The sequence below is a fragment of the Melospiza georgiana genome, chromosome 23 (genome assembly GCF_028018845.1).
Source record: "Melospiza georgiana isolate bMelGeo1 chromosome 23, bMelGeo1.pri, whole genome shotgun sequence".
Classification (NCBI taxonomy): domain Eukaryota; kingdom Metazoa; phylum Chordata; class Aves; order Passeriformes; family Passerellidae; genus Melospiza; species Melospiza georgiana.
In genome coordinates, this window is record NC_080452.1 from 10,082,280 (window position 1) to 10,224,129 (window position 141,850).

General features: G+C 51.5%; 1 protein-coding gene across 2 annotated transcripts; it reads right to left on the reverse strand.

The window, feature by feature from the left end:
- Nucleotides 1–4,384: 4,384 nt before the first annotated feature.
- KCND3 (potassium voltage-gated channel subfamily D member 3) lies at nucleotides 4,385–92,053 on the reverse strand. Of its 2 annotated transcripts, XM_058039666.1 has the most exons (8): nucleotides 91,983–92,053; nucleotides 86,273–87,456; nucleotides 25,691–25,853; nucleotides 14,623–14,724; nucleotides 10,699–10,791; nucleotides 7,943–7,999; nucleotides 6,915–7,162; nucleotides 4,385–4,665 (listed from the first exon to the last, which is right to left on the reverse strand). In XM_058039666.1, the coding sequence occupies exons 2-8, from the start codon at nucleotides 87,379–87,381 to the stop codon at nucleotides 4,476–4,478; spliced, it is 1,962 nt and encodes a 653-aa protein (XP_057895649.1). In that variant the 5' UTR covers nucleotides 87,382–87,456; nucleotides 91,983–92,053; the 3' UTR covers nucleotides 4,385–4,475. The 2 variants fall into 2 exon arrangements, with proteins under 2 accessions (XP_057895649.1, XP_057895651.1); XM_058039668.1 differs by lacking the exon at nucleotides 7,943–7,999.
- Between the last annotated feature and the right edge of the window lie 49,797 nt (nucleotides 92,054–141,850).

Here is a 141,850-nt window from a genome sequence, read left to right on the forward strand (position 1 = left end):
CCCTCCCTTTGCTCTGACAGCCTTAGAAAGAGGAAATCACCATGGACAGCGTTTTTGGCAAATACAAAGCCTAAAAACTTGGGCTCTAAACCCATGGATCTGCTGCAGTTGGCTCCAAGTGCTGGAGAAAAACAAGTGTTCTAAACCAAAATATTGAGATGGGCTGGATGGGTGAGTGATGTGAGAAAGGTGTTTTATTCACCCAGCTTTAAAAGCAGAATTAAGTTTGTGGTTCAAAGCTGCTGATGTTCACCAGCTCTCCACGAGTGCTGACTGTAACTCTGCCTTAGTCCAACAGATTAAATATTACAAAGTCCAAGGGATGTAGCAACACAAATTAAATGTGGTTTTTAATTTCCTGGGTTTTCTTTACAATACATGTAAGATGCAACATGTTTGCAACCTCTTTACTTAAAAAGCAAATTCTTGAAGGAAATTTGCATTCTTTAGCTGGTATTAATCTTATTTTCATGCACACACCTTGAGCTGTCTAGACTAGAATGACAAATGCTGGGTTACAGTACAGGTGCATTAGCAACAGGTTTAGGTTAAACAAGTGGCATTGAATAATTTGGACTTTCTGGCCAATTAAAGACATGCATTTTGAATTATCCATGAGGTTTATTCTGCGCTAAAGCCGTGTGTTACTTAGGTTGTCCTTGTAAGGAAACTGAAAGCAAAAGGTGGCTTTTAGAAAGAGTCAATAGAAGTCAAAGCCTGTGTGTGAAAGATATTTTTCATCATTTGCTGCCAGCTGGGTGTGAATCCTGTTAGCAGCTCAATGCCAGGTGAGAGGAGAGGAAATCTATTGATAGCATAGGCAGAAAATCGGTGCAAATATTTTTCCTTCAGAAAAAAGCTTTGGAAAGGAAATGCTCAGAAAAGGGAGTTGCTCCTTTGATATTTTTATATTGCTTTAGGAAAATCTGAAAAAACAATGCCCTTCCACTTGCTTTTTGTACAAAGAATCAATTTTTACCCCTTTTAAAGGAGCGTCTCTAAAACTGTAAAAAGTCGCGAGGAGTGAGAGGAGGGGAAAGGCTTGGAGCTGCAGTGCCAGCACAGCACTGGAGGTGTTCTGGGGCTCATGGGGCTGTTCCAGAGCCTGCCCTGTCCCTGCAGGGATGGATCCTTGTGGGGATGGGTCCTTGGGATGGATCCCTGTTCCTGTGGGGATGGATCCCTGTCCCTCCAGGGGGAATCCCTGTCCTTTCATGGGTGGATCCCTGTCCCTGCAGCCCCCAGAGGTGCACAGTTCTCTCCTGGGGTAACCCCAGGTTTTCCACAAGGCAGTTCCAGCTGCTTTTGGACCCTTTATTGGGCGACCTCAGAGGATAAAGAGAGCTAATGCCTTCACTAAAAATACTTTTAGCCTGTTCCTCTAGGCTCAGACTTCCTTAAACCTGTGTGTTTGTATGCCCTGAGAGCCTGTGCTGAGGAACTGGCAGCCTGGGCAGCCCTGTTGATGGCAGGGGCAGAGCCGTGGTTCCCAGCGAGCATAACAATTCCTGAATTGTGGAAGAAAACAGAGGCCGTGGCAATCAGAGCCCAAGCAGCCAGCCAGAAACTCCTGGAACTGGTTTTCCTCCTTCTTTTTAACCTTTAAAATTGAGTGTTGTACTCCCAAAAGTTTGTCTGACAGTGATTAAAAGCCCCTTTGGGCGAGGGCTGCCACAGGGCTATTTACAGATACAGAGATGTGGAGTGCCAGGTCCAGCACTCCACGCTGAATCAGGAATAAGAAAGGCAGCACCAAGAATCCTTGGGAATCCCTGACTCTTTGTAATTTTTATTCCTGTCCCTGTCAGCACAGGGCGTTTCACCCTCACTCTGTGCCAGTGGAGAGGAGGCTGCAAAGGTGGCGAGTGGTGGAGAGCAAGGCCTCTGATCTAGGAGGGCAGGGGTGCTCAGATGATGACACTTAATGAAAATAAAGCAAAACCTAAATTAAAACATCGAAAGAAATCTAATTAATGGTAAGATTAACTGCAGTATAACCTCCTACAGGAAGCAGCAAAAGGCAGAGCATTTTAATCTTTTAAAACAGGACTAAACATAGTTTTGGGTAACACATCACAGCCCTGGAATAAATGACTGAAGCTGGTGCAGCTACTGGAGGCTCAGCCATAGCCCTGGGGTTCCTGGGATGTTGGGGACTCTATGGAGGGTTGGAGGGATTCTCACTGAGCTAATGCAGCAGCCATGGCTCAGGCACAGCAGGAGTGCTGCCAAAGCAGGGTGCAGCTCCTATGTGTAATCAGCATTAATTATCTATACATGTATGTGTCTGTAATTAGCTATATGTGTGTGTATATGTGCAGATAAATATTACACCGGGAGAGGATATGACAGATGTTAAAAGAAAACATCATCCCTCTGCTGAGCCAGCCTCAATCACGCTTTGAGCCGTTCCTTCCACTCTGAAATTGGTAAAATCCCTGCTCAGGAGGGGATTGGGACCTTCCCCTGCTCCCTCCATGGTTCTGGGGACAGGGTTGGGAGGTTTGTGCATGAGCAGGGCTCAGCCAGGCTGGGGCCGGGCAGGGAGGGAGGGGATGCTCCTCACTCTGCCCTCCCTGGATCCCTGGGAAAGGGCATTGAGGAGGGCACAGGGGCAGGAAAGAGGGAGCAGTTGTGTTTCAGGCCATGAATTTCCCTTGAGGAATCCTCCCGAGGAAGGTGCCAGAGGAGGTGCCAGCGCTGAGCACGGCTCAGGCCCGGTTTGAGGTACCTGGGGTACCACACAGTGTTCTCAGTTTTTGGTTAGCTGTTAGTTCATGACGGGACTTTTCCCAAGCCAAGTGTAGGACTGTGAGTAGAAAATGCTGTCTGTACCACACGTTAGCAAACGTTGCCAAGCTCCAGTCCTGCTCCCCCTCCCCAGGCAGGCCCTGTGCTGGCCTGGAGAACTGGAATTGCTGCCCTTGTCTATCCCCAAAATCAATGCAGCCCAGGAGCCATGGATGGGACAACTGGAGCCCTCAGCCTGTGAAAAAGCCAAACACCTCTCTGTCCATGCAAGATATTTGGCTCTGGGGTTAGTTGTTATCAAGTATAAATCCAGACATTATTTGGCTACTATTTACAACGGGTTACACGTCCAGTGCCAGCAAAGGAATTTCTCTATAGGAACCAAAAGTAAAAAGTAAAAAGCATGGGCATACATTACAAGGAACTTCTGGTAGACTCAGGAACGCTCGATGCAGTTGAGTTCAGTGCTTTCATTCTTTGCCATTTGTGTGCACAGTATTAAAAAAGAATCCTACCTTTTTTTTTTCCTTTTTAAAAATACAGAACTGTAGTCTAGTCACACTCTTACAAGTAAGTGATAACAAAAATAGAAAGCAGATACCCAGGTGGGACTAAAACTCTACTAGAGCCTGTCTTCTTTTTTTTTTTTTGTTGTTGTTTTTGTTTTTCTCCACAAATATGTTTCCACAGACAATAATTAGCAGACAAACACAGTTTGCAATTGCACTGTATTGACCTGAAAGGCGGGTACAAAATAGTCTAAATTGGGGATGGCATCCGGGGAGGGAGGTGTGTGTGTGGGTGTGTGTGTGCAGGGAGCTGGCACACCTGGCAGGGCCGTGCCCTCTGTGGCTCTGCCCACTCACACTCACACACACAGCCCTGCAGGGGGCTGCTGTGACAGGTGGCTTCTTTTCTCTAAATCTTTTCCTATAAAAGAAAAAAAAAAACAGTGAAATTTTGGTTGGTTTAAAGGACCTGCTCCATGAAGGAAAAAAAAAAAGAAAAAAGTCACAAAATCTATTTTTTTTCACCTTTTCAGTCATTTCCTCGTGAATAAATATTATCCATTAAAAACCTTTAAAAAGGTGCTGCGATACACAGTGTTAGATTCCGTTCTCTGCAGTGGCTCTGCCGCCGGGCCGGCTCCTGCTCCTGCTCCTGCTCCAGCTGTGCGGCGCTGTCGGGCCGTGCGGGGCACAGCTGGCAGGGCTGTGTGGGGCACAGCTGGCTGGGGCACAGCTGGTAGGGGCACAGCTGGCGGGGCACAGCTGGCAGGGCTGTGTGGGGCACAGCTGGCTGGGGCACAGCTGGTAGGGCTGTGTGGGGCACAGCTAGCGGGGCACAGCTGGCTGGGGCAGAGCTGGCCAGGCCATGCAGGGCACAGCTGGCCGGGCACAGCTGGCTGGGCACAGCTGGCTCTGCCCGCAGCTCTCTGCTCCTGCTGCAGCCCTTCCTCTGTGCCCAGTGCCCAGTTCTGTCTGGTGCCCAGCTCTGCCCAGTGCCTGCTTCTGCCCGGTGCCCAGTCCTTCCCAGTGCCCGGTCCTGCCCAGTGCCTGGTGCCCAGTCCTGCTCGGTGCCCGGTCCTACCCGGCGCTCGGTGCCCAGCGCTCGGTGCCCAGCTCTGCCCGGTGCCCAGTGCCCGGTCCTGCCCGGCGCTCGGTGCCCGGTGCCCGGCGGAACGCAGAGCTCGGGGGCTCCGCCGCTGCAGCGCCGGGCCGGGCTCACAAGGCCGAGACCTTGACGATGTTGGGAACGTTCGTGGCGGGCCCGGGGCTGCCCGGGCCGGGCCTGCTCTCGCCCTCGGGCGTCAGCGCGGGCGGCGTGGGGATGCTGATGATGGCCGTGGTGATCTGCCCGGCCTTGCAGTTCGGCCGCAGCCCGTCGTCCGACTTCATGTTGAGGCTGGAGCGGCTGCAAAACAAATTTAGCGCTTGGCTTGGTCCTCAAAATGAGGCACTAGGAAGGATGGGCACGGTCGTGGTTCTTAATCAGGATCTTATTCAGCTGAAATATTCAAAGGCTCCATTTAAACCTCCCCCCTTTCCTGCAAGGCACCATTTATGTCTACACAGATTACACCGAGCTCGGGTAATGTTCCCCCTGGTTAGGAGACAGCTCCTCACAGGGCAAATTGCTCCGTTTCCATTTCCTTCTTGCATAATTCTAGTTTATTTAAAAGGACATCTAAATACACTGGCCTGGGTAGTGCATCTTTTCAGAGCACAGGTAGTTCTTTCTGAGAAAGATGTTGCCTTTCTTGCATTTCAAATACCTCTTTCATATTCACCGTCCCTTGATCCTTTCTATTTTATTTCTCTCTGCAGTAGTTTCAAGGATGTGACAGCTGGGAGCATTCTTATTAGATCTGCATCAATTGCATCCTATAATTAATTACAGGGGGAAAATGATAGGTTGATTTCTGTGCATCTGCACAGCTGCAGGAGTCTGCTATTAGCAGCCCAACGTGTTCATTTTCCACACAAGGCCTGTCCTTTCAGCATGGAAAGCTCCCAGTCGGGAGCTGCTGCTGTTCCCTCGAGTGACTCACCCGGGGATGGTTTCTGATCCCCCAAACATCCAGGAACAGATGCCACCCCAATGCCCCTAGTGGGGCAGCCCCAGGGCCTGGGTGCTGTGCCAGTGGTAACCAGCACACCCAGCTGGTCACATTCCACACAAAAAATAACTGAAAACCTTTTTTTTCTCTCTCCATTCTTGCCCAGTTTGGTAAGCAAGTGAAATAAATGTTGACATTTAAAATATCACCAGCATCTGATTTAGCAGCCAGAACAGTTGACATTCCCCTGAATTACTGCTTCAGGTGCTGGTTTAAAATATTGTCATATTGAAACTGGAATAGCTGGAGGCTTGTTTTGTGCTTACTCATTCATAATTCATGCTCTGAAATGCCCTCCTGGCACCAAGTAATCACTTGCTGCCCTGAAGGCAGCTTTGTTTGGGTTTGTATGTCCCTTTGATAGGAGTGCGGAGAAGAGGAATGGGACATTCAAAATCAGCCCTGGTGCACAAAAAACTTAATGGGCTGAGGGGGATTTAGAAAGTAATTTAATATTTGCAGGAATTATATGGTGAATAAATGATTCTTCTTCAGCAATTTATGTAAAAAATGAAATTTTAACCATTTTCTATTAAGGAGCACTTCACCTGTGTGCTTTATGGCTTTTTAGGTCACAGCTACTAAGGCACCATTGTGAAATTCCTCTTATTTGCTTCCCAGTGATGTTTGGAGTGGCAGTTTTGGGTTTTGGACAGTGGAAATCAGTGGAGCGTCCCGTGGGACCACCTCAGCCCTCCAAGAGCTGTGGCTGACAGAGCTGCTGGCCCGATGGTTTTGCCAAGTGTCCTCTGGGGGCAGAGCCTTTGCTGCCATCCACCCTCCAGGCTGCCCTGGGGCCTGGGGCAGCTTTCACCGGCTCCTTCCTTGCCAGGACAGCCAGGAGCCACCTCCCTTGGGCCAGCACTGGGGGGGACAAACAGGCTGCCACCAGCCCCTGCCCCTGGCTGGGGAACAGCCCCACAGCTGGGCACAGCTGGGCACAGCTGGGTAAAGTCCTGCCAGCCCCATAGCTGGGCACAGCTGGGCACAGCGGGTAAAGTCCTGCCAGCCCCATAGCTGGGCACAGCTGGGCACAGCGGGTAAAGTCCTGCCAGCCCCACAGCTGGGCACAGCTGGGTACGGCCTGTCAGCCCCACAGCTGGGCACAGCTGGGCACAGCGGGTAAAGTCCTGCCAGCCCTGCAGCTGGGCACAGCGGGTAAAGTCCTGCCAGCCCCATAGCTGGGCACAGCTGGGCACAGCTGGGTAAAGTCCTGCCAGCCCTCAGCTGGGCACAGCTGGGCACAGCTAGGTACGGCCTGTCAGCCCCGCTAGCCCTACAGCTGGGCACAGCTGGGCATGGTCTTTCCAGCCCCACAGCTGGGCACAGCTGGGCAAAGTCCTACCAGCCCTGCCAGCCCTGCCAGCCCCACCCTGGGCACAGCCCGGGCACAGTTCCATACCTGGCGGTGAGGGAGGGCTGCTCGCTGCCCGGGATGTGGATGGCGCTCAGCTCCTGCATGCTGCGCAGCCGGGCACAGCTGGGCACAGCCCCGCCACCCTGCCAGCCCCACCCTGGGCACACCCCCGCCGTGCCGCGGTACCTGGCGGTGAGGGAGGGCTGCTCGCTGCCCGGGATGTGGATGGTGCTCAGCTCCTGCATGCTGCGCAGCCGGGTGGCGGGCACGCTGCAGTTGGGCAGCGCCGCGCTGCGCTTGTGCCGCCGGGAGCAGCAGGACGCGCCCAGCCCCGCCTGGCTGGACACGGACGGGCTGCGGGACGAGGGGTAGTTCTGCAGGGAGCTCTCCATGCAGTTCTGCTCGAACAGCTGCTCGTCGATGAACTCGTGGTTCTGCGGGGAGAGCGGAGCTGTCACTGGCGGGTGGCGGCCCTGCCCTGCTCGGGGAGATGCTCGAGGTGCTGCCAGGGCCGCGTTGGGCACTCCCCAAGGAGAGGATCTGCCCTGCCCTGCCCTGCCCTGCCCTCTCTGCCAGCAGGGAAATGAGAGGAGCTGTGGCAGTGAGAAAGGCGTGAGGCCATCGCTGCTCACACAGCCTCCGTGGGGTTTGGATTTCTCTTCGTCTTTCACTGCATTCCAGAGCGGCCTCAAAAAGTCTGGAGTGCCACGTGGTTATGAAAGCCAAAAGGAGCTGCTGCTCCTCTTCTTCATGCCTGGGGGCAGGGCTGTATTTTATTTCACCTGGCCAGAGCACTTAATGCTTGCATTGGGTGGTGGGTTCAAAGCATCCCTGCAGCGCATGAGCTGGGGGCAATAAACACTGCAGTGAAGGGAGGGAAGGAAACTCAGGAAGCTGAATCTATAAAGAGCTTTTGTGGTAAGGAACCAGAAATCCTGAAAGAAAGAACTGCCATGTGTGGCTGAGAACACCCAGGTGGAGGGAACAGACCTCGTCCAGTCCCTGTCGGCTGCAGAAACGATGGGAGACAAAAGCAACCATGCTGAGGGCAGCCACCAGATCCCACTGGGACAAGTCACAATCCCACAGGGAACAGGAGCACGGGAAAGCCAAAGGGAGCCACGTGCACAAACCCCAGGACAGGAGCACGAGGAGAAGGAAGCAAACACCGTCCAGACACGTCACAGAGACCACAGAGAAAACAGAGTAAATACCTTGATGGTGGAAGTTCGTACAGATAACAGGGGATCATCCACAAGATAGGACAATCCCTACGGGACAACATGCCAACAGAAGATAGAAACACAGTTCATTGTCCATTCCAGCATCCACAAGTTCAGTCCCAGCACTGCATCTCTGGCCTCAGCATTCCTGCTCAGGTTTGAATGGGCAACAGAACCTCCTCTCAGGCCCCTCAGCCAGAACCCTTCTGCCAATTCAGCTTTTGAGGGCTCTGTCCATGGGAACAGAGCAGAACCAGAGCAGCTTTATTGCTGCGGTCCTTTGGGAGCCAAAGGCAAACAAGGTTCCAGCTCTGATGCACAGAGCACAGGCTGGGATTGTTCTGCTGTTGTGTCACCAGCGGGGTTTGATCAAGCTCTGTGAAAGCACAGAAGAAGGGTTTGGGTTGAAGGGCTGGGCTCAGCGCACTCAGCACTCGGATAAAACACAGCATGTGAATGTCCAGAGCTGGAATGGGAGAGAAAAACCTCCCTTTGTTTGAACCAGCTCGGTCTGCTGTGGGAATATGACAGAGTAATCTCTGTGGTGGCAGCTCCAAGCACTCCAGGGTCACTTTGTCATCTGACACAGCAGATCTGGGGCCACTCACAGCCACTCAGCTGGAAGTGTGTGCCAGCAGCAGCCCAGACACCAGGCCAATAAATAATGGACTCTGAGCATCCTCTGCCTGCCTTCAGAAGGGTGAATTGCCCATTGAAACAAGCTTGCAACCATGGTACATTCCTCATTCCATTCCTGCAACTCACTCACAAAATGACTCTTCAGTGTTTAAAAATGCTTTTACTGCAATTCAAATTTCCTGTTGCACAGTGTTCTAATAGATTATGTGGAGTACAGGATCTGCACACAAACCCATTGAACCTTCTGGCCTGATAATTCCAGAGCAGGATCCAAACCTGCTCTCTGATTTGGTGCTGCACCATGGCAATAACTGGCTGAAAAGCATGAGGGAAAACCCCCTTTGTGCAGATTCTCCTTCTGAGCTTTAATCCAGATTCAAGCCTCACTGTTATTGCCGTTGTTTGCTGAAAATTTGGAACATTTTCAGTCCCTGCCACTCATTGTCTATTGTGTCTATTGTGGTACCACACCCACTAATTAGGGCACCACAGCACTAATTAGGGCACATTTTGGTTCCTTCAGTGATGCTCACCTGCCCCTGCACAGGTCCGAATTTCAGCTCCTTCTGCTGCAGCCCCTCTGCTCAAAGTGGGGCTGTGAAATGTGGGCACAGTTCTGAAGGGTTTGGGCAGAGAGTTTGAAACTGAAGAGCCAGGTTGTGAAATATCTGCTGGTAATGTAACACTGAAATAAAGCATGAGCTGTGTAAAACAGATTCAGGAGCCATTGACACAGGAGGAATCAGTTCCTGCCCTTGCCCTGGGACCCTCAGAGCTCCTGTAATTATTCCTCAGCTTCCTCCCGTGTCTCTCTGAGGCCCAAGTGCTGCTTTTCCAGCACCAGCCAAACTATGGAAGTGAAGGTGATTTGTCTAAAAGAAACCCTTGCGAGGCAGAAATCAAAAGCACCCTCGGTGATGGATGCAGATAGGAAAAGGCATGAATATTTCAAATGTTAACCTCTCTCCATTCTCCCTAGAATGAATCATGGTACAGATAATGTGCTCCTTTACTGCAGAACCTTTTCTATAAACCTGGAAGCAAAACATCTGTATCAAACAAATACCTGAAATGTTCCCAGAGACTTCTGCACACACAATTAGTCATTAATGCAAAATAAAACTCTCACTCCCAACACCTTGCAGGATGCAAACAGAACAGTCATGCTGTAAAACTGGCTGTGGGATAAATCAGCTGCAGCCAGAGATGAGCAGAGCTGTGTGCAGCCTTTACAGCCTGGGACAGGCTCACCCTCTCTGGGCCATCCCAGGGCTAAAGGTTCATTTTCCCAGGATAAATCAGCTGCCCTTAACCAGAGATGAGCAGAGCCGTGTGCAGCCTTACAGCCTGGGACAGGCTCACCCTCTCTGGGCCATCCCAGGGCTGAAGGTTCTGTTTCCCAGCCCCGGGCAGGGGTGCCAGGCTGTGCCCGGGGGTCCCAGCAGCACCAGCAGCACCAGCATCACCTTTCTCCCAGGCAGCAGAGCTGCTCTGGTGCTGCTCAGCCCCACTGAGGGCTGTGGGACGTGTGGAAATGCACCTGGGTCTCTCAGGAGCACTGAAAAAAATGAAATTTCTTATTCTGACATCTCCCTGAGCCCTGGCTGACATCCATGTGTGCTCAGAGGCCGGGAAGCTGCTGCTGGCTCTGTGTGGGGAGGGACTGAGGGCAGCAGGTGATCCCATCCCATCCCATCTTTGTCCCTCTGCACAGGAATTCCTGCTCTCATTGCACAGACAATGAGGTAAAAGTGCCTTTCACCCACTGCAGAGTGTTCTGGGGAGCCCAGGGTGGGTGCCAGCCCCACAGGGATGTGCCAGGGTGGATCCCAGCCCCATGGGAAGGTGCCAGGGGTGCCCAGGGTGGATCCCAGCCCCAGGGGATGTTCGGGGGTCCCCAGAGTTGGTGCCAGCCCCACAGGGATGTGCCAGGGTGTATCCCAGCCCCATGGGAAGGTGCCAGGGGTGCCCAGGGTGTATCTCAGCCCCAGGGGATGTGCCAGGGGTGCCCAGGGTGGATCCCAGCCCCATGGGATGTTCGGGGGTCCCTCAGAGCCCCCGGCGCAGCCCCCCAGCCCTGCAGGGCTGTGCCCCGTGCCCGCACTCACCGTTGTTTTTTCCAGGCAGTGCAGCAGATGGTGGTGTTGGCTCTCGATTAAGGAGGTGCCTTTGGTCATGTGCTGCTCCTCCTCGGTGGATCCCTGAGCAGCCGCGGAAAGAGGAGGGAACAAAACCCCAACAGGTGAAAATGCGGGAGAGCAGCCCGAGCCTGCGGGGCTGGCGCGGGGCTGAGGAGGATTCCAGCGCTGCCAGCTCCCAGGATTGCTCAGGGATTTATTGATGATTTCCCTTGTCCACAAAGGGAAAGGGGTGCACAAAGCACGGGCAGGGGGTGTGAGGTGTCTGCAGTGCCTAAATCTGAGAGGAAATATCAACGTGCATGGCTTGAATTGCTGCTCAGGAGAGGAAACGGGGGCAGAACATCCTGCCAGGACATTGCCAGAGCCTGCCAGGACATTGCTTGTGGCCCTCGAGGGGATCCAGTTCAGCCCTGGTGAAAGCATTGCAGTTAAACACAGCCCAGCATTAAACACTGTGAAATACTGTGAAATATTGTAAATACTGTTCAATACTGCTCAATACTGTTCAATACTGTTCAATGCTGTTCAATACTGTTCAATACTGATCACTACTGCTCAATTCTGTTCAATACTGCTCAATGCTGTTCAATACTGTTCAATACTGCTCAATACTGTTCAGCACTGTTCAATACTGTTCAATACTGTTCAATAGTGATCAATACTGCTCAATGCTGTTCAATACTGTTCAATACTGATCAATACTGCTAAATACTGTTCAATACTGTTCAATACTGTTCAATAGTGATCAATACTGTTCAATACTGTTCAGTACTGTTCAATACTGATCAATACTGCTAAATACTGATCAATACTGCTCAACACCGTTCAATACTGTTCAATACTTTTCAATATTGTTCAGTACTGTTCAATAGTGATCAATACTGCTCAGTACTGTTCAATACTGCTCCATACTCTTCAATACTGCTCAGTACTGTTCAATACTGTTCAATACTGTTCAGTACTGTTCAATACTGTTCAATAGTGATCAATACTGCTCAATGCTGTTCAATACTGTTCAATACTGATCACTACTGCTCAATTCTGTTCAATACTGCTCAATGCTGTGCCCACTGCTGCCCTGCCCTGGGTGCCACCCCCAGCTGGTGCTCTGGTCCCCAGGTGCAGGAATAACCGAGTGTGCCAGAGCACAGCTGGAGTGGCACACTGAGGAATCTGCCTTCCTGAACACAGAATCAACAGACTCCTGTGGGAACGCAGCTTAGGCAGGTTATGGATTTTTTGTGGCTGTTGTTTTGGAAGATGAACATTCCCAGATGTATTTTTAGAAGTGGCCTAAAAAAAAATAAAATAAATGAGTTCAGTTTTTCTTATTACCAATGCTACTGATGAGGTAAGAGCTCCAGCAGGCCCTGCTGGCTCCTGCTGGGATGTCTGACTGCACTGGAGCCTGCCTGGAACGTTCCCCAGGGAGCTCCTCGGGAGCCCTAAAGCTGAGATGATGCTGCACTAGAGCTCTGGGAGCAGAGGAAGGAAGAGCACATATTGCAAACACTATTCTTTATATGAGGATTTGCTGAGAGGAAATCAAAATGGGGCCTGAAAGCCAAGAGAGCAGGACTGAGAGAAGAGAGGGGGAGAGAGGATGAGAGGGTGAGAGAGTAAAAGGGATAAGAGAGTAGAAGGGGTAAGAGAGCGAGGTTCCCGTTCCAAAACAATAAATCATCTTCTGTGTTGAATATTCTGATTCTCACTAACCAATCTAGTACAATACACAAATCCTACAGCATTTCCATACAGCCTATAAGAATCACTACATCACCACACTGTGTTTCATTTCAAACCCTACAAACTCCTCTTTGGGCCCCTTCTGCCAAGCTGCAGGGTCTGCTCTGACCCTTGGGCCTGTCTGCAAGCAGAGGGTGTTGTTCCATCACAAGGGGATCACCTTCAGTGGCCACACCATTGTTTTCCTGTTGTTCAGTGACTGAGGGATCTCAAAGCTTGCTTTCATTTCAATCTTGCTTATGGTTTCCATATTCCCAAAATCTTTTGCCAGGCAATCATATTGATAAGGCTTTCCTGTCCCATCTCCCCCAGCAGGCTCGGGGGTGGCAGTGCCAGGAGGTGGCTGGGGCTCAGGAGATGCCACCTCTCCCTCCTCATCCTCCTCCTGAGCAGGAGCCCCAGGGCAGCCGGGGTGGGACATGGCCCCAGATGTGCAGAGCTGCTGGCCAGGGCTGGGCCAGCTCCCAGGCATTTGGGGTTTTGGGAGCGGGGCTGAGGGAAGGGACCCTCAGAGCTGGGCCCTGCTGCAGAAAAACAGAATCTGGGTCTGCAGCAGAGGAGTTTGGCTGCAGTGAGGAGAGCTGAGCTCCCTCAGCAGGGATGCCAGGTTGGCAAGGCTTTGGTGCCAGCCACCATTCGGTTTGCTCTTGGAAGGCATTCAGGGAAGCTGCAGCGTGCTGTGGCGTCAGCTCTGACACCCAAAATTCTTCCTTTTTACCTCAATGCTAGTGCTCACCAGTGGGCCCTGGTGAGCTGGCCCAGGGCTGCACTGGCCCTGCCCAGCCTTATCTGGGGCTTGAGAAAGGCCCCAGAGCTGCCAGCCTGCTGTTCCTGGGCATTCACCTCCTGGCACTGCAGCTAAAAGGGAATTTCAGCTCTACAAGGAGATTAGTGCTAAGAGGATATGTAGGCTGCTTCCATGGGAAGGATCTCACCATCCCTCGAGCACTTCTGACATAAAGCCCACTAAAAAAAACCCTCTAAACAAGAAGAAAACAGTCTGAGCACTTGGTGTCTGGATGGCAAATGCCACAAATCCACACGTTTGTGGAGCACGAGCCTCCAGGAGCTGATCTCCTTCTGCTGCTGTCCTTGGATGGATCCTTTCCTTCCTTTGCCATTCCCTCTGCTGGGGGCTCGGGGCCGGGGACCCCTGGGGACCCCTGGGACCCCCAGCTCCTCAGGGAACTCATCCTGCTCCTGTCCCAGCCCTGCTGCTCCTCCCAAGGCAGGGAGAGGAAATCCAGGATTGGATCCCACGATTTATTGGAAATGGAATCCATGAAATGTGCTAATACCTGCTCTGGTGTTGATCAGGCTTAATGTAATCACCTCCTCTCGTGTCTGCTGCTTCTGCTGAGCAATCTCAGCACTTAAAAACTTTCCTGAGCAGCCAGAGGCCTCTGGAGGCCTTTAAAAATAAACCCAGCACAGGCAGCCCAAGCCAGGAGCCAGGCAACATCTCCCTGTCCGGCTGGGGATGGGCAGAGAGGGCACAGCAGCCTGCTGAGGGAGACAGGGAGGGCATTTATAGAGACAGGGGGGTTTCTAGTGAGGGCAGGGGGATTTCTATAGAGGGCAGGGGTGTTTCCATAGAGGGAAGGGGTGCTTCTAGTGAGGGCAGTGTGACCCAGCCCAGCCCCAGCAGCTCTGGCACAGAGCAGAGGGAGCTGAGAAAGAACCTGCTCTGCCTGCAGGGCAGCTCCTGTCCTACCTTCCATCCCATCTCCTGTCCTATCTCCCATCCCAGCTCCTGTCCTATCTCCCATCCCAGCTCCTGTCCCATCTCCCATCCCAGCTCCTGTCCCAGCTCAGCCAGGAGCTCGGGGAGCCTTTTCTGCCCTGTGGTGCAGCAGCTGGGCTCCAGATGTGCCTGCACCCCGAGTGGGACACAGAGTGTGACCCTGTGTGTGTGACCCTGTGTGCGTGACCCTGCATGGGAGCCCGCGTGTGTCCCCATGTGTGACCTCTGTGTGTGACACCATGCGTGTCCCCATGTGTGACCTCTGTGTGCGATGCCAAGCGTGTCCCCATGCGTGACCCCACTGCCAGGCTGGGGACAAGGGGGAGCAGGGAGCCAGGGAGGGACAGGAGCAGGGCCAGGCGCAGGGCCAGCAGCAGCAGGGCCAGGTCCTGGTCACTCACCGGCAGCTCGAGGGCCTCGTTGAGCAGCCCGTTGCGCTTGCTGTGCAGGTAGGCGTTGGAGCTGCCCGTCTTGGCCACGCGGATCCGCGCCAGGCGCGCCTTCTGTGGGGACACAGGGACAGAGATTGGGGCGTTAGGGACAGGGAAACGGTGTTAGGGACAGAGATTGGGGTGTCAGGGACACAGGGGCAGAGGTTGGGGCATTAGAGACAGGGACACGGGGTTAGGGACTGTGGGGTCAGGGACACAGGGACAGAGATTGGGGCATTAGGGACAGGGACACGGGGTTAGGGACACAGGGACAGAGGTTGTGGCGTTAGGGACAGGGACACAGGGACAGTGACTGTGGGGTCAGGGACAGTGGGCTTAGGGCTGGAGGACACTGGGGTTAGGGCTTTGCCCGTGCTCTGCACACGAGGTGCCTCCGTTTATCACATCGCCCCCCGCCCCAGCCCCTCCAAACCTCTCAGTGTGTCCCAGCCCTGTCCTTGTCCCCTGCTCTGCTGGGGCTGCAGCGGCACAGGGACACAGAGCCCTGCAGTGGCACTGCTGCTCCCTCAGCTGTGGCGTCTGATAAAATAACTGTCCAAAAATACACACCTCCAGGGGGACAGCACAGGTGATAAAAGCACTCCAGAAAAATGGCAACAAGAAAAACCAGACCTTACCTCTTCCTTTTAGATAATTCCATTTAGCATTTTCATTTTTTTCTTTCAATGGCTGCCTGCTTCTCTGTAGAGTGATTTGCCTTTTTTCTTTTCTACTGTTAATTTATGACTCAAATGCCATTAAAAGTAAATACATTAAATAGCTGCAGCTATTAAAAAATAATTACATTGTGCTGTAGTTTAAAATGCTGCATAATCCCTTAAATAACACGGAGCTCGTGATTTCCCCCTCTAATTAGAGGTGCTAATGGGTAAACGCTGTAGGAAGAGGAAAGCAGGAGGCAAAAATCTGCAGTGGGTCCAGAGAGTGGAGCCATTTCAGAGCTCTGTCCCTGTCCAGGTGTGAGCCACTCTGGCCCTCAGTGCTGGCAATGTCTGCATATTTGTTTAACCTCACGCCCCTGTGGTGCCCCTGCAGACAATTCCTCAGGCAGAGACACCCGTGGGTAAAGTTGGCAGCTTTAATTGGGTGACACAGACTCTGACCAGGCTGAGAAATAGGTCTTCTTTTGCCCCCCAAAACGGGGACACCTGAAATTGGCTTTGTTTGCTATACCTCACCTAGATTTCCTTGTCCCATTTTAGTGCTGAGCCTCCTGATGAGTGTGAGATCAGTGAGGTCTCTGTGCCGGGCCAAGGAGCTGCCTGGGACAGGGGCAGGGCACAGACTGAGAGCACAATGAGAAATGAGCTGGATCTTCCCTTTTTGTGAACCTTTCCCAAGCTGCTGGGCTGCTGCAGGCCCTGGAAAAGGACTGGCCTAAGGACTGGCCTGAGGCTGTGACCTGGCACAGGATCCATGGGACTGCAGCTGTGGGAGAGAGCTGGGATAAGGGACTGAGCAATATTTCCATTTCCATGGCATTGTCCCTCTCTCCTGGTCATTACATTGCCATTGAATGGTTCCTTCTAAACACAAGCATGTGCCTTTGTGTGTCTGTTCCTTACATGTCACAGGGATCCCTCTCTCCTAATCAGGAGTGGATTTTGGGTGCAGTGCTGGTTTTTCCAGGGCTGCTCTGATGGTACCATGGAGGTTCCCATTTCTCTCTGTGCCAGATAAAACATCAGCTCCCTCTCCTGTAATCAGGAGTGGATTTTGGGTGCAGTGCTGGTTTTTCCAGGGTTGCTCTCATGGTCAGCACCATCAGAAGGTTCCCACTTCTCTCTGTGCCAGATCAGCTGGCACAGCTCCTCTGCTGGAGGAATTGCCAGTGCCCACTCACCTCACCTGTAACAGGAAGGTTCATCCTCATCTCCAGTTCAGTCAGTTGTTAACGTGGATTCAGTCTCAGGCTGTTGTAATGAACATTATTCCCTTTGCCTCCAGGCTAGCAGGGGATCAAATATTAATAGCTGTACTCCATGTGGAGTGGAGACGGTTCTGAGGTCTGCTCCCTTTTCCTTTTGAAACAGGGCCACTTGCTATCTAAATAATTAAGCCCCACAGCTTTTGTAGTTTGGAGCAGACGTTGTTATTTTAAAAAATGTCAGTGGGGCAGGACAGAAGTTAATCCTGCTCTCCTGCACAAAGGATGGGATTGTCTCAGCGCCCAGCTCCGGTCCCCATCGTGATTAAATTTGGTAGATATCTTGATTAACTCAGCTAGAGAAGTTAATTAAAATTGGTGCCTAAAATTGGTTTGGCCCTCCAGACAGTTTCCTCCATTGCACTAGAAACAACTTTGAAACAAGAGCTCAGGTTTTTCTGTGAAAGTGCAAATGTGAATTTTCTGTGAGTGTCTTTGCTGGGTGGCACAAGCTCTGCCTGGCTTTGGGTCCCTGTCCTGTGTCTCTGTGGGCTCTGAGAGTACAGAAGGGTTTCAGATCTTCCAAATTCTGCCGGTTTCTGCCCCATGTGGGCAGGATTTTGTCATCCCTGTCCTGCAGAGCTCCTGGCCCGGGCACTGAGCACGGGCAGGTGCAGGCCTGTGGTTCCCTGCTGCAAACATCATTTTGGGGGCATGGCTGTCTTTGCATCTTCCCCCAAAAGTGACAGACTAAAGGTCACCAGGGCCGGGCCTGAGCTCACAGTTACTGAAATAACCCCTGCACAGGAGGCTAAAAAAGGAAAAGCAAACGGCACACTGTGTCTGCATGGAGATGGGAGAGGAGTTGCTAGGAAACCACAGGATCTCAAAATGCATATGACCTAATCTGGAAGATAATTTATATGATGAAAATAATAATACTAATGACAGCCACTTACAGGTTAGAATGATTAATTTGGTTATCTGGGAGCCCACGTGTTTCTCAGAGCAGGGTGGAAGGCAGGGCTCAGGAACCTGTGGGCTCTGCTGGTTTTCAGGAATTGGGGCTCAGGATCAGCACGAGGGCAGTGAAGCCCTGCACAGGTGGGGAGGTGCAGCATCCTGGGGCTCTGCACTGGCAGAGGATGGGGAAAAGAGCCTGAGCTCATCCTGTTGCTGCTTGCAGAAGTGCAGGGAGCAGGAGCTGCTGGCTGGGAGAAATGCTTACCAGATGGCAGGCTCAGGAAACAGCTAATTATTATTTATTAATGATTTTCATACAGTTCTTATGGAGATAACGCTCACTCTTGATTTATGTGGGATAAAAAACTATTAAGCTACAAGCCATGACATGATTCCACATCAGCCAGACAACTTCAGCTTTCCAGATCTCCTGTCCTTGAGCAGGCAGGGAGTGCAGGACCTGGAGCGGGAACCCTGCAGCTGTTTTGGCATCATCACTCTCAGGATGGGGCTGGAAAGCACCTCTGGGCTCAAATCAGAGCTCACCTGGTCTGACTGTGCAGAGCCACCTCCACCCGTGTCCAGGTGGGTTTGGGTTCCTCCAAACTCTGAACACCTGAGGGTGTTTATCCATTAACAAGGGCTCCAAACCCTGCACACCTGAGAGTATTTATACATTAATGAGGTCTCCAAACCTGCACACTTGAGGGTATTTATAGATTAACAAGGTCACCTGATCTACAGCCACCTCCACCCCAAGTTCAGGTGGTTTTGGGTCTCTCCAAACCCTGCACACCTGAGGGTATTTAGCCTTTAACGAGGTCTCCACCCATGTCCAGGTGTTTTGAATCTCTCCACACCCTGCACACCTGAAGGTATTTATATGTTAATGAGATCTCCAAACCCTGCACACCTGAAGGTATTTAAATATTAACGAGGTCTCCACCCATGTCCAGGTGTTTTGAGTCTCTCCAAACCTGCACACCTGAAGGTATTTATATATTAATGAGATCTCCAAACCCTGCACACCTGAAGGTATTTATCCATTAACAAGGTTTCCAACCATGTCCAGGTGTTTTGGGTCTCTCCAGACCCTGCACACCTGAAGGTATTTATAAATTAATGAGGTCCCCACCCATGTCCAGGTGTTTTGGATCTCTCCAGACCTGCACACCTGAGGGTGCTCACACATTAATCAGCCCCCTCAGAGCTGTCCCTGTGAGGCCACAGTCCCTCCTCAGCCTCTCCTCAAGTGAGAGGGGCTCTGTCCCATCTCCCTTTACTGCTAAAACCACACCACGAGGTTTCCTGGCAGAAAGTGAAGCTACTCAAGGTAATTAACCACGTTTTTCATGCTAATTCCTCAATAATTAATAGTTTGGATGTTGTTGGTGATTGGTGCAGTAGGTGAGCAGCACTGGGTGTTTAAGGCTGAGATGAAGCTGCTCTCCAAAGTCACCAGTGGAGTGCTTTGCATCTGGTGTTTGTTCTCAAGGTGAAATATGAAATATTGTTTCTGGAATATGTATTATTTTCTTGCTTTTTTTCTGCACCTGTTGGTTGTTTGGGGTTTGGATTTAAATCCTGGATGGAAAGGACTTGGTTGACTCTGGAAGGTGGAAAGGTGATGAGCAGATTGCAGAGTTAAACAGAGCTCAGGCTGCTACAGGATCTAAGGGGAACTTTTCCTTCTCCTTTTCACTTCTCTAAGAAACAGAGTGTGCACATTTGGATTTTACTTCCTCTCAAACCTTTACATTAAACAGCTTTTGAGCCAAGTTCAACTATTCTGTCACTTTTGCTTTGGGGGAGATGTCATAGAGCTGCATATGGAAATTAGGTAGTGCAGAACTCATTATATTCCTATACAATTTGACAGAAGCACTTGCAGTCAGACCTTGATCTTATTTTGGGCCTCTTCATTACTTTCCAGAGATGAAAGCTCCCCCTCTCCTCCTCTGTGCCTCTCCTTTTAATGCCACCTTACCCTTGGCACCATTAAAGCAGCCGAACATCATTTCCAATGAACTTTATCGTTTAATCTTCCCCAACGCTGAGGAACATCGTGTCCGGGCTATTTATGGAACAATGCACAGAATCTGGAGTTTAATGGGCCTCTCCCAGCACAGATACCCTGAGTGAGAGGAGATTTCTGAGGGTCACAATGGGCAGTGGTGGCAGGGGCTCAGGCAGCCCTGGGGCGCTGCTCCCCTCCTGATGGAAACTCCTTTTTGTGCATTTTGTGCATTCTCACCTTGAGCTCAACCAGCTCTGGCTCAGATTTAGTGAGGCTCTCGCTCCTATGGGATATTTGTTTTGGGAATCCTTTATTCTGTTTATTCTGTTCCCTGTGATTTCCAGCCCGTGTTGCGTGTGTGTTCACCCACCCAGCCAGGCTCACAACCTCGATCTGTGTAAGGGCTGATTGATTCAGGGACTGCTTTCCCCACCCAGGACTGATTTAGGGAATGCTTTCCCCCACCCAGCCAGGCCACAGCCGCACCTTGATCTGTGTCAGGGCTGATTTAGGGACTGCTTTCCCCCGGCTGAATTCTGTTTTACACAGCTCCTGCAGCTTGGCTGCACCTCAAAGCTTCCTCTCTGCTGAGGCTCCCTCAGCAGCAGCTGAGTGACAAAACCTTCTCTCCCTCCTTGAAATAGAACAAAAGAAATTCCTACACACGTTTTTTTATAGTAGGAGTGCTGGAACAGGTTTTTAGAGCTTGGGTCAGGATCGCTCCAAGGATGTTAAAGCGGTGCCCAATTGTACTTGGAATAACTGGAATTGTTGTGGGGTGTAAATCAGGGTGTCAGAATTTGTCTAGAAACTTATTATTTTTAAAAAAATCTCAAGAAAAGTAATGTTTTTCTGCATGATGAATAGGGATGCTGCTGTTCTGCATCAGTCCAAACCGAGGCTCAGTGCCTCAGTGCAAGCCAGGCGTGATGAGCAGCTGTCTGCCTGTGATTTATCTGTCTGTCCTTCCCTATCTGTGTCTCCAGAGCTCCCTTTTATGACACCTTTCACACAGCTCACACCCCCAATTAATAGCTCTGAAGCGTTCAGGGCTGGAGGAATTAGCAGAGTTTGATCTGGTGTCACACGCCAGGTGCTGGCCCTGATGGATGAGCGCTAATTAATTAATTAATTAATTAATGAACTAACAGTGTGGAGCCCGTGGCAGCCCAGGGAGGGGGGAATGGCTCAGGTGGTGCTGACACCTGTGGGACAGGGCCCTGCTGGCAGCCTCTGGGTACTGAAAATTAATGGGGAGCAGCCTCTGGGTACTGAAAATTAATGGGGAGCAGCTTCTGGGTACTGCAAATAAACGGGGAGCAGCCTCTGGGTACTGAAAATTAATGGGGAGCAGCCTCTGGGTACTGCAAATAAATGGGGAGCAGCTTCTGGGTATTGAAAATAAACGGGGAGCAGCCTCTGGACACTGAAAATAAACGGGGAGCAGCCTCTGGACACTGAAAATAAACGGGGAGCAGCTTCTGGATATTGAAAATAAACGGGGAGCAGCTTCTGGGTATGTGTGCAAGGATCCCAGCTGGGCACTGGGCCACTGCTGACAGCCTGGAATATTTGGATGTATGGGCTGGCTCTGGAGCTGAACCCATAAACTGGAGCGCACTGATTTATTTCATCTTTTCCTCCCAGAGCAGACAGCTCCTTGTCTCACACAATTTGGGACTCGGGGAATTTGGAATAGCTGAGCTGATGGAAAATGTTATTTTGCTTTCCTCGATGATATGAAAGGAAAGAGGCAGGATTCCTGGTTGGCTAATTTGTGTGTTTGGGTTTTTTTCCCCTGAACTCTATTAAGGGATGTGACAAGCAGAGAAAGAGGTACCTAGCCCAGCAAAAATGAAATATCTTCTAAAAAAATAATAAAAAAGCTTTTTTTCCCCTGTCAAAGACTGTTAAATATCAACAACAACAAAAACATATTCCACACAGATTCGTTCTGGTTGGAAAAAACATGTTCCTGAAATGTCAGCCAGCTCCAGTTTTAACCTTATTGTTTCTCTCTCCCCCTAAGTTCCAGCCCCATCCCCTGCTGGCACTGAGTCACGTTCTGATGCTGAGCCCTCTTAGACAGCCCCACTCATCTTCCTGGCCACGCTCTCAGCTCAGTAACCCACCTCCAAAACTCAGGGTGTCAGCTGAGAAACAGAACATTTCAGAGCTGACTCCCCTGCTCTGCAGCAAATCAATGATCACAATGGCCTGGTTATTGACAGCTGTGTGGGCAGCCTTCCTCACGCTGAGGGGATGACACAAACCCAGATTCAGCCTCTCCGAGCCCTGCTGCAGCTCCCGAGGGTCTGGAACAGGCTGTTCCTGCATCCTCCTGAGGAACAAGCAGGCATTTGTGTCCTGCTCGTCCTTCCTTTTGGCTGGAGCCCCTTGAAGCATCTCCATAGTTTCCCCTTCCCTGGCTGCCTGTGAGCCACCGTGGCCTGAGGAGATGGGAGAGCCTCCCTCCATGTCCATGGAAGAACCTCCCTCCATCCCCAGGGAAGAACTTTCCCCCATCCCCTTCCTCTCCTCTGTGGAAGAGCTTCCCTCCATCCTCTTCCTCTCTCTCCCATGGAAGAGCCTCTCTCCATTCCCTTTCCTCTCCCCCATGGAAGAGCCTCCGTGCCTCCATCCCTTTCTGTCCCCCATGCCCAGCATCCCTCCCTGCTCTGGAGCTGCTCGGTGATGGATCCTTCCCTCCATCCCCAGACAAGGTGTCCCTCACCTGCCTCACCCATTTATCCCCTGGGCTCTGCCCAGCCTGGCATTGTTCAGCTTTCTGCTCCACGTGGGAGCAGCTCCACAGAGCTGCTCTGTCCTGGCTGTCCCTGCCTCGCCCAGCCTGTGCTTGGCTCTCTCCTGGCAGCCCACAGCCCCAGGGTGGAATGAGGACCTGCCTCCAGGCCTGTGCAGTGCACTGCTCGTCCTCAGGGAGCCAAGGGGCACCAGATAATAAATGAGATGAATTGAACACCCTGCGAGGCTGCAGTCGTCAGAAGCACATTTACTGCAGGCTTGAAACCAAGCCCTGTGATTTACCCAGGGCCGGGACTGCTGGCAGCCCCTGTGGCACTGAGGCCATGCCAATCCCCTGGGATTATCAGCTATTCCAGCAGCAAGGCTCATTTAGCAAATCTAACTCTTACAGATAAATGCACTTCAAGCAGGGCTGGGCTTTTCTTTCCCCCACGGCATCTGAGCATTTCCATCTCCCTGCTGCTGCGGGCTCCCCACTTGGTGAGAGGTGCCCTGTGAACTTGGCTTTGCCCAGGCTGAGATCCAGAATGACCCTGCTCAGTTCTCACCTTGGGGCTCTCCTGTGCCACCCCCAGCCCTGCCTGTCCCAGTCCCTGTGCTGGGGACACCGAGCTGTGCCTGGGGCTGTGCTCACCCCTTCTGCAGCTTCCAAACTGTGCTTGGGACTGTGCTCACCCCTTCTGCAGCTTCCAAACTGTGTCTGGGGCTGTGCTCACCCCTCCTGCAAACCATGATCTGTGTCTGGGACTGTGCTCACCCCTCCTGCAGCTTCCAAACCATGAGCTGGGGACTGTGCTCACCCCTCCTGCAAACCATGATCTGTGCCTGGGGGCTGCTCACCCCTCCTGCAGCTTCCAAACTGTGTCTGGGACTGTGCTCACCCCTCCTGCAAACCATGATCTGTGTCTGGGACTGTGCTCACCCCTCCTGCAAACCATGATCTGTGTCTGGGGGCTGCTCACCCCTTCTCCAAGCCATGGTGTGCTGCCAAAGGAGCAGCATCCCCGCGCTGTCAGCAGCTGCCTCTGCTCTCCTTGCCAGGTGGGCAGGTGGGAGGTGCTGCCCCCACCCAGCTCCTTCTCCTGCAAGCTGAGCACAGAGAGGGGCTCCTCCAGCACCATCTGAATTACAAAGTCATTCTATTGTCAGGCCTTTTAAGTGTCACATTCTCTGTTAGATCCCAGGCTGTGACATTCACCGAGGAGCAGCATCGTTTCAAAGTCAGGGATGTCTATTCTTAGCACATCAGTCAAAAAAAAAAAAAAAAAAAAAAAGGGGGGAGGGGGGGAAAAGTCGTTGGGGAAGGAAAAAAACAAAGCAGTTTTACCAAAATGAGCCTTGTCACAAGTGATCAATCCATCTCCCAGTCACACTGACCTGCTCCTTGCAGCGTGCCAGAGGACAGAATTTGATACCACAGCACAATGAATTAAGATTTGCCAGATCTCCTGGTAATTAATTGTCTCACAGCACAGGTTTGGCAAAGAATAATTTATCTTTAAAGAGATTAGATCACTGGTAGCTGGGTTTTGTGTTTTACTGGGTTTTTTCTTTTTAAGGAACATTTCTCCTCAGTTAGTTGAAGAATAGATGCTGATGAGTAACAGCCACCTCCTGGTACTTTATTCACATTATTTAAATTCCTCTTCCTGCTAGACCAGAGCCCCCTCAGCAGTGGAGAGGCAAAGTTGGGGCTGGGCTGGGCTCTGGGTTTTGGGGTACAGCCCTGGGAATGTCAATCCAGCCACCCTGATGCTCATACAGGATTTCTGCCTTGGTTATTGGTCACTGGAAAATCTCAGTCTGAGTTCATATAAAAAGTTAATAATGTCTAGAGCCTCATCTTGAAATCTACCTGTACATCATGAGAGTCATGATTCTCAAATTAAGCAGAACTTTCACAGCATTTATCCTGATACATGTCCAAGATCTGCTCCTCCCTTCAAAGAGAACAAAATCCACCAAATTCCTGGTGTGCTCCCAAATTCTGCTCTAAGGAGCTGCTGCTGATGTGTTCTTCATATTCAGGGAATGAGAGAGCAAAGAGATTTTCCCAAAAAACCTTCTTGCAAAAGCCATGCAAAATTCTTTGTAACTTCAATGAGATGGGGGCAGAGTTTTAACTGTTTCTGAAGGTGGGATTCAGTGCAGCGTGGGATGATGCTGGAACAAGTGTGGTACCAAAGCAGATCCTCAGTGTCCCCCTGCACACCCTGACCAGCTCCAGAGGCACTGTCACTAACGTGCTTCTCTCCCTTTCCTCTTTTTAGTATTCATGCAGTGCTGATCATGTGAAAATTACTCACTCTTCTGACTTGAGAAAAGTTTCTTAACTGAGAAATTCCGCCAATATCAAGGGAATTAGAAATTCAAATGGGGGGAAATTATACACTGTGTGTGTCAATACAGCAAAGCTTTATAAAAGCTGCAATCAATCACACTGGCATCAAAGGTGCTGGGACTTTTCCCTGTTACCAAGTGGATCCAGGCCAAAGGAAAAGCGGAATTGGAGGGAGAAATCTTGGTTTGCTCCTGGAGAGAGGGGCTGCCCTGTGCTGAGGCTGCAGCTCATTCCTGCACCTCCCTGCTGCTCCCCTCTTGTGTTGTGAGTGCCAAACGTTGTGGTTTTGTGGGTCTTGTCTCTGAGCTCTCTGCTGTCACTCCCTGGGATGCAAGGAGAAGCAGGCACGGCCCAGATGCTTGCCTGGAGCACAAATAACACTTTTCTCTACTACTGTTCTCCATCAGGTCCCCTGAGTCTCGCATTTCTGGCAGGCAGCATCCCATGGGGAGAAAAAGAACCTCAGGCCTTTGGTTTGCAGTTGTTGTAAAAACCTGATTCTGGCTGTGGTGTAATTTAGCAGATTGAAATAGAGATATAGTAAATCTGTTATGCTCTCTCAGTGACTCAGGGAGCTTCCACTGGCAAGAACTGTTCAGAATTTGGAATATTCAATAATCCCTTCACATTTCCAGGGGCTTCTGTGTATTCCCAGTGTTCAGCCCCAGCTTTGAGGGGTCTGTGTGCTGATAAGTGCATGTTCCTGGATGGGTGTGCTTGAAACCACAGAGGAGCGGAGCAGCCAGGAGGATAAAGAGCTCCTGGGGATGATTTAAGGGGGTTGTGCACACAGCCATCCATTTGCTGCAGACAGGCTCACCCACCTTCTGCGCCCGGCGCTTGTCAACGCACTGCTTCTGGCCCAGGATGGACAGACAGACAGACAGACAGACAGGGTTCCCTCACTCACCTTCTGTGCCCGGCACTTGTCAATGCACTGCTTCTGGCCCAGGATGGACAGACAGATGGACAGACTCACCCACCTTCTGCGCCCGGCGCTTGTCGGCGCGCTGGTTCTGGTGGTGCAGGATGCACAGACAGACAGACAGACAGGCTCACCCACCTTCTGCGCCCGGCGCTTGTCGGCGCGCTGGTTCTGGTGGTAGATGCGGCTGAAGTTGGAGACGATGACGGGCACGGGCAGGGCGATCACCAGCACCCCGCTGAGCGAGCAGATGGAGCCAAAGATCTTCCCCGCGATGGTCTTGGGCACCATGTCCCCGTAGCTGTGGGCAAAACACACGGGAGAGCCCTGCTGAGACCCCGAGAACCCTCCTGAGAGCCCTGAGAGCCTTCTGAGAGCCCTGCCAGGGCCTGGGCAGCTCCAGGGTGGCACCGGAGCTCAGAGCCCCCTGCCAGGGACAGCCCCTGGTGCTGCCACCCTGCCCCTGGTACTGCCCCCCTGGGCTGGGCACAGCCACTCTGCCCCTGGAGCTGCCCCCCTGCCCCTGATGCTGCCCCCCTGGGCTGGGCACAGCCACTCTGCCCCTGGAGCTGCCACCCTGCCCCTGGTACTGCCCCCCTAGGCTGGGCACAGCCACTCTGCCCCTGGAGCTGCCACTCTGCCCCTGGTGCTGCCACCCTGGCACAGCCCTGCCCAGCCTGGCAGCCCAGCTCAGCACAGACAGCCCCTCTGCTGGGTGTTGGCACCCTGTGCCCCCCTCCCCGTGCACATGAGCCCCAGCGAACCCCAAACTCTGCCCCTGCTGGGGAGCAGCTCGTGGGTTTCCATTCCCTGGCATGCAGGTGCAAATGAGAGCTGATTTACACCTCCATTCCAGAGCCCAGCAGTTTCCCTGCCATCTGCACAGGCAGAAATCTGGGGCTTGTTCAAAGTCTGCACTCAGTAAAAGGTGAATTCTCAGGGACGTGAGACCAGCTGGAAAATATCCACACAAAGCTCTGCCCTGGGTTGGACCCAACAATCTTCTGCTGTGATTTGTGTTGCATAAAGAGACGTGGAGCTGTGCAGGGGAGGCCACAGGGATGCTCTGAGGGCTGGAGCGCCTCTGCTCTGGAGAAAATCCGAAAACTGAAATCTAAACCAACCCCTGGTTGCTATCAGATGGTTTTAGGGATTTCTGTGGTTATCTTTGAGATGTTCTGGTGCTGGGTGCAGCAAATGTTGAAAGGAGAAATTATTTATTTAAATTGAGGCTTTATTTTTACATTTGATGTCAGTCTATGACCAACAAAGAGCTTTGAGGGGAATAGAGCTAGGAATAATTTACATCCAGGAGGGAAAACAAACATTTCAAAACAGCTTTCTTCTCAGCTGCACTCCTGTCCCCGTGCAAGAACCTGTTGGAATGGGGGGCTCAGTAAGAGCAGGATTCCTTGCATGTTAAATGCTTCAGCCAAGGTTTATTTATCCCAAACAGAATCCTTCTCCTGCCTTCACCCACACCAAAACCCCTCAGAACACCTCAAATCAATAGATGCCTCTTCATGTCTATTAACTTCTTAGCTGCTGCTCCATGCAAAGATCATTTCAAAGCTCTGCTAAGCGACAAGTTCTTCTGCCTCATTTAACACTGCTCCAAAAAAAATCTCCCTCCTCTGCTGCCGGCCCTTAACACAATAAGGCTGGAAATTAATCATATGCCTCAAACGTGATCTCAGTGACCTGGAGCATGCAGAAAAAGCCCTTCTGTGCATTTGCAGAGAGTACAATGATGAGTGTCTGGCTCACAGTCTGGCTCAGGGAGGTTTGTTCTTACACGCAGACTGAGAGTTACCTCATTATGGGGACTCGGGAGGAGTGCTTAAAGCAGCAGCAAAGATCAAACCCTGGCAGCAGGAAGGGCTTGTGGGCAGATGGAGAAGTTCCTCCTGCGACAGGAGGAGCCCTGAGAGCTCTGCAGGGCTGGGCTGGTGGCCCTGGTGGCACTGGGCACACTGGAGCTCTCTGTGGAGGATCCTCCTGGATTCCTGCCCTGGGATCTGCTCTGGGGCACCTGGGCACATCTGGCCTGGCAGGTGGCACCTGGGGACATCACCCCAGTGAGGTGGCACCTGGGCACATCTGGCCTGGCAGGTGGCACCTGGGGACACGTCCTGTGCCCCACAGAGCTGACCTGAGGTGCAAATGCCAGCCCTGGGCTCTGGGCATGTCTCAGCTTTTTTTCTCAGGGCCAGAGCCCCAAGAGCATCCCTGGCACTGCCCGAGAGCCTCCCCTGCCTTTGCCAGGGCTCTGGGCTGCAGTTGTTCTGCTGCTCTGTTGGCACCCCCGGCTCCTGCAATATTCATTGCTGAGAGATTATTTCTGTCCTGATGCCGCCACAAGGCACTAATGGCCCCGTGGCATATTTATATCAGCCACAGTGCCAATAAACTCAAATAAACTCGGCTGCTGGATTCCAGTCACTGCTAATTAGGCATTTCAACCCCAAAACTTCTTTTCCCCTGACTGGAATGGGAGAACACAACTTTCCCTTTAATTTATTTAGTAAAAGGCAAATTGTCATCTAAGAAACTTCTAGAGAAAGTGCATTTTAAGCAGTTGATCAATAATCTGATTAGAGCAGCTGATAGAGGAGCTGGGTGGTGATTAACGTGCAGAGGGTCTGAGGGTGCTGGAGCTGCACAGCACAACAGGAGCTGCCAGCACTGCCAGGAATTCACCTGGATCACAGCTGAGCCATTCCCAGCTGCTGGATTCAGTGCAGGGCTCACCTGGGGGAAGGAGGACGGGATGGGATTTCAGGCTGGACAAAGCTGGAGCAGCTCCTGGGCTGGGGCAGACACAAGGCTCTCCCCTGGCAGCACTTCTGCCCCACAGCTCTTGGGGAGCTGCTTCATTCTCCACCTTGTGCCCAGCACAGGAGAGGCAGAAGAAGATTTTGCTCCAGCCTGGAAGCGTCTGCTTTAGGACAATAGGGACAGAGTAATATCATTGTGTGCTGTACAATAGACTGTGATTCTGAAAGCCTCTTGCATGAAGAGCTGGAATGAAGCATGGAATTAGCATGTGGCTCTCCAGGTGCCTGAGAGCCTTCTTTGTGCTCCAAGTGATTCACTGGGCAGTGCTGGGGCCCACACAGAGGAGGGGAAATGGCCAGAATTCAGCTGGAAGGGTCCAGGGGCATTGCCAGACTGGAACATTGCATGGGCAGCCCTGCCCCTCCATGCCACAGGTGCAGGTCCCGGGTAATCCTGCTGATGCTGCTGTGAGCCCCAGAGCAAAAATGGCTGTGTCACCCCAATGGCCCAAACTGTGGAGCAAACTCTGCTCGTCCTGTCCTGGTTTAGAGCAGGGAATCCACAGCTGGGCAGGGCTGGGGGCTGGATCTCTGCTTTGGAGCAGGGATGGGGGCTTGGATCTCTGCTTTAGTGTTTAATTCATGGTTTAGATCACAGAATTCACACCTGGGCAGGGCTAGGGGCTGGATCTCTGCTTTAGAGCAGGGCTGGGGGCTTGGATCTCTGCTTTAGTGTTTAATTCATCTCTGCTCACCCACCCTACTGAGGGGCTGGATCTCTGCTTTGGAGCAGGGATGGGGGCTTGGATCTCTGGTTTAGAGCAAGGATGGGGGCTTGAATCTCTGCTTTAGATCACAGAATTCACACCCGGGCAGGGCTAGGGGCTGGATCTCTGCTTTGGAGCAGGGATGGGGGCTTGAATCTCTGCTTTAGATCACAGAATTCACACCCGGGCAGGGCTAGGGGCTGGATCTCTGCTTTAGAGCAGGGAATTCCTGGATCTCTGCTTTGGGGTTTAATTCATCTCTGCTCACCCACCCAGCTGGAATGAGCCCCAGAGCTCACCCGTGCCGCTCTGCCACATTGGGTTGGAAGGGACCTTCCAAAATCCATTTATTCCACATTTCCACCGCCTCAGGCTGCTCAGAGCCCCCTCCCCTCCACCTGGGGTGTCCCCGGGGGTGCCCAGCTGTGTTTTACAGACCCAGGAGCACAGACGGGTTTGGGCTGGGCCCCTGCAGGGCTGAGCTGTGAGCAGGGGCTCGGTGGCTCTGAGGCAGGAGAATCTGCAAACGGGCTGTCAAATGCCAGCCTCGAGCAGCAAATCAGCCGTGCCGGGGAAGCACAGAGCCTATTTCATGCTAGGATTCTTTTACATTAAATATCCTTATTTTCTGCCTTGTTTGGAGCTGGGCACTTCCCCAGCTGGGCATTCAGCTGTGAGATCTGGCATCCTCTCACACTCCTGTTTTCCTTTTCCCTGGCATCACTCACTCGGTGATGTTTTCATGGATGCTCTGGAAATTGTGCTGCAATTGCAGCCCTCAGCCGGGCAGGCAGGGATGGGGCTGGAGATGCCTATCAGCTCCAGCTCCAGCAGCTTATCTCCAGCGCTTGGATTCACTTGGATCCTTAGCAAAGCTGTGGGCAGCAGTTGCTTAGCAGGGATTTTCCGGGCAAAGTCGCCTTTTTGGTATTGTTCTGGTTTATAAACTCGTATTTCTGACAGGGTTTTGTGTGGTGAAGGGACAGAGTGAATTCAGAGTTGTCCTGCTCTGAGCAGAAGGAGGTTCTGTTCCTCCTGCAGTGGGGAGGAGCATCAGGAAGGGAGGAATCACTCCCTGGTGGATTCCCTGAGGGCTGGACCAGAGCAGAGCCAGGTCAGGGGATGCGCTGAGCCTGGAGCCACTTCCAGGCTGGGCAGAAAAGGGGACCTGGGAGCAACTGGTGGCAGGAACGCTCCTCCAACAGCAGCAGGAACGGGAGTGTTTGTGAGGACTCAGGAACAAACTAAGTAGGTTATTTAATACACACAGGGCGGAGAATACTTCATGTATTAACACTGGTTCCATTTATTCCTCCCGGCTTGGATCAGCTCCTCAGCCCGTAGGCAGTTAAAGCAGATGGTCTGAATTTGGGTAACATTCAGACCTTGAGTGGAAGCTAAAAATGGAATTTCATTGGCAGGAAAAGTAGGTCAGAAAGCTAAAGCCCCTAGTCCTAAAATGATGAAAGGCTCCTAATCGAGTGTTCCCATTACCATTCATTAACCAGAGCAGGGGAAGGAATATCACAGAGAAGGGGATGGCAATGGGGTTCATTTCTGTTTTACCCATTCAGTGAGGGCTGATTTGGGGTTCATTTCTGTTTCACCCATTCAGTGAGGGCTGATTTGGGGTTTATTTCTGTTTTACCCATTCAGTGAGGGCTGATTTGGGGTTTATTTCTGTTTTACCCATTCAGTGAGGGGTTGATTTGGGGTTTATTTCTGTTTTACCCATTCAGTGAGGGCTGATTTGGGGTTTATTTCTGTTTTACCCATTCAGTGAGGGCTGATTTGGGGTTTATTTCTGTTTTACCCATTCAGTGAGGGCTGATTTTCCCCTGTGACCCAAAGTGATGCTCTCAGCCTCCCTGCCTTCCACAGCCATCGAACATCAAGAACATGCTTGAAATCTGAGGAACAAGTCCTGAGCATTGCTGTCCATCTGATGCAGGCATCTGGCATGAGAGCACCGAGTGCTGCTCAGTAATGCCCACTTTTTAAAGTGTTTGTTTTAATGGAAAATAAAATGTCCCAGATTAAGGCATTATTTATTTCTGGCTGCACACACTAAAGGCCTTTTAAATTACTTCATTCATTATTAATTCAAGAAGAATCCTCATATTACTCGGAGTGAAAACCTTACACAATTACCTGCTCAGAGAACCCTTTTTCCTGCATCTCAGCTCTCTGTAAAAGGAACTTTTTGGAGAACACAGAGGCAGGAGAGGGCAGGCAGTACATTGAGCAATTAGGCTGTTCTCCTAATAGCAGGACTGAAGGCTCCCTGCCCTGTCTTAAACCCTTAAGTGTGGTGTCAGCTTAAAGGAAATGCTGCCTTTTTGCTTTCATTCCATCCTCATCTTTTTATTTTCTGTCTTTTTAAGCAGCTTGAGTGTCCATGCTGAGCCATGTCACATTCCAAATGATCCACATACTGTGCATTTTAATGAGCTGCTAACACTGATTATACAAAAAGCAATCTCAGAAATATTTACTGAGTCCAAAAAAGAAAAATAAAAGGAAAAAGCCTATGGGGAACTAATTAGCTTTTTAAGAATTGGCCTTTTGAAAGCTTCAGGCTCTGGGAAAGTTGAACTTGGAATTGGTTTCAAAGGAGTTGAAGGAGTGGCTGGAAGAAAGGGAGTGAGTTGTAATGGAGTGTTTGTAACAGGGCATTGCACATGCCAGGCTCTGCACGGGACAGGACACGCACTGGGGGCTGAACACTGAATAAATGATAGAGACAGGAATTGTGATTGTGGTACAGAGAAAAGCCGCGTAATGCCTGGGTCCTTTGTCAGGTTTCTGCAGCCATTCTGGGGTTGATCAGAGGGACAAAATCTCTGTCCCTGAGCAGGTGCCTCCCTCAGGGTTTCTCCAAACATGACATTGGGAACTCACTGCACTCCAGAAAATGAGAAAATGAGAAAATTCCCGTTGGTTTGACACACAGCTGGTTCACGTTTCCCTTTCTGGATGTGAAATGCAATGCAAGGTGTTCATATTCCCTGAGTATTTGCTTCTGTCCCTTCCAAGGTGATCCCAAAAATGCCATTTGTCATCAGATGGTAAGAGATGAAAGGAATGCAGAATTCCCCTGGGCAGGCCTGCACCACAAACTTTTGAAGTGAAAGCAACAAAGGCCAATGGAGAATAGAGGCTGGTTTGTGAATAGTTCAATTTCCTTTGTCTGCATTTGATTAAAACCACCTCAGATTTAACGGGATTTTTCTTTCAAATAGAAAGAAAATCAAGAAGAAAAATAGCCCTGCCTGGAAGTCGCTGTTATTCCCTTCTCCCTGGCAGAGTTTTATCATTCTCAGCAGAGCTGAGGCGGGGCTGGGGAGGTTTGCAGTGACGGATGGTGCCACCTCAGCCAGGAGCTGTCTTCTGCTCCTTCCCCTGCGGGATGCAGGATGCGAGCCAGGTGTGAAATCCCCTCTGGGAGCCTCGGCAGCCCTGCCCTGCTCTCTGGATTTGGGGTTTTATTGCCAGACGTTCTCTGGTATTCGGGGTTTATTGCCAGGGGTTTGTTCTCTGGTTTTGGGGGCTTGTTTGTTCTCTGGTTTTTGGGATGTTTATTGCCAGAGGTTCTCTGGTTTTTGGGGGTTTATTGCCAAAGGTTTGTTCTCTGGTTTTTGGGGTGTTTATTGCCAAAGGTTTGTTCTCTGGTTTTTGTTTCTGAAACCCAGCCTGGCCTTCCCCTGGCTGAACTCGGGGCTGTTCCTCCTGTCCTGGGGCTTCTCCCTGGGAGAACGGACTGATGGCAATAAAGGGAACAGAGCAGATTCCAATGAATGGAAACAGCAGATTCCAATGAATGGAAACAGAGCAGATTCCAATAATGGGAACAGAGCAGATTCCAATAAATGGAAACAGAGCAGATTCCAATAAATGGGAACAGAGCAGATTCCAATAATGGGAAACAGCAGATTCCAACAAAGGGAAACAGAGCAGATTCCAATAAATGGGAACAGAGCAGATTCCAATGAATGGAAACAGCAGATTCCAATGAATGGAAACAGAGCAGATTCCAATAAATGGGAACAGAGCAGATTCCAATAAAGGGAACAGAGCAGATTCCAATAAATGGGAACAGAGCAGATTCCAATAATGGGAAACAGAGCAGATTCCAATAAATGGAAACAGAGCAGATTCCAATAATGGGAAACAGCAGATTCCAACAAAGGGAAACAGAGCAGATTCCAATAATGGGAAACAGAGCAGATTCCAATAAATGGAAACAGCAGATTCCAATAAATGGGAACAGAGCAGATTCCAATAATGGGAAACAGAGCAGATTCCAACAAAGGGAAACAGAGCAGATTTCTCACAGCTCTGGTTTAGGACAAGCAGTGGCTGAGCTCTAAGCTGCTGGATTCAGTTCACAGATTTTCTCTGATTTTTGGCACATTTTGTGTCTTTGGCGTCCCGGGGGCAGTTAAGCCCCTGCAAGTCTAAACCCTCTTTTATCCAGTGCTAGATCAAAAATGCCTCTAAAAATATCTCCAGTTGAGCAGGTCTGAGGGCAATCACCTCTCCCTCCTTCTGAGGAGAACAGGAGCAGAACAGGAGCAGGATTTGTCCTTCCCCAAACTGAGGAGCTGCTGAAGCCCCAGACAGAACCCCAGAATGGTTTGGGCTGGAAGGGGCCTCAAAAATCATCCCATACAGGGGCTGGGATCCAACACTGCTGCAGCAACAGCTGTTTGTCCCTAAAAGGTTGGATTTTGGGCTCTTTTCCAGTCTTTATGATGCCCTGTGCTTGATTCTGGAGCTGCCGGAGGACCCCGGGCAGTGCGTCCCAACTGCTGCTCTGCTGGGAGCGAAGTTTTCTTGCTGCTTTTGTTCTTAAAATGAAATAATTTCCTGTTAAAATGAATGGGTGGGTTCAGGCTTTAATGGAACCAGAGGTTTCCCAGTAAAATGAGCCTCATTCCCATCACTGTGCTCAATAATTTTATTTTCTGTAGGTGGTCTGTCCCCTGAAAAGGGAGGCAGAGCTCCCCTGGCCGTCAGTGGGAGAGGCAGGTTTGGTGTCCTGGCAGGTTTGGTGTCCTGGCAGGTTTGGTGTTGGTGTTGTGGAAGGTTTTGGTGATGGGGCAGGTTTGGTATCATGGCAGGAAAATGAGGGTGAAACTGGGGCTGACTTACAGAGCTCACATACCCCCAGCCTTGCTGGCATTTCTGAGGATGAGCTGGGAAGGTTTTGTGATTTTTACGTCATTTATTTGGTATAGTCGTTGTGCCTGAAGAGGAAAACAGCCTGATCCTTGTCTCTGCCCTGCCTCAATCTCATCTGCAACACAGAACAGCCAGAGTTCCTTGCCTTGCTGGGGAACAGAGTGCTTAAGCACTAAGCCCTGGTAATCCAGTTTGTTTTCCTCCCCGTAGCTGTAATGTGAAGATATGCACAGCCTGTGCCTGATGTAAGCACTGAGATCATGACAGCCTCCCAAATCCTTTTATTTTAATATTTACTCCATTGATAAACGTCACATTTTTGTCCTTCATCTGTCATTTGAGCAGGAGATTCAGCCCCGGGGCAGCTCCCACTCCTTCCCCTTCCCTCTGCCTGGGCATTTATTGGCACAGGGGCCCTGCAGGGTCACAGGTAAAGGGAGAGGCTCTGAGGGATGGACTCAGCTCTTTGTGTCACCTTGGGCAGCCCTTTCCTCCTCAGCCTCACCTGAAAGTGAGAGCAATCCTTTCCTGCCCTATCCCCGAGTCTCCTCCTGCTCTTTGTCCAAGGGACTCTGCTCTTTGCACTGACACTGCCCAGGCACTCTTTCCACAGTCATTATTTACACTTAGATTAAGCATTCATATTATCCAGAACATGGCATTAATAATATCAAAATGCCACTTTATACCACGCTTAAAATCAGAATTTCTTATTGGAAATCAATGAGAACATCTTCCTAAAAACTCAGTGACCTGCCCATGCCTCCTTATATAAGAAGTGTCTATATTTATCAGTGCTGATATCAGCTGCTGGGCTACCTGGCTGCCCATGGCTGGCTCAGAATCCTGACATCCTGTGTTTCTCATACATCTGCTCAAGAGATGAGGGTTTTACTCTGCACCAAGGTTTCAGCTCGCTCCTGTTTAAAGCAGAGGCTGCAGATGAGAAGCCCCAGGATTCTCTGGCAGCCCCTGGCCAGGACTCTCAGCCACAGCTGTGCATCCATCTCCTGCATCTGGTTTAGTCTGGGGTGTAATCACTAAAAAATTGCCGGACAACCTCATCACCTGTAAGCATTCTGTTGGGAAAATGTGCAGCACCGGCAGGAATTCAGATTAAAGATGCTAAAAAGAAATGCATCTTTTCATCAGTGCTTTCCTCCTCATTAAACACAGAGTTTGCTCATAAGCATTTCCCAAATAAAAAGGGAGAAACAGCTAAAAGCAAATACTCTGCAATTAAGCTCCCTTGAATTTCCCCAGAAGGTTCACCTGAGCTTAATTTAATATCCCCTCATTCCTCCCGAGCCACCTGTTTGGCTGGGCTGCAGAAAGAGGAGTGAGGAGAGGGGTCTGTCCTGCAGAGCTGGAACAGAGACCCCCAAACCCTGCAGGGACAGAGACCCCAAACCCTGCAGGGACAGAGGCCCCAAACCCTGCAGGAAATGCAGGGACAGAGCCCCCAAACCCTGCAGGGACAGAGGCCCCAAACCCTGCAGGAAATGCAGAAAATGCAGGGACAGAGCCCCCAAACCCTGCAGGGACAGAGGCCCCAAACCCTGCAGGGCTGCAGGAAATGCAGGAGCAGAGTCCCCCAGCCCTGAAGGAGCTGCAGGTTTCCCTCTGGAGCAGGAGCACTGCTGGATCCAGCTGCAGCCCAGGTCTCACCTGAGCGAGCTCCACCGAAGGGCAGGGCTGGGGGCAGCTCAGACCAAGCTCAAATCTCTCTGAGAGTTTTTCCTTTCTTTTCCTTTCCCTTTTTTTCCCCTTTTCCATGCCAGTGTAACGTTCTCTGCCTTCACACTTGCTGGTGTTTGAGCATTAGGTGCGGCTTAACAAAGATCAGGTTTTTAATCAAAGTAAAATGTCAACAGAATTCATTCCCCGGAGGCTGCTCTGAGGTTTCACTTCTCCAGTTCACACCAGGGCAGGAGGAGCTGTTTGGGGAGTGCTTTAATATTCATGAGTGTTGGTTCAGTGCTGTTTCAGACTCCTGTAAGGTGCTCTGGGCAGGTAAATGGACTGGTTTGACTTTCAGTGATTTTTCACACATAACCAGCTCCTGGATCAGCAAGGGCTGGCCTTCAGCTGGGCAATTTTCAAAGTGCATTTCTATTCATGAGCCGTCTGGCAGTCACTATTTCACAGCCACAGGAGGTGTTTAGATTTACAGAGGTGTTTAGATTTACAGAGAGGGGATCTGGAGAGGCTCAGGCTCATCCCTCCTGCATCCCCCCTGCATCCCCCCTCCATCCCTCCTGCATCCCTCCTCCATCCCCTCCTGCATCCCTCCTGCATCCCTCCTGCATCCCTCCTGCATCCCTCCTGCATCCCCCCTGCATCCCTCCTGCATCCCCCCTGCATCCCTCCTGCATCCCCCCTGCATCCCCCCTGCATCCTTCCTCCATCCCTCCTGCATCCTTCCTCCATCCCTCCTGCATCCCTCCTGCATCCCCCCTGCATCCCTCCTGCATCCCTCCTGCATCCCTCCTGCATCCCTCCTGCATCCCCCCTCCATCCCTCCTGCATCCCTCCTGCATCCCTCCCGGGCGCTGCCCATGGTGCTGCTTTGGAGTCTTTGAGTGCCTTGAAAAGAACTCGATGCTTGTGTGGTTTTATGCAAATCTGCTCCGTCTGTCACTGCCTATTGTACGTAGAGGGGCTGGAAAATGCTTTTTTAGCAATGCACGAGGCTATTTCTGCCGAAATAACCACCGTAAGCACTTCCATGACACAGTGTTGTTTTCCATAATTGTAGCACAATTACCCACGGATAGAAATCAAGGATGATTCTTACAGCTGGCCCAGAGACAGAATGGGAAGTTGGTGTTTTGGAGTTCTGCAGATTCAGAATACTGATCTGGGGCAGAGGTGCCAGCTCAGCCACAGCCCTGGGGAGGGTGGCAAAGCCCAGGGAGGGGCTGGCACCGCCCCGGTGCTGCTCCCAGGGACGGGGGGCACCTTCCCCACCTCAGGGAGGGCTCCAGGGGGGGAGATCATGCAGAGACCCCTCCGGGCTGGGCTGGTGGTAAAGCAGGGCTTTAAAACCCTGGCACAGCAGCCACTTCCCTGCTGCACTGTGGTTTGCAAATGGTTATTAATAAAACATAACCCTGTCTATGTCTTGATGCAGAGAGACCTTAGTCCTGCTACAAGCCCTCCCATCTATTATTTATACAAGCATTTAACAGCTCTGACATATTTCAGCAGTAACACCAGGCACTTGTTTGCAAAGCAGAATTAGCAACAAAATATGAGAGACTTCAAAAGGGTTTTTTACATGCATGTGACTGCACGGGGACCATCCCTGGGTCACAGCAGGAATGATGGGGACTGTGCTGTTCTCCGAGATTTTCAGCAGTTTCAGCTCTCACCTTCTATCTCCAGGTTAGAAGAGACATTTCAGCCAGGGGTGTTTCATATACCTGTGTGTACATATGATATCTCTCTCTATATATACCTATATATAATGTCTCTATATATATGGCTGCTAATTTAATTTATACACGCAGCAGGGATTGGGTGAGAAGTGAAGAGATTAATTGTGCTGCCTTATTAGAATGAGGAAAGCTGATTGCATTTTCCTGCCTGCTCCCACTCCTGATGGATGGATGGATAGATGGATGGATGGATGGATGGATGGATGGATGGATGGATGGATGGATGGATGGAACCATGGATGGATGGATGGATGGATGGATGGTGGATCAGTGGATGGATGGATGGATCCATGGATGGATGGAACCATGGATGGAACCATGGATGGATGGATGGATGGACAATGGATGGATGGATAGATGGATGGATGGATGCTCCCCTGAGTGGAGGACTCCCAGGCTGCTGCTGAGGGTTCAGAGAGGTTTCAGAGCACTCTCCAAAGCCAGAGAATGACCACTGCAGTGCCGAAGGCTCCTCTGAGCAGTGCCCCTGAGCTGAGCTGTGGTGACCAGAAAGTCTGGCTGGGCGAGGTCAGGGCTCCAGGAATGCTGCTCCAAAGCAGGGAGGGAGGCACAGAGCTCCAGGCAATCACATCCTGCACTTACACCTCTGTACCCCTGAAAACAACAACAAATCTCCTGCAATCAGTAAAAATAAACAGGAGGACCCCAAGTCCCAAGAAAAAAGGGAGGAAGCTCTGTCAAACATTTGGAGAAAAACTCATTGATCCTGCACTACTGAAGTAGAGGGAATTTTATGGTTGACTTTGAGGGAAGCAAAAACAAGTCTTTGAACTGGATTGCTTCTTATTTTCGTAGCACTGTAGAAAATACCTCCAGCTCATATGAAGACAAGTCAGTGTTATCTGCACTTCCAGGGCACTGAAGCTTGGGAGTGTGAGCTTTGGAAATCAAGCAGGAAATGGGTGACAGATCTAAATTTCTCCACCTTCAGTCCACTGAAAGGACCTTGCAGAAACAAAGTGACTTTTCCTTGCATTCTCCAAAGGTGAGAATTCACATGATGAGCCTGAACCTGCTTTTCCAGCTCCTGGCTGGTGGTGTAGATTAAACACTCACAAGTAGGTTACAAAGGACTCGAGTGCTGAAGAACAAATATTCCTCTGGTGACTTCCTGGTGGCCTAGTTCTGGGCCAGCAAAGTCAGAGGAGACAGAACATTTAAATCCCTCTGAACACGTGCAGGAGGCACTTTCAGGAGAGGTCCAGGGAGATGTGCAGGGGGAGAAGGGTTAGGGTTAGGAAAAGGCACCACTGGCTCTGGGAGCTGCTGCTGGGCTGGTTTGCAGCTCCTGGGGATGGAGCAGGGTCAGGAGGGTCTGCCTGGGGCTGAGATCAGCACATTGCCCTTGGACCACCCCCAGGTGCCTCTTCTCCATCCCCTTCCCCTCTGAAACATGGAATTGCTGCTGACCACAGCTCAGCCCAGTCCTTTAATTCATGATGTGTTTGGATGTGATTAGAAACTGCATTCAATTCTCAACTGGATGAAAAGGGAAGAGCCCTTCAGCTGTCAAATGCTGTCTGTGGTCACTGGGAACAGATCCCAGGTGTTTCACAGGTGCTGCCCTTGGAATGCCCTTCCCAGGGACCCACAGCCTGCTCTGTGCAGGGGACAGAGAGGATGCAGGCTCTGGTACTTAAAGGTTTTATGGGACATGAAATAATTTTGCTGGTTAAAAGCTAAACTTTATAGTGTTTCTATTTTTAATTAAATATTAATTGCAGAAGATGGCTCTGGAATTGACTGTTCAGATCATTTAATCCATATAGATGACCTTTAGGTTGAATTTATTCTCTCAAGCTTACACTGCCCTTCAACCCCATCTGGGCACTGACCTCATCTCCAGCTCCTCCACTCTTAATTAGAAAGATGCCAAGCCCACACTCCTCTTTAATGTTTATTAATGCTGCTGTGCTGAGGATCCTGCAGCAGCTGCTGATTGCTGCTGTGAACTGTCCCAGGCAGTGCTCAGTGTGCAAACAGCCCAGTGATTCCTGCCCAGCCCTGAGCCTCAGGTGCACTTCAAAGGGGGCAGGAAGGGCAGCAGTTTCTGCTGGAGCTGAGAGCAAACCCACCTCCTATGCTCTCCAGTGGAACAGAAGCATTACTTGAAAAATCTCTTCACTTTTTTTCTTCCCTCTCCCAACCATCTTAATTCAGTTCTTTTGATGCTGATAAGCAGCTTTGTGCAGCATGAAATTTCCTACCAGGATTCTGAGTTGCCTGAGAATTCAGGTATAAAACCAAAGCACTGGCCAGCAAGGAAATGTGTGTCCGTGTGCTGAGAGCTCTGACAGGATTAGGTTCATTTGCAAATCTCTGTTTGCTGATGTGAGATGTGAGTCTGCTCCTGCCAGTGCACAATACAAGCACCAGGATGGTTAAAGGCTGAAAAGTTCATTAAAAAGGCAAGTTAATGATAAGGGTAAACCAGCCTGCTCTGCCTGCTTGTCTGTGGGACCCTGGGAGCAGAGCCCTGCCCCAGAGGGGAGGGTTCAGTTTGCACTTTAAATTTATGGAGTTTAAATTCAGTTCAGTTTGCACTTCCAATTTCTGGAGTTCTTCTGGCGCACCGGGCTTGTGGTTGCTACTGCTCTGCTGCTGATGTGCACTGAATGATGTGAAAGCAAAGATAAAACCCAAAACTCCACCCCAAAACCCCAGAATCCAGCCCAGAGCCCCAGAGAGCTGCTGCAGAGCGCAGGGACTGTGCAGGAGCCCAGAAAGGCTCTGGCTCCCAGCACACCCTGCCCACACCCCTGGGCCAGGGAGCAGCACTCGCTCCTCTGCTGCTCCTGACGCTGCAGCGCCTGCTGTCACTGCACAGGGCAGGGGGAAAATGCAAAACAAGGGAAAACATTTAAATTATTATTCCTTCCAAATCTGCTTTTGCCCTCTGGGGTGACAGCAACCACCTTGTGTGCTGTTCAGGATAACTGAGGCCTCTCAGGGTGCTGCTCCAGCTGGGGGATTTGACACATGGATCAAGTCCCTTAAGCCTGCTCCTGAGGATTTGGAGATTTTTGTAAAGCTCAAATGCACAAAGCAGCCTCTGAGCTGTGGCTGCTGGATGGATCAATGCAACTGCATTTGACTTTTCAAACAAAAGCTGCCATGTTCCTTCTCTTCCCTCCTCCCCTGCAGTTTCCATTTAATGTTTGTAATGCTGCTGCTGAGCTCCCGGTTGTTTTCCAACGAGAGCCCCTTAAAGCAGCCAAAAAACCCCTAAGAAGAAAATCCATGAGCTCTTTGAGCACATTTCCTGAACCCCTCCCTTTCCCTGCCCTCCTTACAACAGCAAGGCTATTACAATTCCAATCTGGACATAAAGCAGCCAAGTTCTCCAGCTGGAAAGTTTGAAATGCCTGTGCCAAGGAGCACAGGAGGGCTGTGGCAGCAGCTGGTTCAAGGGGACCCCCAGTTCCACATCAGTTCCCCCCAGTTCCCCCCAGCTCACCCCCAGTATCCCCAGTGTCCCAGATTCCCAGCCCTGGTGCCATTTGCACACCTGTGGCCAGGGGGAAGCTGGCTTTGGTTGCCCCCAGCTGCTGCTCGTGGGCCAGACAAAGCCCCAGGTGTCTGTCTGTCTGTCTGTCTGTCCGTCTGTCAGTCTGTCCTGGCACAGGATGGCACTGGGGCACCATGGATCTGCTGTGAGCACCAACACCTTCCCCTCTGGGCACCTGCGGCAGGTGCTGGAGCCTCAGCACAGCCTGACCAGCCCTGCACAGCTCTGCTGGTGCTTTTCTGAATGGACAGCAGAAGTAAATCTGATTATTTCTCAGCCACGCGTTGCCGTCTGTAATTGCCCAGATTTGGACTTTAATTAGTCAGATTGCTGCCTCAGCACAGGGCTGGACAAGGCAAGAACATCACAGAAAAGGCTGAATGTCCTCTCTTACCACACCCAGCCACACCTCTGGGTCCTTGTCCTTGTCTCCTGAGAGCTTGTGATTAGGCCCTGGATCTAAACATTGCCATAGGGTTACACCTGATTTGTGGATTATTTGTGTATTTGTGTATTCGTGCATTTGTGTTTGCATTCCCTCTGCCCCTGTACCTTGCTGTATTTTTGGTGTTTTTTCTGCAAGCTGCTTTTGTACAGCAGGAAAAGAGACCCTGGCAGTGAAACCTGACTGAAATCCATCTGTGCAATTTGCACCTTTACTCAGCTCCTACACCTGTAATGATTTTCACAGGCAGATGAGCTTTGAGCACAGGTGCTTCAGGAGCAGCACTCCAGACCAAGGCCTGCATTACACAAATCCAATTTTAAAATTAAATTTCCGATGCCTAGAGAAAAAGATTGCAGGGAGCTAAAAAAAGCCCAGGATCTGATGGTGAATATGAATACAGCAGCAAGTCACACTTCAATAAACCTGAGGGCAGGAGCAGTCCCTGGAAGGAAGGCTCAGCTTTAACTCTGGCTGCCGGCTGAGCCTGCCCGTGGCAGCCCCTCCAGCCCTCATCCCGCTCCTCTGGCTCCCTGGCTGGATCATTTTCCTTTTGCAAAGCAATGCTGGGCTGCTTGATTGAGTCTTTCCAGCCACCCAAACCCTGGGCAATGATTTCAATAAATACAAACTGTGGGACTCCTGCCTGGCGCTGCGATGGGGATCTGCTCCATAATGCAGATGGAAGCAGTGCAGCTGCACCCTGTTAATTGAGTATACACCAAACATATGGCAGCACACTTCCAGACCAACAGGCACACAGCTCTCTGGGATGCAATTAGCTCTTGTGCATGCACAAAGACTCCAAAAATGCACAAGTGCTGACCTCTGAGGGGTGGAACTGCTGGTGTTGAACACCGCACCTCCGTGGCAGGAGTGGCTTTGTCATCACTGAAATGCTGCTGAGGTTGGGGTGTTCAAAGAAAGAGAAATACCCAAATTTCTTCTATTTCTGATCTGCTTTGGTGCACAGCTCCTACACTAGAGCTTTGTCTCTGAGGAACCAGAGCAGTGGCTCAGGGAAAGCAAGAGAGCCCCAGAGGGAATGATCTTCCACTCTCTGCAGTGTGTGCAGCTCTTTAGGAGGAGGAGGAGCAAGGAGCCCTCCAGGACAGCTGGGACCTGTTTCCCACAGATGTTTTGAACCCAATTCCAGAGGATCCTGCCAGGGATCCTGCCTGGGTGTGCCGCAGCTCCCTCCTCTCGCTCAAACTACTCCAAAGGCTCAAGGCTTCACATAAAATGGTTTGTGCCTCATGGCCTGAAGAGTGGGGAACTTCACCCTTGGTAGTGAATTGGTGAGGGTTGTTATTTAATATTTGGGCTTGAAGAGCATCAATTCACCCTTGGTACTGAATTAGTGGGCGTTGTTATTTATTATTTGGGCTTGAACAGTATCAGTCCACCCTTGGTAGTGAATTGGTAAGGGGCTGTTATTTATTGTTTGGGCTCCCATTTCCAGCAGCTGGTGCTGCAGCTGGCTGCACATTTGGCCCCCCAAAAGGGCGACTTTAGGGCAGTGCATTGATGTGAGTGAGCCCGTGTGAGCGCTGCTCAGTGCAGACACAGCGCCAGGCTCAGATGAGCTCCTGCAGATAAAACCAGCCCCAGCCCTGCCTCGTTCCTCCTGCTCTGGAGATGGATATCACCTCCTAGGACGGGCACTTAACACTGGCTCTCCTTATTGCCGGCCTGCTGCAGCAGCCTATAATTAGTTTTCACACCTTGGCCATGTTTAACTCCCCTCTGTCTCATCTGTTAATCTGCTAACAAGCAGCAAATGTGTTTTCGACTGGGCTCCGAATGGGAGGCCAAGACCTCATAGTTCACCTTCTGAGGGAGCTGCTCGGAGGGCACAGTTCTTAAATAATTTTCAAATATCTTGTATTCATGTAGTTTTTACAGCCTGAACAAAAGTGAGATTGTATATCTTAATATTAATGCAAAAAGTTGTGAACGGACCAAAAGCTAATAGCATAAAATAATCTTTAATTTCCTTTTGGTGCAGGGAAATGATTTAATATGAGCGAGGTACCAGTCTGACAGCCTGGAAAACCAAGCAGTTCCTGTTCTATCAGTGCTGTGGCAGTTTAGGGGGGCTGTTCCAAAAGAGGCCTTTAGTGGGTATTTGGGGAGTGAATTCCCACAGAATTCAGATGAGTGCAGGAGTTGCACTCTGCTAAACACAGGTTTAGGAGATGGCAGACTGAACACGAATTTTAATTTTAATAGAGCTGAACTTCTCCCTCCCTCCAGTGCCGTGCTGGGAATGTCCAGCTGAAGTTCTGCCTTCATGGGTCACATCTCCCTTGTCTGGACACAAATGAAGAACATCTCCTTTTTCATTTCCCCCCACATTTGTGCTCACTGTCACAGCAGCGGTTGCCTCTGTGCTGCTGTGTCTGGAATATCAAATCTGAGCTGATCTGAGCTGGTCAGAGCAGGGGTGAGCCCTGCCCTGCTCATCTCCCAGCACGGCCAGGCTCACACAGGCGTGTGCTGCTCCTGTGTGCCAGTCTGGCTTTATTCATTTGTTTCTTTATTTATCTGTCCATCACTCCCTGCAGTTGTTTGCACAAGAACGGAGATTAAAACTCCTGCAGTAATAGCTGGAGCTGGAATTGGGTTCTGAGCCTGGGGCCCTGGCTGATGGGAGCTGGCAGGGGCTCTGCAGAGGGCTCCCCTCTTGGGGGTGATGTCCTGGCCTGCCCCCCCAGATCAGGGCAAGATTGTTCTTCCATTCTCGTGTTCTGCAGCTCTCACTGCCCTCTCAAGGCAATCCATGGCAGCCGCCTGTGCCATTTGTCCTAAGTCTCTTTTCCAAAGAGCTGCCGCTGATCGCCGACCTTTTTCATTCCCGTTGTTAATCCTCCTCCCTCCTTCAGTGCTCTGGTCATTTACTAATCCCAGCTGCCGTGTGCGTGGATGTGGGGAGATGGAAACCTAATCTCAATGAGGTTTTCATTCTCTGGCTAATGTACTTAGAGAGATTCACAGGATTGAAGCTGTTTTTAGGGTTGGTAGCGCAGCAGATGCCCAAATGCCCACTGCTACCTGGCCTGGGGAAGGGAATCCACACGGCCATGGATTTGGCTGGGCTTTATTCAAATGCAGCCTGGTTTTATAGTTATAAATTGCACTCTTATCCTTCCTGATGATTTCACTGAGACACAAGTGGGCTGTTAAGAGGTTTGGAGCCTTTCCCAACCAAGGAGCTTCTTCAGACAGGAGATGGGCTGAGCCAGAGCCCCTCTGTGGAGCAGGGCAGGACCTCGAGCCTCAGGGTGCACCAGGGGAAGTTTGGGTTGGATTTTAAGGGAAATTTCCTCCCAGAAGGGGCTGTCAGGCATTGGAGCAGCCTGCTCTGGGCAGTGCTGGGGTCTCCATCCCTGGAAGTGTTCAGGAAGGTGTGGATGTGGCACTTGAGGACACGGCTCAGTGGTGGCCGTGGTGGGGCTGGGCTGATGCTGGGACTGGGTGACCTCAAAGCTCTTTTCCAGCCTAACAATTCCACAATTCCTGGCTCCCACCAGCAGGATCCTCAGCTGGGGGGATGCAGCATCTCCTGAGGCACTGCTGGGCAGAGCTGGAGCTGCACAGGCTGTCCCTGAGCAGAGCTGGGAGAGGTGGGGAGGATTGACAAGCTGAACGTCACAGGCGAGTTCCCAAACGAATCTGTTGTGATAGGTATTAGTCATAAGGATAAACTGCTGGGAGATTTGCATTTTATTCTCTTTATCCTCCTTCAATCCCAAACAGCCCCTTCTGCCCACCCTAATTTGGAATATTGAAGGGGATTTGCTGCATTTTTTAGTAATTAAAGGTCCTGGAGAACAGCGAGTTCCTCTGAAGGGAGTGATGTGTGTGCACAGCTCCCCGTGCCCACACACTCACAGAGCCATGGGCTCATTGGGGTGGGAAAAGCCTGTAAAACCATGAAATGCAGCCAGCACCCAGCACTGCCCTGCTCACCCTAAACCCTGGCCCCAGGGTGGTGCTGGGTGGCTCTCAGGAATCAGACTGATCCCTGGTTTGTGCTCATTCCCACTGGGAATCCTCACTTTGGTTCTCTGGGTTTCCTCTTCTCCCCTCTGGGTTATTTTGGGGGTTCTCAGCTCCTGGCTGAGCCCCCACCCCTCTGCAGCCCTGCAGAGCTGCTCATACACCTCAAACACAGCAAGACTTCCACACCAAGAGCCTGAATTTATCTGAGCTCTGTCATATGCTGCTCTCATTGTGTTTTATGACCTTTAATTAATTAAGCTTCATAAAATTCTAATCATGCTGGAAATATTAATCCTGTTTTAAATTAACTGGCCAAAGAGAGGTGAAGTGTCTGAGCAGGCTGTGGGTACCTGGTTTGAACCCTGACGTCCTCCAGCCTTGCTGTGACCCAGCAGGAACATTCAGCTCCCTCAGGAATTCAGGGGGGCTTTGGCTCTAAAGCTCCTGTGCTGCATTCTTCCTATTGCACGTGGATGTGACCCTGAGCCATCCATGTTTTATCCCACACGGCTCCTGCTTTGGGAGCAGTTTCAGCAGGAGCAGGAGTGAGAATTCCCTCTCCTCCTGCCTGCCAAAAACTTCCACGACTCCTTCATTCCTTCCACACAAGTGCAGAAGGCAGTCCTATTTTATCAATCTTAGCCTGGGATTTCTTGGCATTAACTGAGTGGTTATTTTCTTTGCAAGGAGGGTTTGTGAGGGGTTATTTAAAGCTCTGCTGCACCTCCCTTGTGAGGTGTACCAAATCTCTGTCCTTCCGAGCAGGGAGGCACAATGTGAGTCCTGCCACGTCTCACTGAGCCTGCAGCCAGGCAGGGCTGGGGATTGTTGGGGTGGTGGAAACTCTGCGTTTCTGTCTGTGTGTGTGTTTCCATCACTGTGTGACCGCTGCAGTTTGATTTGCCATGAGGGGCACACGGGGCAGCAGTACCTGTGACCAGGGGCGCTGCAGGAATGCAGTTACTCAGCCAGAGGTGGATTGCAGAGAATTCACTTCCAGAGCACAGAATCACAGAATTTTGGCTGTTGGAAGGGACTCACACTGCTCTAGCTCCAATCCTGGGCAGGGATGCACTCTCAGAAAGCCCCAGCTCCTCCCTGCTGAGCCAGGCATCAGCACAAAGTGCTGACAGGACAGACTGACACAGCAGCCACCACTTCCTGCAGGGATTCACTGAGAGATGTGAAATCTTTTGGGCTCTCTCCAGCTCCCCCTTCCTCCATTCTTGTCTGTGCCACGGGAGCCTCCGGTGTCTGGCAGTGCTCAAAGTTCAGGGGCAAACATCTCCACAAACAGAGATGCCCGTGTCCCTGCTGCCCTGAGCAGGATTTCTGTGCTGGGGTGACCCTGGAGCTCTCCGTGAGCACAGAGGGCTCTGCCAGGAGCTCCTGAGGGGCCTGGGGAGGGCTCTGAGCCCCAGGAGCTGCTGGCCCAGCACCCCTCCCTGCAGGCTGGCCCTGGGCATTCCCAGCACGGGACTGGGATCTGCTCCACGCTGTTCATGGAATTAAAGGGGGAAAAGGAGTAACGAGTTCTGCTGAGCTCTGCAATGCTTCTTCTGTGCCAGAACTTCTGAGCTGCACTGAAATGGGTCATGAAAGGCTCCAGAGAGCAACATGGATGGGATGGGATGGGATCCATGGGATGGCATGGGATCCATGGATGGGATGGGATGGGATCCATGGGATGGCATGGGATCCATGGATGGGATGGGATCCATGGATGGGATGGGATGGGATGGGATCCATGGGATGGGATGGGGGCAGCAGGGCAGCTCCAGGCTCTGGGGACACCCCTGTCCTTTCTGGGCTCTCTGGAGGACTGGGCAGAGTTTGCAGGCTGGGAAGCCAAGGCTGAGCACGTTGGTTTCTCTCTCTGTTTCTCCACATCCACTCCAAAGAGTTTCCTGCCCCCCCGATCCACACCCCCAGCAGCAGAGCAGGTACTTGAGAGCAGAGGAGATGAAACATTTCATTATTTATTTCCCTGTGGTGATCTCTGTACGCTCGAGTCAGGAGATTTGATTACATTTACATTAGCATGTTAATAATTCATCACATCATCCAGACTCTTAAATCCAGATGCAGGAGGTATTAGCAGTAAAAATACTCTTCATCTGTATTTATTTCTGGACATGTTTGAAACATATTTATTTTTCTTACTGCTTTGGGCTTAAGCAGGAGTCTTGTCACTGTCCCCAAGTACTTGCAGTTTAAGGAACTAGAGCTGGGGATGTGCTCCATGGCATTTTAAAATGAAATTTACATTTATTGTCTATTCAGAAAGTGTTTCTGCTGTGGCAGGGGGTGGAATGAGATGAGCTTTAAGGTCCCTTCCAACCCAAACTGTTGCTTGATTCTGGATGTAAGCTTGCACACATTCCTACAGACACAAATACATATATTTATATATATTTCTATGTATGTAGGTATATTGCTTAGGCATCTTCAGACACCCACAAATTTAGATTTTGTTTAGTCAGAAAGCTGCACAGACTGGAAATGGAAGGCTCTGAACTAAATGATGTCACAGATTTTGGATCACAGTGAACACAGGCACTCACAAAATACAAAATTTTTGAGAAGATCTGGCAAGATCATACTGGATAACCTCAGATTTGGTTTGAAGAAGGAAGATTAACATCCTGATCACAAGGAATAATTGTTACAATATTTCACATTGCACTGGAGCTTATTGCTGAAATCCTCTGTTTGACACTGCTGAATATTCTGCTATTTTATCATTTGCTGACTTGCATAGCAAATGGAGAATTCTGTCAGGAATGAAAAGTAACAGTGCTTTTCTCTTTAAATAAAAAAATAAATACCAGTGGGTTTCTCAGGCTACCTGGGCTGTGCTGCAGTGAGGTTTTCCTTTGGAGCCCAGGGCAGCAGGACCTGGCACAGAACCATCACTGCCCTCCCCTCAACGTCCTGACCTTCCTCCTGATGAGATTCATCTGCTGCCACACAGAAAATGCCCCAAATTCTGCAGCACGAGAGGAAAGTGTGTTAAAGTGAAGGAAGTTGCTGACAAAGTGGGTCATTAATAATGCTGGGAGGCCTCTGTGCCCGGTGCTTGGGATGAATTGTCACTCACAAGTTTGTAATTTCCTGGCTTTTGTCATTTTAAAGCCAATTCTGAACCTGGCTGATTTTGTTTGTTGGCTTTAATTGCCTGCTTTTCTTTTATAAGTCTGATCTGATAATGGGAGGTTTGGAGGCAAATTCATTTTGTGGAATAGATTTTCCTCTATCCTCTCCCATGGTGTTTGGATCCTGAGGGAGGGGATTGCACCGAGGTCCCAGGGAGGGTGCAGGAGCTGAGAGGAGAAAGTTCAGCTCTGGGTGGCACAGGGCAGGTTCCTGAACCCGTTCAGCTCTGGGTGGCACAGGGCAGGTTCCCAAACCCGTCCAGCTCTGGGTGGCACAGGGCAGGTTCCTGAACCCATTCAGCTCTGGGTTGCACCGGGCAGGTTCCTGAACCCGTTCAGCTCTGGCTGGCACAGGGCAGGTTCCCAAACCTGTTCAGCTCTGGGTGGCACAGGGCAGGTTCCTGAACCCATTCAGCTCTGGGTAGCACAGGGCAGGTTCCTGAACCCGTTCAGCTCTGGCTGGCACAGGGCAGGTTTCCAAACCCGTCCAGCTCTGGGTGGCACCGGGCAGGTTCCCAAACCTGTTCAGCTCTGAGTGGCACAGGGAAGGTTCCCGAACTCATTCAGCTCTGGGTGGCACAGGGCAGGTTCCCAAACCCGTCCAGCTCTGGGTGGCACAGGGCAGGTTCCCGAACCCGTTCAGCTCTGGCTGGCACAGGGCAGATTCCCAAACCCGTCCAGCTCTGGGTGGCACAGGGCAGGTTCCCGAACTCATTCAGCTCTGGGTAGCACAGGGCAGGTTCCTGAACCCCCCCTGCTCCCTGCCAGCCCAGCTGTGGGTGCCACAGCTGGCACAAGGACAGAGCCAGTGCCAAGGGGCAGGGGCTGGCTGTGCACCCAAATCCCTCTGGAATTCTCTCCTGTTCTCTCAGGAAATCCAAACCACCCTGCTGGGCACAGGTGCCACTCTGGATGCCAGCACTGGCCCTGCTGAAGGGGGCACAGAGCAGCCCCAGAGCCCCCTGGCCTCTCTGGTACCTTCTCTGGCCACATCTGCTAAACACCTGACCAAGTTTCTCTCCCTTGAGACAATTGATTAAAAATAGTCTTTCTTTCCAAGCCATCATAATGGGCTTCTTTTTTTTTTTTTTTTTTTGAAATTGTCTTGATAAGGACACAGCGAGTTTGTAATGGAAAAGTTATTTGGGAAAATAAATGAGGTTTCTAATCTTTTCCTTTTTCCTTCAGCACATGTGCTCTCACATCAATGCATAAGTACCTATTTTAATTTAACACCTGTTTTCTTTGAACCATTATTTTACTTTTCTCCACATTTTAATCCCCCTTGGATAGTAATTCTCATTTTTGGGAGCTGTGAGGTCTCAGAGAAATCTGGTGCTCCAAAGTGTGCTGGGGATGCTCAAGCTCCTGGTTCTTGTCCTTCCCCAGCTCATCTCTGCCTGTGGCTGTTTCTGCACGAGTTTAGCAGCACCCAAAGCCCTGCAGCAGCGTGTTGGTAGGGCTGTAATTCCAATTATCTCGGGGCTATTTCCCTCCAAGGAGGTTTGTTAGCAAGTGCTCAGTCCTGCCGCAGGAAATGGCTCTCTTAATACCTGGAGTGTGTCTCAGAAATTGTCCTGACATCAGATGTCTTTCAATTACAACTGTTCATCTTTATAAAAACAGTTCATTTTCGTAATTAGGAAAGGATAACCACGGTGCTCTAATGAGAATGGCAGTGCTCTGAGACAGCTCAGTGTTTCAGACCCTGGGAAAGGCTGGGAGGCTTCCCGTGGCCAGGCTGTGCCAGCTGCAGTGCCCAGCCTGGCTGTGCCAGCCAAGGGACACCAGGAGGGGATCCTGAGAGCTGCTCCAGCCTGCCCTGAGCTGAGCTCAGCCCCAGCCTTGCCAAAGCTCAGTTCTCCCGGGCCAGGGCCCCCAGCAGGAGCAGGAAAGGGGAATTGGCTCCTGGGGCTCTGTGTGCCTTCCCTGCCCTGGGTGAAACTCCTGCAGCCACTGCAGGATCTTCCCTGCTCCTGCAGCCACTGCAGCCACTGTCCCTGGTCCTGCAGCCACGGCAGGCTCTGTCACTGCTCCTGCAGCCGCTGTCCCTGGTCCTGCAGCCGCTGCAGGCACTGTCCCTGCTCCTGCAGCCACGGCAGGCTCTGTCACTGCTCCTGCAGCCACTGCAGCCACTGTCCCTGGTCCTGCAGCCGCTGTCCCTGGTCCTGCAGCCGCTGTCCCTGCTCCTGCAGCCACGGCAGGCTCTGTCCCTGGTCCTGCAGCCGCTGCAGGCTCTGTCCCTGGTCCTGCAGCCGCTGTCCCTGGTCCTGCAGCCGCTGCAGGCACTGTCCCTGGTCCCGGGCAGGGGCAGGAGGAGCTCTGGGGCTCTGTGCGAAGCAGAGGGTGAGGAGTGCCAGGAGTTTCCAGGTGTTCTTCACAGGAGCCCAGGACACTCTGCCAGCCCCCCCTGCCTTCCCTTCCCTGCCCAGAGAAAAGGGATGGCAAAGCTCCTTCCCTGCCCACAGCTCCTTCCCCTGCTCAGCTCCTTCCCAGGATGTGATGGTACAAAGCCCACCTTCTGCTTTTTCAAACAAATCCCATTTTTACTCCAAGGAAAGCCATTTGGAACGCACTTAGCAACCGTCATAGGCTATTTTTAGCTGCCATCAGGGTGTAATGTACAAAATGTAGTAATCTCATGCTTGGTGCTTTTCCCCTTCTTCCCAGAGCCCTGAATTGCTGGCACTGAGCAGCAGTGGGAGAGCTGGGCTCAGGCTGTGTGCCCTCATCTCACACTGGCACCTGGGGCACTGCAGGGCAGCCCCAGCCTGGGCACTGTGCTGAACAAGGCCAGCCAGGGTAGGATTTTAACCCCTCTCTGACAACAAGCTCTGTGATCAAGGGGGTTTGTGGACAGGGATGCAAAGAGAGGATGCACAGAGAGTGATCCAACACCTCCATGACTTCAGGACTCACCCAGAGGGCCAGGAGAGCTGGGCTGCAGTGTTAACCTTGCTCCTGACCTGCCCTCTCCGTGTTGTGCAGGTGCTCTGCCTTCCCTCAGGTGCTGGGGACGGGCCCTGGCTGGGGCTGGCAGCTTTGGGAAGCTCGCAGGGTGTGGGAGATGTTCCTCCATTCCTCTGCCAGAGCTCACTGCAGCTCAGCCAGGGAGGGAGGATGACCTTGGGGCTGTAGAGCTGCACTGGCACCCCAGTGCTCCCAAATTCCACTGGAATTCTGAGTGGGACCGTGGCCCTGTGTGTCCTGGCTCTGCTCAGAGCTCTGGGTGCCAGAAGTGATGGGGCTCCCGCGCTGCCTTCCAGAGCGACCTCCTGGGCCAGATCAGAAATAGATTTTAAATAATTCATTGAATAAAGTCTAGGATTTCTGTAAATGTCTGTCTGATCCTCCTTGCTCTTTATTATTCCTGGCTTTTGTACCAGCCCATAGAGCACAGAGCCTCATCCCTCTTGTCACCACGTCTCCTCTGCCCCCCTTCACCCACTGATCGTGCCACTGCTTTGAACATCACTTTCATTTCTCTCTTGAATGAGGGAATGATGTTGGTTTGATAAATTCCTGGCTCTGCCTGTGCGGTGTGGGAGGTCCCCCTGTGTCCCCCCTGCCTGGCCAGGTGTGAGCCAGATGTGAGCAGCTGGGCCAGAGCTCCTGTGAGCTCCTGCCCTGGGAGATGCAGAACCAGAACTTTTTCTGTCTTTTTTTAAAGACTGGTACAAGCTCGAAGTGATGTATTTCCATCACAGCTCTCCTGGCTGTCTCACTTGTGGGGAAGTGAGGCTGGATTTATTCCAGGCTGAGCAGGAGTGAAATGTGCCTTCCTTCATCCCCAAACCTTGCGAGAGCTCCGCTTTCCCCCCTGACTGAGCAGCTGCTGTGAGATGCTGCGGTGGATTTGCAGGCCATCAGCCGTTGCCTTTTCCCTTTAATGTGGAGATTTAACCCAAAGAGTTCGTGCTTGATCAGCAGTGAAGTCCTGGGGAGGTACTGCCAGAGTGTTTCTTGTCCTGTGGCTTCAAAGCCTTGGTTTTCTTTTGACAATTACGTTTCTTTTGTAGTCCAACCCCACTGTTCTGAGAGGATTATGGCAGTCCTGGTGGGTGTGTGTACACAGGGCAGAAAGAGCTGCAGTCAAACCCAGAGCCCTTTAAGTAAAAAAACAAAAACAGAAGCACAGAAGTGGAATTGCACTGGAGCTCGTTTAAGGCTCCCTGAAATTTCCATTGTGGAAGCGTTTGAATGTTGCAGTTACTGTGGCACATCTCATTTTCCTTTATTCCCTGGTGGATGTTTCCCTGAGAATTTGCTTCAGATGTTGAACAATAAAGCCTGTTGCAAATTGCTTTCCAACTGCTAGGTAATTACAGCAGGTTTTATGCTAAATGTAAAGAATGTACTGCTATTTTTTAATAAAGGGAACATCTTTTCTTATCTGATGCCCTAACCCAGCCTCATTTGTCTCACTCTCCAGCTGCAGGGTGGCTCTCCCCAGCTGCTGGCATGGCTGCATTCCCAATCCTGCCCAGGACCTGCTCCAGTCGCAAGTTCAGAGCCCGTGTGTTCAGTAAGTGACTTTAAATATTTGATATACTACACAGAGGCCAGGGAGCGTGTTTCTATCTGTGCTTGTCACCAGATCTGAGTGTTTGGCTCCAGCAGCTCGGAGGATTAGCTCCTGGTTGTGTTGCATTTGTCAGTGTTTGCTAACGAGCAGTGACATTCTCATCCCTGAGCACCAGCCTGGGTAAACACGGAGCTCCTCATCCCTTCCTGGAGGGAGTGCTCCCTCTGTGCCTCTGTGCTGAGCTGGGCTCTGTGCCTGTGAATGGCCCAAAACCTCAATTTCACCTGGAGCTGCTGCTCTGGGCTGTCCTGGGCAGGCTGGCACTCACCTGCACCTGCAGATCTGTGCTTGGAGCTGCTGGAAATGTGCTGCTGAAATGTTATTTTTAGCTATGCCACTCACTGGGATCTAAAAAAGGATTGAGCCCACACATGGAGCAGGTGCATGGAGGGGATGGGAGTGAGGTGCTGATTGAACACGCATTGGGAGTGGAGTTACTGTCCCTTAGATCCTGAGCTGATGGGACAGAAAGGGACAGGAGATCTGCCCCAGCACCCGGGAACCTGCATTTCCAACTCATGGGAATCAAGAAACCCTAATGTAAAGGTGTTTCTGTGCATTGCTTTGACATCTGGTGGCTCTGGGGTGTTTGCTGAGCTGCCCAGTGCTTTCTGCTGGTGTTTTCATCCCCTGCTGCAAGCACCCTTCCAGTGGCTCCCTCCAGAAGCAGGATGTGTTTGGGGTTTGCTCAGGAGCTGCTGGCTGTTCCTAGAAGGAGCTGTGTGCTGCTGGAACACACAGCAGCAGCAGCAGCAGCAGCAGCCCTTGGTGCCAGAACCTGCAATCAAAGCTGTGCTGGGGGAAAATTGCTCTCAGGTCCTTGTGGATATTGTAGTGAGGTTTGAAATGAATCTCTGCTGTTGCTGTTTATGACCTTCTTTATCTATTTCCCATTAACTTTTATTGGGCTGATTGATGGGAGCGCAGGAACAAAGAGGTGCAGGAACAAAGAGCTGTGCTAATCGCAAAGGGTGATTAGCACAGAGCTCTCAGGCTCTGCTCATCTGCCTCTCACACCGAGCAGCACCACATCCTCCTCAGGGAGGGGAGGGGGCTCCTCCCGGGGGTCCCTGGGGGTCCCTGTGCTGCCAGCAGGGTGTTGTACCTTCAGGGGCTCCCATCGTAGGCAGGAAAGTGTTGATGAATTTGACTCTATGTTTTTAGAAGGTTAATTTATTATTTTATGATCTATATTATATTAAAGAATGCTATACTGAACTATACTAAAGAATACAGTAAGGGCACTTACAGAAGGGTAAAAGATACTAAAGAAAACTCGTGACTCTCTCCAGAGTCCAACACAGCTTGGCACTGATTGGCCAAGGAGTAAAAGCAATTCCCATGTTGGATAAACAATCTCCAACCACATCCCAAAACAGCAAAACACAGCAGAAGCAGAGATAATAATGTTTTCCTTTTTCTCTGAGGCTTCTCAGCTTCCCAGGAGAAGAATCCTGGGCAAAGGGATTTTCCAGGCAATGTGGCAGTGCCAGCAGGGCCTCCAGAGCCTGGGGTGCCTGGGGCAGCCTGGGGTGACAAGTGGCTCTGGGAGCTGCTGCTGGCACCGGCAGAGGTGGGTAATCCATGGGATGGACCCCAGGAGAGATGGGATCAGATGGCATCAGGTGGGGAGGGACAGGGGACAGAGCCCTGCCCTGCCCTGCCCTGCCCTGCCCAGGTGGCTTCACACCCACAGCAAAGCCCACGTGGCTCAGAGACAGCAAAACCCCATCAGAGCCATCCTGACTTCCAGCAGCACTGCAGAGTGGCTGAAATGTGCAATTCAACATATGGCTAATAAACTACTAATTAAAACAAATAGGAAACAGTCAACTAATCAAATCTTGTTGCCATCTGGCAGAATTCCCTGGCAGGCTGGGAGAGAGGAGTCACCCAGCCTGGGTTCCAGCAGGGACCAGTGACTCAGCAGGGATTAGGGCAGAGCAGGGAACTGGGGAGGATTATTCATTAGCTGGGAGCACAAAAACCTCCTCTCCTCTCCTCTCCTCTCTTGCTTTGGCTGCTGTGAGGCCTTTTTCCCTTCTTTCCCCATTTTCACTCGTGTCACTGCTGGGGCAGGGCTGGCATGTGCCAGCACCCCCTTGGCACTGGGGGCAGCAGGTAAAGCACCTGACACCCTGAGATAAAGGATTTGATACCCTGAGATAAAGCATTGACACCCTGAGATAAAGCATTTGATATCCTGAGATAAAGCATTGATGCCCTGGGATGTTCTCCTTGACTGCAGCACCCCTGCAGGTGCCCCAGGCTGCTGAGGGGGCTGTTTGAGGTGGATTTTGTCAATGCTGGCAGGGATTGTGGATTCTCGGCAGGGATTGTGGATTCTGGACAGGGATTGTGGACTCTGGACAGAGACTGTGGGCTCTGGGCAGAGTTTGGGCAGTATTGCCCATTCCTGCAGTGCCCAGGCCAGGCTGGGCAGGGCTGGAGCAGCCTGGCACAGTGAGAGCTGTCCCTGCCATGCCAGGGGGCACTGCAGGGCCTTTGGGGTGCCAGCCAGCCCAGTGTGTGTCCCGCAGGTGTGTGGGCATCAGGGGGTGCTCAGGGCTGTCCCCATTCCCCAGGGCAGGGCTGGCACCGGGGCAGGGCTGGCACCGGGGCCCGGGCCCAGAGCAGGGCCCAGCCCAGATCAAGGCCTGCAGCTCCACGTTGGGGTGGGCAGTGCTGTGTGCTGATGGCAGCAGCAGCTGGGTGGAGATAACTCAGAGGCAGGAAAAGGCCTGGCAATGATTCAGCAGGAACGAGCTGTGCTGCACACCCGGCTCGGGCACCAGGGAGGCAGAGCTCAGGGGTGGATCAGGCTGTGCCCACCACCGCGGGGCCATTTGTGCCACACCACTGACAGCAGGGCAGCTCCTGAGGTGCCACTGTAAACCTGGCACTGTAAAAGTGCCACTGTAACAACGTAGAAATGTCTGTTTAGCACAAAGAGCAGGGATTTGAGGCCCTGCGGAAGCAGAGGGGCAGCTCTGATCTCCGGGACAGGGAACCCTGGGGCTGGGCCAGGGCAGGGCCAGCTTGGATGTTTCTGGAAAGTTCTTCCCCCAGAGGCGCAGGGCACTGCCCAGGCTCTCAGGGAAGGGGCACAGCCCCAGGAGGGGCCAGAGCAGTCCCAGGGATGCCCAGGTGGATTTTGGGGGGTCTGTGCAGGGCCAGGGCTGCCCTGGGGGTGCCCGGGGTCCCTCCCAGCTCAGCACATTCTGTCATTCTGTGTTTTACACTGTCCCACAGGGACAGGGGCTGGTTAATTGGGCTGCACCTTAGCCGATGGCAGGAATTAAAGCAGGGTGTTTGCCCTCTCTCTGCTATTTACTGACCCCAGCAGCCCCGGGTGACTCACAGCCCTCGTGAGCCCCTGGCCATGCAGGCTCAGAGCAGAGCCCGGGCTCACACTCACCGCCTGCCTTGGCACTGGGACACATTTCCTGCCCATCTGCACCCCTAAAATTGAATTTTGAACCATTAGCAACAGATGAGCCTTAAACTGGTGTGACAAGGGACCACAGGGATGGAAAATCCTCCCGTGAGTCAGGGAAAGTGTGGCCCCTTTCTAAATTCGTGTGTTCCCATGGAGGGGCTCCTTTATTCTCTCATGAATAGACTTTCTAGTTCTTAAATGGAATCATCATTACAAAGAGGCTCTAACTGGATTTTTTTCAGACCTTTTGCCCTTGTCTTGGCTCAGCTCTAAGTCGTGTTCCAGGGAATAAGAATGCAGTGTAAAATTCAGTGTTACCAGAGCACAGCCCTGAGCGGCAGCAGGGACATTTTTATGGATATGTGAGGTCAGAGGTGCCCAAAACGTGGCACTGTGGGAAGGCTTCTGCACTGAGACGTCGTTAAGGAGTTTTATTTGGCTGCGTTTTGCAGACAGCCAGTAAGAGATAAAGCCTGATGTTCCTCATAAAGTGACAGAATGATGACAAAATGTAACAGAAGTGACTGAAATGCCACGGGGAGCTGCTGGGCTGGATCCATGCAGGCCCTCATGTGCAGCCATCATCCAGGAAAGCTCTGGAGCTTTCCTGTAAGCCCTGCCCAGGCAGGGCTGCTGTGCTGGGCTGCAGAGCTCAGTGGGTTCCTGCCACTCCTAAATGCTCTCCTCCTGCACCTCGGGCTCTTGAAACAGAGAAAACCCCTTGGAAACCATGGAAAAGATCCCTGAAAACGTTGTATGGGCAAAAGGAGTCACCTGAGTCACCCAAGAACTGATGATGGTAGAAGGGGGCTGAGCTCCATAGAGAACATGACTGATTTCCAAAATCAGCAGAGGAATAGGAGCTCATGCTGGGTGTGCCAGACCTGCAGCCCCTGGGTGTTTGGCTCTGCTGCCAGCCCCAGGGTGAGCACAATTTCCCTTCTGGCCCTGAAAGCTGTTAATGAGTTCCTGGTCCCCCATGGGCACCCTCTATTTACATAAAAGCTGCATTATTCTGCCTTGCTGCTCCCAATGGGTGCCCAGGCTTTAGCCAGACATCCCAAAAGAATCGATTTCCCCCAGCTGCAAACCCCAATGCTGGGCTCTGAGGGATGGAACATCCCAAAATGAATCCATTTCCTTTAGCCCCAGCTGCAAACCCCAGTGCTGGGCTCATCTGCCATTGATCAGCTTTGGGTTACAGGAACACTGTGCAGTCAGATGGACACAGATAGAGATAAACATCACACACAATCTCCTCCAATGAATGTGAAGCCAGGGAAAGATAATTCAGTTACATTAAATAAGCCTTATTCCTCGGGAATGGATTTTCTGTGGCTGCACCTTGAGCTTTCCCTGGCATCCCAAGCTTCTCTGCTGTCTCCTCTTCCCAGGCTCAGCCAGAATTTCAGCCAAATGCTGAAATCTGCACCAGATGGTCCCTTTTAGCTGTGACTGCTGGACAGAGTCAGGTCCCCAGTGCCTCCCTCCTCAGTGGGCAGACAAGCAGGGAGCCCCAGGAGCTGTGCAGCAGGGCTGTGCTCCAAAGGAGCTGTGCAGCAGGGCTGTGCTCCCAAAGGGGCTGCAGGGAGTGCATTCTCCTCCCAGGGGTGTCCTGGCCCTCCGAGGGATGAGACAGCTCATTTCTCACTGAGAGCAGGGCCAGACCAGCCCTGCCACCTGTGACAGGAGGGGCAGAGCCCTGGGGAGCTCCTTGGGGGCTCAGCAATATCCCCTCCCATCATTTACAGGAGCTCAGTGCTGGAAAGGGCTGAGCAATGCCAGAGGGGCTGAGGCCCCAGCCCTGGGACCAGGCTGGGCAGGGTTTGGGCAGCCTGGCACAGATGGAGGGTCCCTGCAGGGTTTGGGCAGCCTGGCACAGATGGAGGGTCTCCCTGCTGGTGTCAGAGCCAGCACAGCCCCCAGGGTGAGCAGGATTTGCCTCTTTGCTCCCTTTCCCTGGCCAAACTGCCTGGGAGGGAACCTGGGGAAGGGGCAGGGGCTCTGCCACACCAAACCAGTGAGCTGGCACTGGAACCAGCCTGGGGAAGGGGCACACACAGGGCTCCAGGCTCCCCTGGTGCTCCTCTGCAAGCAGCAGCAGCTGCCAGGCTCCAGGGGAAGGTTTGAAGAATGGCACTGAGGTCATTTTCACAGATATTCACAGACTGCTCTTCAATGTTTGATGAGCAGCAGGGGCCTCTTGGTGGAAAATGACTGCAGGCTTCTCTGGGGGCTTTAGTTTGCCTTGGTTTGGTTTCTGCCAGACCCATCAGGTGTTTGGAGAGCTGCTCTGCTGGAGCTTCTTCAGCTCCTGCAGGGGCTCTGGGCTCTCCCTGGAGCTGCTCCTGTCCAGGTGAGCCCTCAGCCTGGGCTGGAGGGCCCTGGCAGCAGAAATCTGTGTTCTCCCTCTGGGACAGGCTCTGCTCCTGCCATTTGCTGTTCTGCACCTGGGACAGGCTCTGCTCCTGCCATTTGCTGTTCTGTACCTGGGACAGGCTCTGCTCCTGCCATTTGCTGTTCCCCAGCTGGGACAAGCCCTGCTCCTGCCATTTGCTGTTCTGTACCTGGGACAGGCTCTGCTCCTGCCATTTGCTGTTCTGTACCTGGGACAGGCTCTGCTCCTGCCATTTGCTGTTCTGTACCTGGGACAGGCTCTGCTCCTGCCATTTGCTGTTCTCCCTCTGGGACAGGCCCTGCTCCTGCCATTTGCTGTTCTGTACCTGGGACAGGCTCTGCTCCTGCCATTTGCTGTTCTGCACCTGGGACAGGCTCTGCTCCTGCCATTTGCTGTTCTCCCTCTGGGACAAGCCCTGCTCCTGCCATTTGCTGTTCTCCCTCTGGGACAAGCCCTGCTCCTGCCATTTGCTGTTCTGTACCTGGGACAGGCCCTGCTCCTGCCATTTGCTGTTCTGTACCTGGGACAGGCTCTGCTCCTGCCATTTGCTGTTCTCCCTCTGGGACAGGCTCTGCTCCTGCCATTTGCTGTTCTGCACCTGGGACAGGCTCTGCTCCTGCCATTTGCTGTTCTCCCTCTGGGACAGGCTCTGCTCCTGCCATTTGCTGTTCTCCCTCTGGGACAAGCCCTGCTCCTGCCATTTGCTGTTCTCCCTCTGGGACAAGCCCTGCTCCTGCCATTTGCTGTTCTGTACCTGGGACAGGCCCTGCTCCTGCCATTTGCTGTTCTCCCTCTGGGACAGGCTCTGCTCCTGCCATTTGCTGTTCTCCCTCTGGGACAGGCTCTGCTCCTGCCATTTGCTGTTCTCCCTCTGGGACAAGCCCTGCTCCTGCCATTTGCTGTTCTGCACCTGGGACAGGCTCTGCTCCTGCCATTTGCTGTTCCCCAGCTGGGACAGGCTCTGCTCCTGCCATTTGCTGTTCTGCACCTGGGACAAGCCCTGCTCCTGCCATTTGCTGTTCCCCAGCTGGGACAAGCCCTGCTCCTGCCATTTGCTGTTCCCCAGCTGGGACAAGCCCTGCTCCTGCCATTTGCTGTTCTCCCGCTGGGACAGGCTCTGCTCCTGCCATTTGCTGTTCTCCCTCTGGGACAGGCTCTGCTCCTGCCATTTGCTGTTCTCCCTCTGGGACAGGCCCTGCTCCTGCCATTTGCTGTTCTCCCTCTGGGACAGGCCCTGCTCCTGCCATTTGCTGTTCTGCACCTGGGACAAGCCCTGCTCCTGCCATTTGCTGTTCTCCCGCTGGGACAGGCTCTGCTCCTGCCATTCGCCATTCCCCAGGTTCCTTTCACTCCACCTGGGTTTTATTCTGGCTGGCAAACGCTGCTCCCCACACAGTGCCACTCACTGCAGAGCCTTCCCTGCTCCCTGCCAGGCTCCAAACTGCCAAACCCTACCTGGCTGTTAGTGAGGGACACAACCACAGGTGAACACAGATTATAGACACAGCTCTCCGTGGAGCAGAGCCAGCCTGGCATCAGATCAGTGCCAGGGCTGACCTGGGCTGCCCCTCAGAGCCTCCTTCATCGCCAGGGCTGCCCAGAGTCCCCAGGGCTGCCCCCTCCCTGCTGGGCTCAGGTGTTACCCCGCAGGAGCCACAGGATTGAGATCTGCAGGGCTGCAGCTGGCCTTGCTATTTGCTATTAAATGATTTTGTTTCCTTGTGTACTCTCCAGTGAAGGTATTTGCTTCTCTCTGGAAAGGCACAGTATCCTTTTGGCATTTCAGAAAAGGTGGGCAGGATGAATTATTCATTTTAAAAGTGTGTGACATTATGATGGAGCTTCAGCAAAGTACATTTAAACATTACAAAATAGGATGAATCAGTTTAAACTCATCTGAGCTTATCATATATCAGATAAAATGACTGATATAAAGGCTAAAAAGGAAAAAAAAGCTCTTCTCAAACCATTTCTAAATTAGACTCCAAAACCACACCAAATAGAAAAGGGGGTTTATTTTCAGATCTTTTAATGCCAAGGGATTTAGGGAAAATTGATGAAAACACAGGGTTAAAGCCCTCTTTGCTAAGAAAGTGATGTAACTCTTAGAGCTGTGCTGAGGTTCATCCCTGGGGGCAGGAAAGGGACTGGTGGGTCACTGGGGACCCGGGGGCACAAATTCCCCGGGAGAACTTGTGTAAAGCAGCGAGAAAGGCTCTGCCAGAGCCTGAAGGGTGACAGGCAGCAGAAAGGACTCTGGAGGTGCCTCAGGAGCCTCCTCAGGCTCGGGCTCCTTCATTCTGAAGTGGTTTGTTTTGTTGTGGAAGCACAAACATGAATGTTTCTGTGTCCCCCTGCAAAACCTTTCATGTGCATCAAACACGAGCATCCTTTCCCCTGCAAAATGGAACTCTTGAAGTACAAAGGTTGGGAATGGGATGTTTATACTCAGAGTTTAAACAGCCCTCATTATTTTAATGAAAACCGCGTCTTTAAGAGTCACATTCTGGGGGAAAATCCTCTCTAAGCAGCCGTTCAAGCAGAGCTGTTGCTTATCTTTATGCTTTAAAGATTGCTCTTTCGGTGCTGATGGCTGTGCTGCTGCCAGGGCAGCAGGATGCCGGGGGCTGTTCTGCGGCTCCCATCTGGACTGGGCTCACAGGAGTTTCCCTGTGGGGGCTCCTGCTGGGCCCTGCCCGGTGCGGCGGTCTGTATCCCCATTCCTCCCCTTCCTGCACCTTTTTGTGCCTCGATTTCCCGGGATGCTGACACCCCCAGGCTGCTGCGAGGCTGCTCCGTCCTCTCTGCTCCTGCCCGTGTAGGTGAGGAGCAGCTGGAGCTGCCCTGCTGCCCTCCCCAGCCTGCTCCCGCACGCTTCCCTCCCTCCCTCCCTCCCTCCCTGCTGCTTTAGCCTGTCCAAACATTTATTCCGTGCCCACTGGTTTTACTCTTCCAACAAACAAGACCTTTCCAGCTTAAGGCTGACCTTCAGCTCCTTCCCCTGCAGCAGCTCCTGCAGGAATAGCACAGATGCTGTACAAGCTCTCAAACATGTGCTTTTGGTTTCCCAGACAATTAATGATGCTGTTCTGCTTTACCAAAATCCCCGGGAAAACTCCCTTAAAGCTTGTAAATCCAAGATCTGAGTCCTTGTGATCATGAGGATGGGGGGAATGTAAACACAGGCACGGCTCTGAGAGTCTGCCCAGTTCAGCATCGTGTCACTGCCAGTGACAAATGGGAATGGCTCCGAAAAAGAGACCCCAAGCAAGTGGAAAACATGCCAGCAGGGCCATTTCTCTAGGAACTGGAAAGAATTATAACCTTTTCTAAATTCGTGTTGCCATACTTTGACAGCAGCTCTGGTTTTGGGAGCAGGGTTGGTTCTCTCAGAACAGGCAGCTGAGCTCCTGCTCCCAGGGAGGTGCTGTGAACCCCCAGGACTGTCCTGTGGGGAGGCTCCCATGGATCTGTTTGTGGAATTTGTCACTGAATTTGTCTGTGGGGAGGCCCCCATGGATCTGTTTGTGGAATTTGTCACTGAAGTTGTCTGTGGGGAGGCTCCCATGGATCTGTTTGTGGAATTTGTCACTGGGATTGAAGCTCTCAGCCCCTCTCCTCTCGTGTCTTTAAGACCATGGGAATTACAGTTCCTCATCCCTTCCCCAGTCCCTCCAGATGCCCTTCCCAAGCACACAGCAGCCCAGCCAGCTCTGGAATTGGGTAATTGCCTTCTGCCAGGCTCAATTTCCCTGCAGTTCCAGTTGGATGCAGCGTTACTCATGAGGTCCTGGTGGCTGTGCTGCGTTGCTGTGCAACAACTGCTGCAATTAATCCCCAGGGTCAGAGACTCAGACACTCCTCCTGCATATTTGTAATTTGTAAAGCTGTAATGGGTCTTTTTCAAGGAATATTACTTAATATTTAATAACAGTAATACTAATGGACTGTGCATTTGCTCCAATTAAACACTTGGAAGGGTGGATGGTGTAAACTCTGCTTCAGCCTCCGGAGTGTGGCACTTTCTCAGAGACTTTGTACTTGAGGATGTGAGCAGAAAAGTAGGGTAATACAATTCCCAAGCAATTACACATTGCATCCACATACTGTAGCTGCTGAAAGCATTTATCATAATTAATGGAACCACACTGATTATCAAAGGGTGTTTGGGTAATGATTGATTTGTCACTTGTAAAGCCGTGCAGGACATCAGAGCACAAATTACACTGATTTACTGGAAGAGTTATAAGCTTTCAAGTGCAGCCATTCCTTGGGGGGAATCTGGGGCTCTGCTGCTCACTCCTTGCTCTCTGGGTCCCTTAGAATCATTTCGGTGTGATAGAATGGAATGAGGAGAATTGCTGCTCGGAGGAGGGGACGGAGGGACAGAGCTGCCAGGGCTGCTCCAGCTCTGGGCAGGGAACACAGCTCCTGCTTCCTCTCAGCGGGCGAGGCAAAGCTGCAAATCGCACTTGGCTGCAGCAGGAGCCGCAGGGCTTTGGGCCCCGGGCACTTTTCCACCTTCACCTTCCGCTATTGCCGTTGCTATTGTTAGCTGAATTTCCAGGTTTTCCCCAGCCGGTTCTCCCCAGCGTTCCCATCTCTCCCTGTCGGAGGCAAGGATGGCTTTGCACGGCGTTGCCATGGGAACACCTGCCGGGGACGGGATGGAGATGGGGGGAGAGGGCAATGGGGGGGCTGCGAAGGCACAGGGCAGGAGCAGCCCCAGCAGGGACCCCAGCAGGGACCCCAGGCTTTGGGGGTCATTGGAAAGGCACAGGGCAGGAGCAGCCCCAGCAGGGGCCCCAGCAGGGACCCCAGGGTTTGGGGGTCATTGGAAAGGCACAGGGCAGCAGGGACCCCAGCAGGGACCCCAGCAGGGACCCCAGCAGGGACCCCAGGGTTTGGGAGTTTATTGTGCAGAACTTTGTGTCAGAGCCAGGGAGTGGGCACACTGCAGGGAGGGGGAAAAGGACAAATGCTATCCCCGGTAATGTCCTTGCCTCCTCCAGTCACTGGTTTTTTAATGGCAATCTGCTCCCAGCCCACTCCACCCTTCCCCTCTCCTCGGGCACTGGTGCTCTGTGCAGCCAGAGCAGGGCTGGTTCCTTGGGCATGGTCTCGGCCCCATGGGATGTCCAGAGGGGCCAGAGCCAGTGCAGGCGTTCCCCGGGGGTTCTCTGCTCCCAGCCCAGGGCCAGGAGGTGTTTAGGGGGGAGAATTCACATCAGTTATCACAGTGACTGCACAGGAGGGACATTTTTAATTTGGAGCATGTACACCTGACATTCCTGGGCCCAAAGCCATGCTCAGCTCCTCCAGCTGACAGCCTGACCCAGGCTGGGGTTCCTGACTCCTCAGGACTCGGCTTTCCCAGCAAGCTTTGGCTCCAGCTTTGCCATAAAAAGCTTTGGATCAGAGCACTCGTTGTGCAGAGTCAGACAGGTACAAAGAGCATCTGTTGTGTTGAGTCATTTGAGTTTGTGCCATGCCTCAGACCACTTGTGGATAAGCTCTCAGCTTTCTGCTGTGCACTCACCACTTTAAACCCAGCCTAATGTCTGCCTCTCTCATTCTGAGCAGAGGGAACAATGCTACTGGGCTTGTGCTTCAGCATCAGGGGCTGCACAGGGGCTGGGCAGTGTGAACAGCAGCAGGGCAGAGTTCAAGGGGGAATTTAAGATGAGAAACTCACTGCTCAGTGCTTCTGCAGCCTTGCAGGACTGACAGAGGCCAGTGAAGAGATCAAAAGGCATGGGTTAACTGTGAGGGATCTGTCCATGGATGGTGCTTGGCCAGCTCCAGGGATGACTTCAAACAGCTGCAGGGCTTGGATGTTTCAGACCTGTCCTTTTAAGCTCATGCCTGGGTGGTTTTTCTCTTATCACACTCAGAAATTTCAGCCTGCAGTGCTGGGTAGAGGTCTGACCTGCTTGTCAGTGCCCAGAGCAGAAGAGAGAATGGAGATTTCCCCAAGGATGGATGAGAGAGCAGCACTGGGGAGGGCAGCACTGACCTGCAGCCAAAGCCTCTCCCAGCCCCTCTGCCTGGCTGTGCTACCCAGAACTGACCTGGTGGCTCTGGAATGGAGTTATCCACCACAGTTATCCACACCAGATATCCACACCAGGTATCCACCACAGTTATCCACACCAGATATCCACACCAGTTATCCACACCAGTTACCCACACCAGTTATCCACCACAGTTATCCACCACAGTTATCCACCACAGTTACCCACACCAGTTATCCACACCAGTTACCCACACCAGTTATCCACACCAGTTATCCACCACAGTTATCCACACCAGTTACCCACACCAGTTACCCACCACAGTTATCCACACCAGTTACCCACACCAGTTACCCACCACAGTTATCCACACCAGTTACCCACACCAGTTACCCACACCAGTTATCCACACCAGTTACCCACCACAGTTATCCACACCAGTTATCCACACCAGTTACCCACCACAGTTATCCACACCAGTTATCCACACCAGTTATCCACACCAGATATCCACCACAGTTACCCACACCAGTTACCCACACCAGTTACCCACCACAGTTATCCACACCAGTTACCCACCACAGTTATCCACACCAGTTACCCACACCAGTTATCCACACCAGTTATCCACACCAGTTATCCACACTAGATATCCACACCAGTTATGCAAACCAGTTACCCACACCAGTTACCCACACCAGTTACCCACCACAGTTATCCACACCAGTTATCCACCCCAGTTACCCACACCAGTTACCCACACCAGTTATCCACAAGGAACCAAATCCCTCTGGGAGCTGGGTTTGATCTGCCTCTGTCACAAATCATCTGCCGAGTGTTCACAGGAGCCTTGCCAGAGTCTGGAGCTGAATCTGTTTCCTGATTTTCCCTCCCTTTTCTGGGCATCCTTTATCCTGCTTTGATCCCTTTGCTGTTGCATTTTCCCCGTCCCAGGTTTGCCTCTCTGCTCTCAGGGAACCTGAGATCGTGTGTTCAACTCCAGGGCTCAATTTGCCTTTTGTGCCTCCTGCAAATCTTATTAAGCTGCGTTGTATTAAATGGGAGAAACATGCAGTTAAGTCTGTGGTTTTCAAAATGCATTAGACTTCTTTTCAAGTATGCAAAGTGTAAATGGATTTTGTGCTTTGGGAACGGAGCAGTGTGTTTACAATTTTGGTTAGATAAAAGGATGTTGAGATGGCCTTTAACATTGATTTCATGTTACGTTTTTCTCGGCTTTAATATAGCCTTAGAGGTTCTTTGAGTGTTTTGATTTACAGAATACATTGGAAAAAATGAGTTTTATTTTATTTATCAGTCAGTAATGGGCTTTTCTCTCTGTTCTTCCCAAGAGCAGTCAGCTCTGCAATAGTAACCTGGCTAATCTCATTAGGTCAGGCTTTCTGCTCTCAGCTTTTCTGGTGCAGGATGGGTGAAACTGGGAAATGAACTTCTTGCACTGCTTTGTTACTTTTATCTTGCAAACCCAACTGAAACCAAGCAATTTCGTGAGCCATGACAAATATACAGGAAACCTAAGGCTTTCTGAACCTGAGAGGGAAATACTCTGAGTAATGAAGGTTTAAGCACCAGGAGAAGCTGAGCTTTCTCTGGGTTGTTGAGTCACCCTGGAGCAGAGCTGGCCACTCCTGTCCCTTCCAAGCAGCAGCAGCAGAGGCTGCTGGTGTTTGTTCATCTGCAGAGGCACTCCTAAGGTTCTGTTTGCTATAAATAATCTGAAATTTGACAGTGAAAGTTACCATGAAAGAGCTCTACATAAGCACGGGACAATGTGTCCAGGGGAGCTGACACAAACACTGCACAAGTTAAAACTCCCCTGGGTGAGCTGGCACTATCTGCGTGCTCCTGCTCCTCAGAGGGGTCTCCAGGGCACAGGGGGCTCCTGCAGGAGGGAGGGGGATGCAGAAACAGGCCTGGAGTTTTGACCTTTTCCAGCACCTTCATTATTGAAATCTAAATTTAATTCCAGTTCTGATTGCTCTGAGAGCGATGCCAAGTCCTACATTACCTGACCTACTTCAGAGCAGGATGGAGGAGCAGAGCCACCAGCCCGACCTTCCCTCTGCCTCCTCCCAGCTCAGATGTCACTGTGGGCACCTTGGCATTCATTTGTAGCGGGGGAGAGGGGCTGGGTCAGGTGCAGCTTTGCAGGTGACAGGATTGCTGTTTGTGCTGCCCAGGGTTCCTGAAACAGGATTCCTGTTTGTGCTGATCAGCACAGAGATGCAGTGCCCAGGCTGCTGAACTCCTGGCGGCTCTCCCTGCCTGCCATGGAGCTGCTCTTGAAGGATTATTGCTGAAATGCCCTTAACTCCAGAGAATCCCAGGCTGGTTTGGGGCCGGTGGCACCCTAAAGCTCAGCTCATCCATCCCATGGCAGGGACACCTTCACTGTCCCGGGTGCTCTTCAATGTCCCTGCCTTGGGCAGGGATTCGGGGCTGCTCTGTGCCAGGCTGCCCACCCTTCCAGGCAGGAATCCCTCCCTGATCTCTGATTTAATCTACACCAATGCAGCGTCTGCCAGGCCCGATGCTGCCTGACAAATGTGTTTGTTTCCTGTGAGGATTCCTCTCGGTCCAAGTCTCAAATCCCACTTTGTGTCTGGAGCACCAGGGGCTGCCTCAGCAGCTGAGTCTGATCACAGAGTGAAACATTAAATCCAAAGCAGCTCTTAGCTCCTGCAGCCAGGAAAATATCCATGTTTTATTCATGCTGAATACTAGTCAACATCCCCAGCTCCCTGGATAGGCCTGGCTCTATAAATACTATAAATAGCCCTGCAGTGACACAGCAAACTGGCCTGGGGACAGCCGGGGCTGGGGGAGCCCCAGGCAGAGCCCTCAGAGCATCCCTGGGTCCCTTTCTGAGGGGGACAGGGCTGGGGGAGCCCCTAGAGCATCCCTGGGTCCCCTCTGGGGGTTGGGGACAGGGCTGGAGGAGCACCCAGAGCATCCCTGGGTCCCCTCTGGGGGTTGGGGACAGCGCTGGGGGAGCCCCCAGAGCATCCCTGGGTCCCCTCTGGGGGTTGGGGACAGGGCTGGAGGAGCACCCAGAGCATCCCTGGGTCCCCTCTGGGGGTTGGGGACAGGGCTGGAGGAGCCCCCAGAGCATCCCTGGGTCCCTTTCTAGGGGGGACAGCACTGGGGGAGCCCCCAGAGCATCCCTGGGTCCCCTCTGGGCGTTGGGGACAGCGCTGGGGGAGCCCCCAGAGCATCCCTGGGTCCCCTCTGGGGCACAGGGCTGGAGCTGTGCCAGCCCTGGGGCTCCCAGGGTCCCAGCCTGCCCTGCTGTGCCCTCTGGGGCTGCTCCCTGCTCCTGCTGGTCCCCTCCAGCACCCCAGGAATCCTCCTGGGCTCCTCCTGCAGCCCGAGGCAGGGTGGGTGTGTTTGGGGAAGAAAGCTTGTGGCAGTGGATAAATTAGGGATGGAATGCAGCTGGGAAATGCAGAGTAACTGCGTGCCCAGTCCCTGATGATGCTGTGCCTGATGGATGCTCTGTAATAATTCTCTCTGTAGCTAAAACTGGCTGGACCCTAATTTAATGTAAACTTAGGTGAGTACAGCTGTAATAACTTACAGGGCTGAAGGCCTGGCAGACTTGCCCAGAGTTTCTCACATGTGCCTCAATCATATTTTAGCATTGCTTTAACAGCTCAACAGGCAGAGCTGGCATAACAAATTCATCATGTGAGCCATGATTTATGGACCTGTGTTGATCTATATCCTCGCTCTCCTTATTTTCCAGCTCATTTATCATTCTCACACGGTCACTCCTTTCCCCTCTGCAGTTCTGAGTGGCTCCCAGCTCTCTGCTGCTCCTGAGGTTTCTCAGGAACTTTGTGAGGACCAGGAGAGCCTTCAGGCTGTGCTGCCCTGGCTCAGAGTGTGTGCCCCTGGGGCCGGGGTCTGTGCCCAGACCATGAGTGAGGTGCCAAAATGTGATCCCAAATCATCCCTGTGGGATCCTGCCCTGCTGGTGGGGGCTGGAGCTGGCTCTTACCTGCCTCTCTCTAATTGCTGTGATGCACACTGAGTACTAGAAAGTTGTACAAGTTATTTTTAAATTGTGGAGGAAGTTATGTAAGGCAGATCTTGCTAAGGGTTTATTTTATTTTTAATGACTATATTTAAATATTCATGCAGAAGCATAGAGGGACTTTTAATTACTACATTTAAACCTTCAGGTGATACTTAAGTAAAGGGGGGAAAGGGCCTTTTCCATTATTTTTTTAATGTTCTCCCTTTCTTTGCAAAGCAAACGTAGGAGCAGACTGGGAGGTTACCCTGAGCTGAGAGGGAGCTTCAGCAGGGCAGGAGCTGCAAAGGCAGAGCCGCGTTTGCCAGTGCCTCACACTGCACTGCCAATGCAGCACCTCCCACCCTCCGACAGGAGCACTTGCATTTCCTGGGGGAGGACAGGGAATTGCTCTGAGCAGCCTCCCCTGCCTGCCCCGGGGCAGAGCTGGAGGCAGAGCTGAGCAGGGCAGTGCCAGGGCTGTGCCAGGGCTGGGCACGGGCAGCAGGGTCAAACCCACCCAGCAGGGAGAGAGCTGCACCCTGTTCTATTGGCACAGCTGGCACCCTGTGCTCATGGCAGAGCTGGCACCCTGTGCCCATGGCAGAGCTGGCACCCGGTTCTATTGGCACAGCTGGCACCCATTTCTCATGGCACAGCTGGTACCCTGTTCCCATGGCACAGCTGGCACCCATTTCTATTGGCAGAGCTGGTACCCTGTTCCCATGGCAGAGCTGGCACCCCGTTCCCATGGCACAGCTGGTACCCTGTTCCCATGGCACAGCTGGTACCCTGTTCCCATGGCAGAGCTGGCACCCTGTGCCCATGGCACAGCAAGCACAGCTTCCAGCAGCCCAGGTTTCACCCCAAAGGAGCTCTCCCAGCTCCCCGGAGGGGTTTTAGGGCATCTCCTCCTGCCAGGGTTACAAATGCTCTCATGAGGACCTGCCCTGAGTCCTGTGGCCGCTCTGGAATGTGTAGGCAGAAGCACATTTCTATTTCTCCATAGTGACAGCAGTGACAGCACAAGGACACGCACACTCACCCAGCAGTGAAACCCATCAGCTCAGCTTTTGTGCTTGCTGTCTGAGGCTGTGAAGCATCTTTGGGAGAGCAGAGTGCGCAGAGCCTGCTCTTTGTGCTCCTCTGCCCCGTGTTTATCTTATTGACCAGCAGAGAGAAGAGGAAGAAAAAGAGCATTTTAATTAGTCCTGACAGCTTCATTTGTCTGGAGGTCATCCCTGAGCCTGGCTGGGTTTTGCAGAGTGATTGCTCTGGGAATGGCTCTGTCCTGTGGCCAGGGTGGGACTGGGGCACCTTCCTGCCCTCTGTGCCCCTGCCTGGCACAGCCAGAGAGCTTTGGGTCAGGGAATGGGCTGGGAGGGAGCCCAGAGCCCCCCAGTGCCATCCTACCCTCTGTGCCAACCCTGCCCTGCCCTCTGTGCCCCTGCCTGGCACAGCCAGACACAGCCTCAGCTCAGGGAATGGGCTGGGAGCGAGCCCAGAGCCCCCCAGTGCCATCCTGCCCTCTGTGCCAACCCTGCCCTGCCCTCTGCTCACATGCCCTCTGTGCCACAGCTCAGGGAATGGGCTGGGAGGGACCCCAGAGCTAAAGCACTCTCTTCCAAAGCAAATTTCTGCCCCATCCTTCTGACGGGGGTCATTTAACAGCGTGTGAAGTGAAATGAAATGTCAACAAGAATTAGAGCAAATGGCACTGGGAGCCCCCAGAGACACCACCAGGCTTCTGCTGGGAGGCGTTTCCAGCCAGGCCCTGCGGGGACAGCAGGGAGAGGGCTCAGGGGCTGCTGCTGCTCCTGGAGCCCCTCGGGGTGGGGAGATTCACCTGGGGGCTCTGGGACCCCCAGCCCTGCTGAGGCCACCTGAGCCTGCTGCCGGGCACAGGACACAGGGGCTGTGTGCCCCTGCAGGGCTTGGGGGGCTGGCAGGGGCTGGCTGCCCCCAGACCCTGCGCTGGGCTGGGGGTCCTGGTCCCCAGGGGATCCCAGTGCCAAGGATATGCTCGGTCTGAGGGGATCCTGACACCAAGGAGATCCCAATCCCGGGGGGATCCCAACACCAAAGGGATCCTGGTCCCGAGGGATCCCAGTGCCAAGGATATGCTGGTCCTGAGGGGATCCTGACACCAAGAGGATCCCAATCCCGGGGGGATCCCAACACCAAAGGGATCCTGGTCCCCAGGGGATCCCAGTGCCAAGGATATGCTGGTCCTGAGGGGATCCTGACACCAAGGAGATCCCAATCCCGGGGGGATCCCAACACCAAAGGGATCCTGGTCCCCAGGGATCCCAGTGCCAAGGATATCCCGGTCCCGAGGGGCTCCAGCAGCTGCTCCAGGGAGGCACAGGAAGGGCAGGATGAGATGGCCATGGGGAAGGGGAATTGTGTTCCGATAGCTGGGGTTCATGGAGCCAGAGTCACAGACTGCCCTGAGCTGAAGGGATCCTCAGGGACCATCCAGGTCCCCCCTGTCCCTGCACAAACCCCCCAACATTCCCACTGGCATCCCTGGAGCTCTGGCAGGTGAGCCCAGGCTGGAGCAGGCCAGGCTGAGCTCCTCTCCTGCAGCACAGCCCCGAGGCCATCCACAAACACCTGCCCTTGGGATTATTGCTTTTATCACCACAGAGCTGTGTTTATGGCAAGTTCAGAAACTAAGTGAAAACATAAATGGGGCGGGATGCAAATGACTCTTTCTGACAAAATTGTTCACTAGACTCGTTATGATGGAAATAAATTTCAAATGTGACTTTTCAGAGCTGCTGAGAGCCATCACTCTGTGGAGCTGTTCTGTGCCTCTCCAAAGAGCAAATGCCAACATTTGTGCTGTGTGAGGAATGCTTCATAGACGCTGCTTGTTCTGAAAGCAATTCCAGTGAAACAAAGGCCAGGGGATCATTAGGAAGTCTCTGCTGGGGTGCCTCAGGTGCCTCCCTCATTGTGGCCCATTTGCATTCTGCATGAGGCTGCAGACCTGCTATTGTGGTGCTGCTCACTGCAGAAAGCCCAATTAATGAAAGGTTAGGAGGCAATTAAAAATCCCAGTGTCCTTTATTCCAAAGTGAAGTTTAGAGTGCACTGCGAGTTCCTGGAATGCCACAGAGTCCTTCTGGAAGGCTGAGGCAGCTGCTGCTTGTGCATCCCTGTTTGTTTTGGCCCCTGTAGGATTTTGTGGGTTTCTCTAAAGGGACAGAAGCAGCACACCAGTCTGTGCTGGCCCCAGTAAAGAGCTCCTGAATGGGTTTGTGCCTGTGCTCTTCAAAGGATTCTGAGCTGGGAGAACAGAACTGAGTGCCCCACCTGGGCAGCAGAACCTACAGATGTTCCAGAGATGGGCAAGGGAATTACAGCTGGAGAGGTGCCAGGCTGAGCCTCTGAGCACACATCAGAGGATCTCAGTGCCACCCTGGCCTGGCTGCAGGAGGTGACCTGCTCTGGCCACCCTCTGGGCACATCAAGGTGTTTCTGGAAGCAGGGATGCTTTGATCAGAGCTGCCTCAGGCTCTGAGGAGTGCACAGCTCCCTGCTCCACTGGGATGAGCAGGGAACTCTTTATTGTGTGGGCTGTGCAGGAGAATTCAGCCTTTCTCTGACTGGGATTTTGCACCTGCAGAATGGAGATGTCAGTGTTTATCTAGGGAGGCAGTGAACTCGAATAAGTGATTGTAGCGTGCTCTGACAGACTCGGCACAGAAATGTCATTAAAATTCACTTCTCTGCAGTTATTTATTCCTTTTGTTATCAGTCCAGTGATACGTGGAGAGGTTCCTTGACTGCAAAGGAACCTGTTGCTCTTTTGTCTGGTGCAAAAGTGGGTGGCAGTGTGCAGGGGCTCACCTTGGGCTGCAAGTGGAGCTGATGTGTCCCACATCTGTAATTAAACTGATTGACCTGTCCATGTGCAGGCTGGAGGGGAGAAAAGCACTGCAGAAGATGGATTGAGAGGGAATGAGATGCCAGAGCCAATCTCATTTACCCAGCCCACGTGTCAATAGTGAGCTGGAGAACATCAATCCCTGCGGTCACCTCTGGCAGCTGGAGCTGTCCCAGGGCAGCCTTGGCAGCTGCTGGGGCCCTGCTGGGGTCACTTCCCTCCAAACAGCCCCAAACAGCACCACAAACCCCTGTGGGGCCTGGAGGAACAAAATGCCATCTTGGGAGGATGTTAGCATGAAGAGAGGCAGCAGCAATGACCAGCCCTTGGAAGCTTTTCCCTTTCCGTAGCAGCTCTTCCCTTCCCTGACTCCCTAAAAATGAGTCTGTTAGGATTTAACTCATTAGGAATTAACCCTGCCCTGCCCCTCCTGCTCCAAGCTGAGTGCAGGATGGGTGAGCAGTGAGCAGAGAGATCTCACTGTGTACTGACAGGATCTGGGGAAGGGAAGGAGCAGTTTGTCCTTCACCTCCATGCTCTGCCTGTGTCCTGTGTCCCTGCAGTGCTGATGGCAGCTGGCAATGTGCAGGAGACACCTCAGCCCATGGCCACGAGCCCAGGGCAGCTCTGGTCCTACACACAGGTGGGAGCTCCGGCCCCACAGTGATGCCTCAAGAATGGCTGTGTCTGTCTGAAGGACACCCCTGGGCAGGGCTCAGTTTTCAGATAGATCATTCCTGACAAAGCCTGTCACTCACAGTGGGCAGAGAGCCAATTTCCCTGTGGTTCAGAGCCCTGCTGGCACACTGCTGAGCGAGCTGTGAGCACGGGGGGCACGTGGGCAGGAGCAGGAAAAGGCCTCTCACTGACAGCCGAGTGCAATCTCTTCATCAGCAAAGCTCTGCAAACCAGGCTTCATTAAACCAGGCTCCATTCCCTGCCGCTCCTTGTGGGGCTTGATGGTTCCCAGTGCCTGTCCATCCACAGAGCCCAGCCAGGCACAGGCGCCTCCAAGGGGGCTCAGTTCCCTTGAGGGCTTCCTGGCCCTCTCATGTCAGACCTGGAGGGTGTCAGCACCCCAGGAGCAACTTTTTGTCTGTCTCCTAAGCGCTGGTGATGATTTGGTTGTAAAGTTCCCAGAACCCCAGGAAGGACAGACAGCCACAGCCTGGACACACAGCCCCCGGAAGGACACACAGCCCCTGGAAGGACACACAGCCCCTGGAAGGACACACAGCCACAGCCTGTTCCGAGTGCAGGAATTCTGCTGCAGGCACCCCTGGACGTGGCGCACGAGCAGCTCCAGGCACAGCCTTTGTTTCTCACAGAAAAGGAATCACAAAAGCTGCTGAAATTCATTTTCAGTTCACAGTCCATGTGGTGCCAAGATTTCCCTGCTGCACTCACGAGAATCTATCCTGACACGTCCTGCCTGGGTCTATTTACCCTGGGCTGCACTTCAGGGCATGCGTGCAGAGCTTGAAGATTTATATTCTTAAAGCCTGAACACCGATTTTCTACTCAAAATCTCTCTCTCCCACCAAACCAGCCATTCAGTGTTACTGGAAAGGTCACTTATTTTCCTTCCCTTTTCTTCCTCCAACGTTTTTAGCCCTGCTCAGATGGAAGCAGACAAATGATGGGCAGTGCCAGGGTTTTGGAGTGGCACAACTATGGGAAATGAGTGCTTTAGACAGTATTTCAGTGTGCGCTGAAAATCTAAGAAGAAATGGTAAAAAATAAATGTAAATGATGCTGTGTCAAATCAAATGAAGATTTCATCTGTAGATCTCTTCTCCTTTTCTGAAATCTCATTTTCCCTTTTCACTTCCAAGTCAGAGGTGGGGATGAGGGGATGAGGGGCCATTCCTTGCAGGCACTGCTGCCTTTCTGGGTAACAAACTGCGAGCCAGTGGGGATGTGAGATTTCCTCTGGGTCTTTTCCAAACCCTCGGAACTGGCATCTGCTCTGACAGATCTCCCCAGGCACCAAGGCAGGGCTGGGTTTTAGATGCAGACTCACAGAGATGAACCATTGGAACCATTTCAGGAGTGTTTTTGATAGAGTTTTGGCTCTCTGGAGGTTTCCCAGCCCAGCTCTGCAGAGCCTTAGGAGGAAGGCTCTGATGTAAATGCTGAAGGAAAGTTACCAGGACGTGTGAGAGGTACCGAGTCGTGTCGGTGCATCCTCGTCCAGATCCCAAACTGTGCAGAGAGGACAGAACTGGAAACGAGCCTGTGCTCTCTGCTGATCCTTCCTGACACCCTCAGCTCAGGGAAAGGCTCTGCTGTGCCCCTGGGCCTCAGCAGGCTGTGTGTGCAAACTGATGGAGCTGTTTACCTATGCTGGAGCCACGGCAGGGCTTTCCCCAGGCAGGAATTCAAGCTTGTTCAATAGAGCTCATTAGGTAATGAGCTTATTCACTAAGCTCATTAGTGATGGAATTCATCCTGCTCAGCCCTCTGCAGCCCAAAATCTTGTATCCCTTCAGCCCAGCTTACTGCTCGTGCTGACCCTTGGCTGGAGGAGACTTTTACCTCATTTCATGCATTTCCAAGTTTTCATTCAACAGCTGCCTTGCTGAATGGCTGTTGCTATTATTTAATCTGTCCTGCTATTCCTCCCCAGCAGAAAAACATCTAAGAGGGCTGAAATCTTCTGTCTGGAGTGTGCCAAGGCTGGGGTGCCTTGCCAGCTCATTTCATGAACCGAAGCAGCGTCTGACTCAGTGGGACTCATCCTGGCTGCTCCAGGATTGGGGAACAGACGGTCGGGCAGATGCAGGTGGGCAGGAGAACCAAAGAGGCACCAAGGAGAAGTTGTGATTGCCTCCTGCCCGTGATTGCCCATCTGCACACAATCCTGAGCTCCGGGGGAAGGTCTGAGCACACCCAGGCACGGCAGGAGCTGGGATTTCATATTTTGGTTAATTATGCAGGGATAAGAGAGTGGGGTTGGCAGGAAGGGTACCTCAGGTGCAAAGCTGGGTGGGAGACAGGGTTTTAAATCTTCCCAAAGCGGCAGCACGAGTGAGATGTGTGACAGTGAGGAATGTGTGCTGGCAATAATGCTCCATTGATTCGTGCTCAACGTGGTAAATTTAGGAGCTGTTTCTACTCATTGCCGACACTGATTACTAGAAAAAGGCTCTGCTGCAGCGGAGTAAGGGAGCTGTCAGAGCCTGTTCCATCTCCCCTCACAGAGGCACAGAGAAGCCAGCAGAGCTTTTCTCACATTAATATTGATGACAAAGCCCAAGAAACGATGTAAACTTCAGAAAAGCCCCACTGAAGCAGGACTGTGATTGAGAATGGGTTGTGAGCTCAATGGCAGGGAAGGATCAGTTTCTCCCTGCACTGCCAGGCCAGCAGGGGCTGGGGCAGAGGGGCAGAGGGGCAGAGGGGCAGAGGGGCAGGCACCTCCTGCCCACCCTGGCAGCACCCACTGGAACCAGTTTCCCCAGTCCCTGAGTGCCCAGCGGCCCTGGGGGCACACTGTGGGCACACTGGGGGCATTTCACCCACCGGGCTCAGTCCTGGAGCTCTGCACTGAGAACCAAGCTGCAGCAGGGACACAGGGCTGGCTTTGCTTGCACAGAGCATTCCTGATCCCAGCTCAGGCCCCAGAGTCTCAGGACTCAGGAGAAAGCAGCTCAGAGCAGCTTTCCCTCGCTTCAGCTTTCCCTTTGAAGGCAGCTTATTGCTGCCCAGGTTGTGAGAAGAGCTGGCTTGCTCAATCCTTTCTCATTGAAAAATAAAGTGCTATTTTTGTTCTCAGCACAGTGGCTGTAATTAATATTTGAGGAGGATGGCTCCCTTGTGCTCCAGATCATACAAATACAGAGGGAGATGTGCACATGTTGTGTGCAAATCACACCCCAACGGTGGACGTGGAGCGTGCAGACGTGGAATTGGGGATTGGGCCCCACTCCTGGAGGTGTGCAGGGCTCTGAGAACCCTGGGACAGTGGAAGGTGTCCCTGCCCATGGCAGGGGTGGGAGCTGATGAGATCTTTCCAACCCAGACCATTCTGGGATTCCATGATCCTAACTACATGAGAAAACAAGCAAAATTCAATAATAGTAATAAATGTTTTCCTTGGTGTAAACAAGGGGGGGAAAGGGCTGCCTGGTGGTGGGGTGCAATCTCGTTATCAAGGCTGCACATTTGCATATTAAAGGCTGAAAATGACTCAAGGTTTTATCATCTGCTGTTTTCCCATCTGATGTGGAACCTGTACCCACAGGCAGGATGAGAAAAGCAGCAGCAGTTTGTGACTGTGGGGTGGCAAAGGGAGCCACTGAACACAGAGCCCAGGGCTGGGGTGGGCACTGGGCTGCCAGGAAATGCTCAGAGTGCCCAGCAGGTCCTGGGGCTGGGGGCACTGCCAGGGGTGCCAGGGGCACTGCCAGGGTGTCACTGCCAGGGGTGCCAGGGTGTCACTGTCTCTGCCAGGGGTGCCAGGGGCACTGCCAGGGGTGCCAGGGTGTCACTGTCAGGGGCACTGCCAGGGTGTCACTGCCAGGGGTGCCAGGGTGTCACTGTCTCTGCCAGGGGTGCCAGGGGTGCCAGGGTGTCACTGTCACTGCCAGGGGTGCCAGGGGCACTGCCAGGGGTGCCAGGTGTGCCAGGGGTGCCAGGGTGTCACTGCCAGGGAACGTTCAGCAAACCCAGCATGGAGCACATTCAGCAGCAGCAGCAGCTGCCTCCCCCGGTGTGTTCAGCATTTATAACTTGAATTATTTCACCTTTTTGTGAGGAGGCTGCAGAGCACAGACCCACTGACAGCTCAGAGCCCATCTCCAGCCCAGCATTCAGGGCCTCACTGCTCAGGGCTCCAGGAGCCCTTCTCAAGGGCTTTCTGGGCAGGCACTTCAGCCAAATTTCACAGTGTCCTGAGGGCAGAAAGCTCGAGCTGCTCTGTGTTTGGATTCTGCTGCAGATGGCAGCCTGAGATGGAGGCAGCAGATCCTGGGGCGGTGGAGCGGGGAGGGAGCTGGGCATGGCTCTGAGCCTGCCCAGGAACAGATCTGAGCTTACCCAGGAACGGATCTGAGCCTGAGCCTGCCCAGGAACAGATCTGAGCCTGAGCCTGCCTAGGAACAGATCCGAGCTTACCCAGGAACGGCTCTGAGCCTGCCCAGGAACAGATCTGAGCTTACCCAGGAACGGCTCTGAGCGTCATTCCTGAGGCAGGATGGAAGGGCAGTGCCAACTTGCCCCTTTGGTGGAAGGGCAGTGCAAATTTGCCCCTTTAGCAGCAGTAATGAATTGTTTCCTCCTCTGGCAGGCAGTGATTTGACTTGCCGCACGCCTCGTGGTAATTTCCCAGCAGGTTTAAATGTTGGAACAATGGCATTCTGTTGGATATTGATTTTAAAATAACTCTTCCACACTCAGCTGTAACTTTGGGAGGTGAATTACAGCCCTGGAGTGTGCTCTAATGGAGCAGTGGTAAATAGTTAAATAGACACGAGCAGTTTCTGCAGGTACTGTGTGTGCAGGGGAAGGCAGAGCTGGGCTGAAGGTGCTCCCATCACAGCGCTGGGACACGGCCTGAAGCAGCTGGGTTTGTCACAGCTATCCCCATTCCCAGACTCACAGATTGCTTTGGGGTGGAAAAGATTTTAGAGATCATCTTGATTTAATCTCTGCCAGGGCAGGGCCACCTTCACTGTCCAGGCTGCTCCAAGCCATTCCAGCCTGGCCTTTGGGCACTGCCAGGGGTCCAGGGCAGCCACAGCTGCCAGGGCCTCCCACCCTCCCAGGGAAGAATTTCTTCCCAGTTCCTATCTAAACCTGCTCTCTTGCATTTGGGAGCCATTCCCCCACGTCCTGTCAGTCCACCCTTGGATGCACAGATTCCTTAAGAAATGGCAGTAAAAACCTCTCCTGTGATTTTCCTGGCATTAGAACAGGTGTGAGTTTATCCCTGGCTGGGGGCCATGCGAATCCCATGCCAGTCCCGTGCCAGGGGAGCAGGGCTGGTGAGGATGGGTGCCCAGATGCCCCTGTGAGGATGAGGATGGTGTTGGCAGCCCCAAGCTCCTGCCAAGGCTCAGGCACTCAGCAGCTCCCTGTGCTCCTCTCCCTGCACACCCCACGGGCTGCAATTAGCTAAGGATACTAATTAGTTTTGGCTAATTTGTTTCAGGGCCTTTCCTTCTCTTCCCCTCTCCTGCTCTGACTGGCAGTGGCTACTCTGTCCCTCATTTCCAGCTGATGGCTGTAAACTGATTACTTTTACTGGGTCAGCTCCGTTATGAAATTATCGTTTTATGAGACTAAAAATAGCCCCGATCCAGTCAGCACGCCAATCACTTCCCTTCATCTCCAATGAAAATGCAATGTTATCTTTAATCTGTATTTCTCAGGCACTCACTGGGAGGCAGGTTAGAAAGAAAAGAGGGGGAAAAAAGAAAGAGGAGATCAGAAAAAAAATCTGTAAATCAGTTGCTATAGATGCATCCCTGCCAAGGCTTCCACTGGTAAATTTAGCAGTCACGTTACAATTTTAGTCAGCACCATTTCTTAGCCTTATTCAAAATAATTCACTTCTCACACAATGAGTTACCCTAAAGGCAAGTTATTTTGTCTTGCACATTAAAAATGGTGCCTTTGCACATACGTGCAACTGTTACAAATATCCAAAGCCACAAAAAGCGTAAGGATGGATGATTTTTTTAAGATGGGAAAAAAAAAATCCAGTGAATGCCACTTGCCCTAAGAATGAATAAAGGTATTTTAATACTTCTGGGGTTCTGGTGAATACAAATAGCTCAAAAATGAGATGCTTGCCTGAGATTTATATCAAGATAGAGAAGGGAAAGGTTCCATCTGTAGTTTCTGATACAAAGACATTTCGCACACAATATCTGTAAATCCATTAGGAGAAGAAAACTGATCCAGGTTTTGTATGAGATGAAGCTGCAGTGAAGAGAATGAAAGCTTAAGGAAATGGCCTCTTTGTGTAGCTCCATCAGCTCATGGCTTGATTGGACTTTCTGTGTATTAAATTCAAGCAGCTCTTTGGCCCGTGGACATGAGGAATTGTTGGCTGTGTGGAAATGGTGAGAGTGATGAAATTCCAGCCCTTCCTTCACAAAGGAAACTCCCCACACCCCATCCAGCCTCCCACTGGTGATGTTAAATATGCAAAGTGGTGTTTCTAGCAGAAGTTTGTCCTGGTTCAGCGTAATGGCAGCTCCCAAAGCCCTGACACACACGCACGGCGTGACTCCTGGCCCAAGCAGCAATCTTCCCCGAGGAGCCGCCAATGGCAGCGCTCCAGAGATGAGTGATTATTTTCCTTGCCTTGCAAACTGCTCTCGGTGTGTGTGGAGAGGGTGAATGAAGGTTACTATCAGCCCCAGTGCTTGGCTGTGCAGAGGTTCTGGTTGTGCAGAGATCAGCCCGAGTGTTTGGCTGTGCAGGGATCAGCCCCAGTGCTTTGCTGTGCAGGGATCAGCACCAATGCTTTGCTGTGCAGGGATTCTGGCAGTGCAGGGATCAGCCCCAGTGCTCTGCTCTGGCAGTGCAGGGATCAGTCCCAGTGCTTTGCTGTGCAGGGATCAGCCCCAGTGCTTTGCTGTGCAGGGATCAGCACCAATGCTTTGCTGTGCAGGGATCAGCACAAATGCTTTGCTGTGCAGAGATTCTGGCAGTGCAGGGATCAGCCCCAGTGCTTTGCTGTGAAGGGATCAGCCCCAGTGCTTTGCTGTGAAGGGATTCTGGCAGTGCAGGGATCAGCCCCAGCGCTCTGCTGTGCACAGATCAGCCCCAGTGCTCTGCTCTGGCTGTGCAGGGATCAGCCCCAGTGCTTTGGCTGATCCCTTTGCTGTGCAGAGATCCGCATTGCTCTGCTGTGCTCGGGGCTCAACCCGGCTGGCACCGCTCTGGCACCACGGCCCCCACGTGCCACAGCCCTGCTCACCCTCCAGCCCCCCTCCTGGCCACCACTGAACACCAATAAAGTGAGAAAACCCCAGAAAATAAGTGTTTAGAGCAGAACAGAGATGTCTGATGTCCTTTCAGTGCGGGTGCTCAGGCGCCCGTTCTCTCGTGTTCCCTCTGATCCGCACTGGCAAAGGCAAAGCTGAGCCAAGACAACCCAAACCAGACCCTACCCCCAAACCCTGCTCCCTACACACTCAGCTAATAAACCCTGTAAGAAATTGCAGCTCTTCCAATCAGGCTGTTGACACAAGCGGGCCAGCAGGGCTGTTTCATCGACTTTCCCGTGTTAACCTGGTTCCTTAAATGGATTCTGCAGGCGGGCCTGTGTTGTCCAAGTGCACTGAGCTGTGTCTGTCAGAGCACTGAGCAGAGCAGCCAGCCCTGAAGGGGAGAGAGTGCTCTCCAGGCCATTATGGTTGTGCAAATGGCGAGGGTGACAGGCAGCCAGAGAGCTTCTCCCAGAGCACCTGGGGCTGTGGAGCTCAGCTTTTCTGGGCAGAGGAACCTGCTCAGAGCATCCCTCAGGAGAACCAACCCCAACCCCAGCCCAGCCCCGCTCCTCCCGCTGGGCACTGCTGCTCTCTGGGCAGAAACGGCCCAAAGGTCTCAGTGGCAATTCCTGCATGAGTATTCCCTCCTTACAGCACCTTCCAGAGCCTAAAGGAGCTCCGAGAGAGCTCCAATGGCCCAAAGGTCTCAGTGACAATTCCTGCATGAGTATTCCCTCCTTACAGCACCTTCCAGAGCCTAAAGGAGCTCCGAGAGAGCTCCAATGGCCCAAAGGTCTCAGTGGCAATTCCTGCATGAGCATTCCCTACTTACAGCACCTTCCAGTGCCTAAAGGAGCTCCAAGAGAGCCTTAATGGCCCAAAGGTCTCAGTGACAATTCCTCCAGGAGTATTCCCTCCTTACAGCACCTTCCAGTGCCTGAAGGAGCTCCAAGAGAGCCTTAATGGCCCAAAGGTCTCAGTGACAATTCCTCCAGGAGTATTCCCTCCTTACAGCACCTTCCAGTGCCTAAAGGAGCTCCAATGGCCCAAAAGTCTCAGTGGCAATTCCTCCAGGAGTATTCCCTTCTTAGAGCACCTTCCAGTGCCTAAAGGAGCTCCAAGAGAGCTCCAATGGCCCAAAGGTCTCAGTGACAATTCCTCCAGGAATATTCCCTCCTTACAGCACCTTCCAGTGCCTAAAGGAGCTCCGAGAGAGCTCCAATGGCCCAAAGGTCTCGGTGACAATTCCTCCAGGAATATTCCCTCCTTACAGCACCTTCCAGTGCCTAAAGGAGCTCCGAGAGAGCTCCTTGAAACCAGCTGAAATTGAAATGCAGGACAGTTTTATGTTTACAATTTGCTGCCTCTGCTGCAGGTCATGGACACTGCCTAGGAGTCTGAAACATACTGCTGCTGTCAGATTAAATGAAAACAGCTGTAAAAAGCCCAGAAAAACACTTTCTCTGGGCAAAACTGGCGTGGGGCTTAGTGGGGGGACAGAGGTTTCGTGTTTGTGCTGCGTGTGAGGGGAAGCAGCAGAACCTGAGGCTTCCCCTAAAAGTGAATAAAACTGAATATTGTGTGGGGCTGAAGCAGCCTGGGCTGGTGGGAAGTGCCCTTGCCCATGGCTGGGGATGGAATGAGCTGGGTTTAAGGTCCCTTCCCACCCCAGCCGTTCTGTGAGTCCATGAAAACCAATGCACCAAGGAGCCAAATTCACTGTAATTCACCCATTTCTGCAGAGGTGTAAACCCACTGCACACTGAATTAGCCAAGAGCCAGGGCAGGGACGAGGGCCTGGGCTGGGCTGGCCCTGCTGCTCCTGGCAGCACCTGCACTGCTGAGCTGGGGCAGGGCACAGGAGGGCTCTGGCACAGAGGGGAGATGGGGAGCTGCTGGCCTCCCGAGGAAAATGCTTCTGCATGAATTGGAGAGCTGAGTTTGAATTAATTTTGAGTAGTTGTTTCAGTAATTCAGATTGATTTAAGATGCGCCCAAGAATAATGCTTTCATTATAAAGCCTCCTGAGCAAAATTTAAATTGTGTTGAATTAAAAACAGCCTCTGTTAAAGCAGGGCTGGTGAGCACAGCAGAGGGATGGGAGATGCAGGGTCAGGATAATTTAATTCTTTTGCTTTGTTTCCCGCTCCAGAAAAGCTGCTGCACCTGTCTCCCTGGGTTGTTAGCTGCCTAAGGAGCCTTCAAGGCATCCTGAATTTCTCTAAACTGATTTCATGGTAACCTCACCAAAACCAGTGCTTATTTATTGTGCTGGGCTTCACCTTCAGGAGGAAATGCATTTTTATTGCATTTTATTTATGGGTCAGTCTGGAAATGTGATTGTATCCCAAAGATACTTGGGAGTCTGGTGCACAGGACAGTGGAGGGTTAATGGTCTCCTGCTGTTGGCTTTGTTTGTTTGTTTGTTTGTCGTGAGTAAACCTTGGTTTGACACAAATGGAGCTAATCCTATAACAGGTAAAAAGTTATCCTGCACCTTGCAGATCACTCCTCTAAGGCACTCTGTCACAGCAGTGCTGGGGTTCCAGCCTCAGGGAAAGCTGCACTTATCTGGGTTTAAATGTACTGGTGGTGAAAACAAGTTACTTATATATATATAGATTTGAGTTAAAAACTGTCATGCTTCATAGTTTCTTGTTCTAAATGCTGGCTGAATTATAAGGGAAAAGGCAGGGAATGTTTAAGATCTGGATAAGGGCTCTGAGTGCTGCTGAAAGCCAGCAGTGGAGTGGCCAGCACTGAGGAGGGCAGGGCTGGTGGGCTGGGAGCACGCTGGATGCATTCTGTGCAGCAGGAATTGCCAGCACTCTCATCAGCAATGAGATCCTTCCAAACAGACTGAAAAGGCTTCTGAGGAGAGATGTGTATGAAATACTGTCTGAAAGTGCCAGTGTGTCAGAGCTGGAAGGGTTTTTGGGGAGATGAAGGGGCCAGGAGGGTTAGCCCTGGGTGCTGAGCCCCCACCCCACTCAGGGGGAGTCAGGAAGGTGGACACAGCCTCAAAGTCCCAAATCAGTAACACCCAAAGCCTCAGCCCTCAGACTTTACAGCATTTTCTAGGTCCCTTCCCAGTGAACCCTTACAAAGCCATGTTTAAATGTCTAATTTCTTAAATCCATGTCAGCTCATTTCCAGCACTTGTTCCTCTGTGATTTCTGTGATTACAACAAATTGAGAACGCCCTGAGGTCCCTGGGAGCGCTGGGTTTGCCCCTGTGCTCAGAAAGGGAGGGAAGGGACCCAAACCCAGCCCAGCCCGGGGGGAGCAGAGCCCCAGCTGCTTTCCAGAACATTCTGCACGTCCTGGGGCCCTTCCCAGCCCACCCAGGCCAGCCCTGACCCCAGCTCCTGTCACAAAGGCGTAACAGCACGAGTGGGAACGGGTGTGCAGGCTCTGTGTGAATGGGTGTGCAGGCTCTGAGTGTGAACGGGTGTGCAGGCTGTGTCTGAGTGTGAACGGGTGTGCAGGCTCTGAGTGTGAATGGGTGTGCAGGCTGTGTCTGAGCGTGAATGGGTGTGCAGGCTCTGAGTGTGAACGGGTGTGCAGGCTGTGTCTGAGTGTGAACGGGTGTGCAGGCTCTGAGTGTGAACGGGTGTGCAGGCTGTGTCCGTGCCAGGATGGTGTGATCATTATTAAAGGGAACCTGGAAATATTATATCCATATAATTATGGAATCTCCAAAGCTGGATTTTCTTGAAGGAGCCACCCAAGGCAGGTGTCCCTGCTCAGACCCTGCGGTGGGGACAGGAGGGGGGCACTGACCAGCATGGACCAGTCAGAGCATGGAGAGCTGAGCTGGGGCAGGGCTGGGATGCAAAGCCCAGCTTTGGTTTCTGAGTTTTACCTTCCCCAGGGGAAGGAACAGCATCTGCCATAAACCTGCAAACTTTGCTTCGTTATTAAAAAGGAAGAATAGGAGATCTTTAGGTGACTATGACAAACAGGTTCTACACTTGCACTTAATGAAGGAATTCAGACTTTCAGTTGTCATATGCCCAGATTCGGCGCCTTTCTGACAGCTGAATTATGATTTTAATAATTGAAAAGTGCTACTGTGAGCCTGTTCATGTATAATAGGCACAGAGAAGTGTTTAAAATCAAAAGCAGTTTAGAGAAAAAGTGGTCCCTGCATTACAAGGAGGAGAATTGTCTACATCTGAGTATTAAACCGTGTGAGCTCTCCAGTGGGAAAACTCTTTGCAAAGTAACTCTAGATTTCCGGCACTGTTTTGCTGTGTGGGATGGGGAGATTGCCCTCGATCCTGGTTCTGTGTGTGCCCCAAGAGCAGCCTGCAATGCCCCCTTTCCTCTGCACAGCCTTGTCAGGGTGAGGGTTTGGCCATTCTGCTCCCAGGGGTTTTGGTTCAGAGCAGCAGAAGCGCAAATCTATAATCTCAGTCGCAACATCTGTGAGACAGAAATGAAACACAAGGGGGAAAAGATCCCTCCAGGCTGCATTGCCCTTGCTTTGATTTCATTATCTTTGTACCTGTCCCTGGGAATGTTTGAAATTCCACTGCAGCCGCCACAGCACGCTCGGTTCTCAGGCTCACAGCTAAGCACAGACAAGAAGCCCCTCTCCTGCTCAGCTGAGTAAAAACCAGATCACATCCTGGCCATCGCTGTACAGTGACCCACAACATCCACCTGAATCCAGCCAATCTGTGCTTCCTGGCAAGTCAAGGGGAGAAACAAGGACTGAGACACGAGGGACCCATCAGCAGCTTGGTGTGAGACGCGTGGCTGGAGCCAGTGTCAGAGCGAGCGGAGCTCCTCTCCAGCCCCTGCACTCGGGGCAGCTTCTCCCTCCTGCAGGGATGAATCAGATCCTGCTACTCCACCACTCTGCTCCTCCTGCACCCGCTTGCCGTGGTGCCGAGCATTTGTCAGGTGGGTGTGAGAGCTTTTTCTGGTTTACACAACCACACGCAAACTGCAGGAGTTGTAAGGCAAGGAATAATCAAGCCCTGAACACTTCCAGCCCCTTCTCGAACATGCACCCGGGAAAACGCTGAGGAGGAGCTGAAGTCAAGCTCCCCGTACACGCTCGCCTGCTGCTCAGGAAAAGGAAAAGTAATACTCACCCCAGCGTTGTCATGGTTACAATAGTGTACCAAAAGGAAGCAGGAATACTGGTGAATTTGCTCGCCGAGGACCCTTTCTCCGCATAAAACATCACAGTTGCAAAGATGATGATTGCCATAGTGAGGGAAAAGAGGAGAAAGCCAAGCTCGGAGGCACAGCTCTTCAAAGTGTAGCCCAAGATTCTCAGGCCTTGGGAATGGCGGGAGAACTTGAAAATCCTGAAAACCCTGAAAACCCTCAGCGTGACGAAGGCGCCGCTGACGTCCTCGTTGTTGGTCATGACCAGGCCGATGTAGTAGGGCATGATGGCCACCACGTCGATGATGCTCATGACGCTGCGGATGAAGCGGTAGCGGCTGGGCGCCGCGAACAGCCGCAGCAGGTACTCGACGGTGAAGATCATCACGCACGCCGTGTCCAGGCAGAAGAAGGCCACGGCGTAGCGCTCCCCGCAGGGCAGCTCCTTGCTCCCCGGCACGGAGCCGCAGGGCACCGTCTCCACCACGTTGGTGATCACCGAGACGGCGATGAAGAACCCGGTGACGTAGTAAAAGACTAAGGCTAAGGTGCTGGTGTGGGGGTTCTCGAAGGCGCGCCACATGGTCTGCCGGAAGCTCAGCGAGGGCATGGAGCCCTCCTGGTTGTTCTCCGAGTCGTTGTCGTCCATCAGGCGCTCGGCGTTCTCCCGCTTCCTGTCCTTGTACTCTTCGTAGCAGCAGTCCCCGATGATCTCGGGCAGGATCCCGTAGAAGGCCAGCTCTTCGTCGTAGGCAGAGATGCACTCGTACCGGGGGTAGTGCAGCTTGCCAGTTCTGTAAAAATTGAGGATGCACCTGAAGACCTCGGGGTCCCGGTCAAAGAAGTACTCCTTGGTGTCTTCGTTGAAGAAGAACTCCTTCTCCGTGCTGCCCAGGAGAGTGTCGGGGTACCTCTCCAGTGTAGTCCTCCAGGTCTGGAAGCGCCTGCCGCTCACGTTGAGGATGATGAGCTCATCCTGCCTCTTGTTCTTCTCCGTGGGCGCCAGCGGCATGGGGCAATTGGCCACCGGCATCCATCCTATGGCGGCCGCCCTGGCGAAGGGCAGCCAGGCTGCCACCCCTGCTGCCATGGTGAGCCCGGGCGCGTTAGTGCAGGCGGCGCTGGGGAGGCTGCTGGGGGCTGCTGCGGGTCACACCAGTTCCATCTGGAACACAGAGGAGAAGAGAACACAGCACACAGTCACGCCCTGCCCCGGTGGGTGGGAGAGCCCAGGACCAGCACAGGCACCAGACACTGGTGGAGGATGGTGTTGAACAAGGCATGTGATAATCAGCTCAGCGGGGCTATGGCATTCTTATAGATGGAAAGTTTGAATAGCAAATGATTCCTCATTAAAAGCATTTTAAAAGTAGCATAAACACAGTAATTTATATTTGCTTCCTCACAAACAAGACTAATCCATAATTCCCCAGGTGTAAGCCTCCTGTGCTCATCAGTTTAACTACAGCTGTCAAGAAAGAGCTGGGAACTCCAGTGGAATCAGCCTGCAGTGGAATCACACACCACGAGAGCCCACGATTGGGCTTAACTGCATTTCCATTTCTAGCCATGAGTTTGTTTTATCTTTTTGATCTTTGGTCAGAGTTCTTACAGTCTTTAACTTTTGTTTTAACTTGCTTTTACTTCCATATCCCTAGTGCTTTTCTAATTCTGCCATGAAATTATCTGAAGAAAGGTGCCATTATCATATAAAATGCATTAGGAGCCCTATCAAAAGTCAATTTATCAATGGAAATTCCATTGATTCCAATGACTCAGGCCCTCAAAGCCTAATTGTCTATTTGTAGGCAGTTTTACTCTAAAGTTTTTAACTTACATGAAAGCTGCCATTCCAGCCAGTACGGCTGCAGCATTATTGATTCCAATGGGCCATCAAAATACTGAATAAAAAATGATGGAATGAGTCTGTGGTGAAAATGCCTGAAGTGCTTGCAGAAATGCTCTCCCTCTTCAGGGCAAATTAACATTCATCACCTCAATGTGGAGCATCTTCCCATGCAATTTTACTGTCTAAAGGACAATTGAGATCCCTCGTGCGAGCATCTCGCCGCCGCTGAAGAGCTTTGGTAATTACAGAACATGTAATAACCCACAGTGCTGCTCATCCCGAGGAGACTCTTTGCTTATCTGCACGGCACTGGAGCAAACATCTCCCAGGATTTCCCTCCCAGGAACTGCTCAGTGGTACAAAGCAGCACCACTTTTCTGTCCCCCCAGAGAGGGAATTTACTGTGTGAATACTGGCTGCCCTGGGGAGCAGAGGCAGAGCTCAGCACTGGAGCTGGCTCAAAGGGCATCTCCAGGGGCTCTCACTGCACCTTCTACCACCAGTGTAGATCTTGTCACTTTCATGGAACACTTAACAACAGGAGGCAGCAAAATAAGAATTATGTCATCCATTAATCACCAAATATATACAAATGCATATAGATACTCAAGAAATCAAGAAAAGGAATCTTGTTCCCGCTTTCCCTGCTGGCAAACTGTCTTCTCTGTTTTTTAGTTTCACTCAGCACCACCACCAGCGTCCTTCTCCAGGACTGACTGGTGACCTGACCACTTTCAGCACACTGGATCCTCATCTCCCCTGATTTCTCAGGGGAACCACATCAGAAATCTCTTCTGTACTTTCATAACTTTGGTTGTGGATTCCAGGTTACCTACATTAGCAGCTGAGGCACTATAAATACTTCACATATAATTGTTCCAATAAAGCACTGGTAACTCATAAGTGACTTACACATTTTTAAATCAATTTTTGAAAGATAAAATGGGTCCTTCCATGCTGGCAGTATATGTGGGGAAGCTATAAATACCTCAGCGATGAAAGGGACAGGAGATTAAAGCAAAAGAGAAAGAAGGGGAATTCTTCTGTGGAAGTTCAGTTCCTGTTTCTCTGGGTCCAAGAGATGCAGCGGGTTAGAACAATGGAGCGCATGCAGCTTCATTCTCAGAGTTACTGAACCTGCCCCATCTGATCCTCAAAATACACACAAGAGAACAAGAGGAGTCTTTCTCTAAATTATCTGGAGGACCACGAGTGAGAAATTAAATCCCCTTTAGTAGAGGTTTTGCTTTTTCTTGTCCACGAGTCCTTGGAACCCTACCACTCCCTCAAGGAAGGGAAAGAAAACTGGGAGAGAGAGAGGACTGGATTTATAATTCTGACCTGCACAACCTAAGCTGAGTGAAAAAAAGATGAAGCAGCCAGTTCCTCTAGAATGTAGAATTCCAGAATGTAGAAAGAATCCCCCTTTTCTGCCTGCTTGGATTTTGGTAACTGCCAACCAGTCTGTTTAGGCTGGAAAGCAATTGGCTGGACTCAAAATCTAATGTACTGTTGACAGTGTCTGGAGCTCTCATAGAAAACAGACACACTCTAATTCTAACAAGCATATATTTAGCTATATCCATATTTCTAATTTTAATTACCATAATTTCTGCATGTAATTTAAAAGGAACTGGTTCACAGCAGACCGGCACCCTGCTGATGACATTTAGAAGACCTGGTACACAAAATAGAATCATTTGCCTCCTGGTTTAAAAAAGTATCTGCAGAGAGAAGAATCTGTTTTCTTCAGATAACTATGGGGACAAGGAAATAGCCAAGGAAATCTGGAGAAAAGGCTGAGAGGAGCCCCCTGTCCCTGCCAGCACTGCTGACCCCGCTGCGTCCCTCCCGAGCAGCGCTGGCTCCGCTGCAGCCGCTCCAAAAAACCCCAAAAAACCCCCAAAACCCCCCAAAACCCTGACAGCCAAATTCCGACCCAGCCTGGGTCAGCACAGCTCAGGAGGAAAATCTGGCAGAGAACAGAAATGACTGTTCACCCAAAGGGTCCAGAAATAAAGGATGGATTCTTACCACTGTAGCTCCACACTGATCAATGTCTCTTCATCATCTCAAGAGAGCAGAGACAAACCAAAAATCTCAGAGTTTCCCTTTCTAGAAGCAGACAGGGCTGTTCTGAAATCGGACTGATAAGCACACTGCAAGTTTCTTGATGAGACAGTGCTAATGGGAGTGAGGAGCCTGGAGATCATTCCTTCTTCCCTCTCCTGTCCTTGTTGGGTCAGGCTCAGGCAGCAAAGAGACCTTTGCTTTACAGCAAAATATGTGAGCCAAAGGCTCGGTGTCTTCTGTCAGCCACACATTCCTTCCCCTTCGCAGCAGCACCAGAAAACAAAACTTTCTGCACAACGCTCCCTCCCTCAGTCTGCTGGGGAGATTCGGGAGCAAAAGCAACAGGCTCGGGATAAATGCACACAAACTTCTCCCCTCCCTCGGCCCCGAGAGCCCCATCTTGCAGCGCTGCCTTACCTGGAGGGAGGGACCCTGGGCGCCCAAAGTGGGGCTGGACGTGGGGAACGGGAGAAGGGAGCAGGTACTCGTGGGGATGGAAGGTGAGCTGTGCCGCCTGCTCTTCCTCCCTCTCCGAACGCCGTCAGCAGCAATCAGTAAATGTGCTCATCATTGTGAAAGTATATATAGAGAGATGACTAAACAGCTTCTCCCTCATCGCTGCCGAGGCTCTCGCTGCCTCTCCCGAGCTGGCAGGCGCTGCCCCCTCCCCTGGCAGCGCTCGCCGTGCCCTCGCTGCCCAGCCCAGCCCAGGCGGGCACGGACCCGGGGCAGGGGAGGCAGAGCCGCGCCAAGGGCGCTGTGCGCTGGCACAGCAAACGGAGCCGGTAAATAAATACCCGGCAGAGCCTACCCTGCATGCTAATGTGCCAGGGGGAGATGCAGGGGGGACAGCAGGGGATGAACTTCAGGGCTCCATCGCGGAGCTCCTGTGCGTGTGTCCCTGCTGGCTGCCGGTCGGGCGGGACGGGGCAGAGGGATCCCTTCTGCACAGGAACACGAGCTGTTCCTCCAGCGCCGCGAACCCACACCCAGCGCCTCGGCCAGGGCGGGCGGCTACATTCGGGAACAAGAAGAAATCACTGGCATTTAAACCGATCTTTCCCTATCTTCTCCTTTCTTCCTTCTCACCAGCCTTCTCTTTTCCCCTCGTCCTGCCGTTCTGGCTCGCCCTGCTCCTTGGCAGCCCTTCCCAGTCCTGTCTGCACGCCGCCTCAGCATCCCTTCCATCCCCGCTCAGAAGTTGGGCTCGGCCCGCTCCGAGACCCGGCGGCCTCGCTCATTTATCCATGTGCTGTCGCATCTCCGTTAAGTGAATAGCCACAAGCCCGGATCGGAGCGAGCCAGCCTCGCCCTGCCGCGCCGGGCAGCTCCGGGCGGTGACGGACGCGCCGCAGCGATACTTGATGACTTCCATAAAGTCACAGCGATCCGTGCGGGAGCGAGCGGGGCTCGGCCGCCTCTCCATCGCCGCCTGGGCGGCTGGGCACGGGCTTAGCGCCGGCAGCACGGGCCGTGCGGGGCTGGCACCGGCTGTGCGGGGCTGTGCGGGGCCGTGCGGGGCTGGCACCGGCTGTGCGGGGCTGTGCGGGGCTGGCACCGGCTGTGCGGCCACGGGCCGGCATCGGCAGCGCCGAGGGGCGGGAGGGGAGCGGGGCACAGGGTGGGAGCGGCCGGGGGCACCCCTGGCCCCGCTGCCCCCGCCCCGCCCGCAGGTGAACCCGGGGGTCGGTGTGCCCGCGCCCCCGCCCGGTGTCCCCGCACCCGGGGCCGCTCCCCTCCCGTCCCTCCCTCCCGGCGGACCCCCTCACCTCCGCAGGGCGCTCCCGGCCGCGGCCGCCCGCCCGGAGCCTCCGCGGCCATGCGGCTGCCGGCAGCGGAGCGCGGGGCTGGCGGAGTGCGCGGGCGCGGGGCGGCGGCGGCGAGCGGCGGGGAGCGGTGGCAGCGGTGGCAGCGATGGCAGCGATGGGGAGCGATGGGGAGCGGTGGCAGAGACGGCAGAGATGGCAGAGACGGCAGAGACGGCAGCGGTGGCAGCGACAGTCGCAGAGCGGCGGTGGCGGGGCCGGGCGCAGCCCCGCACGGAGGGGCGGCGGCGCGGGGCGGGGGGCGGCGGGGGCTCCCCGAGCTCGGCCGCGTCCCCGCCCGCCGCCCGCCCGCACAGCCGCCGGCAGGTGTCACCCGGAGCGAGCGGCACCGGCACCGGCAGCGAGCGGGGAGACGGGAGGGAACGGGAACCGGGCACCGGGAGGGAGCGGGCACCGGGCACCGGGAGAGGGTGCGGGATCACCGGGCAGAGGGCAGCACCCCCGCAGCCCCCGCAGCCCCCCGAGCCGTGTGTGCGCAGGGGTGTGTGAGGAGGGGTCCGGGGTGTGCAAGGAGGGGGCTGCAGCGGTTGCATTGTTAGGGGCAGGAGTTGCGCCTCCAGATGCATTACTGTGAGCAAGGTATGTGCGTTGGGGGGACTGATGCGCCTCAAAATAAGGGAAACAGGGACTTGGTACAGCCGGCAATGACCAGGGGCCGTTTTCCAGGCGCCTTTGTACCCAGAGCTCCAAACTCGAGACCTTCTTAAAGACAAAAACCAAATAACAATGGGGAAAGACCTCCAAATCCTCAACATTTCAACAAATCAATGATCTGGTTCTAGAAGCTCTGAAACCAGGACCCTGATCATGGTCCAAGAGCACAAGTCCAGCCTGTGACTGAGCCTACCATGCTCACCAAACCATATCACAAAGTGCCCCATCCTCTCCTGTTTGGAGCCCTTCCAGGGGTGGTGACTCCACCACTTCCCCGGGCAGCCCGTTCCAATGCTCAACCACACTTTCAGTGCTGACATTTTTCCTAGGATACAACTGAACCTCAATCTGATCCATCCAATTCAGGGTCTCAATAATGCAATCATTAAAAAATAATGCTAATTTCTGAATGTCAGGTCTTGAGTTACCCTCCCCGAACCCAATCTCCCCCAAAAGCATTTGTAATCTGCCTTGGTGTAGCAGAGCAGCTAACGAGTTCAGGCACACACGGTGTTTCCTGGTCTTTAGGGTTTGGATATTAAGAGTTGTATGCTGGACACGGGAATAGTTTTGTACAAAGTGAATCCTAAAACTTCAGTGAGAAACTTTCAATGGCTGTAAGAATTTGAACATATCAAAGCATCCTGAATCCATCTTCATTAGATGTCTTCAGAGCTGCTTTCCACTTTTAAACGCTCCCTATATCTCCACTTGCTCTTTCCCTCTGCTGATGCTGAGAAGAAAGCAGAACCAGAAATGTCATTTGGCTTTTGCTGGTATAAGAGATTTTTCTGTGATTTACAGTGTCACCACTTCATAAAACTTCCTGACTCCTCTCTGGGCGTGCTCTGGCCTCACTCTCTGCTGCTGCTGCCCTGGCTGTGATTCTGAATCGCTTTTCCCCCATGACTCGGCCCCTTTTAACTTCCCATCTCTATTAAAAAGCTAATTTGGGAACTCTTTCTCAATGCTCTCAATTTTGTATTTTTAAATAGAATGTGAAAGTCAAAAGCAAGCTTGCTGCAGATAGTCTGGAGTGAAAATATTCCTTCTTCTGTCTTGTTTTTTTCATCGATATATTTTCTCTGTTTCTTTCTCTCTCTTCTCTCTTTAACTCTCTCTTCTTTCCCCCCCTTTTTTTTTTCTCTCTCTCTCATTCTGCCTTTTCCCTTCTCTCTCTTTTCTAGGAAAAACTCCTTCAGTTCTACCGCCCCACTTAGAGCTTTTATTACAACTTTTTGAACAACTTTTTTTTTTAATTCTACTACTGAGAAGTAGAACCTGCTGGTATAAAAACACCAGAGAAATTATGGAATGAACTATCACGGTTAAATATCAGTATTAAATATAGTTCACTTAATTTTTTCCCCTTACATTCTCTTCTGTGTTTATGCCTCTGCAGTGTATTTTGTTTAATTTATTGTGTTTGTTGTCTGCATTGGGTGCTATTCTGCATAAATTCTGCATCCAAATGCCCCGTTCCCTGCGTGGCTGTGCTGCAGCAGTTCTGCAGTGCCAGTTGCAGGAGCACAGCCTGCCACAGCACCAGAGCTCTGTAATCTGATTGTGGGCTGTGGGTTGTGCCAACAGCTCCCTTGCTTTGGCTCCAGGCTGCTGAAAACACCTGCATAGATTAAAGAAAGGTCATTAATGTGATTATGAGGAGGAGCGGCTCTTTGTAACCTTAGAATTAAATATGTGGTGTAATGCCTTCATGTCAGGTCTGGCAAAATCAGGAGTTCAAGCCCCTTCCTCGAGTGTGTCCTGTGCAGGAAATACAGTGTCTGCTCTAGGGTGGAAATGGTCTTCACTAGGACAAATCTGAATTTTCTTTGAGACAGGAGAAAACTGCCAAAAGTTGGATTTGGATCAGAATTTTCTTGGCTTTCTTATAAGAAAAACCAGAACATTGAATTGTGAAAGTGTCCTTAAGAAATGATCTTTCATAATAAGGTTCTGCTTTAGTTTTCTTGCAAGACCAGTATTGGGAATATTTTGTGGAGGTGAACAATTAAATCCCAAATTCTCTCAGCATCCCTCGGGAGTTTTCAAGGGGACCTTGTTGGCTCCAGAAGCCCTGGCAGGGAAAGGTGGCTCCTTGTGCAGCCCCTTGTGAGGCAGGACCCAGGCAGGGAGCCCGAAGGGGCAGGGGGCATGATTGGGGTCCTGGGAGCAGTGCAGGATGCCATGGGTGCTGTTTGTGTTCCTGGGGGGTGCCCAGACCCTCCCTCAGCCCAGGGTGCTGGTGCTGTTCCATGGACAGACAGACAGCCCAGGGTGCTGGCTCCATGGACAGACAGACAGACAGGGTGCTGGTGCTGTTCCATGGACAGACAGACAGCCCAGGGTGCTGGTTCCATGGACAGACAGACAGACAGCCCAGGGTGCTGGTTCCATGGACAGACAGACAGACAGCCCACCCCAGCTGGGCTCTGCAGCCCTGCCCTGCCCTGCCCTGCTGGGAACCCAGGGTCTGAGGCCATCTCTGATTTTCTGAGGCCATCTCTGATTTTTTGAGGCCATCTCCAATTCACGCCCAGCTCACCGTCCCCCCCTGGCTCTGGAGACCTTCCAGCCCACAATGAAGGCTCCCGGGCAGCTGCATTCTGCCATTGCTCCCCAAAAGGAGAGGAAGGAGCCGTGGCTGGGCTCCAGCAGCACTGAGAGTCCCCGGCAGCTGCAGCTGCAGCATTTTCTGCTCTCCCCGGTCAGTGGATCAGGGACAGTCACACGTGGCAGGAGAGCAGCAGAGCCTTGAGGGCAGCAGTGACACCGAGCCGGGGCTGTGAGGATTGTCCCCTGTCCCTGCCCCTTCCCAGGGCACCCCAGGCCCTTTTCTGGGCAGTTTTGGTGTCTGGGCAGGATTTACACATTGCTCTTCATCCCCCTGCTCTGCAGCGAGCTCCTCTGCAGGATCTGCTCCCAGCCTGTTGGGAATTCTGGCAATTACGAGGCAGCCCAGGCTGGAGAGTGAGCAGAGTAGCAGGCGAGAGCTGTGCTTTGATCTCAGAGCCTGGGTTAACCCCTCACCATCAAAGCAGCCCTCCTCTGCTGCCAGCACAGAGCCCAATTGAAGAACAAACCCTCCACAAAAAAACCCAACCAGCCCCGATAATGATCGATGGGAAATGATCCATGGGAAATGATCAATGGGAAACGATCAATGGAAATGATCCATGGAAATGATCAGCTTTGGAACGACCACCAGAGCTGGAGTGATGCCGAGGGTTTTAAAGAACAAACCCCCCCAACAAAACCCCAACCAGCCCCAAATAATGGTCAAAGGGAAATGATCAATGGAAATGATCAGTGGAAATGATCAGCTTTGGAATGACCACCAGAGCTCAACTGATGCCGAGGGTTTTGCTGCCACAGTCAACAACACAGTAAATTGGAACTGCAGTTTTTTGGTGGCTCATAACGAGTAAATCAGGTCTGGGGAACTGTACATTTACTGCAAATTTGAGGAGTTGTTCTTTCACTTTTAAGAGTGCATTTTAAATCAAGTCAACAGCCATAAAGCAATATACAGCCTGCCTAGCTATTGTCTGGGGAACGAGTCCTGCACTATCATCATTCCTTTTTATGATTATTACACAGGGGGGAAGGGAGAAGAAATTTGGGAGTGAGATTGTCCATGTTCATCCAGCAGGTGAGCCAGACACAGACAGGCTTTTCCCAATATTTCCTCATGCTCAGGAGTGGATGGTCCCCCCTCATTGCTGAGGAAAAAAACCCCAAGAGGTGAATTTAGCCCCAAACCAATTTATCATACCAAACTCCTCTCTATATGAGAATTCTAACAGGCAGAAATAAATTTATTCCTTTATCTTGGAACAGATTAAAAATAACTTCACCTGCAGACAATTCTGTAACTAGAATTCAAGCTTAATCTGATTTCTTTTTTAATATTGAATCTAGTAAGATCATTATTTCTGCGTTGCTCTAGCAGGATGTAGTCTCCCATCTAAAGGGAAGGTGCATCTGAGTGTCATTAAGGGCTAACCTGGAATTCAGATCTTAATCCTCAGTACAGACCTTTGAGAGAGAAAGGGAGCTTTTGTTAATGCATTAATTTAAACTTGCTCACAGCAGCACCAGTGGCTGATAGCTTGAAAGTAAATTCAGTTAGTATTTTTGGATAGTCCAGGGCTAAAGGAAGCTCTTCGTGAATGGAAAATCTCTCATCTAAGGCTCTCAAGGAGCTCAAAAGGGATATTTATGCAAACATCTATCTGAGCAGGAGGTGCTCCTGCTCTCCATGTAAAAGACACGACTGTCAGGCTTGTTAGGAAATGTGTCACATCACCCAAAGTGCAAGATTTCTGTGTTGGATGATGTTACCTTTATTGCAGGCTAATCAGGACATATTGGCACGTTTTGTTAAATACAGCTGGGTTTGCTCAATGATTGGGAATTCTGGGTTTGTGCTGGGGGAGAAGCTGGCCAATCAACAGAATGGGATTTTCCCAAATCTCTGTGCTCATGTCTCTGACCAGGAAATCCTCTGTAATGAAAACTCATATTGCTCACCCAGGAATGAGCTACAGCAGCTCCTTTTCCAATTAGAGGAGCTAGCCTTCATTGTTGTGGCTGGATGCTCAGACAATGCATTTCCCACCCCTGTGTGTGAGCAGGAACGTGCAGGGCCAGCCCAGCCTGGGTGACAGAGCAGGACAATAAACCAGCCCCAACAGGAGCCCTGCACGTCCTGGAATGGCCAGCAATAATCCTGTAACAGCATCTGAATGGAGCCCCATCCAAATGATGGCTTCGCTCCTGGTGAAATGGCTCAATTTGTGCCACTTCTTGTTTGGGGATCTCTGAGTTTGCAGTCCTTGTTCAGCTTCTCAGACCGAGAGGAGCAGCTCTTTATTGCCATTGACGGCAGAAATGGAGGCAGATAAAATTCCTCTTTTTCTCGGTGTTCAAAGAGTGTAAGAACCTTTCCCCACAGTTTATGTGCTGCAAAGGCTCATTGCCTGGGATACAGCCTTCATCTGCATGAGGAAGCTGAGGCACAGGGTTAAACCATGCTGGAGGAATGGCACAGGAGCTGACAATCCCTTTATTGCTATTGCAGACAGCAGCAGAAAGAAAGGCAGTAATTTATTATCCATTGTCCCTGTACTAGAGATCCCAATGAGCCTGTGGCTCACAGCCTGGCTGTGCTGGGGCTGGAGCAGCAGCTCTCTGTGCAGGCACCCAGAGGGCTCAGACCAGACCCTCGGGTGCAAAGCTTAACGAAAAGCAGGATAAATATTCATGAAAGGTCTGATTTGATGTGACCTGCTTTCCACCTGCGCCGCGATCCAGGCTGCTGATCCAAAGAATGGATTCTGATTTCCATCTGATAAGGCTTACCTTTTCTGGCAGAGGGAGGCTCAAAAATAATCCTCCTCTGAGCAGATAAATCATCTAAAGCACTCAGACATGCCGGCCAAGGCAGGGGGATCTGCTGGGCTCCTGCTGATTCCTGGGGCTGCTTTGGGCAGGGGCTAGGGCACAGAGCTGGCACAGGGCTGTGCCCAGGGCAGGGCAGGGGCTCTGAGCTGGCACAGGGCTGCTTTGGGCAGGGGCTGGTGCACGGAGCTGGCACAGGGCAGGGGCTCTGAGCTGGCACAGGGCTGTGCCCAGGTGGGCACAGCTGGGCTGGGCACTCGGCCCTGCCAGCCCCTGGCTCTTTGCAGCACCCTGGGATCCTTCAGGAGGGTCTGGAAGGGAGATCCCCCAGCCCAGGCAGCCCAGGGGCTGCTGATGCACACAGGGAACGGGGAGCAGTGAGCAGGCACTGAGTGCCTGGCTGGGCTGCAGCCAGGGCATCCAGCCCCTGCTGAAATGGGCCCTTTGCACCCAGCTGATGGTGAAAGTCATCATCAGCTGCTGCTGCTGAGGGGTTTTGTGCCAGGGCTCCTCGGGCAGCCCTGCCTGGGCACCCACTGAGGAGCAGAGAGGGGTCAGGACTGTTCACTGATTAATCCAGGGCAAGCAGACACACCACAAATGTTCATTTCAGACTGCTGGTGGCTCACAGAGCACGCGGGGCCAGAGCCTTGCCTGGCCTTGAGACATTTCCCTTGGCTCCCCCCGAGGGACCCTGCAGGAGAACAGCTCTGAAAAACAAATTCTGCTGGCAGGGAAAACAAACATTTGCGATTCCGAACAACAAAATGAAACCGGGCGATGAGCAGGACTTTAGGTTGTAATTAGTGCTGGAATGTTGCCCAAAGCAGTGTGTGCATCACTTCTCCCAGCCCTGGCTGCTGCAGGGACTGGGATCACACTTGAGCACGTTTGTGTGAGCACAGGGCAGGCAGGGCTGAGTGCTGCTGTGGCACCAGAACCCACACTGGACAGAGCAGCCCCTGCTCTGGATCACCTTTACAGAAACCCAGATGTGGGTACAGCACCAAAAGCCCCTGCACAGAGCAGCCCCTGCCCTGACTCTGGTTTTCCATGGAAACCCAGATGTGGCACCAGCAGCTCTTGCAGGGCAGCCTCAGAGCACAAGGGAAGAGAATTTGGCTCAGGGAATGCTCAGTCCTGCCCAGGGCTGCTAAATGAGCCTTTTTCTCTGCACCAACTTAAATTCCAGGAGCTTTCACAAGTGCTTCAGTAACAAAACATGCTATTCAGAATAAGAAATTATGATTAGCACTTCCTGACTTCTACTCATTGCTTCTCTTCAGGAGCAAAAGTAGGGGTGGAGAATTCTTATCTGACCTTCAGACAGAAGGATAAGGTGCCCAGCCACAAAAAATTGCAAGCAGGACCTGGGATAATTTCACCTAATCCTGAGAATACAGCAACAGGCTGCCCAGGAGGATGATGACATTCAGAGCATGAGCTGTTGCTAAGCTTTAGAAAAACATTTATTCTCTGGCCACAAGCTACTCCTGGTCTTTGTCATTAGCAGAGACATTTATGTCAGAAAATGTTGTTCCTTTCACAATACTGTGTGACAGAAGGCGCTGAGGTGTCCAGTGTGAGCTCTCAGTGCAGGCTGGAGCGGGGCTGTGCTGCAGGGGCTGCTGCCTCCCCACGCTCCCGTTCCCTCTCAGGTTATTGCTGAGCGTGGGGCACAGACACCCGAGGGTTTTCCTGACAAGGACACACTTGGCTCAAACCATTTCCCTCCCAATCTCTTAGATCAGTGCCTGGTCTCCTTCCCTGGCAGTAAACAAGTGTAAACTCCAACAAACCACAAATTGGCTGTTGCCATCCCTGCTGCTCTCCTGGCTCCAGAAATGTCACTGCTGATGGTGTCACTGGAACTCTGGGGCTCTCAGCAGCCCTGGACCCAAACACGTTTGTTTTAGATGTGATTCTTTTCTATTTGTTCTCAGAAAACCTTTCCTTTGGCAGAGTGTTTAATTCAACAGCACTGAGTGCTGTTTAAACAGAGGAGCTTTATCTCCCTAGGTTTTGCAGAATTAAAGCCTGCTTATGTTATTTTGTTCTACCTTGTAGTTGTTTTGCTTTATTTCTTTTGAGGCCAAGCAAACAACATTCTCCCAAGTTACGAAAATTACAGAAATTATTTGTAAACCTGACATGGAAATATTTGGCTGCAAGCCATTTGCACTGGAGGATTAAACCTTAGATAATACAGAAAAAAAAATTTGGAGAAGTTCAGAAAAGCACAGGGAGATCAGATGAACCTTTTCTTCCTCTACTTCTTGGTGTGTCTGCACTAATATTGGGTGTCTTCTTGGAAAAGGGTTTTTAGGAGGTAACTTATGCCTGCACAATAGAGGTAAAGAAAGGGTATTCAGCAAGGTGGAAGAGGTTTTGTTAATTATTCTTGGCACAGCAACACCTCAGGAAAGGCTTTCGGTGGGCTCAGGACCTTGAGGTGCTTTCAGTGCTGTGGGAGGGAAAAGCCAGTGCAGGAGGAGCTGCAGTTTGTCCCCAGCCCTTGCTCCAGCCTTGTCCAGTGCAGCCCTAAATCCTCCTGGAGTCTGAGTTAAAAATACCTGAGGCAGAGCTGTGTGTGCCTCACCCAGAGCTGCTCTGATTTATCTCATTGCCCCTCATTTCCTGCATGCAACGAGCCCAGCGAAAATCTGCCAAGGGCTGCACTTCCTGGGAAGGACAGCGCCTGGCAATTACTTGGGCAGAAGCTGAGTGTGTTCAATTTGGAGATAATTATAAATCTATTTAGGAAATCAAAGGAGCCACAATGTATTTTTAAAGCAGAGTATTTTCTACTCGACGTGGATGAAACCAGATAAACACGGCAATAAAAGAAATGCTCAGCCTTGGCATGTGGGCAGCCCTCAGCAGCACGTACAAGCATTTCCCTTTGCATGATTTGCAGATAAGGCTCCCTCATTAGATGCTGGTAATTAGTCATCAGCTGCAGAAGGAGCACGTACCAGAGCGACCCCACAATTATCTCACTCCAGAGGCTCCGTCTCTGCTCTCAGAGCACCCAAACACTTGTGTGCCGTGGCCAGGGCCTTACGAGCTGCTCAGAATCCTCCAACAGCATTGCATCATCCTGAAATCTTCCTGTGGCGAGGCAGAAATTGGTGTTTGGCATCTCCTCCTCCTCAGGCCCACGCTGATGATTTATCGGGCATGGTGGGGTTTTTGTAGCCCTTTCCAACCTCTCTGATTCCATAATTCTGGGAAGCTGTTCCCATTGCAGTCACAGCACTGGGAATGCGTCCCCAGTGCCACCAGCACCTCCCTGCTGGGCTCTGCCCCACCAGGCACGGCCGTAAATCACTTTCTGACCCTGTTATTGTTATTGTCCAACCTCTGGGCAGCTTCCCCCTCGCAGCTGCTCCTTCTGAGGTGTTCTCCACATGAGACATGCCAAATCCCCCGATTTATGAAATCCCTGTGGAGTTCGTGTCCAGAGAAATAAACCAGGGATTGCTTTGGGTACGAGGGCAGGGAGCAGCACGGGCAGCAGAGGAACGAGGGGCAAGAAAGGAGCAAGGTGCTCACAAAGGGTTGGTGTGACCCTTCCTGGGGCTGGTGTGACCCTTCCTGCTGTGGCAAAGGGGCAGGGGGTGCTTGGGGGGGGATCTTGGGGATCTTTTCCAGCCTCAATGGTTCTGTGCTCCTGGGGCAGGAGGATCTGCAGTGCCCTGGTGCCATCCCCAGCTGGGTATCCCATCCCTGGCACAGGGACAGCTGTCCCCAGGTGGGTGTCCTGTCCCCATCACAGTGTCCTGTCCCCAGCTCATTGTCCTGTCCCTTTTCCAGTGTCCCTGTCCCAGTGTCACCGCAGGCATGCTGGCAGTGCCCGTGCTGGTGCCACAGCTGTGCCCAGAACACTGAGGCAAATGAAATATGAGATTTATTGATCTTGTCTGTGCCGCATTGTTATTCACACCGAGCGAAACTCACCCCCAGGCACAGGACAGACATTAGAGTTGGGGAAAACATTGCAGCTGAATGTTTTATTTGGTGGAAAAAAAATGCAGGTTTGGATCGGTTGCGAGCGCTTGCGAATTCACGTCGCATTTGTCAAAGGGTTTCAGTACATGAAACATTTCTCAGGAAATCAAAACATTTGCTATTGATGTTTATTAAATGAAACATCTACATTTTAAGGTCTGAAATAGCTTTTCATTTTAAATATTAATAAGATTTGCTTTGAAACTAATACTAAGCCCTGAAAAACAAACCAGTACTTTGCTTAGGTTAAAAAATCAACAAAATGCATAAATTATAAACAAATATTAGGTGCCTTCAGTTTGGAAAGGAAACACAGCACTTTCCTGGTAGGTTCAGAGACTTTGCCTGTTCTTGTGGCTCAGCCAGGACAGCTCCATCCCCTCTGGGGTTTGTGCCCCTCCCTGCAGCCTCGCTGTCCCTGGGCTTTCTGGGCTCCTTTTCCCCAGTGCTGCAGTAACAGAGGTGAATATCAGGGTGTTGGGGTGCTGTGGCACCAAACTGCCTTTGCTCAGTGCCTCGAGGCTGCAGAGAAGTGTGTGGGAAGAACAAAACCATTTTTAAGACGTGTTGAAGGATTATCTGCACTGGCAATAGATTTACATCGGTGCTGCACGGAGCAGAGTCAGCTTTTAGAGAAGTCTGTAAGAATTTAATGTGCATTATTAAACAATATAGATCCTGCTGCAGCTGCTGGGGCTCCTGCTGCACCCGCAGCATCTCCAACCTTTATTTTTAATCGCTGCCCATGTTCCCCCCTGGTCATTAATCTTGCATGGAGGTGTTGTTCTGCAGAGGGCTGGCGAGGCTGCAGCACCAGCACCAGCACCAGCATCGGCAGGAAAACCTCCTCAGGCACTGGTTGGGGGTCTGTGCCCCAGTTTGGGGGTCTGTGCGCTGGTTTGGAGGGCCTACACACCAGTTTGGGGGGTCTGTGCACCAGTTTGGGAATCTGTGCACCAGTTTGGGGGTCTGTGCACCAGTCTGGGGGTCTGTACCCCACTTTGGGGGTCTGTGCACTGGTTTGGGGTGTTATGTAACCCTAAAGGACAGAAAGTGGAGAAGTTTGAGACAACCCCAGAGGTTTATTCCAAGGATTTATTCCATGAAACCCATCCCATGTCGGGACCTGCTGAGCAGGAGCCTCCCAGCTGCTGCTCCAGCACATCCTCCATCGCCTGCTTTGCTCATTTCCCCATCAACCACGTATGGCCCCCGTGTCAAAACATCATTTCACCATTATTGTCTATTTCCAGGATGTCTTTTATGATCCTGATCTCACTTTGCAGCCCAGAAAGCGGCACAGGGTTGGCTCCATTCCCTCGGGGTTATGAAAGACTGCGGCAGGAGGGAAGAGCCCTGCCCAGCACCAGCCCAAGCCAGGCTCCCGCAAACCCTGCAGGGATCCAGGGCTCCCTGGCAGCTGCACACAGCTGGGACAGAGGCTCTAAAAACAAAAATTAATGATAAACAATAATTAGAAAAACCTGGATCACGCACAAAGTAGATGGGATCCAATTTACTTGTGGAAGAAAAGAATCACAGAAGCATTAATGCTGGAAATCGCCTCCGAGTCCAGCCTCCAAGTAATACATGAGTAATTACGTAAGTAATTATAAATTGCACATTTTTCAGCTAAACAAGATAAAGCTGGATGTGCTAACACAGCCTTTCCCAGCTTTATTAAATATTTTGCAGTTTAGGCCATTAAAATTTTAAAAACAGCCACAGCCAAACAGAAGGGGAGGAAAACATTTGAAGGGTATCCTGACTTTTCCAAGCATTAGCAGAAAAATGTGCCCCTGCATTGCTACACGTGTGATTGTTTTAGGTTGTAATCTATCAAAGAGATGCAATTCTTGAGGTCTGGACAAATGCAATTCTTAAAGTCTGGGCAGCTAATTCTGTGCCCTGGAACTTACAGATCATCATAAAAAACGCTGAAGCCTTTGGGGCAATGAGTTCAGCTCGGTGAGCTGCTGAGAGATTGGGGTGAGCCCTGTCCCAGCCTTTGCAGCACCTCACAGCTCCCGTTGTGTGTTGGGTTTCATTCAGGTGCAATTCCCTCTGTAATGAGGCAGAACCGATGCTCCAGCCCCTGCAGGTGCCTCTGCCAGCGCTCAGGCCGAGCATGGAGAGGCAGGAGGATCCCACTGATCTCTCCATTAGGGCTGTGCTGGGGTTGGGTGAATGAGGGCTCACCTGCCTCAGACACAGCCTGCTCTGGATGGGGCGGGAGTGCTCAGGAAACACAGGGGAAAGGGAAACGGGGGAGAGGAAACGGGAAAATTGAACAGGGGAAAGGGAAACAGGGGAGAGGAAACGGGAAAATTGAACAGGGGAAAGGAAACAGGGGGAAATTAAACAGGGTAAAAAGGAAACAGGGGGTTTGGGTGCTGTTTCCACCCTTGGCTGTACAGGCTGGTTCATGGGCTGCTGGTTTGGGGCTGGAGCTTGGGGTGGGCTCCAGTGCTTGCCACAGCTTGGGTCTGGCTGCACCTCTGAGAGAAATGCACCTATGGCTGCACCTCTGAGAGAAATGCACCTCTGAGAGAAATGCACCTCTGAGAGAAATACACCTATGGCTGTAGCTTTGAGAGAAATGCACCCCTGAGAGAAATGCACCTATGGCTGCAGCTTTGAGAGAAATGCAGGCAGCACTTGCAGCAGAGCTGAGGCCCCAGCAGCACAGCAGCATGATCTGGTTAGGCAGGTAATTAACTCAGCCTTATTGACCACAGCCCAAACGCCTAATGGAAGGAGTCTGGAAAGTGCTCCAAAAATTATTTCCTGCTAAATCAAAAGCTGAGATGAAAGAGAGGTTAATTTACAAAGATGGGCAGAAAGTTTAATAGCAATTTAATTTTTGTGAAAGATGTGTGTGTTGCTATGGCCTGACATTATGGAGGAAATTGCAACAGTCCTGGAATCCAGCTGCTGTCTGATTTTCTCCTGACATTGGTTGGGGTTTATGTGCAACAGTTCCTTTGATGGCAGACTCTGAGTATTAGATTTACAGTGAAAATCAAAGTGAGGCAGAGTTTGTGTCACTTTGAGACCACAAAAGAGTGAAACCTGCTCCATTATCTGTGCAGGGATGGGATGGGGTAATGGGATGGGATAACGGGATGGGATGGGATGGGATGGGATGGGATGGGATGGGATGGGATGGGATGGGATAACGGGATGGGATGGGGATGGGATGGGATGGAGCTGTCTCTGAGATCCCAGCACAAACAGTTTTTCCTTGTGCTGGGATTTCCCAGCAGCTGCTGTCCCCCCCAGCCCTCTGGTGCAGAGTTGACCTTTTCTGGCTCCTTTAGCCTCCTGGAGAACTTTCAGCAGCAGCTGCTCTGGAGCAGCTCTCACCTCTCCTAAACTGATGGAAAAGTTTGTTTCCCGATGCGAACACATGCCCAGAGAAATTAAATCTCTGCAATTAATCGTGTGGAAAGGATAGGAAGATGCTGGATGAATTCCTTAATTTCTCTCATACACGAAATCTTCCTTTTCATTGGTTTTCCACCGTGAGCTGCAATTCCTTCATTTCTCACAGCATCGCCCTGTATTAAAAATCTTTAGATTTATTTTCACTGCCTTAAATGTTAAAGGCAGCACTTATTGCTGCTCTTGGGCTGTGCTACTTGTGCTTTACAAAGCATTTTTCTCCAAAGGACAGTTCTGTGCATGTCAGATGTGTCCCTGCCATTGATCCCAGGGAGCAGGCACAAATCCATGCATTTTTGGAGGTGCGCTGTCTAATATCAAGATGTTGGAATTAGCTTGTTACACGACACTGCCAATGGACTGGCATCTCTCTTAATAATATTATGAGCTTTCCTAGGGAGCTGCAACCTCTTTGGTATACATGAATTCAGTAATAACTGTAATTATTATGAAGTTAATATAAAACATGATGCCTCCCTCTGCCAATTCAAGGGCAATAAGTGTGAAAAACAGCTTTTCTCCTGATTGCACGTGGCTGGCTCTGGAGGAGCAGCTCCCTTTGCCTTGCTGGCCCTGGCGGTGTGGGGAGCACACAGGGACCCCCTGGCTGTGCCCTGGGGGCTGCTAACAGCCCAGGAGATGCTGTCCCTTCTGCAGCCCGTCCCTTTGCTTTGGGAGGTTTCTGGCCTGGCTGCTCCCTCTGTAGCCTGTCCCTTGGCTCTTTGGGAGGTTTCTGGCATTGCTGTTCCCTCTGTAGCCCATCCCTTGGCTCTTTGGGAGGTTTCTGGCCTGGCTGCTCCCTCTGCAGCCCGTCCCTTGGCTCTTCGGGAGGTTTCTGGCATTGCTGTTCCGTCTGCAGCCGTCCCTTTGCTTTGGGAGGTTTCTGGCCTGGCTGTTCCCTCTGTAGCCCGTCCCTTTGCTCTTTGGGAGGTTTCTGGCATTGCTGTTCCCTCTGCAGCCCGTCCCTTGGCTCTTTGGGAGGTTTCTGGCCTGGCTGTTCCTTGCTTTGGGAGGTTTCTGGCCTGGCTGTCCCTCTGCAGCCCATCCCTTTGCTTTGGGAGGTTTCTGGCATTGCTGTTCCCTCTGCAGCCCGTCCCTTGGCTCTTTGGGAGGTTTCTGGCATTGCTGTTCCCTCTGCAGCCCGTCCCTTGGCTCTTTGGGAGGTTTCTGGCCTGGCTGTTCCCTCTGCAGCCCATCCCTTGGCTCTTTGGGAGGTTTCTGGCCTGGCTGTTCCCTCTGCAGCCCGTCCCTTGGCTCTTTGGGAGGTTTCTGGCCTGGCTGTTCCTTGCTTTGGGAGGTTTCTGGCCTGGCTGTCCCTCTGCAGCCCATCCCTTTGCTTTGGGAGGTTTCTGGCATTGCTGTTCCCTCTGCAGCCCGTCCCTTTGCTTTGGGAGGTTTCTGGCCTGGCTGTTCCCTCTGCAGCCCATCCCTTGGCTCTTTGGGAGGTTTCTGGCCTGGCTGTTCCCTCTGCAGCCCGTCCCTTGGCTCTTTGGGAGGTTTCTGGTTGCTCTCGGTGCCCAGGGATGCTCCACTCCTGATCCTGCCCTGCCGGAGCCCCTGCTCCGCTCCCAGCCCCAAATGTGAGCACAAACTTTCCGCCCATCACATCCCTTCAAGGCATAGCTCAAAGCAGCCGTCCCGAGCCCTCGGTCATGCACAATTAGCCGTGCATTTATTTCCCAGCAGATGCTGTCTCTGTTGATCGGACGGGAGCGCTGTCTGTGTCTGGCTCTGCCCCGTGCCCAGACTGGGATTTATCCCCCAGGAGTGTGGGAATGCTCTGGGATCCCTGCAGAGCCCCCCACAGCCCCCTTGGACTGCACTGAGCTGCCCAGAGATTCCCTCGGGGCTTTGGAGGCACCAGGGCTCCGTCTGAGCAAATCCATTCCTCCTGCCTGCAGGCACCAAGGGAATTAAGCCTGCCACGAGATGATGGATCAGCAAAATTTTCCCTGGGAGATCAGATTAATAGGGATTATAGGAAAGTTGCAGTATATTTATCAAAAGAGAAAAAAAGAATTAAATTCCTCCTCCCACCATCAGAACTGATTGTAAATTAGGTAAATCTATTTTCCTTTAGAAGAATAATAACCATAGATCAGACGCCCTGAATCTATATCCCCGAGGGCTCTGAAAATGTATTGAATTAATCTTGGCCTAGAGGAGCAGCCCAGATCTTCTGTGTTAATTATTGTGCATCTTATTTTCCTTTTCTATCGGCTCTGATAAGGCACAGGAGCTCGTCAGATGGAGGAGCAGGGAGGTGGAGCAGGGGCTTTGGGTGATTCAGCCCTGGATCAGCTGCAGGGAAAAATCCCAAGCACAGACAGAGCCTGAGGAGTGTCAGGAAGGGCTTAAGGAGCCCTAAACCCCCTTAGCACCGAGAGTCTGGCAGGGAGGGAAGGGAGCTGCTCAAAGCTGTTGTCATTTCCTCCCCTTCACTGCTGCTGTGGATTTTCCTGAATGAATTAGAGGCTGCCAGCAGACACTGTCACAGCAGAATGGCAGAACAAAAACACTCCTGAACCTGGACTTGTAATTTGCCTGCGAAAACAAAGATGCTGTTGAAAGAGAGTTGTGACATTTCCTTTGCCTTCAAAGAGACTGCCAGGATTTCCAGGCTTTTGTTTCATCTTTTCCTTTCCTAGTGCTAAATTATTCCTAGTTTTTGTACTGTAAATTTACATTAGGATGGCAAATGAAAGGAATTAAAGTGTCTGAGCTCACAAAGTTGTGGAGGCCTGGCAGCAGCAGGGGAAGAGGAGCTGGGGCTGGGTTCCCTCTGCCCCTTTCAGCTCCTGTGCCTGCACATCCCTCCTGCACAGAGAGCTGGGGCTGAGCAGTGCTGCCTTCGCTTCATCCTGGCACCCACAGCTGAGCTGCTCTCCCAGGGCTCTGCTAAAATCAGCCTCTCCCTGAAAAACCTGCACTTTCCTCCTAATTCCAGTGCAATTATCCTGAAGTGAGGGGTGGTTCTTCCATTTTGTCTTTTTCTGTGCAGCTCTTTTATAATGAAAAGTTGGATTTTCCTAAAAGCAGAGGCATTTTGCACAGAAGCTCTGCCACCAAGGTCTGAAATGTTTAAATCTGATTGCTCAGTGATGGTTCCAGCAAAAATGACAGAGGGCTGACTGTACAAAACACCAACGTAAGCCTCACTTGATTCCAGTGCCCACGAATGCTTTAACCTCATTTATCCTCTCAGTACTTACAGAACCATTTCACATTTGTGCACTTAAAAGATTAAATAAAATAAATGGAGATGATTATGGCTGCCCTGCAAAGCCAATGTGCAGAGGCACGGTGTTTCCTTGCTGGTGGGGTTGTGTTGGTGCTCTCTCTGTGCTCTGCTCTCTCCAGCAAGGATGATGAATCATGCACTCTCAGCCCTGCTCTGCTGACAGAAAGCTCTCAGCAACTGCTCCCGTGCCCCTCTGGGTGCTGACAGGAGGTGCCCCAGGAGGTGCCAGCTGGGGGACACGGCCAGCCCTGGTGCTCTGCTGGCCCAGGGCCCCACCGAGCCTGCAGGGCTGGGCAGGAGCCTGGCTGGGACCCTGTGCCCCAGCTCTGGGTGGGCACCCCAGGATGGTTCAGCTTGGGGCGCTCTGTGAGATCCAGAACAGTCCAACCAGTGGCAGCCCTGCGGCACAGCTGGGCCAGGACCCCTCAGACCCTCAGAGTGCTGCTGCTCTGCTGGGGCTGTGCTCAGCCCTGCTCAGGGGCACCCGTGCAGCTCCATCCTGGCTGCACCAGTGCAGCTCCATCCTGGCCATGTTAATGCAGCTACATCCTGGCCGTGTTAATGCAGCTCCATCCTGGCTGCACCAGTGCAGCTCCATCCTGGCCATGTTAATGCAGCTACATCCTGGCCATGTTAATGCAGCTACATCCTGGCCATGTTAATGCAGTTCCATCCTGGCTGCACCGGTGCAGCTCCATCCTGGCTGCACCAGTGCAGCTCCATCCTGGCCATGTTAATGCAGCTCCATCCTGGCTGTGTTTGTGCCATTCCTTTCCCTCAGGCTGGAGCTGCCCAGGGCTCTGTTGTGGCAGATCCAGCGCTCAGCTGTCAGTCTGTCCATCAGCTGCTGGATCTCAGCTGTCTGTCTGTCTGACAGTCTGTCTGTCAGCTGCATGTCTGTGTTTGGAGTCTGCTTTGCAGCCTCAGGGCAGGGGAAGGAGATTTTCCCAAGGCAGGGAAGCACATCAGCCCCTGCCCTGCCCAAATCCCCTTCTGGGAGCTCCACAGGGCTGGGACCTCTCAGGACTCCTCTGCAAGTTTGTCCTTCCCCACCAAACTCCATCGCTGCAACAACCAAAGTCAGATCAAGACCAAGCAGCAGCCTGCTCTCGGCTTTCTGCCTTTCCTGTAATAATTGCTGTTCAGCTCAGAGCTTCAGAGAGGCCTTTGGCTTTACTTTGACACAGGCACTGCTGCCTGGTGCCAAAGGCACTGACTGAAATGAAAGATCTTTGATCTAACTCAGTATCACAACTCCTTTTTTGTGTATTAACATAATCTCTGTGCTGAAATTAATCTGTGGTGTGGCTGCAGTCAGCTGAAGATTATGTGTATTAGCATTCGAGAGGATGACTTTATAAAGCATAGCAGCTCTTACTTTCCAAGCAGCTCCTATTTTAGGAGTGTGTCTGTTTCGCCCTACAAAACATCCTCAGGACAAGTTCAGGAGATTTTGGAGAGAAACTGGGTTTGTTCCTTTGGGTTTGTTCCTTTGGGTTTGTTCCTTTGGCTGAAAGCAGCTGTGGGTGTGATGTGCAGCCGCTGGCCTGTGCCATCCTCATCCTCAGCAGGATCTGCTGCCAGCCTGGTGGGGCTGCAGGCTCAGCCCCAGGTGGGCAGGCACACCTGCAGCTCAGGTGTTTCCTTCCAAGGGGTTTCAGCTGGAAAAGCATCCCTGATTTATCCTGTGAAGATCAAACCTCTCATGGGGCTCCCACTGTTCTGCTTTTCCTTCATGGTGTCACTCCTGTCAGGAGCATTCAGCTGCTTTTGCAATGAGAAATTGAATTATTAGGAGGGAAAATATCAGCTATACATAAAACACAGGAACACAATTAATTTTGAGCCTTTTGTTGCCTCTTTAGCTAACAAAACAAGAAAAATCTGTATTCAAAAGGACAGGACTTTCCAACAGATTCATTAAATGAGATTGTAAGTGACAACTGATGCCATTAGCAAGAATATATATCTCTTATTTAACGTATTTCCATCTTGAAAGTAAAATCTCTGTTCTATAAGTCAATTAATACACAGTTCATTAAACTAGAAACAACTATATAATTAGGAAACAACAACAATTCATTAGTCTTAATGGGATTTAATAAAGTTCCTAAGCAAGGATTCTTCTGCGAATTAATTGCAATGTATTAGTCAGGGAGAAGTCCTGTTCCTCACTCTGTGTCTGTGTTATAAATGTGAGAGTCATTGGAGAATGAGGATGGGAATCCCATCCCATGGCCTGGCTGGGCCTTTACCTCCATCCCCAGGAAGGGCCAGGTCTCAGTGCAGCAGAGTGAAAATGAGAATATCTGAGTTTCATGGTCCTTACCGAGATCCATTTCTCACCAGGGATGTTCATCCAGACCCATGGTTCCATCCCTTATTAGCCATTTTCTTATTAATTAAACAGCAGATTTTGGCTGGCACCAATTGGATTTTTCAGCAATACCTGACACAATACGGGGAATAAAAGGAGAAGGATGTGTTATGTTTAATGCAAATGGTTTCAATTCAGACATATTTGATCAAATGGAAGTGACAATTTAATTATAAATGAATCAAGTGACAGGGTCAGCGGTGTGACAAATGGCACTGTCATTGTCACTGTCACATGTAAGTGAGCCAGCTCTTAAAAATGAAACGAGAATTTCAAGCATTAGCTGGTGCTGGCTATCAGAAATCAGGGGCAAGGATTTTTAGGAGATGGGAATTGCTCTGGCCATGTTTCCCACACAAGAGCAGGAGGGAGCGTTGATGTCAGTGCTGTGGCAGAGAGCTGTGACACCTGGGGACAGGAGCTGCTGCTGTCCCTGCTGCGTGCCCGTGCCATCAGGGGCTTCCCAATGGAGGAAGAGACAAAGATCTGACTCCATATCTCAGAAGGCTTGATTTATTATTTTAATATATATATATTACATTAAAACCACACTGAAAGAAAGAAGAAAAGGTTTCATCTCAGAAGGCTGGCTAAGAATAGAATAGCAAAGAATGAATCAACAAAGGTTTGTGGCTCAGACAGAGTCCAAGCTAGCTGTGCCGTGATTGGCCATTAATTAGAAACAACCACATGAGCCCAATCCCAGATGCACCTGTTGCATTCCACAGCAGCAGATAACCATTGTTTGCATTTTGTTCCTGAGGCCTCCCAGCTTCTCAGGAGGAAAAACCCCAAGGAAAGGATTTTCATGAAAAGATTTGTGTGACACAGCGGGCCTGGCCTGCTCTGGCTCTGCGTCCTCTGCCTCCCCTCTGGAGCCTGATTGCATCTGAGGGCTCTGCAGGAACATGTGCTGGATCCATGCTGACATCCCTGGCTGAAAGCACGGCCCCGTTATCAGCCCCTCTGCAGGCAGGGCAGGGGATGCTGGGGATGTTCATTTATCTCAGCCTGGCAGCAGCAGCCCCCCCAGCCCCCTGTGCCTCTCCCCACTCAGTGCAGCACCTCGGGAAGGTCTCTGGAATCAATTTCTGGTGCAGCTGTATCACAATTTCAACATGCTTTGTGAAATCCTGGGAGATCACATGGATCTGTATCTCCAGTCTCTTCTCCTGCTTGCTTCAGGATTTATTTATTTATTTTACCTTTCTGCTGCCATGTCACTGAGCTGAAAAGATTAATAAAGGATGATTAAGGGCTACAGAGAATATTTTACAGTGATAGACTTAAGGAGCTCAGTCTGTTTATCTTATCAAAAAGAACCTTGTAACTTAATTTCTATGGATAAGTGCCTGCACAGGGAGGGAGCTCCAGGTCCTTTTTTCTTCAGAGAAAGGCACAAAAAGACCTAACAGATTTAAGTTGAAGCCAGAAAAATCCAATTAACAAGGTGGAAATGTTGAACTTTGAGGATCATTAGATGCTGGGAGAATGTGGCCGTGCACTCCCAGCTGGGGATGTCCTCAGATCCAGATCTGATCATGGCCCAAGTGACCTGCTCTGATGTCACAGGCAGTGAGTGTCCCTGATGTCACAGGCAGGGATTGCCTCTGATGTCACAGGACTCCCTCTGATGTCACAGAACTCCCTCTGATGTCACAGGCACTGAGTGCTCTGATGTCACAGGACTCCCTCTGATGTCACAGGACTCCCTCTGATGTCACAGGCACTGATTCCTGCACTCCCTGTCTGTGCCTGCAGAGCTCAGCCCTGCAGGAGGGTGTGCCTGGCAGCTGTTGGGCAGATGTGCAGCAGCAGCAGCAGCAGCTCAGCCCTTTCCCTGCCTGGGGCTGCAGGGGGATCCTGTTGTCCCCTCTCCTGGAGCCATTCAGGGGTTGTGACCCTTAACAAAGCCCCGCCAGGTTGTGCACAGGAGCGGAGTGGGCTGCATTGCAATCACTGGCTGGAACACCGGGATAAAGGAGGGATGCTCAGGGGTGCAAGGGCCAAACCGGGCTGTGCTGCCCACCAGGGAACGTGCTAAACACCACACACTTGTTTGTGGGTGATAATGCATCATCTTTGCAGCAGCCAGCCTACGGCAGCAGGCTTGGCACAGCGTTTATCAATTGGAGCCAGAGCAGGAGGTTGCCATGGAGATGGGAAGCAGCCGGGGGAGATTTTTCGGTTCTGCAAATGTATTGGTGCAAAGCACAAGTGGGGAAGGCAGGGCAGCCACGTTGGAGTGAAGGAGTACAACATTTGGGTTTAGGCTGTCACACAGAGGGGAAACTGTTCCCTTGCACTGTGGGAATGAATCCCATTAAATGTGAGCCCCAAGCTGAGCTCTGCGGAGCAGGATGGAAACCTGGGGGGGACCTGGGATCCTGCAACTCCCGCTGAAGTCACTGAGTCAGAAATAAAAGCTGCGAATTTCCTGTGGCTGCAGACCTATGTAAATCCAAGGTCACCAGAACCTCTTCTGTGGCTGCTCCTTATCATTTCAGGGAGATAAAAAAGAGCAATTAAGTTTGGGCTGGCAATTTGGCACATGAGCATTAATCTCCAATGAAATCAGGAGGTGTTTGTTTTTGTGTAAGCTCAGCTAACGTTTCACTTTATTGGTAACCAGCAGAAGCCATAATTACTCTTCTGTTTGACAGAATTTCAGGGTGATTTTATTGACAGCTCCCATGTTATTTATGCACTGAAGTCATTTACTTAAGTGAAACTTTAGGATCAAGTATTTACTCAACTTCCCTAATTCCCATCCCTTCCTACCCAGCAAATTTCTTTGGGTGATCTCCTGTAAAAGTTTGAGTATTAATTCAAAAATTGTACTTAAAACATCTGTGATTTCGTGTGAAAAATATAAAAATAATTAATTCAAATATTTTCACCCCAGCGTGGACACAACAGGGACTGCAGCAGGGGCTGCTGCATCACTGCACACCCCGGGTCCCCCCCCAAATGCCATCACTTTGGCACTGCAACTCCTCAGGAAGATTTCAGGACTTAATGTTCTAAGAAAAAAAATCCATTTTTGGCTTGTTATGTGACTGTAATGGATGTAGCTACAAAATACTGCCATTTTCAAATATTAATTTCGTTAATAACTTTATAAACTTTGAAAGGATTTGAAAAGATTTTTGGGAAATAAGGCCAGAATTCCTCCTTTTTTTGAACTGCATTGGGATGAGCTGGGGAATGTTTCCTGAGCCTGGGGAAGGAGAGGTTGGATGTGCTGTTCCTGGGCTGGTTTGGGTCCTGCACTTGTCTGGAGCCTGGCACTGATTTATTATTCTGTTCACTGAAGTGCTGGTACCGTGCTAAAGTGACCTGCACTTGCTGTTTATTCAGCAATACAAAGGACATTTTATGGTTTATCATACAAAAGGAATAAATTTGAGATCCATGAGGAGGGCCCAGATTAGGGCTGGATAAAGGGATGGGCTGCACAGATTGCGTTTGGCATTCAGGGCTACTCCACCACTTAACGGCTCAGCTTTAATGCTTCTGATTTCTTTTTATTAAAAACTATCCCACAAGACCATGGCATTTATTACAGGGCCGTGTTGGGGGCATGCAAGGCATTTCTAAGCTCGTGGCAACACTCAGTGTTTAATATTCATAACTGCAGCCAGCATTTGCTGTTGATAAGGACATTGATTTTCTTGGGAAGCACCGGAATTATTTGTGGCCCCCGGTGTCTGCTGTGATGGTTATGCATTAACTTTGGGGGAATATTGAACATCCTGCCTGCTTTTGGGTTTACATCCTGCTGCAGCAGGAAAATGAAGCCCCAAGGGTGGCGAAATGCAGCTCTCAGGCTGGGGCACAGCAGCAGGGGGAACTCTGGGTTTGTGCCTCTCCTTGTGCCCATAGATCCATGAAGGATTTATTTATCAGGTCTGGAGCATCTTCCACTGGCACGGGGAGCACTTTGAGACAGAGCAGGGCCACAGAGCCGTGTCCTGTGCAGGATGGAGCTCACATCTCCCTGTGGCTGCTGAGCAACTGGGGAACTGGGGCTGTGTGGTGCAGTGACAAACGGTGTGAGCCGATCACTGGGTGCTTCTGTGGGTGTTTCTCACTCAGCATTCAATGTGTGGAAGTGGGTGCTCATCTCAGGGTGCGTGGACAGAAATACTCCACAACAGCCCAACAATAACTCACTCCCCTTGTGCCGTTTCCCTCCTGATGCTGCAGCTGTTCCAGATGTGCAGGAGCTTTTCGTGGAAGTTCTTTCTTCCTGGTTGTTTCAGGTCCCAGCAGGGACAGACACTCCCCACTGTGGGAAATGCCTTCTCTGCTTTGCTGTGCTCGTTCTGCTCTCAGCACTCCCTTCCTGCTCTCAGGACAGGACCTGCCTGAGTTCCCCCTCTGGGTTCCATTGTCAGAACTGCTGGATTCACACATTGCATGGGAAAATGCATGGGAGAATTTCTGTCCTATTGCTCAAACAAGCTTAAGATTTAGTTCAATCAATTTGTGGTGGTTTTTTCTTACTTGCATTGAACATTTTGTCCCAACTCAGCTCGTAGAAAATGTCATTTTCAAGGTGATTTCTAAAGCAGAGAAGGTGTTGAATTCCATTTTAAAGAAAAAACATCTGACACTAAAGAAACAATTGAAAAACTCACATTTGCTTTGTACAGAATATAATTAGGCATATCCTGGAAAAATCTAACAGCAATTTCTTTCAAAATTGGGAGAGTAATTTGAGTCTTTCTATTATAGACTGCATTTCTAATACTGTCAGTATATCTGAGTTTGTGTTGCAACTGGCAAAACAAGCAGGGGATGTGTAACAGAAAAATGACTGATCTTATTCCTAAATTAACACTGGCACTTTTCCTTGATGTTTGTGTGTGAGCTGTGCAGGCTGGGGATGATGTGCAGGGTTTCAGTGCGATCACAGCCCTGTCCCAGAGACAGGAACCCAGTGTGCTCCAAGGAACCCTAAACAGAAACTGAAAAATGAAGCGGTGGGTGTTTAAAGTATATACTGTGCATAGTCTGACCCACCCGAGGTGTGGTGTGAAGCTCTGGTTGCACCAAATGTGCAGAGCTTTTTGTGTCTTATACCTACAGAGGTTTGAAATTCCATTGGAAGATTATTGGTTTGTTGTAGATATATTTTTTTTAAATAGGACTTTTGTGTAACACCTGATCTTTGGACACCCATGGGACCAGTACATAGAATTTGCACAAATATTTTCATCCCTAAACCTGGCAATGCTTTAATGTGTAGAATCCTTGCTCTCCTGGGCACTGCAGTGCAATGTTTGTGCTGTTGCCTGTGTTATTTACAACGTTATAATCTGTCAGTTCCGACTGTTTTCAATGAATTTTGCTTAAATGCCAGCTAATTAATAATTTCAGGTGCACCACAGAGAAAAATTTAATGACTTTTTTCCTTGATGTTGAGCTGGTTTTCTGGAACCACAATCTCTAATATATTTTGTAAATCTCTCGTATCTAATCAGCTCGTTGGTAAATTAATACAGAATTACAACTCATTAGCAAATGATGCATTGATGTCTGGTAATTCCCTGCTTTCTTATTTGGAAGGAAGTAGGTTATGCTGTTATTGAGGCAATGCATTCAGTTTCAAGGCTTTTCTATCACAGGCATTAAGTGCTTTTTAGAAGATGTATTAATTAGGAGATTACCCCCATCAGCCCTGGAGCTGCTGGAATTATGGCCCCGTTCTGCCTCCCCAGCCCTGGCAGGAGGCTTTGCCCTGGGATGGGATGAGGTTTTTCCCAGTGATGGGATGAGGATTTTCCCTGGGATGGGATGAGGTTTTTCCCTGGAATGGAATGAGGTTTTTCCCGGGGATGGGATGATGTTTTTCCCTGGGATGGGATGAGGTTTTTCCCTGGAATGGAATGAGGTTTTTCCCAGGGATGGGATGAGGATTTTCCCTGGAATGGAATGAGGATTTTCCCTGGGATGGAATGATGTTTTTCCCTGGGATGGGATGAGGTTTTTCCCTGGAATGGAATGAGGATTTTCCCTGGAATGAGATGGGGTTTTTCCCTGGAATGGAATGAGGATTTTCCCTGGAATGGGATAGGGTTTTTTCCCTGGGATGGGATGAGGATTTTCCCTGGAATGGATGGAGGTTTTTCCCAGTGATGAGATGAGGTTTTTCCCAGGGATGGGATGAGGATTTTCCCTGTCTGGGAGCATTTCCAGCCCCACAGAGCAGAGGGCACAAGCAGAGAGATCTCAGGAGGCTCTGGAGTCACTGCAGGTGTAGGACACAGGGACTCTTGTAAACCCCAGAAATATCAGTACAGAGATGAGCTTTTGTCGCCCTGATTTTTTAAGATTTTCTGAGCCTTCTGATGTTCACATTCTTGTAGCAAACTTTCTCACACACCTTCTGTAAATAACTCATTGTTTTGCGTTCTTTTATAGAGGAGGAGAGATTTGATGGACTGTTGGTTTGTCCAGTGTCATTGGAGAGGTGGCACTGTCACCCTCCAATCCAGGGTCACTTTTGGAAATCTATAAATGTTGGAGTCAGAAAGAAAACTTCCCTTTTTTCACCTTGAGAGCAGCAGTGTGTGCTTGTGTTGTTTTGCATCCTATAGTGACAAGCTTTGAGGTTCCTTCCTGCCCAACCCCACTCTGTGAATAAACCTGGGGAGCTTGGTTTTGATCTACCAGAAAAGATTAAATTTTGAATCCGATCACATCAGCACATCAATATTACATGCACACATCAAAGGGGTAAAAGTCTATTCTTAAGTGTTCCAGTTTGCCTCCTTTTGTTTCTCTAAGTTGAGCAGCATTTCCCAATCTCTGCTCAGCCTGATGGATGCAGCTCAGCCAGCAAAGAGACACCCATTTTTATTTCGTGCCAAGTCAGTACAGAGATAAACAACAGAAAAACCTCCTGTCTGGTGCTACTTATCACCACAAGTTCAAAGCCAGCTCCGTTTGTGTAGGATCAACTTATCCCATCAGGCAATTTATCCCTGACAGGAGAGAGGCTGATTATGGAAGGTGGAAATGCCCTTGAGGCAAGTAAATTTAATGAACTTTGTAACAGACTGCAGGAATAGCAACCAAATTATTAAGGATATGACACAAGAAACAGTTAATTAAGGCTGTCCATCCATCTCCCCCTGCTCAGATGATCTCTGCTCTGTGGGTTTGTGTCCGTCCAGGCAGAGCTGCCTTCAGCAGAGCCCAGAGCCCTGGCAGCCCCTGGGCAGGGCTGTGAGGGTGTTCACACTCAGGGGGTTTTCAGATGAGGGGAGAGATGAGGGTCTGACTCCACGTTTCAGAAGGCTGATTTATTATTTCATGGTATATATTACATTAAAACTATACTAAAAGAATAGAAGGAAAGGTTCTCAGAAGGCTAGCTAGGCTAAGAATAGAAAAGAATGAATAACAAAGGTTTGTGGCTTGGACAGAGAGAGAGCGAGCTCACTGTGATTGGCCATTAATTACAAACAACCACACGAGACCAATCCCAGATGCACCTGTTGCATTCCACAGCAGCAGATAACCATTGTTTGCATTTTGTTCCTGAGGCCTCCCAGCTTCTCAGGAGGAAAAACCCTAAGAAAAGGATTTTCATGGAAGATGTCTGTGACAGACCCACACCCGGGGCAGCCCCCATCCCTGCAGTGCTCACAGAGGTTTGGATGTGCCCCTTTGGGACAGGTTTAGTGGTGAACAGGGTGCTGGGGCTGTGCTCACAGCTGATGACCTGAAAGGTCGTTCCCAACCTCAGCAGTTCCATGATCCTCAATGAAAGCCTCTCCTGCTTGCATGTGGTGATTAACGAGGCCCATCAGCCATCCCACTTCAGAGCCCTTTCTGTCAAACCAAGCCCCCGCTGTCCCCTCGCTCCTCGTTCCATTTCAATCCATTTCCCCTCGTATTTCTCTAATGGGAGCTGTCAGAAGCGCTCTCTGCTGCTCTGTGCCCGATGTCACAGCTGCTGACAGCCCCGAGAGAAGGGTCCGGGACTGGCACCGCAGGAAATGTCACGGGAGGCGCCTGTGTCACCTGGTGGCACCGGGGCGCCAGGGCCGGGGGCAGCACGTGTCCCTGGCACGGGGGCAGCTGCTGGCCCTGCTCCTAAAGGGAAACTCGGGTTTGCTGCTGGAACAGCTGCCAGCACAGCTGGACATCGAACCGAACCAGGCACACCAACCCAGGCACACCTAACCAGGCACACCAACCCAGGCACACCAACCCAGGCACACCAAACCAGGTAAACCACACCAGGCACACCAACCCAGGCACACCAACCCAGGCACACCAAACCAGGTAAACCACACCAGGCACACCAACCCAGGCACACCAACCCAGGCACACCACACCAGGCACACCAAACCAGACACACCAACCCAGGCACACCTAACCAGGCACACCAAACCAGGCACACCAAACCAGACACACCAACCCAGGCACACCTAACCAGGCACACCAACCCAGGCACACCAACCCAGGCACACCTAACCAGGCACACCAACCCAGGCACACCAACCCAGGCACACCGAACCAGGCACACCAACCCAGGCACACCAAACCAGGCACACCAACCCAGGCACACCAACCCAGGCACACCAAACCAGGCACACCAACCCAGGCACACCGAACCAGGCACACCAACCCAGGCACACCTAACCAGGCACACCAACCCAGGCACACCAATCCAGGCACACCAACCCAGGCACACCAATCCAGGCACACCACACCAGGCACAACAAACCAGGCACACCAACCCAGGCACACCTAACCAGGCACACCAATCCAGGCACAACAAACCAGGCACACCAACCCGGGCACACCAACCCAGGCACACCTAACCAGGCACACCTAACCAGGCACACCAACCCAGGCACACCAACCCAGGCACACCAACCCAGGCACACCAAACCAGGCACACCAACCCAGGCACACCTAACCAGACACACCAACCCAGGCACACCTAACCAGACACACCAACCCAGGCACACCAACCCAGGCACACCAATCCAGGCACACCACACCAGGCACAACAAACCAGGCACACCAACCCAGGCACACCACACCAGGCACACCACACCAGGCACACCAACCCAGGCACACCAACCCAGGCACACCAACCCAGGCACACCTAACCAGGCACACCAATCCAGGCACAACAAACCAGGCACACCAACCCAGGCACACCAACCCAGGCACACCAACCCAGTCAGAGCCATGCCAGGGAAAGGTGCTGCCCCCAGCAGCTGCCACGGGGCTGTTTCATCATGGAGGAACCGAGGCTGCTCCCCAAGGGTTACACAAAATAAAGGAGATTTTCAAAACGTGAGCACTTCCCAGGCCAGCTCAGCCATTCCCTGCTCTGCCCAGGCAGCTCCTGCATCTCTGTGCCAGAGCCCCTCCTTTGCTCCTGCAAAGGGATGGCACAGCCCTGGGCACAGGAGCAGGGATGGCACAGACAGGTGTGGCACAAACAGGTGATTTTGCATTCCCAGGGCTCAGGATCAGCAGAAAGCCAAGGAGGAGCAGGCACGATCCCTCTGAAATCTCCTCTTGGTCTGAATGACTGCTCAGACACCTCTCTCTGAGCCCCAGCTGCCCAATTTTAACTGGTTTTGTTTTGCTGGTTGGAGGCTGTTTAGGTGCAGCAGGCAAACTCCTGACCTCCAAAACAGCCCAGAGTGGGGAAATTAAACAGATTCATGTGCCTGCTATTTTAGCCTGGTGGTGGGTGGGATTTTTGGCTGCCAAAGCCCTTCTCTGTGAATGTGAGACATCAAGGCCGTGGATATTTCAACACACATTTTATCAGCAGTGCAAACAGAGACTTAGCACGAGGTGTTTTGCATAAAGAACTTTAATGCATTCACTCCTGCAGTTATTTTTAGCTCCAAGTGCAGTCATGTGGACGCTGATCCTCCTGTGCTGCCCCAGCAGATTGCAGACATATGCTGGAGTGAAAGTGGCAGGGAAAGCACGGCTGAGACAGGCAAAAATCCCCCCAAAATCAATTATTGACAGCTCCTTACAAACCCGAGCTCACGGGGCGGGGAAGGAGCAGCGTGGAGGGGATTCCATCCTGCCAGAGCAGGATTTGGCTTGTGGGGTGGGGTTAACATTCCTGCAGCTGCATGGAATGGGGGAAAAACAAGCAAAAAAAGCAAAAATCCTGACATAGTAAAGGCAAGGAGAGGGAGACACAAATCCACTCAAATCCACAGCAGCAAACTCATTCCAAGTGCTTGTACTGAACCGCAAGGAAGAAATGATCCAGATTAGGCTGCTGTTGTAATGGCCATAAAACAGGGTGAATGAGGTCAGCTTTCATTTTAATGTAAATTGGTTTCAACTCTGTAATAAATCTGATCTCAAAGCCCAGTCATAAATACATACACTTGTACAGTACCTTTGGCAATATAAAACAAATAACTTTAATCTCTGTGTGTGTTTGAAAGCAGAGCAGCTGGGAGAGAAAAACCCTTGCACTGAGGGGAACGCTTGTTCCAACCAACATTTCCTTTTCTAATTCTGTGCCTAGATAAGAAATTACTTTGAAATGCCCCATATCAACTCAACCATGTTCAAAAGGGGTAGGAGATGTGAGAAAACTAAAGATCCTTATAAATGGTTTTTGTCTCACAAGCAGTTCTGGTTTTTTATGCTTGATAAAACAAGGGTTTATTATGGTTTTTTATCCTTGATAAAACAGGGTTTTATTGTCGTTTTTTATCCTTGATAAAACAGGGAGAGTTGGTACAGGAAGGGTCCTGCTCTCCTGAGCAAGGACCAGCATTTCACAGGGCAGGTCTGATAAATTTTAATTATCCATTTCCTATTCGTGCTTTGATGAACTCTGTTTATTGAAACCCTGTTTATTGAGCTCTGTTTATTGACACCAGCACTCCAGGCTGGTGCTGCCTCTTCAAAGAGGAGCCGGGATCTGCTCATCAGCTGAGCAAATCAAAGGCTCCTGGTTGTGCTCCTGGAGCAAAGCAGACTCCAGGCTGCAGGGATGGGAATGGGGATGGGGAGAGAACCCCTGGGGAACCCCGAGACACAAAAAGACAGCTGGATTCAGGAGGAAAGCTCAAGTAGAAAAAAATCTATATTTTTATAGAGATAAATATTATAAAATTAATATACATATATTAATAAAATTATTTTACATTAATAAAATATATTTTATGTTAATAAAATTAATATAGAATGAAATATATTTTAGAGATAAATATAAATATAAATATAAATATAAATATAAATGTAAATATAAATATAAATATAAATATAAATATATTGGACATTATATCTATTGGATATTATATCTATTGGATATTACACATATTGGATATTATAATATCCCATCCCCTGAGTCCTCCCCTGTCCCTCTGCCCTGGGCCAGGAGCAATTCCTGGCAGGGACAGCCCTGCAGAGAAGAGCAGGAAATGGGAAATTTCTCTGTTTTATCACCCACAGCTCCAGAGCAGCCACTGGGCACTCCAAGCTTCCATGGTTGTACTGCTGAGCAGGGAGAGTATTTATTTTTTATGGATTTTTACTCCATGTTTTCTAGGAAGGAGTATTGATTTGGCACAGGAGACACCAATAGATCCAAGTAACTGAATAAAGATTCTGAAGCCAGTCTTAAATGATAATAATAATAATAATAATAATAATAATAATAATAATAATAATAATAATAATAATAATAATAATAATAATAATAATAATAATAATAATAATAATGATGGCAGCTGATAAGTGAAATGGGCCATTTATTATCCTGAAAGTCATTGGTTGCACCATTCGAATTCTTTGCTGAATGTTGACTTTTCCAATTGCCTTCCCTACAGTTTTCTTTTCCTCTCTCCATGAGAAATAAAACAGACAAGGGAGGGAAGGGTAAAAGCTGTCTTTGTTATCTGCCCGTGTTTCTGGAGACTTCCCAATGCATTTCTTTCTCAATCTGTATTTGGGTTCAGAAATGCCAATGGTGTGTTCTGGAAAATGCATGGTTTCTTTGAAACAGAAAGAACATTTTCCTTTCCATACGATCTTGTTTCTTGTTTTCATCGAAGCTTTATCCTTTGAAGGTTTCGGTTCATCTGTGGATGAACTGAGCTCTGAGCTCTGCTGCTCGGTTCTGCCCTGTGCGGGGCAGGTGTGTGCAGGTTGGCACCGTTGCACCCCGAGTTTCTGTGAGCAGGGCCCAGCTCTGTGCCAGTTGTGCGGCTGGGCGCAAACCAGGCGTGTGAAATCAGCTCCAAATGCATCAGTCATTACGGGGATAATCTGCTGTAATCTGTGAAATGCCGAGGCTTCGGGCAGTTCTGCTCTGCGCTGTGCTCCCTGCCCGAGCTGGGGCGGCAGCTGCTCCATCAAATCCATTTCCCCACATTTCTGCCCCTTCCACTCTTCATTTCTGCATTTCCACCTCCCCTGAGCTCTGAGTGCATTCTCTGCGCTCCCACCAGGAGGGGAGGCAGGATCGAGTGGGGATAACACCAGGTGAGATGGGCTGAGGGGTGTGGGAGCGCCCTGCTTCCCCCCAGCGCCGGGGCCGGGCTGGGCAATGCTCTGGGCAATGCTCTGCTGGGCTGGGCAGTGCCATTCTGGGCTGGGCAGTGCCATCCTGGGCTGGGCAGTGCCATTCTGGGCTGGGCAGTGCCATCCTGGGCTGGGCAGTGCCATTCTGGGCTGGGCAATGCCATTCTGGGCTGGGCAGTGCCATCCTGGGCCGGGCAGTGCCATCCTGGGCTGGGCAATGCTCTGCTGGGCTGGGCAGTGCCATCCTGGGCTGGGCAGTGCCATCCTGTGCTGGGCAGTGCCCCCCTGGTCTCACCCTGGGCAGCTGCCCTGGCACAGCCCTGGCACAGCCCTCCAGCAGGCCCTGGCTGCAGGCAGACTGTGATGGAAGTTCATTCTCTGCCGTTTCGCCCTCACGGGGCTGCAGTGTCCCCAGGCAGGGCTGTCCCTCTGTCCCAGGCAGGGCTGTCCCTCTGTCCCAGGCAGTCCCTCTGTCCCCAGGCAGGGCTGTCCCTCTGTCCCTGGGCCGTGCTGGCCCTGGTGCCTCCTGCCAGGCTCTCCTGGCTCTCTCCTGGCAGCACCAGGCGGGCATTGCTGAAATCTCTGCTCACTCTGGGGGCAGAATTTTTCCATCCCTCTCCAGGGCTACCAAGGGCTTTTGAAATCCAAACATCTTCATTAATGCCTGCTCTAGCCCTTTATAAACATGCTAAATATAAAGGGGGGAGACAAAAGGAATATAGGCTGGGGGAAAAAAAGCTGTAATTAAGCAATGTCAGATGCCCGCAGTGTAAGTGGGAAATCTGAATAAAGACAATGGCATGTGTGAGTTAAGGGTGTGAGTCAGCCTGGAGTCAGCAAGGATTGTAAGGCTGCCTCTGGATTGTCTCCAAGACCTAAAGCTGTACAAAAATAGGCTTCTATTGGTGGTACAGTAGAGAGGGACGTCCTACACAGGCAATTTGGCTCAGAGAGAGCTATGCACTCAATGAGGATGGGACACTTTCTCTGTCCTTGTGATATTCATGAGCTTCAAGCCTTGGGGTTTGACTTTGAGCACTGAGATCTGAATTTCAGCAGGGATGTGTTTTTGTACCATGAAAAGTCACAGCTGCAGCACCAAAACAAACAGAACAGAAACCTGGATGCTTGTTGTGCCAGTGGAATAATTTTCCACTGGGTACAATCAATCATTGAGCCAACAGGAGAAATGTCCCAGCCTTGCTCCAGCTGCAACCTGCCGGAACATCCAGGTTGAGCAAGGAGGGACTTTCACTGAGAGCCCCCAAAAACGTGGAGAGGGAGGCTGGGGTGACCACATGAGCTCTGCAGGGAGCGGAGCACAAGTGGGGACTTTCAGAAGAAATGCCTGAATTTCTGCTGCTGTGCTTGGAAATGTCCCTTGCGCCAAAGGCTGGGCTTGGCTGGGGGAAGGAGCCACGCAGGGGATGCAGGAATGTCCTGCACACACACAGAGGGGATGCAGGAATCTACACACACACAGAGGGGATGCAGGAATGTCCTGCACACACAGAGGGGATGCAGGAATCTCCTGCACACACGGGGGATGCAGGAATGTCCTGCACACACAGAGGGGATGCAGGAATCTACACACACAGGGGATGCAGGAATGTCCTGCACACACACAGAGGGGATGTAGGAATCTACACACACACAGAGGGGATGCAGGAATGTCCTGCACACACGGGGGATGCAGGAATCTCCTGCACACACACGCAGGGGATGCAGGAATCTACACACACACACAGAGGGGATGCAGGAATGTCCTGCACACACACAGAGGGGATGTAGGAATTTCCTCCACACACACAGAGGGGATGCAGAAATCTACACACACACACAGGGGATGCAGGAATCTCCTGCACACACACGCAGGGGATGCAGGAATCTCCTGCACACACACAGGGGATGCAGGAATCTACACACACACACACACACACACACGGGGGATGCAGGAATCTCCTGCACACACAGAGGGGATGCAGGAATCTCTGCACACACACAGGGGATGCAGGAATCTCCTGCACACACAGAGGGGATGCAGGAATCTCCTGCACACACACAGAGGGGATGCAGGAATTTCCTCCACATACACAGAGGGGATGCAGGGATGTCCTGCACACACACACAGAGGGGATGCAGGAATGTCCTGCACACACAGGGGATGCAGGAATCTCCTGCACACACACACAGAGCAAGGCAACCCCTGCTCGGGGCACCTGGAATGAGCCAGGCACGCTGGAGGGCACCTAGAGCTAATCACAATCAATTACAGTTGATTAAAAGCCTCGAGAAGCCAATATATTGCAAAGAAAAACAAATAGCAACTCTGCAAAAATAAAAAAGCTAATCAATAACTAGCCAAGCAGTAAACAATTAACAGGGGGAAATATCCTTATTGTCCCTGAAGTGTGCACTGTTCCTTCTTCAGCCTCTGGGAATGTGCTGCTCCCAGGGCCCTGGGGTTTTGCAGTTCCCTTTCCCTCTCAGAGCAATGAAAACACTGAAGTCCCTCTCTGCCAGGCCAGCCCCAGCATCCCGACTGCAATCTCTGATTCTGGGCACTTTTGGGCCGTGGTTTCTGAGGCTGGCATTGCCACGGTCGCCCTGCCCAGCCTGCAGCTCAGGGGAAGGGATGGATGCTGAGTTCTGAGCTCTCACAAAACACCCACAGAGCCTCCACCAACAGCCGGGCTGCCTTGCCCAATTAATGTGACGGAGGAGTTTACTCTCCGGCAGGGAGTGACAAAGGGAATTTGCTATGAAGAAAACCGAAAGTGAACAAGACATTACACAAACCATTAAAAATTTGCCTTTTTTTTTCTTTTCTTTTTCTTTTTTTTTTTTTTTTTAGCAGCAGCTTCTGGCAAGATGAATAATATGGAAGTGAGAGTCATATTCTGAGACAGAGCAGGAGCCCTTGATCTGAAACTAATTTGTTGTCAAAAAGAGTTAAGGGATTTAAAGCTGGGCTTTATCTCGAGCAGAATAAGGCAATGTAAATACCTTATTATTCACTCTGCTCCTCCACTGCCACAAGAACTTTATGCTACTTTGGGTCCCCTTTGAAATGGTGTGAAGCAGTGAGGTCCAGGGTGGGATTTTGGGGTGTCCTGTACTGGATTTGGATGATCTTTGGTGTCCCTTCCAGCTCAGGATATTCTGTGGTTTGTGAAATGAGCAAAGGAGTTCATAGTGGCTGGTCAAATTATTTATTGCAAATAATTCACACAAATAACTTTGACATTTTTGGTCAATACATTATTTGTGGCTGTTTTCCTATCGTTAATTGTTCAGGCATTGAGGCACTGGTGTAATGCTCAATTAGTGATTAACTCCCTGATTGGGAATTAATCTCCTCTCACCCCCTGTGGGATGTGAGTGACTGCAGCCCTTGCTCCCTTCTGGGATGGAGATTGCTGGTCCCGGGCATCACCCACACCTTCATCCACTGATCTTGACTCAAAACTCCTTTTTTGCTCTGATTTGCATGGAGGAAAATCTGTTTGCAGGGCTGGGGGAGAGGCTGGAATGTGAGTTTTGTGTGGCTGGGGAGAGGCTGGAATGTGAGTTTTGTGTGGCTGGGGAGAGGCTGGAATGTGAGTTCTGTATGGCTGGGTGCAGCCAGCAGCCATAGCCCTGCACTGACCCCCGTGCAGCGGCACCAATGCAGCAGAGCTGCAGCAGCACCAATGCAGCCGAGCTGCAGGGGCAGCACACAGGGGAGGGCTCCCAGTGCCAGGGCAGGGCTGGGTGGGATCCCTGGCGCTGTCAGGGGAGCTCAGCATCATCCCTGTGACACAAATCTCTCCTGGCCACGGGCTGTCAGAGCCCAGCGTGTGCTGAGCAAACGGCATCACACAACAAAGACTTAATTATAAAGCTAATGGTTAAAGCTATTATGGTTTGTGGAAGATTGGTCATTGACTGCAGGAGTATGGAAACCAAACATTTTTTTCCTGACATTTCCTCTCAGCCACACTGAGCAAACACAAGTTTGAGGATGTAGAGACATCACACGTGGCTCAGAGGGGTTGAACAGGGTTGGATTTGAACGGATTGCATTTCCCTGGGTGGTTTCTGGTTTCTGGGTGGATTTTGGCTGCCACATGTGCAGGGTCACACCAAGTTACAAGCACCCATCCTCAGAGCACACCACAGCTGCTGGGCAGGGATGGCCCTGCCCTGGGACAGCTGGAAAATGATTTATTGAGGAGGCAGAGCCTCACCTGTGTGACCCGCAGCACCTTCCCCTGCCGTGAGAGGGGACAGGAGCATCTCTGCTCCCTGAGACACAGCAGAAACCTTCCCAGCTGCCTCAGCTGGGGCGGCATGTGAGCATGGTCCCAATTACCCTCCCAGATTCAAGCTTGTATCCAATCAAAAAGATTATTAATGAGAATTAGGTCACTTTTAATTAGCTGCTGTTAACATAGCAGCTTCCCCTCTCCCAAAGACATCACTGTTTCTGATATTCACCATCAAGTATTCTTTCTCAGAGCAATTATCCCATCCAAACTGGTTGCTCTCACAGTTAACAATTTTCATACTAATGCATTAATTGCCCCTGGCTTAGCCACTGTCTAATCAGCAAGGTGGGTATTGGTTTCTGGAAGTGATTGATTTCAAGGGACTTTGTGCTTAATTACATTTTAGCAAACTCTGTTTTGAATCCTTAGAGAAGAGAGGCATTTTCTGTTTGGCTTTGAACTGGCTGTGTTGGAGGGATCCAAGTATCTGAATTATTCCATTCATCCTTAAGTGTGCTCCTCATGAGATGGTGCAGTTTTGTCACTTCTGATTCATCTTTGCCCAGAAGAGCTCACCCCAATTGTAGGGTTTGCATTAATAAGTAAGTTTGCTTTAAAAAATAATGATTACATTTTATATATATCTGCACGTCAGGCATGGAGAGAGCAGAGTGATCTCTCAAAAAGTAATTTGTATATCAATCACTTAACTCGATGGTTTGGGATGGAATGTGCTATATAAATGCACGGCCCCAATTTATCTTCTTTCCTCTCGTGTCTCCATTTAATTGCACCTTTATTGGCCACTCTGAGGCGCAGAGCTGGGGCAGAGCCAGGGCAGGGCTGGGGGCTGAGAGGTCCCTGCGGGTGGTGGAGCCCTCCTGAGCCAGCTGGAGCCAGGGCTTCCCATGGGATCTCAGAATCACAGAGTGGTTTGGGTGGGGAGGGAGCTCAGAGCCCACCCAGGGTCCCCCTGCCACGGCAGGGACCCCTCCCACTGTCCCAGGAGGGTCCAAGCCCTGTGCAGCCCTGCCCAGCCTGGCTCTGGGCACTGCAGGGATCCAGGGCAGCCCCAGCTGCTCCGGGCACCCGTGCCAGGGCTGCCCACCCTGCCAGGGAAGGATTTATGTGACCGTGCCCACAGGGCTCTTGCATGAGGGAAGAGACGGGGATCCGACTCCATGTTTCACAAGGCTTGGTTATTTTATGATATATGTGACATTGAAACTATACTAAAAGAATAGAAGGAAAGGTTTTCTCAGAAGGCCGGCTCTCTGCATGGATGGGGCCGTGCAGGAGCTCTCCTGTGACAGGAGCTCTCTGCATGGATGGGGCTGTGTCTGGAGCTCTCTGGATGGACGGGGCTGTGTCAGGATCTCCCTGTGCAGGATCTCCCTGCTCTGTGGATTGGGCTGTGCAGGAGCTATCTGGAGCTCTCTGCATGGATTGGGGCTGTGTCAGGATCTCCCTGTGCAGCAGCTCTGTGGATGGGGCTGTGCAGGAGCTATCTGGAGCTCTCTGCATGGATGGGGCTGTGTCTGGAGCTCTCTGGATGCTGGGGCTGTGTCAGGGTCTCCCTGTGCAGGATCTCCCTGCTCTGTGGATTGGGCTGTGCAGGAGCTATCTGGAGCTCTCTGCATGGATTGGGGCTGTGTCAGGATCTCCCTGTGCAGCAGCTCTGTGGATTGGGCTGTGCAGGATCTCTCTGGAGCTCTCTACAGGGATGGGGCTGTGTCTGGAGCCCTGTGGATGGGGCTGTGTCAGTTCTCTGCATGGATTGGGGCTGTGTCAGGATCTCCCTGTGCAGCAGCTCTGTGGATTGGGGCTGTGCAGGATCTCTCTGGAGCCCCGTGGATGCTGGGGCTGTGTCAGGATCTCCCTGTGCAGGATCTCCCTGCTCTGTGGATTGGGCTGTGTCAGTTCTCTGGATGGATGGGGCTGTGTCTGGGGTTCTCTGCATGGATGGGGCTGTGTCAGGGTCTCCCTGTGCAGGATCTCCCTGCTCTGTGGATGGGGCTGTGCAGGATCTCACGCCTCCATCACCGCCTCCCTCTGCCATCTGAGCCGTCCCCAGCTGGGGCAGAGGCAGGAGCTGATCCCGGGCAAACAATCCTGAACCAGCACAGGTGGGAGCTGGGCCCTGCAGCCTGGGGGGAAACGCTGGAACTGGGGGAGAGGGGGGCTGGAGAAAAGTGTTTTTCTGCTCGAAAAATGATAAAATTTTGATAACTTCAAGCCAGCTCAACCGGCAGACAGGCAGCTCAGACAAATGTATAAAACATCAAAAGGCACAGGATGGAGAGCTCCAAATATAGCTCCCTGCAATGCAATTCATTCCTGAAGCAGAAAGGGGAAACTTTGCCATAACGTGTTGTGTTGAGGCTCCATTTCCACGTGTGCAATGAGCCAGAATGGAAAGGATTGCAGAGACCTGTGCATCAGTCCCAGAGGCTGAATGACACCCCACAAAAATTAAATGTGTGCATGAGAAGTTAACAGGGGGATGTGCCCAAAGTGTGCTGAGACATTTTGCAGCTTGCTAAAGAGAGAAAAAGTTCCCCACAGTCAATCCACAGCAGAAAATCTCTGGGTGAGCAAGGGGGTGCAGGGAGAATCTCATGATGACTCAATGCTAATTAATGTCCACTCAGAGCAATTATTAGCAGGGTTTAGTAATTTGTAAATCTGATCTCACTAAATGACCAGAAATTATTACAAGAGATGCTCAGCTGAGAACTTCATTAACCCTTGGTGGCACAGATCTTGTTTGGGAAGGTTGTGTGACTGACAGAGCCCTGAATGCTGCAAACAGCCCCTCTTGGCTCACTCCCTCTATCTACAGACAGAAAGGTCACTAATCTGTTATTAGCTGTAAATTCAAGGTTTAATGGGGCTGTGTGTTTCACAGGATCCCAGTTTGAACGTGCTGGTTTGGCTGGGCTGTAACCTTGCTGGGTAAACCCAAGGTAAAGCCTGGAGCTGCCTTTTACAGGGCAGGTGAAGCTGCTGCCTGGGCTTTGATGGCACAGCACCCACGTTTTACCCCCAGAATGAAGGGAAACCTGGGAGGAGCCCAGAGGTTACCCCAGGAGAGCAGGAGGGCTGCAGGAAAGCAATAATTTGATAAATTAGAGGTCCTTTGATGACAGCCCAGCTATGGAGAGATATGGGAGGAAGATCTGGGGAGAAGATCCATCAGTTATGTGCCCAGCACTCCCTTCAGTGGGGGCAGCAGTTATTTTGCCTCTGTTCCCTTTGGTGTTTATTAATCACTAATTTAATAACCCATTAGGATTAGTGAATTCAGCTGGAGGCTGCTTCCTGGTTATACTCATGACAAAATAAATGGCATTGGAAATCCAATTAGACACAACCATACAATAATTGTGTAAGAACATAATCCCCTCTCTGCCAGAGCAGGACAGGTGCAGCATCTCAGACCTTTTTCCCATGGAAAACCAGTGGATTACATGCAGAGAAATGGGATTTGCAGCTGTAAATTCATGCGCTCCTGCTTATCCTGAGGTGGTGGTGGAGCAGCGATTGCTGAGACAAGCCCAAAGATAAACACAGTTGCAGGGTCACAGCCAGGAGACCTGAGCTTATTAAAGTGTGTTCTAATACTTTTCAAGTTATTTTCCTTCCCCTGGTGTGCTGTGTGGGCCACGAGCACCAAGGCTCAGAAATTCCCTGTTATTTTTATAGAGATACACTAAATCTGTTGACCCTGAGCAGGTCCTGCAAACACAAAGGATTTTATAAAAGGCAAGAGAAAAAAAAAAAAAAAAAAAAAAAAAGAGGTTTCAAATCTTTGAATATAGACCATGGGAAAGCTTCTAAGGGCTGAGCATCGTCCCTGTTAATAAAGCCCAGTGCTGCAGACATGGGGTTGCTGGTGGATGCACTGAGGGAGCTGGGATGGAGCTGCCAGGGAGGGGTGGGCAAGGGGGTTTAAATGCTCTGTCTGAATACCAGGAACTCATTGCCCTGCACTGGCTGGATGTCCCATATTTTTTTAGTGTTTTTAGGCATGAAATTATTGCGCCTTTCCCCCAGCTTTGCCTCTGTTCCCCCTGGGCTGGAGGGAAGGCGATGGAAGCACAATAATGTGGGGCACAATAACAGTGACAGGGAGAGCCAGGAGCAGCTGAGCTCTGCCAGGGCAGTGCCTTGTCTGGAAGGAGCTGCAGACAAGGTCCCAAGCAGTAATTAGCACTGCCTGCAGCCATGAGCAGCAGCTCCACCAGAAAGGAGTGGGCGCGCTGTGCTGTTATTGCCTCCTGGCCCTCCGTGCCAACTTTCTGATTAATAACATCCCCAGCCACTTGATGCACTATTGATTCTAAATTCAATAAGAAGAACTGGCAGCTTCTGGCAAGATCACATCATTTTTCCTCAAAAATTTTTCTCAGTTACTCACCCTGAGCTGCCCTGGCCCAGCCTGGGGCTGTCCCCTCTGTCAGGGAGCTCTGCAGAGCCACCAGGGCCCCCTGAGCCCCCTTTGCTCCAGGCTGAGCCCCTTCAGCTCCCCCAGCCCCTTCCCAGCTCTGCTGCCCTTCTCCGGGAAGAGAAGCCCAGGCAATAAACAAAAGCTGTTCACATCCATTAACAACCTAGGAGAGGAAGGCAAATGCATAACAGCGAGCAGAAGGCGGCTCAGAAAGTGTGGGGAAGCCAAGAAATATTGAGCTTTGATCCAGAGAGAGTATTCCAACAAATGCTGAATGCTGTGCAAATATTCCGTGCTTGCAGGAGCCAAAACACATGGCAAGGGAGGAGCGATGGTGCCCGAGGCTCCTGGGTGGGCACAGGGAGGGCTCCAGCACACACCTGCTGCCCCTGGCACTGGGAATTATCCTTTACCTAAACCTGCACCCGCAGGAAGGGGCTCCAGCACACATCTGCTGTTCCTGGTGCTGGAATCAGCATCCTTCACCTGAACCTTTATAAACCTCTATCAGTTTCCACAGGAAGGGGCTCCAGCACACATCTGCTGTTCCTGGCACTGAGCACAGCATCCCTCACCTGAACCTTTATCAGCTGCCCCAGGAGCTGCCCCAGTGCCAGCCCTGCCCTGGGAGCAGGCAGCTCCCTCTGTGCTGTGTTTGTGAGCAGGGCAAGGCAGGGCTCGTGGCCCAGGGGCTGGAACCGGCTGGAGAAAGGGCTGGAAACGCTGGGAGGCTGCAGCAGGGAGGGGCAGGGGCAGAGGATGAGGATGAGGATGAGGATGGGGCTGCAGGGAGCTCGAGGCATTTCTGGGGGGATCAGAACAGGCAGAGTGCCCCCCAGGGCACAGACCCCTTTCGTCCCTTCTCCCCATCAGTCCTAGGTTTCTGAGCACTAAAACCACATGGATTCTTCCAACTGGAAAGGGAAAAGGCATTTGTGTCCTACTGGGCTGCCCGTGGTTAGGTTTTGGCCAAATTCAGCAGAGGGAGACCATGGTTTTCTTTGAGATGTGTTCTGCCGTGTGAGAGCCAGCCCAAAAATTCTAATTTTGCTGCTTTATTTATTTATTGTTCCTGATTTTCAGCAGTCTGTGGGCAATGAATTATGCAGAAGATGCATAGCAAATGAACTGAGGCTCTGGCAGGTTTAGCACAGCTCCAGAGCCGGGCATCCAGGTCCACCTGTCTGCAGCAGCTCCTGCAGCATCTCCTGCATCTCCTGCATCTCCTGCAACAGCTCCTGCAGCATCTCCTGCATCTCCTGCAACAGCTCCTGCAGCAGCTCCTGCAGCTCCTGCAGCAGTGTGTGTCTGTGTTCCTTTGCCACTTGGATCACACATCCATGCCCTGTCCACACCAACCAAATACATCAACCCAGTCATATAAATCTGACCACCAAATCAAGGCCATGATTTCTCTCCTCAAAAATCAATTCTCATTTGTGCCTTGGAGCCTGGGAGCTGCACTGCCTTCCTCCTCTCTGAGTAACTGGCACTTAGCACTTGCTTTTTGTTTTTAAACCCAAAGTTCTACCTTTTTTTTTTTTTTTTTTTTTTTTTGTTAAATCCACATTTAATCTTGTGTTTGTGTGCACCAGGGAATAAGAGAAAGGTTTTATTACTTGCATTATTTATGAATGGTATAATTTCAGGGCATCTTATTAAACCAAACTTCTGAGCGGAAAATAATATTAAAGAAGACAAATGTGTATATTTGTTTCATAAATCCATAAAACCTGATTAACAATGATGCTCCTAATGCTGGGCTGATCATTAGGAGACTTCCTGTATCTGGACCAGGGTGCTGCACTGGAGGCTTTGATGCATGAGGACAGGGCCCTGCAAAGCTCCGGGAACTGAGATTCGTGGTGCAGCAGGCTGTGATTGAACCAAGGCTTTGCTGTTGGGTTTTTAATTATTTTTATTGCTTTTTCTTTCCCTGAGAATCTCAGGGCTGATTAACAATACAGGAGGAGCTGGGAGCCTTGCTGCGCTCTGCCAAAGCAGCTGCTGGCTCCCAAAGCAGGGCTGGGGCTCTGTGCTTCCCCTTCAGCTTTTCTTACTGGAGCTGAGGCTGTTCCTTCCTCTGCTCCCTTGGAATGGGGTCCAGCATTTCTGTTCCATCCCTCTTCTCCCTCGGAATGATTTCCATCATTTCTGTGGCTGTTCCTTCCTCTGCTCCCTGGAACTGGGGTCCAGCAGACATCCCCCCTTCCCCTGCCACCAGGGGCATTTTCCATCAGAAAATGCAGTTTTCCATTTTATTTGGTGGCAGAGCTCCAAAGTGAAGAGGAAAGGGCAGATGAGGACACGTTCCTGGGCACAGTTACTGAGCTGTGAGCCCCCTTTGGGTCTCCTCCCAGTGCTCAGTGCTGGTGATTTCCTTCCTTGAGAGTTGTCAGTCTGGAGGGAACACACTGTGAGCTCCAAAGGGCTCCCAGAGCCTGTGAGACAGCAGGTGACAGGGGTGGTGGCATTCTGCCTGTCCCCAAAGCCAGGGCAGGTCAGGATGGGGATGTTCTGCCACAAATCCTCCCCTCCAGAGCTCTCACTGCTGCTGCTCCGTGGAGTCACTGGAGCCTGAGTGGAGCTGGGCAAGAGCCAGAGGGGAAGGAGCACTCCCAGGGGGCTGCAATGGAGAAAGAAGAAATATTTTTGCTAAGAAAAGGAAGAGGCTCTCAGGAAATTCACATGCAGCTCCCTTGCAGTGAGACGCTCCGTGTGACTCCTCCACAAGTGGTGACAGAGAAAATTCTCTGCCGAAAAAAATTAGCCTGAAGGTGAAAACTTCAAAGGGGCTGAACTGTGAATCCAGCCAGAGCCTTCCGCACACGGTGGAGCTGAGAGGAGCAGGGCTTGATAAAGCACTTCAAAACCCTGCCAAGCCTGGGCTCAGCTCCTCCTGCAGCAGAGCCGGGCTCTGGCCAGCCCTGAGCACCTCTGGGACCAAACGCTGAGGAAATGCTCTGAAACGCCCCAAAAAAGACAGAGGAAGGGGAGGGTGGGAGGAGAGCAGCGTGCACAGGGCAGGGAGGGCTGTGCAGGTGAGGGGAACACCTGGAGAAAGCCAGAGCCATGGGCAGGGCTGGGCACAAGGGCAGAGCCTTGGGCAGGGCTGGGCAGGTGAGGGGAACACCTGGAGAGCACCTGAGCATGGGCAGGGCTGGCACAAGGGCAGAGCCAAGGGCAGGGCTGGGCACAAGGGCAGAGCCATGGGATGGGCTGGGCAGGTGAGGGGAACACCTGGAGAGCACCTGAGCATGGGCAGGGCTGGGCAGGTGAGGGGAACACCTGGGGAGCACCTGAGCATGGGCAGGGCTGGGCACACGGTACCCAGAGCCCCCCTCACCTGTCCAGGGGAATTCACCCTGCACCAAATCCCCAGGCTGGGGAATTGCTGAGCTCCCCTGTAACACAGACCCCATTAAACCCAAATACTTGGGTGCTTAAAGAAACAAGTAACTCCATCCACTCCTTGTTCCGACTGGATCTGATCCCTGGGGGTTTTGGGTTTGGTTCTTTCTGGTTGCTGGTTTTTCTTTTAAAGCAGATCCTGCTTGAACAAGGGCAATGAGCCTCTTCATGCTTGCCCACTTGTAGATTGATTCAGCAGCAGCTGAAAGAGCCCAAGCACTCCTGTATCCCTAGGTTATTCACTGCCCCAATGAGGAACTGTATTTCTCACAGCAGCTGCAGAAAAACAGGAGTTTTTGATCACCTGCGAGCAGTTTCCAAGCTCTCCCTGGGGATGAGGGGTGAAGCTGGGGGTGATGAGTGGAAGGCAGACGAGGCAGGAGCTGAGCTCTGTGGGGCCGGGGAGGGTCTGGGGTCCCTGCTGGAGCTGCAGGGGCACTGAGGGCACCGAGCCCAGCCCCACACAGCTCAGAGCCACCCGCAGCCTGGGGTCACCCTGCTCCCCCTCCCTCCCCCTCGGGAAAATGGAATTTCTGCACTGCTGGCACATGAAAGGAATGGGAGCTTTCTCGCTGCAAGCCATAGAAAGCAGGCTTCATTCAGTCCCTGAATAATTTAGAGTACAAGCCTTTGATTAATTTCATGAGAAAAAGGAAACAAAGTTAGCTATAACTATAGGCCATTCAAAGTATGGATTGCCAGAAAAATGTGCAAAGCGCTGTCATGAGAGGATTAATTACACAGATTAAATATTTTATAAGTTAAATAATGTGTATTTTTTGGAGACAAAATGGAATGTCATTTTTTCCCCCAAGACAGGGAAAGTAACTGTATTCACTTCCATTTAGCCCACAGAGCAACACAGACTCCAGTGACAGAGGAGGATGGATCAGGGCTGTAATTCCCAGCTGGCACCAAAATCCATATTCTGAGCAGCATTTCATCTTCTCCCTGAGAGCCAGCTCTGAGCTTTCAAGTCCCTGTCACTTGTGAGGATCTTCTGGGGGAGAAGAAAAGGGTCCTGGCAGTTGTTATTCCCACTATTATAGTCTCCCACATCTGGAAGGAAAACGGGCTGTGTAAAGTGATTTTAATTATTGTGTTATTGTCCTGGAGGATAATGGCAGAGCCTTTCAAACTCTCTTCCTTTTTCCTTCACAGAAAAGAGGCCCTGGAGCCCGTTCCTGGCTGAATCCCTGTGCAGGAGAGTTTGGTCCATGGCACTCAGGGCGGGTGCAGCTGCTCTGCCACAGGAATGGATGCAGGGCCGGCCCTGCCATCTCTCAGGTTTGGCCTAAGATTCCATGGTTCTGTGATTCCATCAATCTTTGCGCTGGTTTTTATTGCCTGACTCAAGTCCAGAACACCTGACAGCTGTTGCATTTTCTTCCTACTGAAACTGGTTTGTTTCCTAAAAGTTAAAAATGCACAGAGCCCCCCATGGATGTGCAATCCTCTCCACGGGAGCTGATGTGCATGCTAATAAAGGTGTGGAGGAAATCACCCCTGAGAGGGGCAGAGGGACAGAGCCAGCAGTGAGCCCAGGCTGAGCCCACTGCTGACACTCTGTGCTCTGCTCTGCTCAGTTAAATTGTCTGCTGAGCATTGAGCATTGGGCATTGAGCAATGAGGAATGGCCATGCACTCAGAGATGCCCCTGCCAGCCTTTCGTCTCTGTTTCTTCTGAATTTCGGAAAACAAATTCTGCTGATGCTCTCCGAGCATTGAAACAGAGGGTGGGTCTCAGCTCCATGGAGGGAGTGGAATAATGATTAATTTGGTTTCAGTGTGATGCCCTGGAACTTCTGGAGGTGGGACTCACAGTGTAACTCAGGCTTCCATAAGGTTTAGATTGGATATCAGGGAAAATCTGTTCCCTGAAAGGTGGCCAGGGATGGGAGCAGGCTGCCCAGGGCAGGGGGAGTCAGCAGGGGTGGGGATGTGGCCCCTGGGGACCCTGGCTCATGGGGAATGGTGTAAAGGCTGCTGTAAGGGCTGGAATCATTCTCAGAGATCTTCTCCAGCCCTGATCATCCCATGGCTCTGTTACTGGGCAGATCCAGGAACCACAATTAGTGGGAAGCCTTCTCAGATAGAAATAACTCCCTGCTCTTATCTGCATTTTGAATCTGTGATTTTCCCGTCCTGCCACTGCCTGGGGGAGGCTCTGGCACCTCGTGCCACCCCCCCCTGGATCCCTGCAGCCTCCTCCACACCCTGCTGCATCCCAAACCCCGCTGCACTCCTGCTTCTGTCCCTGCAAACCTTCCCTGCTGAGCCCTCTCCTCTCCTCTCCTCTCCTCTCCTCTCCTCTCCTCTCCTCTCCTCTCCTCTCCTCTCCTCTCCTCTCCTCTCCTCTCCTCTCCTCTCCTCTCCTCTCCTCTCCTCTCCTCTCCTCTCCTCTCCTCTCCTCTCCTCTCCTCTCCTCTCCTCTCCTCTCCTCTCCTCTCCTCTCCTCTCCTCTCCTCTCCTCTCCTCTCCTCTCCTCTCCTCTCCTCTCCTCTCCCCACACCTGTGCCCGGCTCCATTGCATCCATTTCCCATCCTTGTCTCATTTGTGCCACTCTTTCCTCGAGAAAAGGGACTTTGGAGGCAATTTGCCTTGGAAAATGACTGTTACGTTATTGACTGGGTAGAAAGGAACTGTTTTATTAGAGCTTAGAATTCTGCATGTTTCTTTCCCTTACAAATATCCTATTACATGCTCAGAGACCACCCACACGCTTTGCTGCTTTTACATTTGCCCAGCAATCTTTCATGCCAGTTGACTTTTCATTTTCAAATCCCTTTCTGCATTAAGCACAGACCCACACACTCCGACCCATTTTGCTTTGAAATAAATCATAACTCTGTGCCAGGAATGACTTGGGGTGTTCTTCGGAATTTGTAAACAGCACTAAAGTCTTGTGGGAAATGTCACAAAGCGTTGCTCTGAATTTATTAAGTAGTTTCTAATCTCGAATGTCTGTATTCCTGTACACAGCCTGACAGTGCTTCCACCTGCAATGGCATCTGGTGGCTGGGGGGATTCTGGGGCTCCTGGAAAACCCCACAGACCCAGGAAGGGGAAGGGGCTTTGGGGCTGTGCAGGCTGGTTGGACAAAAGGACAGAGAATCCATTTTGCAGCCTGCCGTTAACATTTCATTTGATAAAGGAGAGGAAAAAATGCAATTTCTCTGGCCTTGGTCAGGATGTGCTGGGTCCTGCCCTGGCTCAGAAGGTGAAGTGGCACCAAGGGATCCCAAAGGAGCCCCCAAACCCCTGCTGGCTCTCCATGAGGGCAGGGGGACAACGGGACCGTGTTCACGGGGGTCTTCAGACTGGGGAAGAGACGAGGACCTGACTGAGGCATTTCCAGTGCCAGGGAACGAGCTGAGGGTGGCACAAGGCAGTGAGATACCCTTGGGGATGGATCCTGTGCAGGGATCAATGCTGTATCTGATCAATCCTGTATCTGATCAATCCTGTATCTGATCAATCCTGTATCTGGGGCATTTCCAGTGCCAGGGAACGAGCTGAGGGTGGCACAAGGCAGTGAGATACCCTTGGGGATGGATCCTGTATCTGATCAATCCTGTATCTGATCAATCCTGTATCTGATCAATCCTGTATCTGTTCAATCCTGTATCTGAGGCATTTCCAGTGCCATGGAATGGATTGCAGGTGGCACAAGGCAGTGAGATACCCTTGGGGATGGATCCCGTGCAGGGATCAATGCTGTATCTGATCAATGCTGTATCTGAGGCATTTCCAGTGCCAGGGAACGAGCTGAGGGTGGCACAAGGCAGCGAGATACCCTTGGGGATGGATCCCGTGCAGGGATCGATCCTGTACCTGAGGCATTTCCAGTGCCATGGAATGGATTGCAGGTGGCACAAGGCAGCGAGATACCCTTGGGGATGGATCCTGTGCAGGGATCGATCCTGTACCTGATCAATCCTGTATCTGATCAATCCTGTATCTGGGGCATTTCCAGTGCCACGGAACGAGCTGAGGGTGGCACAAGGCAGCGAGATACCCTTGGGGATGGATCCCATGCAGGGATCGATCCTGTACCTGATCAATCCTGTATCTGATCAATCCTGTACCTGAGGCATTTCCAGTGCCAGGGAATGGATTGCAGGCGGCACAAGGCAGTGAGATACCCTTGGGGATGGATCCTGCACAGGGATCAATGCTGTATCTGATCAATCCTGTACCTGAGGCATTTCCAGTGCCAGGGAATGGATTGCAGGTGGCACAAGGCAGCGAGCTGCCCGTGAGGAGCTGCCTGGGAAGGTTTCAGCACCTTCCCCTGATGCCCAGCCTTGTTTCCCAGGCTGTCAGCTGGCATCCAGCCACGGCTGTAGCTGGCATCCCGGGCAGAGATGCAGAGGGGTTTGTGGCCGCACCAGGCGGTTTCCATCCAGCTCCTGCTCTAATTCCAGGGCTGCCTTCCCCAGCTGCTGGGAGGGTGTCAGAAATTCCAGGCAGGCAATTCCAGCATCAAAAAGATGTATTGCCACTTGAAGCATGTTGGACATAAAAGCAGAGCAGCTTTTAATTAAATTTTTTCCACCAGCCACGGAGGGCCTAAACAAGGAGCAGGAGTGTTTTACAGGAGTGAAAACTCTCAGTACTTCAGTGCAGCAAGAGAAAAGCAGCTTTGAAATCAGGAGGAGGAAAGCTGATGGAGAGCAGGCTGTGCCTGGGGAGCAGTGTGTGGGATGGCACGTGTTCCATGGGGCTTTTTGTCAGGATTTCCCTGAAACATCTGCAGAAACCTTTCCCTGAGCCTTGTGGCCATCAGCTGCCAATTTCCTTCCACGCAGCATCACAGTGGGATGCAGAAAGAGCCACAGGCCAGCCCCACTCCCACCTAATTCCCATTTGCCCTACATTTGTGCAAACACCAAGGGATGGCTCAGGCCTCACGAGATCCTTGGGCAGTTTTGTGGCTTGTCAGCTGCGTGGGAGGAGAGGGGGCTGGAAGGACAGAGTGACAAGGGCTTTGCTGCCACTGTGATGGACTCTGCAGATCAAACAGCATCCCCGGGCCTGCTGCGGGTGCACAGGCAGGGCAGGAGCACATTAAATGAGCTCGGAGTGTGATTCCCTGCTGATCAATTACCGGGCAGGGAGCTGGGCATTGTGAGCTCCTCCATGGCCCCAGCCAAGATTCTGCCAGAAATCAAATTCAGATTCAAGGTCAAGCCAAGCAGGTTCCTCTCAGCACAGGGGAGGCTGTGCCAGCCCAGTGTCCCCTCCTTTGGGCAGTGCTGGCACTGTGGGCAGCATGGGCAGTGTGGGCAGTGTGGGCAGTGTGGGCAGTATGGGCAGCATGGGCAGTGTGGGCAGTTTGAGCAGTGTGGGCAGTGCTGGCACTGTGGGCAGCGAGGGCAGTGTGGGCAGCATGGGCACTGTGGGCACTGTGGGCAGCGTGGGCAGTGCTGGCACTGTGGGCACTGTGGTCAGCGAGGGCAGCAGCAGGAGGGGATGGCTGTGCTGGGAGCAGCTCCCACTCCTGATGGATGACTCTGTTCCCCTCCCAGAACTCCCCGTCCCATCCTGGCTTTGCTCATGGGGAGTTTCCTTCTCTGTCAGGGCATCAATTCCTGCTGTAACTCAGCGCTCACCCAGCCCAAATTGCTCCACACCGAGCAGAATCTTTAAGCAAATAGAAATGAGGAGGGTTTCAAGCTCCTGGGTCTGTGCAGAGAAATCCATTTCCTCCTGACACTGCCATCTGGGCAGCTCCTGCCTTCCCGAGCCGCCGGCCCGGGGAATTCTTGCACTCAAATTAATTGACATTCTGTCTCTTAGTTTTCTGTCTGCTCCCAAGATGAGCTTAATGATGCCGCAGCTGCCTGACACGGAGTTCATTCTGCAATCTTTTTGGTTCGTGTCAGTTTATCAGCCATTGGCAGTGGTTCTGAGGGCCAGGGAGGAGCTGCCAGGACCTGGCTGTGTGTGCCTGGCCCTCAACATGGACCTGCTGCTGCTCCCTGTGCCCAAGGAGCCAAATCCCCAAAAACACAGCCCAG

What these genes read in the sequence shown, in the direction of transcription:
- KCND3 (XM_058039666.1), bottom strand. Translation starts at nt 87,381, where the DNA reads ATGGCAGCAGGGGTGGCAGCCTGGCTGCCCTTCGCCAGGGCGGCCGCC. An exon ending in TACGAACTTCCACCATCAAG is followed by an intron (nt 7,163 to 7,942) that starts GTATTTACTCTG and finishes CTCTCCCCGCAG; the next exon opens with AACCACGAGTTCATCGACGA. An exon ending in CAGCCCTCCCTCACCGCCAG is followed by an intron (nt 4,666 to 6,914) that starts GTACCGCGGCAC and finishes TTTGTTTTGCAG; the next exon opens with CCGCTCCAGCCTCAACATGA.